The 144,179-nt window shown below is 42.5% G+C and overlaps 2 protein-coding genes and 1 long non-coding RNA gene across 4 annotated transcripts; 1 reads left to right on the forward strand and 2 right to left on the reverse strand.

The window, feature by feature from the left end:
- Positions 1 to 6,768: 6,768 nt before the first annotated feature.
- Positions 6,769 to 11,563, forward strand: LOC121531902. Its single transcript, XR_005994214.1, has 2 exons — positions 6,769 to 6,854; positions 8,665 to 11,563. It is a non-coding gene; the product is annotated as an uncharacterized LOC121531902 (long non-coding RNA).
- A 3,000-nt stretch (positions 11,564 to 14,563) lies between these two features.
- LOC121531343 (alpha-2,8-sialyltransferase 8B-like) lies at positions 14,564 to 35,779 on the reverse strand. The gene is made up of 6 exons (XM_041836579.1): positions 35,421 to 35,779; positions 31,054 to 31,110; positions 28,615 to 28,758; positions 28,269 to 28,526; positions 18,499 to 18,792; positions 14,564 to 17,375 (listed from the first exon to the last, which is right to left on the reverse strand). Exons 1-6 carry the CDS (start codon positions 35,516 to 35,518, stop codon positions 17,090 to 17,092), a joined length of 1,137 nt encoding a protein of 378 aa, XP_041692513.1. The 5' UTR covers positions 35,519 to 35,779; the 3' UTR covers positions 14,564 to 17,089.
- Positions 35,780 to 44,977: 9,198 nt separating this feature from the next.
- Positions 44,978 to 113,153, reverse strand: LOC121531903 (solute carrier organic anion transporter family member 3A1-like). Of its 2 annotated transcripts, none has more exons than XM_041837446.1 (10): positions 112,521 to 113,153; positions 102,740 to 103,199; positions 61,020 to 61,118; positions 60,231 to 60,518; positions 51,562 to 51,726; positions 51,173 to 51,371; positions 49,840 to 49,975; positions 48,934 to 49,106; positions 48,726 to 48,790; positions 44,978 to 46,901 (listed from the first exon to the last, which is right to left on the reverse strand). In XM_041837446.1, exons 1-10 carry the CDS (start codon positions 112,662 to 112,664, stop codon positions 46,531 to 46,533), a joined length of 2,100 nt encoding a protein of 699 aa, XP_041693380.1. In that variant the 5' UTR covers positions 112,665 to 113,153; the 3' UTR covers positions 44,978 to 46,530. The 2 variants fall into 2 exon arrangements, with proteins under 2 accessions (XP_041693380.1, XP_041693379.1); XM_041837445.1 differs by having other exon boundaries at positions 49,807 to 49,975.
- Positions 113,154 to 144,179: the final 31,026 nt, after the last annotated feature.

The following is a 144,179-nucleotide window of genomic DNA, read 5'->3' on the forward strand; positions in this document are numbered from 1 at the left end:
TTTGACCCATAACCAAAACTGGAATTCGAGTGTACTTCTTCCCGTCATCTTCTTCAACATAGACCATTCATCCCCCAGCTCAGTACCCCTGCCTATTGTAGAGCAGAACTGTCTCCATGCATTTCTCTTGACAGACTTAATGACCCTACGTACTAAAGCTCTCTTCCTTTGGAAATCAACTAGATTCTCAGGAGTCATATTCGTACGCAACACTTTGTAAGCCCTATTTCTTTCTTGAATAGCCGCAGTGCACTCTCTTTTCTCACCCACTTCACTCTCTAGTACATATACTTTCGCAGCACTCAAAATCAGAGAGGTCACAGAGGCAGCACGTACATCAACCGGCCTCTCTAAAGACAACTGTCCAACAGACTTTAAGCAATGATCACCAAAGTTTTCCCAGTCTGCTTTATGAAAGCACCATCTTCTGAATGGTACCCAATCTGGAATAGTAACATCAAAGTTCATCGTACACGAAATCGGGAAATGATCACTTCCAACAGTAGAATCATTCATTCCATTCCATTCACACATAGATGCAATAGAGTAGAAGCCATTGTGAGGTCCAGGCAGGATGTAACCCCTCTAACAACATCAACTCTTGTACCACATCCATCGTTAAGACATACCAATGCTCTTGTTTCCATCATATCTTCCACAATAGTAACATTAGCATCTGTATGTGTGCTTCCCCATAAACTATTATGTGCATTAAAGTCGCCACACCATCTCTCTCTAGAGCCCAATTCTCCTGATATTTAATCAAACATCGCTACAGATAGTTGACGACAAGGCTTGTAAAAAATAGTGTAACTTAATATTACTACCTGCACTGTAGATTTCCATCATCACACATTCAGTTATATTACGATATACAATACCTTCTCTTATGAACGTAGCACAACCACCACCCTGTCCAAATGATCTATCAGATCTGATTGAACAATAACCAGGAATAATAAAATCAAGATGTGGCCTAAGCCATGTTTCTTGAACACATATCACCTCAGGTTTGATCTCTAAATCTATTACATATTTCTTAAACTCCTGACCGTTAGCAATAAGGCTTCTGGCATTCCACTGAAGGATAAGAAAAACCATAACTCTAAGTATCACCATACTGAGACATTCCATCATTAGTATTATTAGGAGTCAACATATCAACAATCATGGCGACAGTAACATCTGTTACTGCTAAAAACTCTGTTGCTGGTTCCAAAATGATCTTCAACTTGGCAGTTCTTCTTTCCACAAACGCAGTCAGGTTGATAACCTTTCCAATGAAGGCTATTAAGTCAACCTGATTAACTATTAAGGTGTTCTTTGAAACAACACATTTGTGAGAGCAAGATTTCTGAGCAGGTCTCGTATGCGTGTCTGGACCAACATAAGCAACATTTCCTACAGTAGGTCCACTTATTCCAGGAGTAACCCTATTATCTCCATCATTCTGCCTAATAGTTCCACCAATCTGCCTTTCAGCCTCTGCATAAGAGACATTATGAGTGATTTTATATATTTGGGCCTCTCTAGCCTCTTTCTGCACCTGGCATCCACCAAATGCTGCACTGTGTTCCCCCCACAATTACAACATTTAACCTTGACATTGTTCCCACATTCACCATAATCATGTTCCTCTCCACACTTGGCACATATTTTCTTTGCACAAAGCCGCTACATGTCCCATTCTTTGGCATTTAAACACCTTAATGGAGGTGGGGCAAACTCTCTAACAGTGAAAGCCAGGAAGCCCATCTGTACTTTCTTAGGTACAACCTTCCACAGACCATCCAGGTCCATGACTTTCATCATCCCCACCCATACCATCAGAACTATCATCCATGTCGACCACAGTCCAGCACAGCTATTGCTAAAACCGCCTACCACAGTATAGAACGATGGGTTCTATTTCGCTTCCTTGTTTGAGGTCGAACCTTGCACGTCCAAGCTTACCGTCGTTTAGAATTCTTCTTTGATGGGGTTTAACGGCTGTTGGCATCCAATGTTAATGGTGCATTACCGCCACCAGCTGGACGGGGTATTGAATAAGAAACTAAATAAAACACGTAAACTAAGAAAACCCATCACACTTCTTCAATCACAGTCCACTTCAAAATACATCCGTACACAGGCTCAGGGGCCTGTGATGGGGGTACATTCACGACAGGATTTCTTGCACGTCCTCGGCTGTGAAATCACGAAGACCCAGAAAACGTTCAGCGGCATCCACAATGATTCCAATTGTCTTAGACTTCTTCTCCGCTTGTGCTGTACAGTTTATGACCATTGCAATAAATAATACAAAGTCCACCTTTTTAACATGTAGCATTTCACTATCCCTGGGTTGATGAGAAACCTTCACTGGTCATGGTGACTACTACCATTGCTTCTTCCCCGCCACTCATTCCTTCCAATTTTCTCACCGCCTCCAGATAGGAGACACGTTGGACACTCCTTACCCTTGCCACCTCATTCTCCTTCACCCTAACAGGGCACTCCAAGAATTCAGGTGCATGTTCACCTCCACAGTTGCAACATTTCCCTTCATCTGGCATACGATATTCTTCCCTTCTGCACACACTTGACACATGACCAAATCTTTTACATTTATGACACTGAAGAGGCTTGTGCACAAAAGCTCTTACAGGGTATCTCATGAATCCTAACTTTATATGAGAAGGGAGAGACTCTTCATCAAAGAACAGTAGCATGGATGAAGTCAATTTATTTTCTCCATCCACCATACAGGTCAGTCGACGTGCACCAACCACTCCATCGATGTCTTCAGTTATATCCTCTGCCTTTATTTCTTGTGCCACCCCAGAAATAACCCCCTTGATAGGTGCCCTGCTACAAAAACCAAAACAAGGTAAAAAGAAAATCCATATGTGATAGGGAAACTAACTTCATCCACCCAAATAAAATAGTACATTGACAAAACGAAACAAAATTCCCACTTCTTCCTTCTTTCAAATCTCAATATCTCCCTTCTCAGGCTCTAGGGCCTGAGAGGGTGGTACGGCTTGTGACAATATTCCATGTAATCTTTCAGTCCCAGGAACCACTCCGTTGCATCCACAATGATATCTATCTTCCTGGACCTTCTCTCCACCTTGGCAGTGCCATTAATCACCATAGCTATAAAGGCCACAAAGTCCACCTTCTTAACCTTTAAAATGTCAGGGTCCTGCTGGTGAAAGACATCCCCTGCAGCCTGCAGTGAAGGCCTATCATTTTACATTTACATTTTAGTCATTTAGCAGACGCTCTTATCCAGAGCGACTTACAGGAGCAATTAGGGTTAAGTGCCTTGCTCAAGGGCACATTTACGTCATTTAGCAGACGCTCTTATCCAGAGCGACTTACAAATTGGTGCATTCACCCTATAGCCAGTGGGATAACCACTTTACACTTTTTTTTTTTTTTTTTTTGGGGGGTGGAAGGATTACTTTATCCTATCCCAGGTATTCTTTAAAGAGGTGGGGTTTCAAATGTCTCCGGAAGGTGGTGAGTGACTCCGCTGTCCTGGCGTCGTGAGGGAGCTTGTTCCACCATTGGGGTGCCAGAGCAGCGAACAGTTTTGACTGGGCTGAGCGGGAACTATGCTTCCGCAGAGGAAGGGGAGCCAGCAGGCCAGAGGTGGATGAACGCAATGCCCTCGTTTGGGTGTAGGGACTGATCAGAGCCCGAAGGTACGGAGGTGCCGTTCCCCTCACTGCTCCATAGGCAAGCACCATGGTCTTGTAACGGATGCGAGCTTCAACTGGAAGCCAGTGGAGTGTGCGGAGGAGGGGGTGACGTGAGAGAACTTGGGAAGGTTGAACACCAGACGGGCTGCGGCATTCTGGATGAGTTGTAGGGGTTTAATGGCACAGGCAGGGAGGCCAGCCAACAGCGAGTTGCAGTAATCCAGACGGGAGATGACAAGTGCCTGGATTAGGACCTGTGCCGCTTCCTGTGTAAGGCAGGGTCGTACTCTCCGAATGTTGTAGAGCATGAACCTGCAGGATCGGGTCACCGCCTTGATGTTAGCGGAGAACGACAGGGTGTTGTCCAGGGTCACGCCAAGGCTCTTCGCACTCTGGGAGGAGGACACAACGGAGTTGTCAACCGTGATGGCGAGATCATGGAACGGGCAGTCATTCCCCGGGAGGAAGAGCAGCTCCGTCTTGCCATCATGGACTCTTCAGGAGCACCATTCAAACCCTCAACCTTTTTAACAGCTGCTGCATATGAAATGCTCTGGACAGCCCTGACTTTAGCCACCTCATTCTCTTTCACCCATGTCGGGCAATCGAAAGATGTAGCTTCATGGTTCCCACCACAATTGCAACATGTCACATTTTCCTCACTTTTAAAACACATGATATGATCTTTTCCACAACTTGGACATCTCGGCTTCTCCCTTCTGCAAACACTTGAAACATGACCAAAAGCTTTACAATGATCACACTGCATTGGTCTTGGGATAAATGCTCTGACTCTGTAGTTTATATACTCCAACTGCACTTGAGTAGGGAGAGACTCCATATCAAAAAACAAAAGAACAGATAGACTCTTCACTTTTTCACCATTCACCACACGATTCATCCGACATGCATCAATCACTCCAGGAATCTCTTCAAAATCGACTTCTCACGAGACGTCAGATATAACCCCTTGAGGGGTGCCCTGTTCCGAAGAGACACACCTGACACTTCAAACTTATCAAATCGGGTGAGATGCAACACACGTTCCTTCTGATCTGCAGAAGCACAAAAAATCCAAACAAGCCCGCCTCTCATGATCTTCACAGCCTTCACTTTACCCAACACTCTCTCTTGGATATCTCAAATGGTTTCTTCAAGATTGGTAATCTGCTCAGCTGCTCCTCATTAACAAACCGTACTCCTACTAAATACGAAGGGACATTCTCAGCACTGTACACTACTTTGCTCCGTTTTCCATTCTTTTGGACAATACTCCAATTCTCCTTGATTCTACCGCCATTGGATTCAGAATCCACTTCATCGTCCGCTTCCGCCATCTTTTTCCGCTTCCGCTAGCCCTCGGCATTTAGAATGAAATGTGGAGTGGAGCTTTATAGTTACCCGGTGACATCACCTGCCCTGCATATCTTCAAAATGATTGGGTGAAAACACAGTTTCCCTTATTTGTCGAAATGAAGAAAGTCCGACAAAAGAAAAATCCACCCGTTGAACGAATAAAAATGTTGTCGATCTTTAGAAACTTTGTCCTATATCTGCCTTTTCCATTACACAAGTCTCCAAACAATTTTTTGCCGACATTGTTTTTGGCGAATAAACCTGGTTCAATGGGCACCTGCCTACTGTGTGGGCTGGTACCCCATTTCATGGGTGCACAATCCATAGGTTAGGCTGTACAGGACATATAAGTAGCCTATGCCCCCAATGCAATTCTGAATTCAAATACATCCACAGTACGATTTCAACAGATTTTTACATTTTGTTTGTCAAATTAACTAATAATTGTCTTTTGTTGAATTTATATAACAATTTTCCAACCTTGTTTAGCATTATCTAGTCCAATTGTGGCATGATTCCACTATTTTTATCCGTTTGCATCAGTTTCAATGGGGGACTTTTATTTTGTGGCCTACACACACAGGGCTCTTCCGGCTGTAGATAATCCTCCTCCCTTTTCCCTGCACGCATTCCAAATGAAATCAGGAAGGGATTGTAGGCTACACGATACAACGGGCTTTGACAGCAGCTAGGAGAAACTGCGAGCAGCGACCATTCAGGAGATATTAATTCAGAAGATATTAATTGTTGGGTTTTACAGATGGAAAGGCTATTTACACAGTTTTAATGAATCGGTTCGTTTGACTAGTGGAGGCGCAATTTTAAACACTTCCTTGAAATGTCACAGAATGTCATCATCGCATATCTTCAATCGCATATCTCCCTTGGCTTCGTGAAAGGAATTTAGAGACAAAAAACGACGATTATTTTCACAAGCAATTTGCTGAATATTCTTTCAAGCATGATGGTTTCATACAATTTCATATTCACTTTGGTTATCGCTGTGGCATGGAAAGTTATAGGTGAACCACAAACTGTGCCTTCACCCGCAACGCAGTTAAATTCAACATCATCCCCCCATGGAGGGGATTTGTCAAATAATAGCACAGATCATGCACAGACCGAATCAAGAGTTTCTTCAATATTACAATATCTTCCTACTCTTAAAAATATTGTAATTATTATCTGCGTGCTAACAGCTGTTCTCATCTCGTGCTTGGTCATCAAAGTGATCAGGTAAGCTGATTTAAGTTTACACCATACTAATAACTCTATAGCCAACTGAATTATCATAATTAAAAACTCCTAGTGTAATATGCTATACTATTCTTATAAGAAATCTAATTTGAGCATTCGTAAAGATCCTACTTATTGATTATGTCATGCAGCATGTAATAGGAAAGTTGGCAAATGGAGGATTTGTTCTCTATTGCAGCAACTATCATATTGTGTCAGTAATTGCTTTGGGAATATCTAAATATGTGAAACACCACTACATTAGGCTACATCAGCAATGCCGTAATCACTTCCCACACCAGGTGGGCAATAGGCCTTAACCACAGGCTTTAATCCTGTCCATATGGCAAAGCAGCCATGTCAGGTTCTGCTTGGTTCAAGAAGAGAAACTACTACACACCTCTTGTCTCATTATCACAACTCTTCTCTGTTTTGTCATAGATCTGGAAGGAGAATACGGAAAACACGAAAGTATGACATAATCACTACACCAGCAGAGCGAGTAGAGATGGCTCCTTTGAATGGGGAGAATGAGGAAGAAGAGGACTCCACCCTCTTTGATGTCAAGTACAGGTAGGTAGGTCTGTTATGGGTCTACTCACATCAGTACCAGGCGTCCTAGTCCCAACGTGACCATGCTATCCAATCCCTGGACAGCAGGGCCACGCATTTTTAAATAGACTAAAACCTAAACGTTCCTTGTCTATCACCAATGTTGAATACAATTATATTTGAACTTACCCTACCAATTGCCCATGGGTTTGGTTCTTATATAGGGCGGAATTTGAGACAAAATATCCAAAGGAACGTATCAGAGAGGAAGTGGGTCTACAACAGACCCACGTTTGGAAAGTGTTTAATAATACGTTCCTTTGGATATTTTGTCTCAAATTCTGCCCTATATAAGAACCCACCCCACGGACAATTGGTAGAGTACATTTTACATTTTACATTTTATTCATTTAGCAGACGCTCTTATCCAGAGCGACTTACAGGAGCAATTAGGGTTAAGTGCCTTGCTCAAGGGCACTTCGACAGATTTTTCACCTAGTCGGCTCGGGGATTAGAACCAGCGACCTTTCGGTTACTGGCACAACGCTCTTAACCACTAAGCTACCTGCCGCCCCAGTAAGTTCAAATATAATTTTATTCAACATTGGTGATAGACAAGGGACACTTAGGTTTCGTCTATGTAAAAATGCGTGGCCCTGCTGTCCAGGAAATGGAAAGCATGGTCACGTCTGGACTAAGGCGGTCAGAACTTAAAGTGAGGGAGCACCAAAACTGTTCACATACCCACAAGAGTTTTTGATTCTGATATTCCTGTTTATGAGGATGCTTTCTATTTTGTTATATTGGCTTTTTTGTGTGATCTCTACTACTTTCATTGCCAGTGCTTAAGCGTAACTAAACATTTTACAAGGTTACAATAATTGTTTTCCCTTATATGTTTCATCATGAAAGGTTTTCTGTGTGGAACAGCCACACACATTGCTTTTGCCATAATTGCACATTTAGAAAATGTTTGAACCTGGGATATTTAGATTTTAGACTGTCTGCTTAATAAACCCTAAATTACGATAAACATGAAAGTGGGGAACTGTTTGAGCTCAAATGTATCTGTTCAATATCATCCATCTGACATGGTTTGGGAAGTTCTTAATGTTGACTGAACCTATGGTGTTATTTCAGGGTAAAGTAATTACTAGCTATAAGCTAAGAAATAACATGCAACAATTGTAATTACATAGTAATAACATATAAATGACATGTCTGTTTCACTGTGAATAAATATAACAAGGACCTCTATGTAACATTTAGTACCAGCTAGCCTAGTGCCATGTTACCAAATTCTTTGAAGTACTACAAAGTGTCCATTGTTACTAAAATACCAGGGGAAATGGAAACAGTACTGTACAATAAAGTGCTTCTCATCTCTGCACGGCCTTAAGTCACATGCTTTCATGTGTTGCAACATTTCAAGTGTTGACTTTAGGGTTCTCCCTTCCATTCTTTCAATTGTTCTTTGACACGGCCCCAACTTCCTGTGATGAAGATATGGGCTCCTGTTTACCAGACATTCTATGCTTATAATTCAAACTCAGCTCAGCAGGGCTATTTTCTACCACACCCACACCCAGTGGACAGTAGACTTACAAAAGCAAACAGATGAGTGGTAAATCAATAGCTAGTATTTCTAAACATTGTTCGTCTCCTGTAAGAATGTGTGTTTGTTTGAAACCTGGTAGCTTGTGTTGATTGAATAGGAAGCCAGGTATGTCTGATTCTACAGTATTCAGAACTTAGAACCATTTCACTCCAAACTATAAATATACATTTCTATGTAGGCTACTGTAATTCTGTATTGTCACTTGTTTTTTAGGTGAATACCAGTCATTAAACAGAGGATGTTGGATTTTAAATCATAAACCCATCATTTTCTCCAGTGGGAACACAACCCAAGGATATGTGGCCTAACGCTGTCTCCTGATGTCTTCAGTGTTTTGTAACTTCTGTCAAGTCCAGTCAAGTTTCCAATCTCACCGATATTTTCAGAAAAGGTTACCTCTGTGGTCTGGTTTTCTAGAATGTATTCTGATTGTAAACATGATGTATTTACAATCCTTTTGTATACATCAGTCACTTCCAACGCAGAAGGTTCCTCTTCAGAGGGATGTTGCCAATAGATTGTGAATTGGGGCTAGCTCAGTAAATGTTAATCTTCTTTAAGCTAAAACAAAATACATAGAGAACATTTGATGGCTTTTGCTTAAAGGCAATCCTCTTGCCGTCCTGTAATGCTTATAGTATGTTATTCACTGTAATAATATAATATTTTATATTATGATTTGCATACTATGAAAAATACTTATTTACTCGTTTGGTGCAAAGATTATTTTAATTGTCAACTATTCTGCTATTCCAAATAGTACACTAACCACTAAAATGTGCATACACTGTATACTGTATGAGGCTTTCTGTCCTCTGTCTCATGGTTGGTTTGGGTGCATATTTTTTACTGTATGTGTTTGAGAGTCTCCCGTTTTGCTGCTATCTCTAACCTGGGGTTGGATAAGGTTGCAAGTGCATATGTTTGGTCACAATGACAAACAATTGTATTAAAGAACAGGTCATATAATATACTTTGTAGGATTTTGGAAATAAATGTATGTTTCTCAAAGTTGGATTGTAAAATATATCAATGTATATTTGGATATACAAACAGTAACTCATATTTTTTTAACCAATATTACCTTGCCAGACATGTTTCCGGTCTCCAAGGAATGGAGACAGGGTCATTGGCGTGTTCTAGTGAATGTAATTACACATATCAGGCAAATCCTGGTATTGCTTACACAGGCTTATTAAAAATGGCAACCTTAACCCAGGACATTCCTGGCATGTCCCACATTTACTCAGAGCTTGTGGAATTAATTATTTGATTGGTTCCATGTCACAATGTTTGGCTTTGAGACTAGACTGATGTGTGATATTTATTTTAAGTGAAGCAATAATCATAGATAACTAACTACTCTTACAAAATGAATGCTTTTAAGCTGTTGATAGAATAAATAGTGTGAGAAGAGGGGGTTATGACTGTTGTAATATAAATGTATGCAGATTACTTTAAAATGAAATCGGCACCTACCTCTTTCCTGTAGGAATTAAGAAAGTTGAACCCCCAAACAACGTCCCACCATTTAGATAGTGGCAGTATATTAAACTGACGAATGGACTGGCAAACTTTGCATACAGTACATGGTTATTCTATTTCAAACTAGAAGCAATTGAATGGCTAATGTGTATGTACAATGCCTTTTAATTGGACCATACATCAGTAAATGGAGTGCTTGCTTTCACATTCAAAAGCTTTACATTAGCCTACCCCTACAATTAAAACCCATTGTTGGACAAAAGTTACCCATCAACTCAGGTATTTCAAGGCACCTGTGACATGTCTCTCTAAATAGTCTAAAACATGAGAAAATAATGGATTGAAACAAATGTTTAAAGAATCAGTAAATAAATAACTCTAAAAAATAATAGTTTAACATCATTCCATCCTTAGATAATGTGGTCTTAAAAGGTCCTCTGGAAATGTTGTGTAGTAATATAAAAAAACGTGTTGAATCCCTAGAGGTCACCTTGTCTGTTTAACCAGTTTTGTTATCTGAGAGTACACTATCAACTAGAGTACATAAAGGGGTTTCCAGGAAACTCAAATTAATTCCAGTTGAGCTACCTGATAGTCATACTTGTATGCAAATAATTCACTTTCCTCAATGTTTCAACATGGGAAATGTATAGTGAACTATGGTGGATAGCAGCAGAATTTTGCATACAATCATTACAAGTTCATTTTCTGTTATGTATATGTACCTCATACAGTATGTTAAATATGTATAAAAAGCGTATGTTATATTTTCAGAATACAATGTATTGATTTTCTTTGCTGTTATTATATGGTCAAAAGTAACACAATTAGGGGAACTTAAAACTTTCTGTTCAATCTTCCAATGCCACATTGACAGAGAGCACATTATGATTTCAAGCTGTTAATTGTTTTCCATTTAGATTCTATTTTTCAGCCTGCAGTTAAAATAAATTACTATTGAAGATTGACAGTAACATTCAAGTTTCCCATCGTATACAAATATAAAGAACTTGAGTCCAGTTTGGATTATAATTTTATATTTCAGTCATCAGAGGATTTCTATTTTTGATATTTTGAGTGTGATTTAGTTAATGCTATAGTTTTCAATAATGTACAGTTAGTCTTGTTTCTTTGATTGTATCCTTGATATATTTGTTAGATATATTGTTGCTAGAACATTTCCACCTTCAGCGTTTCACTCCTCTGCAATTGATATCTTATACAATATCCTCTCTAAAAGGGTAATAGTGTGAATGTTTCTGATCTTCAGTGCAGTGTTTGAATGTACAAGTAATTTATTGTGGGGCTTATGTCTCGTAACAATGTTAATTTGAACTTTATTGAGAACTTTTATTTGAAATGAATATTCTGGTTAAGACAGCTTTTCCTCTTGTAAATGCAATCAAAGCTGCCATACTATATGTAGATCATCGCTAATTACCCTCATCCCAACTCTAAGCCAAAAAAGCCTAAGTGAGAAAACCAATGTTTAATGCTTATTTTGAAGAATATTGAAAGCATGTCTAGCTTGGTTTTTCTGTCACAGAACATGTCATTGTAGAGTTAACTACCCACTGGCTGGCGCCATGTTTTTTCCCCAAATAAAAGTACTCTCCCTCACCATCAACCATCTCCTGTCTTGGTCTTGTTGAATATTTTTACTGAAATGAGACATTCACACTTGGTCAGTATTCATTTTTGCTAAGCCCTTGGCTTATGGAGTTCCATATGAAGTCATGGTTGTATATCAACAATACTCTCCAGCCTTGGGACTCTCACCATGTTCTACACCTTTCTGCAAACGTTCCTCCTTCCTGTAACATACACACAGTTCCTTTGATACTACAGATGTACTTTCTATGCGCTTCCTCTATTGCTGTTTCAATCACTATAAAAGGTAAAAGGTAAATGAACCATTCTGCTGAAATGAGCCTATTTCAATAAATATTTAATGGATTTAGTATGGTCACCTTCCAAAACAAAAAGCACTTTCAGATCCAACACAAGAATATGCATCAAAGAAATCTTAACAAAATGCTGAGGATATATAGACTTCAGACAGGAAAACCTCAACATAGAATACCAAAGAATAATCATTAACACATTTTGACAGCAGGATATGTGAACATCTCTTCAGAATGTCCCACAAGCTGTGACCCCAAGGCTGTTTCAGGGGTAATTAGTTTAGTAGTATTGGTCACATACTGTTTCTATTTTCTTCAAAACACAGACTTTCTTTTATGAAAAAATGCGTCCATTACTCCGGAAGGCCCTCTGACGTCAAAAGTAAGACTACATCTATTTTTAACTGGAAGCGTAATAAGAGCAACATGTAATTCTACAGAAGCATCCTGTCAAAACAATACTTTTCTGCAGACAGATCACATGTGAGAGCACGAGGCTGCTTATTGGACTTGAGTAAGCCACACTGAATATTTATAATAGTTCTAGTAACTTCTACAGTGCCTTCAGAAAGTATTCACACCCCTTGACTTTTTCCACCTTTTGTTGTGTTACAGCCTGAATTTAAAATTGATTACATTTAGATTTTGTGTCACTGATCTACACACAAAGCCCATAATGTCAAAGTGACATTATGTTAAAAAAACACATTATAAAGCTGAAATGTTTTGTCAATAAGTATTCAACACCTTACTTATGGCAAGCCTAAATAACTTCAGGAGTAGAAATGTGCTTAACAAGTCAGATAATAAGTTGCATGGACTAACTCTGTGTGCAATAATGGAGTTTAACATTATTTTTGATTGACCCCATCATCTCTGTACCCCACACATACAATTATCTGTAAGGTCCCTCAATCGAGTAGTGAATTTCAAGCTTCAGATTCAATGACAAAGACCAGGGAGGTTTTCCAATGCCTCATAAAGAAGGGCACCTATTGGTAGATGATTTTGTAAAGTTATTAATTACACTTTGGATGTTGTATCAATACACCCTGTCACTACAAAGATACAGGCATCCTTCCTAACTCAGTTGACAGAGAGGAAGGAAACCGCTCAGGGATTTCATCATGAGGCCAATGGTGATTTTAAACCAGTTACAAAGTTAAATGGCTGTGATAAGAGAAAACTGAGGATAGATCAACAACATTGTAGTTACTCCACAATACTAACCTAAATGACAGAATGAAAAGAAGGAAGCCTGTAGAGAATAAAAATATTCCAAAACATGCATCCTGCTTGCAATAAGGCACTAGTGTAAACATTTTTTTGCAAGGAAATGAACTTTTGTCCTGAATACAAAGCATTATGTTTATGGCAAATCCACTCTTAATATTTCCAGCATGGTGGTGGCTGCATCATGTTATGGGTATGCTTGTCATTGGCAAGGACTAGTGAGTTTTTTAGGATAAAAATAAAAGAAATAGAGCTAAGCACAGGCAACATCCTAGAGGAAAACCTGGTTCAGTCTGCTTTCCAACAGACACTGGGAGACAAATCCACCTTTCAGCAGGACAGTAAGCTAAAACGCAAGGCCAATTATACACTGGAGTTACTTACCAAGACGACATTACATTTTCCTGAGTGGCCTAGTTATAGTTTTGACATAAATCGATTTTTGAAAATCTATGGCAAGACTTGAAAATGGCTGTCTAGCAATGATCAACAACCAACTTGACAGAGCTTGAAGAATTTTTTAAAGAATAATGGGAAAATATTGTACAATCCAGGTTTGCAAAGCTCTTAAAGACTTACCCAGAAAGACTCACAGCTGTAATCGCTGTCAAAGATGATTCTAACATGTATTGACTCAGGGGGTTGAATACTTATCTAATCAAAATATATTAGTGTTTTATTTTCGGTCATATTTTTGGGTGGGAATTTTTCTTCCACTTCAACATTACAGAGTATTTTGTGTAGATCGTTGACAAAAAATGACAATTCAATTCATTTTAATCCCATTTTTAACACAACAAAATGTTGAAAAAGTCAAGGTGTGTGAATACTTTCTGGAGGCACTGTATAACAGAGGTGTGAATACTTTCTGGAGGCACTGTATAACAGAGGAATGTTCCCGCCGTGGAGGCAAACATTTTCTGTTTCTGGGAGAACACCAGCGTACTGAACATCTTGCCCAACCTTTGAAACGACTTTTAGAATTAAATATTACTTTCTTTAACACAGCTGCCTTGAGCTAGAGGTGCAGATAAACAGATGGTCATTCTGCAGACTACTAAATATATAATATAATAATAATATGCCATTTAACAGACGCTTTTATCCAAAGCGACTTACAGTCATGTGTGCATACATTTCTACGTATGGGTGGTCCCGGGGATCGAACCCACTACCCTGGCGTTACAAGCGCCATGCTCTACCATTTGAGCTACAGAGGACCACACACACATTCCATCTCAAACAATTCTAGGTCTTGCCTGCGTAACCAAGACGTTCACATTATTTGTTGATAACAAGTTGTCTGCCGATGATGTCCCATTGATGGAGATCAGAGGAGACTGGTGGGAAGAGTTATAGGAGGACGGGCTGATTGTAATGGCTGGAATGGAATAAATGGAACGGTAAAAACACATCAAACATATAGAAACCACATGTTTGACTCCGTTCCATTGATTCCATTCCAGCCATTACAATGAGCATGTCCTCCTATAGCGCATCCCACCAGCATCCTCTGATGGAGATATATTCTTCTTCAACACAATACTATAAAACATTATCACAGGAACAACATCCTACTTATTGATGGGTGGGACAAATAGTAAAACAACCATAAAACAAGCACAACCTTCTGAATATCTGCAAAGCATTAGCCAACGTCAACCCAAGGTCTTAAACACACCTATATTTGGAAATGGTCTTAAGAGGCAAATTCCTAAGGAGAAATTGTCAAACCCCCAGGGAACAGTTGAAGATCAGGAGTTTGCTGTTGGCTGTTCCTGTGTAAACAGCAGTGTGTGAACAGCTGGGTGTGTTCCCTGTCTGACTGTGTTATCGCTTAAACATTTTGCATTCCAGTTGAGTGCCTCTATTCTTCATTACTACAGTACACTGCCTCAGACAAAGCACTCTATGGAAACTAATAATAGCCAATGTTTGCCCTGGATGACTGGAGTCCCATGGCTTGAAGAGCTTCCTCTCATAAGCAACTGGTTGTTGCCTCTGTAGATCATCTGTAAGACCATTTAATAAGCTGTGAAGGTGCTGAAACATCTGTTTTTTCTTTTGGTTATTATTTTACTATCTTTTCCAACATTGGTGTTTTGACATCAGTGATTGCTGCATGCAGCTATTTCTTAACTCCAAGTTGAATTCAGTGGATACATTCAAAAGGCAAACACTACATTCAAAGACTCGTTATACATCACACCCCAAACAGTACAAGGAAAGAAATGCAATACTGTATTTCGTGACCTTGGGACTATAAGGTTCTATCTGATACTTTGGTAAAAAATGAGTTTTTCATCTTTAGGTGGTCCTTTACCTGTGAGAAATGTCAGATTTTTGAAAAAGTTAATTTATGATGAACAAACATTTAAAATCAAAGTTATATCTGCGCAAATACTTTTTAACTTGGTGCTATAAGGTTCTGTCTGCATTCCAATCACACAATGCTGGGTTGTCAATCAAAAATAATTGTATGTAAGGTGATATACTTATTGAGTCATGAAACAGGAAGATATCACAAACAGTTCTGAGATCTGGGACTTGAAAAATACTCATAATCTCAAAACTACATTTTGCAGATAGAACCTTGAAGTCCCAAGTTCTTGATTATTCATATCATAGTTTCCTGTCCTTTAAAAAAAATACTTTAATTTTTTTTTTATTGATAACTAGCAAGTAGTTTACTGACTTTGGGTGTCAGAGATTTGAAACATATATAAATGTACTCATCCACAGCTAAGCTTTAGCAATGTTGCTAGTTATCCATAGGATATTATCGCTTTAACAAATGTATGTTGAACATGAATTAATATATTTGATAATGTGATTAGAAAGGATGAAGGGTATTCTCTTTATTTAATGATTAAATATCTGTACTTTTCTATTAAAATTGAAATCATTTTAACATCCTGTGGCTCAACCCAGAATGACATTTCAGAGCCATAAGGTTCAATCTGCAATTGTGCCCACCTAAGAAAAACGGATTTACAAATGTCTTAGAATTGTGATACTCTGCACTTTAGGTACATTTAAGGTGAGGACCTTAATGGGTTCCGAAAGAAAATAATTCACTACAAAACATTTCTGAGATCTGGGATGTGAAAGCTTTAATGCTCAATATCTCAGAACTATGCTTTGCGCAGATATAACCTTATAGTCCCAAGGTCTCGATTTCCAAATACCACAAACCAGTTTCCCTGATGAAGAAGAAGTTAAGGCAAAAATAAGAAACTAGGCCTACACTATTAGGCTACTCTTTCAATAATACAATTCCCAATTTAAGGTGAGAGCTCACAAACCATCACACAGTAGCATGTAGTTGAACCCATGTTCACTAATAAACAAAATGTGGAAAACTAAATGTACTACTATTCATAATTTCCTTATGCAGAAGTGCTTCCATCTTGTGGCACAACCAGTGCCCTGCAGGCTGGTGCTCCTGCCTTGGATCTGTCTAATATGATGTCATGATGTCTCCAACAGTAGTGATGAAGTAGATTTATCATATAATTGAAAGGAATAATTACCAAAATATCAAGACAAACATTATTGATAACTTAGTAGTTAAATTCACATTCACAAAGCCCTTGGAGAAAGTTTTTATAAATGTTGTAATTACAAAAATTTTACATGACACACTCCATGTAAATGGAAAAAGTATTCTAGTTGAAAACAGCATATACCAACATAAATTAGTTTTTGTTTAACAAAGCAAAAAGTGTCTGTTTTAGGTATAATTTTCACAGGTTACTGTAGAAATGTTAAAAACTCTTCAGTGCTCATGTCTCTTGTAGGACAACAATGTCAGCCCAAATAAGACATGCAGTATCCTGCATACTGTCATTGAACTAAATTCACAGCTACATAAAAGTGTCCTATAACAGTTTCATACAGGAAGTATTTCCTCTGAGATGTCCGTGTCTGACAGACATCAACTGAGCAGGAGGTATTTTCCCAAAAGCGTAGGGGTCATTTTGTTGGAGACATACAGTACAGTCCTTGTTTTTAGATTACGTTCCTGCATCACAAGAGCCAGTGTGGAGCCGCAGCGCCCCCTGTCTGTGGAGTGAACTCAGGGTCCTGAACTCCAGTGGCATAGTGTGTGGACTGGCATGGGACGTGTACGTGTAGGTCAGAGTATCATAGTAGTGGTACTTCACTGGTTTCCCCTGTGAATCCTGAGGGAAAGGCCAGAAACCGTACAGGTGGATCTCCTCACAGAAGCGAGTGGCCATGGTGTACATCAGCAGACCAGTGGTGGGTCTCTTGATCTGGACGTTGTTGGTCAGCCAATACCTAAAGAATGGAGCAAGAGAGAGTTATATAACCTAGGTAAAGGTATTTAAAGGCACTGAAGAGTCACCTGACATCTGAAAAAAATACCTGAGAGGAAATCTTTGGAATGTTTGTTTTAGGCTAGAGCTATTTCTTCTCAGTGTTCAATATTTTCCTTCGTATCTGGAAAAAAAATCTACAGAACCTATGGAACTAGTGGACACTTGCACACACGCCAAGGTCCTATGACAGATAACACATAGCAGGAATACAATAGTATTAAAGACTGTCAAAGTCTGGTAGACTTTATCCCTGATAAAGAGGATGAGTGCATTGAAGCCAATATCCATTAGAAAGCACTGAACCCTCTGTATTCTTAGCACTTCAATGGCAGTCCACTCACCCTTGAATAAGCCCCTACAATAAGCACGCTTTCTCTCTCTATGTGGTGGCTTTCACTCAGATCTCTGGGTGGATGTATGCTGAGGCGCCAGTGGGCTCGAGTAGAGGAACTGAATTGTAATAAGACAGAGGGGTCTGGGGCCTGCAGTCACAAAGCAAGCCCCATCTGGTCCTCTCACTCACAGACCCCCAGCCCAGCACAGCACAGCACAGCCCAGCCCAGCCCAGTATGGCCTACCTTGACCTCTAGATACTCAGAGAGGAGCCCAGTGACCTAGCAGTGGACTAGGACTAGTAGGAGGTCAATGGTGGATCTATTTAAAGGGCATCTAGTACTCAGAGAAGCAGAAGCCCAGGGGAAAGTATTCAGTTTGGCATTTATCAAGCACCACTGTAGCTAAAGGTCATAGACATGCACTGCATTTCTATGAGCATTTTCCCTGCATTTCAAGTCATTTATTGCCCTTTCAGAGAAGATTCCAGGCTTTTTGTAGAAATACAGTACAAAAAATATCAGTACTGCTGGCTAACTGTCCTCCTTCTGCAAATTCAACAGCTGGCAGAGAGGCCAGCAGCAGTAAGTTAGTCACCAACGGCCTGTTGAGTAGCTCTAATACTCCCTTTAAAAATAGCAGGGGATCTGTGAACTGCTGCTTAATTTGTGCCTTCCAGGCCCTGGATTGTGGAGCTCACAGGTGTACAGACAGACTACGAGCTGCAGTGTAACAAAGAGCCCTCTTACCCTCTGACAGCATGGAGAAGGCGCAGTGAGGGGAAGGCGGTGTGCACATCCACTGTGTGCAGCAGGATGAGACGGATGGCCCACTCCACCCTCTCCTCCCCTCCCTTGGCCATGAAGGCTGGGATCCACAGTACGCTGCCGCTGAGGCCCCGGAGCCGCTGCAGGAAGCGCTCCCTCCACTCCTCGCTGGCCAGGTCCTGGAAGGCCCGCTGCACCACAGATGGGTTCATGGTCACCAGGTTGGTGCGCCGGCCCACGTCCCCAGCATACTCCTCCACTGGCGCCAGGTTACATCTGCAAAGATACATTTATCTAAATTACTCTAATATCATATAGTCCATTTGATTAGTCTTTCACAAATATTAAGGTCAAACCACAGAACTCATAAATTGGGCCAATCCTACTGTCGTCCATAAAGATTTGTAAACTCCACATACATTAATTTAGGTAGCTCTGACATTGTTCAACATGCATTAAGCACATACTCAGTCAGCTAAGAATAACCCTATACCAAACACACCTAGCTCATGGGTGCACTGCAACTCAAAACCCTAATGAATGTATTCCATGTGTCATCCTGCTATGTGTTGGTATGGTGTCCAAAGAAGGTTACTTGACTGACCTCAGTAAAAGTGATTACTATACAGTACCAATGCACAGAGAGATAATGATCAAAGAGGACATAAAATGTCCTGTATCTATAAAAAAATGTGTGGCTGTGTGAGAGCCAGAGTCAGGTTTAACTGAGCACTGCTGTGAGCAGAGGCATTATCTCCCTACCTGAATACCTCAGCAAATCCCTCATCACTCCCTCCCAGCTAACTGCCCCTGCTAAGCCATGTCTTTCTCTGCCAACCCATCCTGACCTGTCTTGCCATTGCCCTGTTGATCTGACACTCCAGCAGCAGGGGGGTTGGGGATTTACTCTTCCACCATGGAGGCATACAGTATGGCTCTGCATATCCAGACGGTAGATCAAGTTACACAAGGAGGATGGGGAAAAACACCATCCCAAGGTAATGAGGGACTTCAAATATCCCAATCTCATTACAGCAGTACAAATGTATCATCGAAAATCTACTGCCTTGCTACAGTATGGCAATTATTGTACAGGAATCAAAAGATACGAGATATACTATGATTCCACTTCCAAACGATCTGTGAAATAATGATATGGTTTCGCATATTTCCCAATTCCCATTAGTTCAGATACCTCTCTCCATCATTGATTTATGTCACGTGTCAAACTCATTCCACAACTGGGCCGAGTGTCTGCGGGTTTTCGCTCCTCCCTTGTACTTGATTGATTAATTAAGGTCAATAATTAGTAAGGAACTCCCTTCACCTGGTTGTCTAGGTCTTAATTGAAATGAAAAACCTAAAACCAGCCCTCCATGGAATGAGTTTGACACCCCTGATTTATGTGCTCTACCTTCTCATTACCCATACTCATGATGCAGTGGAGGCTCCTCAGAGGAGGAAAGGGAGGACCATCCTCCTCAGTGAATTATTATTTTAAAAAATTATAGTGAAACATAAAAAAATATATCATTTAAAAAACAATATTAAATATATTCACGTCACCATATAATTGATTAAAACACACTGTTTTGCAATGAAGGTGTACAGTACCCTCAGCAGCACTCTGTAGGGTAGCACCATGGTGTAGCCGGTGGACAGATAGCTCCTGTCCTCCTCTGGGTACATTGACTTCAATACAAAACCTAGGAGGCTCATGGTTCTCACCCCCTTCCATAGACTTACACAGTAATTATGACAACTTCCGGAGGAATTGACATGTTGTCCACCCACTCAAATGATCAGAAATTAATCTAGTACTGAAAGCATACGCTACAGCTAGCTAGCACTGCAGTGCATAAAATGGTGAGTAGTTGACTCAAAGAGAGAGAAAAACAATAGTAGAACAGTTTTTAACAAATTAATTTCTTCCAAAATTAAGGAGTAGCAAGAGCGAGAGATAGAGAGAGAGAGAGAGAGAGAGAGAGAGAGAGAGAGAGAGAGAGAGAGAGAGAGAGAGAGAGAGCTAGCTAGCTATATTTGGTTGTATTTTCTTAAATTTTCACTTTCACTTAGCTAGTGAATGCAGCTAACTAGTGTAGCCTACTCAAACACCCGGCTCAAACAGAGAGGGATGCTGTATTAGCTAGCTGGTTATGGCTATCCAAGTCAAGGTTGGCTTTTGATTTGATTAATTTATTGTCACCGGGGCCCGCCGGTGTAATTGCTAAACTGCTTTCTGACTGTACACTGTACTGCATGATTGTAGTGGGTTTACTAACGCATTTGTTATAGTATGTTCACTTTGATGTGACTACAATGTAGGCTGTGTGTAGCGATTAGCGGTCATGATATGAAGGTTTGGCTTCGAAATGCTTCTTTGCCTGGTCACAGAAAGCTGATGTGTTGTGCACTGAAGTCCACAAGCAAATGGAAAAGGTGAGAGGAGAGCGCGTAGATAGTTGCGAGAAGGAATTATATATACAAAGAGCAGTGATCATGCTGTTTTTATGTGGCTGCTATGAAAGTGAACTGTGTTTGCTTGTGATCAGGGGTGTATTCATTCTGCCGATTCTGTTGAAAAACGCTTCTTAAATGGAAGCAATTGGAACAAAATGGGGATAAACATACATTTGTCCAATAGAAACTCTAATTTGCAACTGTTGGACTTATGATTACACCCTAGATCAGCTAGATGCAGGCAATAGTGTGCAAGGCAGTATTGAATGTATCACAGTCTGTCACCTTGATTACTTAAAATTATCTCGACCTGTGCACCTACGTTGTAAACTTTCATTCATAGGCTAGGTTGTAGCAACCTCATGATGGGTACAGGGAAAATTGGAGTATGACGTAGTAGCCTAAACCTTTCGATGTTAGATTGAGCTGGGTGAATGGGATATGAATGACAGTCATCCAATATGCTGTAATAGAAATAAGGCCATGGTCTTAATTTTTTTAAATCATCCTCCCTCATTTCAAACACAGTTAGGCTGTCACACCCTGGCTCTGGGGACTCTATATGTTGAGCCAGGGTGTGTAGATTCTATGTGTTCTTGATCTGTGTTGTATATTCTATGTGTTCTATTTCTATGTTGGCCAGTGTGGTTCTCAATCAGAGGCAACGAGTGTCAGCTGTGGCTGGTTGTCTCTGATTGGGAACCACATTTAAACAGGCTGTTTTCCCACAATAGTTGTGGGATCTTGTTCCTTTTGGTGTGTTCCGTGTTTGTTGTGTTTAACATAGGACGTCACGTTATCGTTTGTTGTTTTGTTGTTCGTTGTTCGTGCATTCATTAAATAAAGAAGTATGTTCGTTCATCACGCTGCGCCTTGGTCTACTCAGTTCAACGATCGTGACAGAAGATCCCACCATACCAGGACCAAGCAGCGTGTCCAGGAGCAGGCAGCCTGGACATGGGAGGAAGCGCCGGGAAAGGAGCTGGAGAGGTTGGCGATGGCCCAGGTGGGCAAAGTGTGGTCCTGGGAGGACATGCTCGGGGGAAAAGGGCCATGGGCTAAGGTTAAGGCCCTGGCGAGAGAGGAGCAACGGCGTCAACAGTGTCGTCGTCGGACGGACGAGAGGCAACCCCAAAACTTTTTTAGGGGGGGGGCACACGGCATGGGCGACTGGGCAGCAGGAGGCTCCCACAGGGCGAATTGGGAGATTAGGAGAGGAGGCCACCGGGTTTGGGGGGCCAGAAGGCAGGTTGGCGGAGCCTGGATGGAGAGCAGAGCCAACTCCCCGTACTCAGGCATGGCAGCATGAGACTGGGCAGGTTCCGCGGTATGCGGAGCTGCGGACTGTGCCACGAGTGGTCCGGCATAGTCCGGTACGTCCTGTGCGAGCACCCAGCACGTGTCGTGTGAAGGTGGGCATGCAGCCAGGACGGAGTGTGCCGGCTCAGCGCTCGTGGCCTCCAGTGCCTCTCCTCGGTCCCGGAAATCCTGCGCCAGTGTCACGTGCTGTTATGCCAGTACGGGTACACAGCCCTGTACGTCCTGTGCTGATGCCTCACACAGAGTGTGTGAAGGTAGGCATTCAGCCAGGACGGGTTGTGGCAGCTCTTCACTCCAGGCCTCCTATCCATCTCCACAGCCCGGCCCGGCCTGTTCCTGCTCCTCGCACCAAGCCTCCGGTGCGCATCGCCAGCCCAGCCCGGCCTGTTCCTGCCACTCGCACCAAGCCTACGGTGCGCGTCGCCAGCCCGGCCCGGCCTGTTTCTGCCACTCGCACCAAGCCTACGGTGCGCGTCGCCAGCCCGGCCCGGCCTGTTCCTGCCACTCGCACCAAGCCTACGGTGCGCGTCGCCAGCCCGGCCCGGCCTGTTCCTGCCACTCGCACCAAGCCTACGGTGCGCGTCGCCAGCCCGGCCCGGCCTGTTCCTGCCACTCGCACCAAGCCTACGGTGCGCGTCGCCAGCCCGGCCCGGCCTGTTCCTGCCACTCGCACCAAGCCTACGGTGCGCGTCGCCAGCCCGGCCCGGCCTGTTCCTGCCACTCGCACCAAGCCTACAGTGTGCGTCGCCAGCCCGGCCCGGCCTGTTCCTGCCACTCGCACCAAGCCTACGGTGCGCGTCGCCAGCCCGGCCCGGCCTGTTCCTGCCACTCGCACCAAGCCAGGGGTGCGAGTCGTCAGCCCGGTAAGGCCCGTTCCTGCTCCACGCACCAAGCCAGGGGTGCGAGTCGTCAGCCCGGTAAGGCCCGTTCCTGCTCCACGCACCAAGCCAGGGGTGCGAGTCGTCAGCCCGGTCCGGCCCGTTCCTGCTCCACGCACCAAGCCAGGGGTGCGCATCGTCAGCCCGGTCCGGCCCGTTGCTGCTCCACGCTCCAAGCCAGGGGTGCGCATCGTCAGCCCGGTCCGGCCCGTTCCTGCTCCACGCACCAAGCCAGGGGTGTGCGTCGTCAGTCCGGCACAACCCGTGCCTGGGTCACCGGTGCCTGGTCAGGTACCGGTCAGCTGCTCCACACCGGAGCTTAAGCAATCCGCTCCTACGATGTCCAGTCCAGCTCCAGCCAGCGGGGCCAGACCGGACCAGGGGCGCTACGGGGGGATTATTGGAGGGTGGTGGGCAAGCCCGTAGCCGGAACCACCTCCGAGGAGGAATGCCCACCCAGCCCTCCCCTGTTTGGTTTAGGTTGAGGCACGGTTGCAGTCCGCGCCTTTGGGGTGGGGGGTACTGTCACACCCTGGCTCTGGGGACTCTATATGTTGAGCCAGGGTGTGTAGATTCTATGTGTTCTTGTTCTGTGTTGTATATTCTATGTGTTCTATTTCTATGTTGGCCAGTGTGGTTCTCAATCAGAGGCAACGAGTGTCAGCTGTGGCTGGTTGTCTCTGATTGGGAACCACATTTAAACAGGCTGTTTTCCCACAATAGTTGTGGGATCTTGTTCCTTTTGGTGTGTTCCGTGTTTGTTGTGTTTAACATAGGACGTCACGTTATCGTTTGTTGTTTTGTTGTTCGTGCATTCATTAAATAAAGAAGTATGTTCGTTCATCACGCTGCGCCTTGGTCTACTCAGTTCAACGATCGTGACACAGGCAACCTTGGATTTCTTCCACCATAACATCTGTAGTTGTAACATTGCTATGCATAGCTGTACTTTCTCTGTTGCTATACTGACAGACAAAGCAGTGATATAGCAATAAATAACCCACTCACAGAAAGCTGTTTGCTGACACACTAGCACAGAGCAGCATTGACGGATGGTTGCAGATAGACATTCTCCCCTGGTAAATGAGTGTAGCAGTCCTAGGAATAAACGGCAGTGCTTCTCTAAAGCACCTCATTAGATTTCGGGTGGATAGCAGTAGCTTTTGAAAATGTCACATTTACCCAGCAGGTATTTAATTGCTGTAAGTATTGCTGTTCATTTCTAAAAGTAGCAGGCATTTCAAAGGTGTGGAGAATATGTGTTCTAGTGCAGTGGCATTGATTCATCAAGGTAAAGTATTTGTGAAATCTAAGGGACTGTGCTTACATAAAGGTTATGAGTATAAAGATGTATAGTGCTTTTATACATTCCTATCCTGAATATTCCACTGTATATTTAGTGATAAATTAACTCATAATTAACTTTTATACACAGCAAATTGGCCCGTGTTACCTAGTGTTGATTTTTCAGTGTAACATTTCTAGTGTTGATTCAGGTGTTAAATTAAGTTAAGACTCATTCATGTAAAAGAATCCCAGTGTTGATGTTAATAACCAGTGTTAAACCAAAACCACGCCTATCATATTTACCAGAATGCTCTATTGCAGGTAGATTTTTTAGAATTGTTTGTTTCAATATCTATGTTTTTGCATGTACATTGATTGATTAATTAATCTTATGCCTCTCAAATATAAATAACATACATTTTTCTAAACAAATCCCCCCCAGTTTTATCATTGGAATGTGATACAAAACGAGGCAACGGTGTGCTTTAGGATCATGCGGACGCCTCCGAGCGGTCGGGTAGGCTGTTTGTTTGGAGTGTTTGTCCGACTTTAAAAAATTATATATATATATATATATATATCATAATATTTATGTCCCCCCACTTCTAAAACCAAAGATCAGGGTTGGGTTATAAAGATATATCAGAAACTTTGAACATCCCACAGAGCACCATTAAATCCATTATTAAAAAATGGAAAGAATATGGCACCACAACAAACCTGCCAAGAGAGGGCCGCCCACCAAAACTCACGGACCAGGCAAGGAGGGCATTAATCAGAGAGGCAACAAAGAGACCAAAGATAACCCTGAAGGAGCTGCAAAGCTCCACAGCGGAGATTGGAGTATCAGTCCATAGGACCACTTTAAGCTGTACACTCCACAGAGCTGGGCTTTACGGAAGAGTGGCCAGAAAAAAGCCATTGCTTAAAGAAAAAAATAAGCAAACACGTTTGGTGTTCGCCAAAAGCCATGTGGGACACTCCCCAAACATATGGAATAAGTTACTCTGGTCAGATGAGACTAAAATTGAGCTTTTTGGCCATCAAGGAAAACGCTGTGTCTCGCGCAAACCCAACAGCACTCATAACCCCGAGAACATCATCCCCACAGTGAAGCATGGTGGTGGCAGCATCATGCTGTGGAGATGTTTTTCATCGGCAGGGACTGGGAAACTGGTCAGAATTGAAGGAATGATGGATGGTGTTAAATACAGGGAAATTCTTGAGGGAAACCTGTTTCAGTCTTCCAGAGATTTGAGACTGGGACAGAGGTTCACCTTCCAGCAGGACAATGACCCTAAGCATACTGCTAAAGCAACACTCGAGTGGTTTAAGGGGAAACATTTAAATGTCTTGGAATGGCCTAGTCAAAGCCCAGACCTCAATCCAATTGAGAATCTGTGGTATGACTTAAAGATTGCTGTACACCAGCAGAACCCATCCAACTTGAAGGAGCTGGAGCAGTTATGCCTTGAAGAATGGGCAGAAATCCCAGTGGCTAGATGTGCCAAGCTTATAGAGACATACCCCAAGATACTTGCAGCTGTAATTGCTGCAAAAGGTGGCTCTACAAAGTCGGGTGAATAGTTATGCATGCACAAGTTTTCTGTTTTTTTTTGGTCTTATTTCTTGTTTGTTTCACAATAAAAAGTATTTTGCATCTTCAAAGTGGTAGGCATGTTGTGTAAATCAAATGATACAAACCCCCCAAAAATCTATTTTAATTCCAGGTTGTAAGGCAACAAAATAGGAAAAATGCCAAGAGGGGTGAATACTTTCGCTTCTCAAGCCAGTTGATGTACCCTGTAGCTCAGTTGGTAGAGCATGGCGCTTGCAACGGCAGGGTTGTGGGTTAGTTTCCCACGGGGGCCAATATGAAAATGTATGCACTCACTAACTGTAAGTCGCTCTGGATAAGAGTGTCTGCTAAATGACTAAAATGTAAATGTAAAATATATGGGTAAGATATTCTAGCAAGCTACATTTTCAGATATTACACGTTTCTAATTTTGACAGAAAGTGGTTTCATTTCAAGTTAAAGTGCACTGTTAGCTAGCTAACATTAGCTGGCTGGCTCACTAGCTAACGTTATGTGTATGATCTTATTATTTGTATCTCAGAGCCATTTGCTTTGCTAGATATAGCCTAATGTTAGCTAGCTAACATTGAACATGGTTGGTTAGCTACCTGCAGATTCATGCAGGGTAGTAACGTCATGAGTTGGGATTATGGTTCATTGTTTACCTAGCTAGCTACATGTTTTAACAAAAGACTCCACTATGCAAGTATCCATTTCAATAGAATGCCACTGCGACAACTGTTGATAGATGTAGCTGGTAAATTCGCTCTGGCTATCTACTCCAATTTCAGAGCATGGGTAAGATAGTCTAGCTAGCTACATTTTCAGATATTACACGTTTCTAATTTTGACAGAAAGTCATTTTAATTTCAAGTTAAAGTGTACTGTTAGCTAGCTAGCTAACGTTAGCTGGCTAGCTTGCTAGCTAGTGTCATGGGTATGATCTTATTATTCGTATCTCAGAGCCATTTGCTTTGCTAGTTATAGCCTAATGTTAGCTAGCTAACATTGAATCTGGTTGGTTAACTACCTGCAGATTCATGCAGGGTAGTAACATCATGAGTTGGTATTATGCTTCATTGTTTACCTAGCTAGCTAGCTACATGTTTTAACCAAAGACTCCACTATGCAAGTATCCATTTCAATAGAATGCCACTGCGACAACTGTTGATAGATGTAGCTGGTAAATTCGCTCTGGCTATCTACTCCAATTTCAGAGCATGGGTAAGATAGTCTAGCTAGCTAAATTTTTAGATATTACACTTTTCTAATTTTGGCAAGGCTCTGTGGGAAATATGCAAATAAGGCTTTACAGTAAGCAGTTTGTTTAATTTAACACTGAAAAGTGAGGACCCATATAGACACTGGACTAGTGTTGAATTTAACACTGGAGGATGAAGGGGAGGAGACAGGTTAAAGAAGGATTTTTAAGCCTTAAGACAATTAAGACATGGATTGTGTGTGTGCCATTCAGAGGGTGAATGGGCAAGACAAAAGCTGTAAGTGCCTTTGAACGGGGTATGGTAGTAGGTGCCAGGCGTACTGGTTTGAGTGTGTCAAGAACTGCAACTCTGCTGGGGTTTTCACGCTCAACAGTTTCCTGTGTGTATCAAAGAATGGTCCACCACCCAAAGGACATCCAGCCAACTTGACACAACTGTGGGAAGCATTGGAGTCAACATGGGCCAGCATCCCTGTGGAACGCTTTTGACACCTTGTAGAGTCCATGCCCTGACTAATTGAGGCTGTTCTGAGGGCAAAAGGTTTTGTTTTGTACACTCAGTGTATATAATGTAGGTATTCCTCTTGTCCAGATAGGATAGGGCAGTGTGCAGTGCAATGGTGATTGTGTTGTCCGTAGATCTGTTGGGCCGATATGGGAATTGTAGTGGGTCTAGGGTGTTGGGTAAGGTGGAGGTGATATGATCCTTAACTAGCCTCTCAAAGCACTTCATGATGATAGAAGTGAGTGCTCCAGGGTATAGTCATTTAGTTCAGTTACCTTTGCTTTCTTGGGTACAGGAACAATGGTGAACATCTTGAAGCAAGTGGGGACAACAGACTGAGATATGGAGAGATTGAACATGTCCGTAAACACTCCAGCCAGCTGGTTTGTACATGCTCTGAGGACGCGGCTTGGGATACTGTCTGGGCCGGCAGCCTTGCGAGAGTTAACATGCTTAAATGACTTACTCACGTCGGCCACGGAGAACGAGAGCACACCTTACCTGATAACAAAGTCATAGGAGTCTATCTCTGGCCCACAGCTGCTGTTGAGTAGGATCCCAGAGTTCCCTACGATGGCACAGCGCCTGTGGTGCTGGTTCTTCATGGGGGACACAGTGGGCAGCAACCGGTACAGGTTCTCTGAGATGTTGGTAGTGCTCTGACGGTCAAAGATGTAGTGGATGACATCTCCAGGTTTCAATGTTCCCTTCAGAATAGAGATGTCCCTCTCTGGGTCGAAGAACCTCAGGATGTTCTTCCTATAGAAGAAAATAAGTTATCCATGAGGGAATACCTAGCTTAGAGGAGTGTGAGACCTGATGGAAACCAATGCAGAGGTAGGCCTACCTGATGAGGTTGGAGAGGCTCCTGTTGAACGTCCAGTTATCTGAAGAGAGCTTGGTGGTATTATTTGAGTATGAAGGAGAAGCAGGGCTCTTGTCCCCTCCTTCACTGACTAACGGTTTAGGATTGGCCTTCACTGCTACATTTCTATGACAGGACAGAGAGGCATCCATCCTAAATTAAAGGCAACATGACTTTGATAGATGTGATATAAGAATGAATGTCATCACTTAAAAAAGCAGTGTGACTGAACAACCATGTCCTCTGTGTAAAGCCATCCAATGTGTAATGAAAGCCCTATAGTCCATTTCATTACATCATTAATGAGACTTATTTTCTATCATTTTTAAACTGAACAAAAATATAAACACAACATGTAAAGTGTTGGTCCCATGTTTCATGAGCTGAAATAAAGATCCCAGAAATGTTCCATAAGCACAAAAAGCTTATTTCTCTCAAATGTTGTGCACAAATTCGTTTACATCCCTGTTAGTGAACATTTCTCCATTGCCAAGATAATTCATCCACCTGACAGTTGTGGCATATCAAGAAGCTGATTAAACAGCATGATCATTACACAGGTGCACCTTGTGCTGGGGACAATAAAAGGCCACTCTAAAATGTGCAGTTTTGTCACACAACACAATGCCACAGATGTCTCAAGTTTTGAGGGAGTATGCAATTGGCATGCTGACTGCAGGAATGTCCACCTGAGCTGTTGCCAGAGAATGTAATGTTCATTTCTTACCATAAGTCGCCTCCAACGTCATTTTAGAGAATTTGGCAGTACGTCCAACTGGCCTCACAACTGCATACCACGTGTATGGCATCGTGTGGGTGAGCGGTTTGCTGATGTCAACGTTGTGAACAGAGTGCCCCATGGTGGCGGTGGGGTTATGGTATGGGCAGGCATAAGCTACGGACAACGAACACAATTGCATTTTATCAATGGCAATTTGAATGTACAGAGATACCGTGACGAGATCCTGAGGCCCATTGTCGTGCCATTCATCTGCCACCATCACCTCATGTTTCAGCATGATAATGCACAGCCCCATGTCACAAGGATCTGTACACAATTCCTGGAAGCTGAAAATGTCTCAGTTCTTCCATGGCCTGCATACTCACCAGACATGTCACCCATTGAGCATGTTTGGGATAAGCTGGATCGATGTGTACAACAGCATGTCCCAGTTCCTGCCAATATCTGAAATGGGTTTCCATGGCCGAGCAACCGCACACAAGCCTAAGATCACCATGCGCAATGCCCAGCGTTGGCTGGAGTGGCCATTGGACTCTAGAGCAGTCAAACCACGTTCTCTGGAGTGGTGAATCACGCTTCACCATCTGGCAGTCCAACGGATGAATCTGGGTTTGGCGGATGCCAGGAGAACGATACCTGCCCGAATGCATAATGCCAACTGTAAAGTTTGGTGGAGGAGGAATAATGGTCTGGGGCTATTTTTCATGGTTCAAGCTAGGCCCCTTAGTTACAGTGAAGGGAAGTCTTAACGCTACAGCATACAATGTCATTCTAGACGATTCTGTGCTTCCAACTTTGTGGCAACAGTTTGGGGAAGGCCCTTTCCTGTTTCAGCATGTCAATGCCCCCGTGCACAAAGCGAGGTCCATACAGAAATGGTTTGTCGAGATCGGTGTGAAAGAACTTGATTGGCCTGCACATAACCCTGACCTCAACCCCGAATTAGAACTCTGACTGCGAGCAAGGCTTAATCGCCCAACATCAGTGCCCGACCTCACTAATGCTCTTGTGGCTGAATGGAAGCAAGTCCCCGCAGCAATGTTCCAACATCTAGTGGAAAGCCTTCCCAGAAGAGTGAAGGCTGTTATAGTAGCAAAGGGGGGGACCAACTCCATATTAATGCCCATGAATTTGGAATGAGATGTTCGATGAGCAGGTGTCTACTTACTTTTGGTCATGTAGTGTATCTGTGACCACCAGATGTATATCTGTATTCCCAGTCATGTGAAATACATAGATTAGGGCCTTATGAATTTATTTCAATTGACTGATTTCCTTATATGAACTAACTGAAATTGTTGCATGTTGCGTTTATATTTTTGTTCAGTATACATCAGAGATTGTACATCAATTGTGTGATTTATCAATTATTTCAAATAGATACACACAATTCTGTAATCCATGCACCTTTCCCAAATCTCATAGGTCTTACATGTTTCTATGGAAACAAGCAATTTAATGTTTTTTATTCAGGTTCTTTCTCTTGCTTTAGGCCAAAACCCAATCATAGGGTAATGAGATTGCTGATATGTTCATGTGTATTAAGTCTGTTCATTATTTTACATGTCTGCAAGCATATGAGCTCTGATAGATAGCAAATAAAAGGCTAGAATAACTGAATTGATGAGTATTACAAAACCTGAAGGCAATGGAAGAAGGGGCAGACCAGCCTGACAAACCTGTTGGGCTTGGGAATGAGGCTGTGCAAGTACAATTTTCTGGAACCTCCAATATTCCTAGACCAAGAAAAAAGTAATTATAGCCACCATCAGAATAATTCATAATATTGTTTGTATGTGTAAGTTTTGTATTGCTTAAAAAATATTTTAAAAACTGTACAAAAAATAATATTTTATAATATTCTTGTCAGATGAATGGAATTGTGCAGAACATGAAGAGTGAGGGCAAGAGGTGGTTTAATCAAATTCCAGGCATCACATATATAACTCAAGCTGTCAGAATATGGTATATGGCTACGCTCTTAATGTGTATTTAGATGAGCAGTAGGCTCATCACGTTGACGTGAACATGAAGGACAAGAGCATGCATCAAAACGTAGTCAGACCGTGAAACAGAACAGCCATTACATTGATATAACGCTCGAAAAATGTGCGCTGAAGGCCATGCTTGTCATTAAAGAGGCATGTAAGCCAATGTGTCATATGATCCCTGGTAGGGAAAAAACAGGACATGCCAACTGATCTACCAATCTGACTGTTACCGGTGCTTGTGAATCTGGATAAAAAGGTGTAGTTGGTCAACATCCTCTACAAATCCTGTATAGAGTAACCTGAATGGTATATAATCTGTACACTATGAGTAGCATGGACTACTGTTCAAGATATACAACATTAGATACATCATCATTGCCTTTTATGACCACAATCTCAATGTAATAAAGAAAAGACAGAAAAATCTCATTACATATCTGTTTCAAAAACCCAACTCTCACGGGGTGTGTAAAACTATAAAGCTCCAGAAAATCAATTAGAGCAAGCACACAGTACCATAATACTACGGCTCCATTATTTGGAAGGTGCAAATGGAGAGTGAAAATCCCAATTAGGTATGTGCAATTGCATCTTGTGTCAGATATTACAGAGGCAAGGACAATCACTAATATACCAGGCAGCAGAACAGGAGCCAAGAGCATTCAATCTGCTGAAATGATGGTGACAGCTGTGATAGCTGTGCTATCCAGGGAGCAACACAGCTATTCTATTGTTCTTGGAGTGGAGATATGTACTAATATAGGCAAGCTCCTTCATGAAACATTTGTAATTCATAGGTTATTACAATGTAATTACCATATAAACATGATTATTTTTGAGTAATTACCACCATCATTTCGTTAATAAGTACCTGGTCATTTCTGTACCGTAAGACAAAGTGCTACAGTACCAACTGTTCCAGCTGCTTAACATTTACAGCTATAAGAATCTTGAGACTTGTGCTATCATTCTCTCCAGCCCCAGAAGTCTCCAAGGCAGAACTGTTTGCAGCGCATGTATCTTCCAAGCTTCAAGAGTTGTATTTGTGTAATAGAGGATTTCTGCTGCAGGGCTCAATTATGTCTGGAGAAAGGCAAACTGTTTCTTCTGTCACTAGTCTGTTGCTCTCTCAGTAGCAAATCAAACAGTAATCTCCTATCCACACAGCCACCCACCAAACAGCCCTCTACCATGACATGACTGGAGCTGGAGTGCAAACAGGATACACTGAAGTGTGGAACAAAACCACCAAGCGCATGCCATTTTTCATGAAGCCCTGGGGTGCCTCAGCTCAGCCTGATGATGCTATTGATTCAAGGTTTGATGTGGAAAGAAACAGGGCTTCCAATTATTGTACTGGTTCCTTTTGATACAGTGGTCTGTTCTATTGTGTTAGTACCTCTTCTAAAACCGTGACTATACACACTGTTTTTATTATGAAAATGCAATAGAATTAGAGCAAAATCCAGTTGACACAGCTGTTAAAGAGTACAGTATTCTTCACTGAAGAGAGCTAACAGTGTAGAGTTACAACTGAAACGAAGCCAAGGCTAGGTCCAAAAGGCTCCTCAACAGCTTCTACCCCCAAGCTACAGTGGGGGAAAAAAGTATTTAGTCAGCCACCAATTGTGCAAGTTCTCCCACTTAAAAAAGATGAGAGAGGCCTGTAATTTTCATCATAGGTACACGTCAACTATGACAGACAAATTGAGGGAAAAAAATCCAGAAAATCACATTGTAGGATTTTTAATGAATTTATTTGCAAATTATGGTGGAAAATAAGTATTTGGTCACCTACAAACAAGCAAGATTTCTGTCTCTCACAGACCTGTAACTTCTTCTTTAAGAGGCTCCTCTGTCCTCCACTTGTTACCTGTATTAATGGCACCTGTTTGAACTTGTTATCAGTATAAAAGACACCTGTCCACAACCTCAAACAGTCACACTCCAAACTCCACTATGGCCAAGACCAAAGAGCTGTCAAAGGACACCAGAAACAAAATTGTAGACCTGCACCAGGCTGGGAAGACTTAATCTGCAATAGGTAAGCAGCTTGGTTTGAAGAAATCAACTGTGGGAGCAATTATTAGGAAATGGAAGACATACAAGACCACTGATAATCTCCCTCGATCTGGAGCTCCACGCAAGATCTCACCCCGTGGGGTCAAAATGATCACAAGAACGGTGAGCAAAAATCCCAGAACCACACGGGGGGACCTAGTGAATGACCTGCAGAGAGCTGGGACCAAAGTAACAAAGCCTACCATCAGTAACACACTACGCCGCCAGGGACTCAAATCCTGCAGTGCAAGACGTGTCCCCCTGCTTAAGCCAGTACATGTCCAGGCCCGTCTGAAGTTTGCTAGAGTGCATTTGGATGATCCAGAAGAGGATTGGGAGAATGTCATATGGTCAGATGAAACCAAAATATAACTTTTTGGTAAAAACTCAACTCGTCGTGTTTGGAGGACAAAGAATGCTGAGTTGCATCCAAAGAACACCATACCTACTGTGAAGCATGGGGGTGGAAACATCATGCTTTGGGGCTGTTTTTCTGCAAAGGGACCAGGACGACTGATCCGTGTAAAGGAAAGAATGAATGGGGCCATGTATCGTGAGATTTTGAGTGAAAACCTCCTTCCATCAGCAAGGGCATTGAAGATGAAATGTGGCTGGGTCTTTCAGCATGACAATGATCCCAAACACACCGCCCAGGCAACGAAGGAGTGGCTTCGTAAGAAGCATTTCAAGGTCCTGGAGTGGCCTAGCCAGTCTCCAGATCTCAACCCCATAGAAAATCTTTGGAGGGGAGTTGAAAGTCCGTGTTGCCCAGCGACAGCCCCAAAACATCACTGCTCTAGAGGAGATCTGCATGGAGGAATGGGCCAAAATACCAGCAACAGTGTGTGAAAACCTTGTGAAGACTTACAGAAAACCTTTGACCTGTGTCATTGCCAACAAAGGGTATATAACAAAGTATTGAGAAACTTTTGTTATTGACCAAATACTTATTTTCCACCATAATTTGCAAATAAATTCATTAAAAATCCTACAATGTGATTTTCTGGATTTTTTTTCTCATTTTGTCTGTTATACTTGACGTGTACCTATGATGAAAATTACAGGCCTCTCTCATCTTTTTAAGTGGGAGAACTTGCACAATTGGTGGCTGACTAAATACTTGTTTTCCCCACTGTATAAGACTGCTGAACAATTAATCAAATGGCTACCCGGATTATTTACATTGACCCCCTCCCCCCCTTTTGTTTTTACACTGCTGCTACCCACTGTTTATTATCTATGCATAGTCACTTTACCCCTACCTACATGTACAAATTACCTCGACTAACCTGTACGCCTGCATATTGACTCGGTACCGGTACCCCCTGTATATAGCCTCGTTATTGTTATGTAATTTTAATGTGTTACTTTTTATTTTATTTTATTTTTTACTTTAGTTTATTTAGTAAATATTTTCTTAACTCTATTTCTTGAACTGCATTGTTGGTTAAGGGCTTGTAAGTAAGCATTTCAGGATAAGGTCTACACCTGTAGTTTTCGGCGCATGTGACAAATAACATTTGATTTGATTTGAAACTATCTGATTACCAGTACATTGTCCCCCTACATGGAACACAAGAGTTCTACCTGGAACCAAAAGGGTTCTACCTGGAACCAAAAAGGGTTCTTCAAAGGGTTATCCTATGGGGACAGCCGAAGAACCCTTTTAGGTTCTAGATTGCACCTTTTTTTCTAAGAGTGTAGATGTACAGTAAAGGAATAGGAGTAGAACGAATGAATAAATGCACAGGGGTTTGTAACCTTGAAATGGACAAAACATGTATTCAGCCTACATACATCCTACTGGAGAAATGTAAGAGTGCTCAACATCTTCTAAAGTTCTAAACTGAATGAGTGAAGATAACGCAGAATCTAACAATTTTAACATGAACATAAGATAATTATATTTATTTGAGTAATGCATTTTCACAACTAGATAACACGTAAAACAAAATGCATGAACAAATCGAATCAGAAACCCCCGCTCTACTTACGCAATTTCTTCTTCGACTTCAGCAATATCAGCAATGATCAGAAATATTACCAGCACTGTTACAATTCCAAACATCAATGTTCGGAATTCTAACTGCATGACTGAGAAGGTTGCAGAACTAATCGAAGCTACACTCAAAAATCCAAATCGATTGAATATATGATCCTTTTAATCACTGACATTGATAGATAGTACGCAATTAAACTCAAATATGTCAACCAATATTCTTCAATGTTCATTTTAAACGAAGACCATTTGTCTAGTAACAAATTCCAGGTTCATGTCCTTTTATAACGTTTTCTTCTCTCTCCCTTTTTTCCCCAAAAGCAGCGGCACTGTTTTCATTCTCACCTCCATTCCCCCAGTCAAACTTTCAAAGCTTGTGCTTGAAACTACATTGGGATTGAAATCCGAGCAATTTGGAAAATACTTCAAGCTTAAAGGTACAGCACGCTTTATGGCTTTCTACAGTAGGGTAGGCTATAGCTGCTCTTGGAGGCTTAGGCTGCTATAATTGGCTACTATCTATTACCTTTGTCTGATCGTCATTGAATTGGGATTGACTATTGTTGCAGGACTGAAAACCAGGTTCAAGGGACCACCTGGCATTATTAGGCTACCATATGTCATCAAATTAATATTAATTGTCTATATTTAACCATTCATCATATAAATAGCATAGACACAGAATCATATAATCTGTCATTGCTGCCTTTGTGAGGTTAGGTTTGTTGAGATAATGTTTTAAAAAACAAATGTTGTATCATAAAGATGTTTATTGGGTAGCATTCTGGTGTCAGCATATCATAAATTATCCTTTGTATAGCTGGTTGTCCTTTCTGAGTCTGATTACTCTCCTCGCTCCAATGCAAAACCTTTCAGCTTTCAACTTAATGGTTGTCCTGTCTTATTTATAGGCATGTTGAGTCAGTGAAAATTTAGTTTGTCAGGCAGATGGATGGGTGAGTGATTGAAGACCTAAGAGAGGAATTAACTAGCGCCAGTTCTCAGTTAAAAAACATTTACATATACTGTACATTTTGTCACTTTATTGGCTCATCATACTGGTACACTGGTACATATACCAATGGTGCTCTTTCAGCACAGCATTCCAATAAATCTGTCTAGTGACATTGGAAATGGATTGCTCCATTAAACCTTTTAAGGATTTTGTTGCATGGAGTGTCATGGGTTGTGTGTGGTAGTGGTACTGAGGTAAATGCATATGATTTTTCTTCAACTGTGAATCAGATCACATGTGCACATCCCACAAAGTATTTCTAAAAGACAGAAAAAGCTTCTCCAAACTATTCTCCCTTTTCAGCATTTTGATATCAGCAGACAGGCTGTCAATACTGCACCACCTCAGTTTCTCTGACAGGTTTTGCTTCAAGTCCACCACTTTGAACACAAACAATATAAGATATTCGAACCGGGGGACTACAAAAATGTTATCTGTTGTCTGTTATGCAGTGGGAATAACAACACTGACCTTGATTTAAAGTCAGTCATAAAATAAAATACCCATCTCCATATATTTATATTTCAAGATTATTTTTACATGGCTGCACAAACCGTCTCCCTGTCCACTGCACTGTCCACTCAGTAGTGCTGTATTTCGGCCTCAGCTGAGCTCCTTTAAACACATAGATTTTCCTTTGTACTTGCTAATTTTGCAATTTGTTTGCCATGTGTCCTTGATAAAAATAGCCTTTATTCCAATGCATTAGATTTATCTGTTGATTTATCATTGTTTGCTTTTGTCAGTCAGCTGCATCTCAACACAGTCAGATATTGTTCACAGCAGTGGCGTGTATTCATGGATGCCAAGGGAAGCCAGGCTTCCCCAAAAAAATAAACCAAAAAATAATAATAACATTAAACAATTGATCTTTCTCTCTGTGTTTCATAATTTTTCTTCAATTCACAAGAGGCTGAATGTATCTCACAGGAGAAACCATCCGAGCAAGCGAAACAGCGCCCCTCTGTCTCTCTACGTGTAGGCCAGGGTTCTTCAATTCCGGTCCTGGAGGGCCGAAACACCTCTGTTTTTCATCCCCTCCTTCTAATCAGGGGCTAATTCAGACCTGGGACACCAGGTGAGTGCAATTAACTACCAGGTAGAAATAAAAAACAGAAGTGTTTCGGCCCTCCAGGACCGGAATTGAAGAACCCTGGTGTAGGCCATCTATCTGATGCTGTCTGGTCCAAACAAGATTGACATTGTTGCCACCCGTAGCATTGAAGGCAAGGGAAGCCAGCGAGCATTTGTCCTCCTTTGACAAAAAAAGTATAAAAAATTAGCCAATCTGCGTTGAGCTAAACTGAGCGAGCTCAACAGTGAATGGTCCTGGTGCACCCAAAACAGTGTCAAGGGAAGCCAGCTTGGATTTGGCATCACTCCTATCAAAACCTATTGAAGCATATGTCATTGACAGAAGAACTTTAATTGTTGCATTTCGTGGTCTTGTTGTCCTCCAGTGGCTAGCTAGCCAGCTAGCTAAAATTGTCCCTTTCCTAAATTAGCCATGGATGGAAATAGGGATTTAGACTTGTGGTTTTACTTAATTCTCTGTATTGGCCAATTATTATAACGCTGATTCTGACCCAACCATTAATTCATACATTGTTGTGCCCCTGGCCCGAAAGGATGGAAGTTCAATATGGAGAACAGAAAGAAAAAGCCATATCTCAGACTGCCCATCTTAGTCTTTTATTTTTATTGGCCAGTCTGAGATATGGCTTTTTCTTTGCAACTCTGCCTAGAAGGTCAGCATTCTGGAGTCACCTCTTCACTGTTGACGTTGAGACTGGTGTTTTGCGGGTACTATTTAATGAAGCTGCCAGTTGAGGACCTTTTCCATTTCCAGCTACAATAGCCATTTACAACATTAACAATGTCTACACTGTATTTCTGATCAATTCTATGTTATCTTAATGGACCAAAAAATTGCTTTTCTTTCGAAAACAAGGATATTTCTAAGTGACTCCAAACTTTTGAACGGTAGTGTAGGTTGTAATATGGCTTTTTATGTGGGGGGCTTGGCTTCCCCAGTGAATTTACCCACGCACTGATACTGGTTCACAGTATATTTTCTGGGCCATATCTCAGCTAAGCAAACCTCTCTGAATCAATCTGTGACCTCTACAGTAAGACAATTAACATCAACCTCTCGTTCTCCTCTAAATGTCACCCAGTCAAGCTCCATTGGGCTAGAATATTAATATTCCTTTGAATATGAATGCATGGATTTAAGTGTGATGCTAAAAATGGTAGTTCCATCTTACTTACAGTTTCAAACTGTCATGTTTTATGATGCTGTGTTTGATTCACAAGGTGAAGCATTCATTAGTTTGACAGCACCGGATGGGACGAACAAGCCTGGAGACAGGAGGCTTGTCATGCATGGATGTTACTTTCAGAATACGATTTTTTAAAAGAATGATAATTGTATTTGTAGGGCTTTGGTGTGATCAGCATTCTAAGTGTGATACATTTCGAGGAGTGTGTTTGTAATTGAGGTGCCTCTGATGCTGGAACCAATTGGCATACATGAGCATCTCTCCTTTGTTGAAGCGTCTCGCTGTGCTGTCTGACATGATGATGGCTAAAACCAACGGTGGAAGACAATGCTGGGAGAAATGGCACAAGGGCTTTAAAGGACTCCCAGGAAATCTTTTACATCAACAATGGGTTGGAATTAGCAAAAAGTAGATTTTTCTTAGAGCAGCAATCAGTTGCTTTTAGCAGTGAACTCCAAGTTGAGAATATGATGATTGTTGTACAAGGTAATGCACTGTGAGTGCACTCCCATACCTCTTGACATTTGTCCTGTATGTTCAGAAATATTTTGAAGCTCTTACAAATGGTAATTACGGAGTGATATTTGATTACAAGAACACTTGTCATAACAGAAAATACTTGTCATATTAACAACATCATTAATTATTGTCATTATAAGATCAAAATATATGTTTTAAGATGTATTTATGTGTAGAAAATAATGGAAACCTACGCTTTGTAATATTGTAGTAATTGTTAGTATTTGAAGAATATCTTAAAGTTTAAATGGAATAGGTATTTTTATTTTATATTTTTATGTGGGTTATGTTGGCGGTTTGCAATCATGAAAGACCTGGCACTGCTTTAATAGGCTAGACCTGAGGGATAGACTTCTGCTACATTACGAAGTTGCTAGTTTGATTGATAAAATAAATGCTATGTACTTTAACAAACCAGAGGCGCAGGTCTCTGGAGAAATCAGCTTCCGTGATGAATCCCCAAATGAATTATGTGCAGTGTGATACAATAGCCAGCCTGGCTGATGGATCACCACATGAAACAAAGCATAACAAATGCAGTGTAAACACACACACACACACACACACACACACACACACACACACATACTGTACAGATAAACAAAGCACAATTATTTGCCTTGTTTGATTTTGCAGCATCTTGAGACTGGTATTCAATTATTGCGTACTCAAATGGTTGGTGATTTATCACAGATTTCTTATGCTTTCCCTCTCCGTTTCCTGTGTTTCTCTCCTTAGAATAACATGTTTATTGCAGTGCTAGTGCTGTCAACTATGTGTGTATTGTTATATTAATCTTTTTATTCAATTCTCTGTTGCAAAAACTGTCACTCTCATAAATTCCTGTCATCCCTATCAATGACAAACAAGACCCAGAAAAAAATAGGGTTACGGTCAGACTGCAATACACAGATATGTATTGAACACAACACTGTTACCATTAAATCTGTGCCAGCATTGGTTTCAGCCATTTGTCATTGGTTTTAAACACATACAAATGTGCTTTGGGATAAGATTGCGCGTCGCCTTGTAAGAATCGACAGCAGGGAATGGGTCTTTTGTCCTGCGTTTTCTCTCGGATGTAAACCATTGGCTTTGTACCACAGTAAACAACTGCATGCAATCAAGGATGTAATCAAGGATTACAATGGACATCCAACGCTGTGAACATCCAACACCCTGGAATAATATGGTCTCTGAGAAATTGACTATAAAACAGAAAGCAACATCAAACACATCCCATAATGTTGCAATCTTTAAAATGTTATATGACTTCCTTGGTTGTTCTTTTTATTATCAAGGGCTATCAAAGAACAAGTATCAACATGCACACAGTGAAATTGTGAGCCCATTTTGTAGCACAATGTTTTTCTACTTTAATTAAGAGATAGAGGTAGAATACTGCCCACACGGGAAGAATGGAAAGCCTCCAACTAAAACGTAGAGGGATGTAAAGACTGTTTCTCTTGTTTCCTCCAGCCAGTGGAGTGGAGAGGAAAGGCATGTGGGCTGATAGTTCCTGTCTGTGTCTGTGATACTGTATAGCCAAACACTTTGAAGGCTGGTGTACTGACCTCCCGAGTGGCCACTAGAGATCCTGGTTCGAATCCAGGCTCTGTCGTAAGCCGGCCGCGACCGGGAGACCCATGGGGCGGCGCATAATTGGCCCTGCGTCGTCCAGGGTAGGGGAGGGAATGGCCGGCAGGGATGCTCAATTGGTAGAGCATGGCGTTTGCAACGTCAGGGTTGTGGGTTCATTTCCCACGGGGGGTCAGTATGAAAAATACAATGATGTATGCACTCACTAACTGTAAGTCGCTCTGGATAAGAGCGTCTGCTAAATGGCTAAAGTAAAAATGTGATGATTAGCTCTAGGCCTCCTCTTAAAACCCTGCCTTGCACTCTTTTCCCCTCCACCAGTGTTAACTCAGTTCATCTGGCATGGCTCAAAAGAGAATCTAAGCCATATCAATATAGCTGTGTTTTGACAGGCAGCCCAATTCTGATCATTTTTTCACTAATTGGTCTTTTGACCAATCAGATCAGCTCTGAAAGAGTGATTGGTCAAAATACCAATTAGTGGAAAAAATATCAGAATTGGACTGCCTGTCTAAACAGCAGACCAGATAAATGCACTGCACATTTTCAAAAGACACTCAGCAAGTACAAAGTACCAACATATGCTCTGGGAAAGCTATTTTAAACACTAAAACATTTAGGGTAATCATGGTGCTGTTGAACATTATGAATCAGGCGTGTTTTTGCGATGAGCTCTTTTACAGCATCTGGATAAATCAGCACAGATAGCTAATAGTGACATAAAATTCTGACTGAAACCGATATCAAGTATTGCTCAATAATTTTAGGACATCAGTATACGTATAGAGGACTGATTGAGTGCTTTAGACACATATCAAATAGAGGTAATTCATTTATCTGCCTACACGTAAACTCCTTATATCAGTATATACAGTTGAAGTCGGAAGTTTACATACACCTTAGCCAAATACATTTAAACTCAGTTTTTCACAATTCCTGACGTTTAATCCTAGTAAAAATTCCCTGTCTTAGGTCAGTTAGGATCATCACTTTATTTTAAGAATGTGAAATGTCAGAATAATAGTAGAGAAAATGATTTATTTCAGCTTTTATTTATTTCATCACGTTCCCAGTGGGTCAGAAGTTTACATACACTCAATTAGTATTTGGTTGCATTCCGTTTAAATTGTTTAACATGGGTCAAACATTTCGGGTAGCCTTCCACAAGCTTCCCACAATAAGTTGGGTGAATTTTGGCCCATTCCTCCTGACAGAGCTGGTGTAACTGAGTCAGGTTTGTAGGCCTCCTTGCTTGCACACGCCTTTTCAGTTCTGCCCACACATTTTCTATAGGATTGAGGTCAGGGCTTTGTGATGGCCACTCCAATACCTTGACTTTGTTGTCCTTAAGCAAGCCATTTTGCCACAACTTTGGAAGTATGCTTGGGGTCATTGTCCATTTGGAAGACCCATTTGCGACCAAGCTTTAACTTCCTGACTGATGTCTTGAGATGTTGCTTCAATATATCCACATAATTTTCCTTCCTCATGATGCCATCTATTTTGTGAAGTGCACCAGTCCCTCCTGCAGCAAAGCACCCCCACAGCATGATGCTGCCACCCCCGTGCTTCACGGTTGGGATGATGTTCTTCGGCTTGCAAGCATTGCCCTTTTTCCTCCAAACATAACGACGGTCATTATGGCCAAACAGTTCTATTTTTGTTTAATCAGACCAGAGGACATTTCTCCAAAAAGTACGATCTTTGTCCCCACGTGCAGTTGCAAACCGTAGTCTGGCTTTTTTATGGCGGTTTTGGAGCAGTGGCTTCTTCCTTGCTGAGCGGCCTTTCAGGTTATGTCGATATAGGACTTGTTTTACTGTGGATATAGATACTTTTGTACCTGTTTCCTCCAGCATCTTCACAAGGTCCTTTGCTGTTGTTCTGGGATTGATTTGAACTTTTCACACCACAGTACGTTAATCTCTAGGAGACAGAACGCGTCTCCTTCCTGAGCGGTATGACGGCTGCGTGGTCCCATGGTGTTTATACTTGCGTACTATTGTTTGTACAGATGAACGTGGTACCTTCAGGCATTTGGAAATTGCTCCCAAGGATGAACCAGACTTGTCTACAATTTTCTTTCTGAGGTCTTGGCTGATTTCTTTTGATTTTCCCATGATGTCAAGCATAGAGGCACTGAGTTTGAAGGTAGGCCTTGAAATACATCCACAGGTACACCTCCAATTGACTCAAATGATGTCAATTAGCCTATCAGAAGCTTCTAAAGCCATGACATCATTTTCTGGAATTTTCCAAGCTGTTTAAAGGCACAGTCAACTTAGTGTACAGTGGGGAAAAAAAGTATTTAGTCAGCCACTATTTGTGCAAGTTCTCCCACTTAAAAAGATGAGAGAGGCCTGTAATTTTCATCATAGGTACACGTCAACAATGAAAGACAAATTGAGAAAAAAAAATCCAGAAAATCACATTGTAGGATTTTTTATGAATTTATTTGCAAATTATGGTGGAAAATAAGTATTTGGTCACCTACAAGCAGGCAAGATTTCTGGCTCTCACAGACCTGTAACTTCTTCTTTAAGAGGCTCCTCTGTCCTCCACTCGTTACCTGTATTAATGGCATCTGTTTGAACTTGTTATCAGTATAAAAGACACCTGTCCACAACCTCAAACAGTCACACTCCAAACTCCACTATGGCCAAGACCAAAGAGCTGACAAAGGACACCAGAAACAAAAGTGTAGACCTGCACCAGGCTGGGAAGACTGAATCTGCAATAGGTAAGCAGCTTGGTTTGAATAAATCAACTGTGGGAGCAATTATTAGGAAATGGAAGACATACAAGACCACTGATAATCTCCCTCGATCTGGGGCTCCACGCAAGATCTCACCCCGTAGGGTCAAAATGATCACAAGAACGGTGAGCAAAAATCCCAGAACCACACGGGGGGACCTAGTGAATGACCTGCAGAGAGCTGGGACCAAAGTAACAAAGCCTACCATCAGTAACACACTACGCCGCCAGGGACTCAAATCCTGCAGTGCAAGACGTGTCCGCCTGCTTAAGCCAGTACATGTCCAGGCCCGTCTGAAGTTTGCTAGAGTGCATTTGGATGATCCAGAAGAGGATTGGGAGAATGTCATATGGTCAGATGAAACCAAAATATAACTTTTTGGTAAAAACTCAACTCGTCGTGTTTGGAGGACAAAGAATGCTGAGTTGCATCCAAAGAACACCATACCTACTGTGAAGTATGGGGGTGGAAACATCATGCTTTTGGGCTGTTTTTCTGCAAAGGGACCAGGACGACTGATCCGTGTAAAGGAAATAATGAATGGGGCCATGTATCGTGAGATTTTGAGTGAAAACCTCCTTCCATCAGCAAGGGCATTGAAGATGAAACGTGGCTGGGTCTTTCAGCATGACAATGATCCCAAACACACCGCCCGGGCAACGAAGGAGTGGCTTCGTAAGAAGCATTTCAAGGTCCTGGAGTGGCCTAGCCAGTCTCCTGATCTCAACCCCATAGAAAATCTTTGGAGGGAGTTGAAAGTCTGTGTTGCCCAGCGACAGCCCCAAAACATCACTGCTCTAGAGGAGATCTGCATGGAGGAATGGGCCAAAATACCAGCAACAGTGTGTGAAAACCTTGTGAAGACTTACAGAAAACGTTTGACCTGTGTCATTGCCAACAAAGGGTATATAACAAAGTATTGAGAAACTTTTGTTATTGACCAAATACTTATTTTCCACCATAATTTGCAAATAAATTCATAAAAAATCCTACAATGTGATTTTCTGGATTTTTTTTTCTCATTTTGTCTGTCATAGTTGACGTGTACCTATGATGAAAATTACAGGCCTCTCTCATCTTTTTAAGTGGGAGAACTTGCACAATTGTTGGCTGACTAAATACTTTTTTCCCCCACTGTATGTAAACTTCCGACCCACTGGGATTGTGATACAGTGAATTATAAGTGAAATAATCTGTCTGTAAACAGTTGTTGGAAAAATTACTTGTGTCATGCACAAATTAGATGTCCTAACTGACAAGAAATTTGTGGAGTGGTTGAAAAACGAGTTTTAATGACTCCAACCTAAGTGTATGTAAACTTCCGACTTAAACTGTATATTTTCTCTGTAAAGAACTAAAGTGAAAATGACACCATGTCTGGATTATTTTCTGAAAAATAATTTTATTTCCAGAGTAAAATAAATTATATCTTGCCATACAAAAAAGTGTAAGAAAAGGGACAATGCTAAAACTTTTGCTGTAGAGAAACTGTAAAAGAAGAAGTTAGATGTGCCATCAAGCCTTGAGGGTCTTCAAAAAAATATGTCAACGGATAACAAAATAAGAATGCCTATTACCTTGTTGTAGGATTATCAGCCATTGCATATAAATTACTCCCAGTACCTTTTGTGTGACTTCACATGCAGATTCTGCGTGCTCTGAAGTAACAAGCAGTGCTACTCTGCCCTATACAAAGCACTGGTTTAGTTTGCTTTGCTCTTTGTTTCGTATTCCTTTCTTGTTATGACATTGGCTCCCATCTTATGTGTAATGCATATCACAACTAAACATTTTTTAATAATTAAATCTCAAATTCCTATATTATCATCTCAGTTTAGTTCACTCTAATACAACATTCTGAACCTCACAAGTACAAATATATAAACTTTAATCTTCATTGTTTAGCTTGAAGAGATATGTCATTATAACACGCACAAAAATCCAATCTTCGCTTTTCTACTTATGGTGCAAAAGCCCCCTCAAAACATAAATGATATTCTTATCTGCATAATCCCTCATATTAAGACATATTAGGTTTTAATAAACTAAGCAAATAAAAAATGTAAATAGAAAAGCTAAGAAACTTGTACAACATTCAGAAATGAGTCTGCAAAAAGACAGATAGATCTCTTTCACAATGATAGAAATGGATATGAATAATATAACATTTGAACCCATAGAAAGACAACCTAAGTTCTATGTTTATAGTCAAACCCAGTGTGTGTCCCAGTAAGAGTGCTGGTTTTGTACAGTGTATGCTGACATCAACACCATCTCAGCTACTACCACTGAACTTCATTCTGACACTGAATGCATACAGTAACGTTAGACAATCGTCCTATACAGTACAAGCGCTCTACTTCCTCCACTATATAGTACATAAGACAGCTCTCTGTTCGTTTCATCGAAATAAAACTTAAATTACGCAACACAGAATGACACAACATCTCTTTATTTGTATATTCTAGGCAACGTGGAGAAACGTCCTATCATTTATACTTATATCTTGGTTCCATGATGGAAGGGAACGAAATGTAACACATAGTGAAACTGACCAAACAGGACCTGTCATTTTCACTGACTGGTTCCATGTTTTACTCGAGCGAGTATGGAGCCTTTAACAGAAGCATAATATTGACCATCTAATCACCTAGGAGCAGGACAGAGCCAGACAGTAGTTGTCTTCTACTAACAATCACAACAGATTTCACTGGTACTGGACTACAGCCTCGCTGATAACACCTCTACAATCAAAATGGCCTCTATCAAAAGTTACCAAGGATTTGGAGAAAAGAGCAGCAACAGTCTTCCAGGGCCTGTATAGGACTTCAAAACATTCTATTGTTTAATAAAAAAATTATAAAGGAGGATGATCGTCATTTATGATCTTTTTTAATTATAAATGGAGCAGATAGTCCTTTTGATGGTTCAGAAACTATAAAACCGACTCCATATTTTCGCACAACTCATGGTCCTCTAGGTTGTATATAAACGTTGTCCTGTTTGGGTTCTGACTCCCATCCTTCATGTTGTCCATCGTGAGACTGGAGGGGAACAGTTCGGTTGGTGTCGTATAGCCCTCATGATTTTTGATGTATTTCTTATAGTTCTTGCGTAAACAGTACCAGGTGGTGGTGTACAGAATGAAGGCGGTGACCTTAAGACCGATGGCCAGGCTCACATACAGATGTCTGTAGGCAATATTGTCGTACAGCAGGCAGGCTCCCTTAACCCCACACTCTGTACTCCAGAAAAGGCATGTTGAGTCAATCCCAGCACCAAAGATCAGAGGAGGGGGGATGAATCCTACAAAACAGGTGAGGAGAAGATTAGATCAGCAGCACAAGCTTTTCATCTCTACAGCTGGAGAAATCAATACTTTAGCCTTAACATCACACCAGTATTGGTCAACAAACTGTATCAAATCAAATCAAATTTTATTTGTCACATGCGCCGAATACAACAGGTGTAGACCTTACCGTGAAATGCTTACTTACAAGCCCTTAACCAACAATGCAGTTCAAGAAATAGAGTTAAGAAAATATTTACTAAATAAACTAAAATAAAAAATAAAAAGTAACACAATAAAATAACAATAACGAGGCTATATACAGGGGGTACCATTACTGAGTCAATGTGCAGGGGTACAGGTTAGTCGAGGTAGTTTGTACATGTAGGTAGGGGTAAAGTGACTATGCATAGATAATAAACAGCGAATAGCAGCAATGTAAATAGTCCGGGTGGCCATTTGATTAATTGTTCAGCAGTCTTATGGCTTGGGGGTAGAAGCTATTAAGGAGCCTTTTGGACATAGACTTGGCGCTCCGGTACCGCTTGCCGTGCGGTAGCAGAGAGAACAGTCTATGACTTGGGTGACTGGAGTCTTTGACAATTTTTTGGGCCTGCCATACCAGGCGGTGATGCAACTGGTCAGGATGCTCTCGATGGTGCGGCTGTATAACTTTTTGAGGATCTGGGGACCCATACCAAATCTTTTCAGTCTCCTGAGGGGGAAAAGGTGTTGTCGTGCCCTCTTCATGACTGTCTTGGTGTGTTTGGACCATGATAGTTTGTTGGTGATGTGGACACCAAGGAACTTGAAACTCTCGATCCGCTCCACTACAGCCCCGTCGATGTGAATGGGGGCGTGTTCGGCCCTCCTTTTCCTGTAGTCCACGATCAGCTCCTTTGTCTTGCTCACGTTGAGGGAGAGGTTGTTGTCCTGGCACCACACTGCCAGGTCTCTGACCTCCTCCCTATAGGCTGTCTCATCGTTGTTCGTGATCAGGCCTACCACTGTTGTGTCGTCAGCAAACTTAATGATGGTGTTGGAGTCGTGCTTGGCCACGCAGTCGTGGGTGAACAGGGAGTACAGGAGGGGACTAAGCACGCACCCCTGAGGGGCCCACGTGTTGAGGATCAGCGTGGCAGATGTGATGTTGCCTACTCTATCCACCTGGGGGCGGCCCGTCAGGAAGTCCAGGATCCAGTTGCAGAGGGAGGTGTTTAGTCCCAGGGTCCTTAGCTTAGTGATGAGCTTTGTGAGCTGTAGTCAATGAATAGCATTCTCACGTAGGTGTTCCTTTTGTCCAGGTGGGAAAGGGCAGTGTGGAGTGCGATTGAGATTGCGTCATCTGTGGATCTGTTGGGGCGGTATGCGAATTGGAGTGGGTCTGGGGTTTCCGGGATGATGGTGTTGATGTGAGCCATGAGGGGCCCACGTGTTGAGGATCAGCATGGCAGATGTGATGTTGCCTACTCTATCCACCTGGGGGCGTTCCGTCAGGAAGTCCAGGATCCAGTTGCAGAGGGAGGTGTTTAGTCCCAGGGTCCTTAGCTTAGTGATGAGCTTTGTGAGCTGTAGTCAATGAATAGCATTCTCACGTAGGTGTTCCTTTTGTCCAGGTGGGAAAGGGCAGTGTGGAGTGCGATTGAGATTGCATCATCTGTGGATCTGTTGGGGCGGTATGCGAATTGGAGTGGGTCTGGGGTTTCCGGGATGATGGTGTTGATGTGAGCCATGACCAGCCTGTAGCATCTGAAACCTCAGTATGTTTGATTTATCAACAAAGTAATGTAACAGTGCAACCTGACTAGTTCAGATGTAAGTGTAACGGTACTATAACATACCAAGTAGTCGCAGCAAGAGAAACAAAACTCCAAGAGCATATGATTTCAGCTCAGGGCTCACAGTTCTAGGAAGAGAAGGGAACACAGTATTTGTTACACACAGGAAAGAGAGAGATGTCTCTGAGTAAAGTAAACCTTCTCTTCATTTTGACTGGGTTCTACTGGGCAAGTTATGGCATGGTGGTAAGGTGAATGCCAGTGGTGTTACCTGATGAGGATAATGACGGAGGGTGTCTGAGCCATGGAGCCAATCATGCAGCAGGCACAGATGACACAGAGGAAGGTGAGGAAGGCCTCCTGGCAGCCTGGACTGGGACACTTCCCTGGGACAGCTGTGGCCATCTCACTGTCACTGGATATACATGTACACCCTGTCAGATTCTGAAGACAAGAGAATAGGTATATCTGCATTAGTGTTACTTTCTAACTTTATGTGACAATAAGCCAGATGAACACAGATACAACAAAGCAGTCTCACATCTCTTTCATCTCTCTATATGTAGGTTGTTGGGGAAATGTAAAATGACCAATGGTGGTGACTCTATTTGTGCAGTGTTAATAAAAACCCAGAGATTTCATATGTAGAAAGGTCAACGCTCTGACTGCACACAGTAACACAGAGATATAATACCTATGATTCATAAAAGTGAGAGGAGTGTGATAAAGAACATTCATCCACAGCCTGCTTCGGTTCACTGCATGGGGAGAAGCATCTAAATACAGAGCAAGTTGTAACAATGAAGACCATCTAGATGTAGGATCTCTAGATGCCATTGAAAGGTAATGGATTTGTCACAGCTTGATGTGCATGAAGGCCATGATGGAAGTTACTTTGGTTTAATGAAGGGTAACATAATATCAGGGCATCTGTATGGTACATATGAGCACTGGAGACAACATATTGTACTGGTCCACCGTTGCTCATAAGACAGAACATTGTGTCCATTCCAGGGATTCTATTTCTAGGATGGCTGCTCTGTACTTCAATGACCAAAATTTGGGCTGTGGTGAATGCTTCTATCTATCACAGGACATAATGGGACGCAGGGAGATGAGGGTGGAAGGCTTCCAGGGTAATGACCTGAGCCGGAGGGGGGTAGATGCCTGTGCTCACTGTTGTAGTGCAGCCTGCAAAGCAGGAGGACAGGTAGGTGACTCCATTGGAGCCGCACACTGGGCTGACTGAGGAGGTGTAGCAGTTACAGTTACTCATGCAGGGGACTTCTGGTTTCTCGCCCACCCGCAGTGTCCTGGAGAGAGCGGGAGAGAAAGAGAGAGAGAGGAAGAGAGAGAGATACAAACAGCTGTTCAGACTATACTGTGTACATATCAGAAATGCTACTATGTCCCTAAATAAACAAGCTAAACAGTGCAAAGCAAATTTCCAGTATGTGAGAGTGGGGTAAGTTGAGCCAAAGGGGAAGTTGAGCCATCCCTGTTTCTAGGGAACCATACACAAAATGAATCATTTGACCAAATATTTAGCAAGAGGTCATCATTTCATGGAGTTTGTGAAGGAAGAAACCACAAGAAAAAATTGGTAAGCAAGTTAGGTCCAAAAAACTGATTTTCACCAAGTCAAATGAATGTATTGTGTTAGATTGTTCTACACATCAGTTGGGGTCTCTATAAGCTTCAATATGTGGTCCTAAACCTAGCATGAAAGTGCATCCTTGTAGCTGTGTGGGCTAATATAGTCAAAATGTTTGCCTTGGGGTAAGTTGAGCCAAAAGCCATGGGCTAAGTTGAGCCAATGGTTGAGCCAATGGCAAGTTGAGCAAATTAAAGTGTTTTCTTCCCTGGCGTAATGCAAGGCATTATCGCTGGGATATGAGGTAACAACAAGGCCTGGCCTATGTTAAAAGTGTTGTGTTTGTTAGGTGTTAAAATATTCTTACATTTATTAAAATACAAAAAAGTGATTGTGATTGTGTTGAGTTGTGTTTGGGAAATAAAGATAGTCATGATTTTAAAAAGGTAGTGGTAACATTGAATTCAGTACAGAAATGTGTAGGCGGCTTAACTTACCCTTTCCCACAGCTCAACTTAGCCCAAACCCGGGGTAAGTTGTGCCAAGAGACCACTTTTTTTGGACAAGCTATGTTTTCAATTTTCAACTGTAATGTTTACATGAATTATGATTATTTCCAGGGATACACAACATCCTTAAATATATGTAGATATCTTTGTTAGAAAGAATACAATATTTCCCTTGACGGAGTGATGCTGAATGTCTCAACTTACCCCACTCTCCCCTACAAGCTATTATCCTATAATTGGTCTCTTAAAAATTGGTGAAAACTGATTTTGTAAAACGTATATTCTGACAAACGTTTCCGTTGTCAGAGTGTGGCTGACTTTGTTCCCACTTTCATCAAACACCCTTCCCCCAACAGGAGCGCTGCTATTACATATACTAAACCAGTGTATGTACAGGCTGTTCTTACTCATTGCCATAGGGGACGGTCACCCCAGCGACAGGCCCTGTGTCACAGCCAAGGAAGAGGAAGGAGACGTAGCAGGCGGTGGAGATCAGGTTGACCAGCATGGCCATGCGAATGGCCCCCAGGGCTGAGAGGTTCAGCTTCTTGACCAGAAGCCCCCCCAGGAATATCCCCAGACAAGCACAGGGGATGGCCGTCATACCTAGAGAGAGTTAATACCACCAGGTTAAGCTAATCTCCTTCTTATATACTGCACTGATGCTTCTCATTGTACTGCTCTCTGTCTACTGTGTGGCACCAGGGGGTCTGGGGCTGTGTGTATGTGTGTGTGTATATGTGCATGTATGTGAGAGAGAGAGTGTGTGTGTGTCGTGCATGTGCGTGCCACTCACCTAGTAGTTGATTGGCTGAGGAGGTTGTGAGGTTAAACTGCTGCTCCAGGTACTTCCCCAGGAAGGCAGCGAAGCCAGCCACTACACCAATCTCCATACAGGCAGCCAGCGTGATGCAGGTATATACTGGGTTGGACAGGAGGTGCTTGGTCACCTTAGGGATCACTGAGAAGAGAAGATCCTTAATATCAAAGTAACACATGGACACAGACAACTGCTATCAAGTCTAACTATCTCTTGCTATAAAACAAAAATCTGCCAGTTACACTAAACTGGTATAACGTTAATATAAATATCTGAAAACATTTTGTAATTTGTATGTGGAATTTATTTTATTCTTTCCTCATATCTATTAAAAAGCTACATAATTTCAGTAGGAGCAGAGGATTTCATTCCCTTGTTATCTTTTCTCACAACAGACAACATATATCACACACTACCCTAGATGGCCTATCAGACAAAATAGTGCAGACTTTACAAAACAGCATCTGGAACTGTGTTTTTCAAATCTTCATTGCAGTTTTGAGAATAAACATTTTCATAAAATAATCCTACAGCAACAGGAAATGTGAATTATTATGTGGATTATAATTAATGCATTTTTTTTGTAGGGGTTGATACATTTTTGTTAGGGCAAATCAAGTCTGACATTTTTAAATGGAAATTACTAACTTTAGAAGCCTTTTTAAACCTTGAATATACTACAAGTTATATTTCCTGCTGTGCAGGAACATTCTCAGCAAAAAAAGAGTGATCAAATTAAGATCCTACATTTGTACCTACAGTGCCTTCGGAAAGAATTCAGACCCCTTAAGTTTTCCACATTTTACGTTACAGCCTTATTCTAAAATGGATTAAATAAATAAACATCCTCAGTGATCTACACACAATACCCCATAATGACAAAGCAAAAACAGGTTTTAGGAATTGTCCGTAGAGCTTAGAGACAGGATTGTGTTGAGGCACAGATCTGGGGAAGGGTACCAAAATATTTCTGCAGCATTGAAGGTCCCCAAGAACCCAGTGGGCTCCATCATTCTTAAATGGAATAAGTTTGGAACCGTCAAGACTCTTCCTAGAGCTGGCTGCCCGGCCAAACTGATCAATCAGGGGAGAAGGGCCTTGGTCAGGGAGGTGACCAAGAACCCGATGGTCACTCTGACAGAGCTCTAGAGTTCCTCTCTGGAGATGGGAGAACCTTCCAGAAGGACAACCATCTCTGCAGCACTCCACCAATCAAGCCTTTATAGAGTGGCCAGATGGAAGCCACTCCTCAGTAAAAGGCACATGACAGCCCGCTTGGAGTTTGCCAAAAGGCACCTAAAGACTCAGACCATGAGAAACAAGATTCTCTGGCCTGATGAAACCAAGATTGAACTCTTTGGCCTGAATGCCAAGGGTCATGTCTGGAGGAAACCTGGCACCATCCCTACGGTGAAGATTGGTGGTGGCAACATCATGCTGTGGGGATGTTTTTCAGCGGCAGGGACTGGGAGATAAGTCAGGATCGAGGGAAAGATGAACGGAGCAAAGTACAGAGAGATCCTTGATGAAAACCTGCTCCAGAGCGCTCAGGACCTCAGACTGGGGCGAAGGTTCACCTTCCAACAGGATACCAACCCTAAGCACATAGCCAAGACTACGCAGGAGTGGCTTCGGGACATGTCTCTGAATGTCCTTGAGTGGCCCAGCCAGAGCCCGGACTTGAACCCGTTTGAACATCTCTGGAGAGACCTGAAAATAGCTGTGCATTAACACTCCCCATTCAACCTGTCAGAGCTTGAGAGGATCTGCAGAGAAGAATTTTTTTTATTTTTTTATTTCACCTTTATTTAACCAGGTAAGCCAGTTGAGAACAGGTTCTCATTTACAACTGCGACCTGGCCAAGATAAAGCAAAGTAGTGCAATAAAAACAACACAGAGTTACATATGGGGTAAAGAAAAAAAACATAAAGTCAGAAAATACAACAGAAAATATATATACAGTGTGTGCAAATGTAGCAAGTTATGGAGGTAAGGCAATAAATGGGCTATAGTGCAGAATAATTACAATAGTATTAACACTGGAATGCTAGATGTGCAAGAGATTATGTGCAAATAGAGATACTGGGGTGCAAAAGAGCAAATTAAATAACAATATAGGGATGAGGTAGTTGGGTGGGCTAATTTCAGATGGGCTGTGTACAGGTGCAGTGATCGGTAAGGTGCTCTGACAACTGATGCTTAAAGTTATTGGGGGAGATAAGAGTCTCCAGCTTCAGAGATTTTTGCAATTCGTTCCAGTCATTGGCAGCAGAGAACTGGAAGGAATGGCGGCCAAAGGAGGTGTTGGCTTTGGGAATGACCAGTGAGATATACCTGCTGGAGCGCAGACTACGGGTGGGTGCTGCTATGGTGACCAATGAGCTAAGATAGGGCAGGGATTTGCCTAGCAGTGATTTATAGATGGCCTGGAGCCAGTGGGTTTGACGACGAACATGTAGTGAGGACCAGCCAACAAGAGCGTACAGGTCACAGTGGTGGGTAGTGTATGGGGCTTTGGAGACAAAACGGATGGCACTGTGATAGACTACATCCAATTTGCTGAGTAGAGTGTTGGAGGCTATTTTGTAAATGACATCGCCGAAGTCAAGGATCGGTAGGATAGTCAGTTTTACGAGGGCATGTTTGGCAGCATGAGTGAAGGAGGCTTTGTTGCGAAATAGGAAGCCGATTCTAGATTTAACTTTGGATTGGAGATTCTTTATGTGAGTCTGGAAGTTGAGTTTACAGTCTAACCAGACACCTAGATATTTGTAGTTGTCCACATACTCTAGGTCAGACCCGTCGAGAGTGGTGATTCTAGTCGGGTGGGCGGGTGCTAGCAGCGTTCGATTGAAAAGCATGCATTTAGTTTTACTAGTGTTTAAGAGCAGTTGAAGGCTACTGAAGGATTGTTGTATGGCATTGAAGCTCGTTTGGAGGTTTGTTAACACAGTGTCCAATGAAGGGCCAGATGTATACAAAATGGTGTCGTCTGCGTAGAGGTGGATCTGAGAGTCACCAGCAGCAAGAGCGACATCATTGATATACACGGAGAAAAGTGTCGGCCCAAGAATTGAACCCTGTGGCACCCCCATAGAGACTGCCATAGGTCCAGACAACAGGCCCTCCGATTTGACACACTGAACTCTATCTGAGAAGTAGTTGGTGAACCAGGCGAGGCAGTCATTTGAGAAACCAAGGCTATTTAGTCTGCCAATAAGAATGCGGTGGTTGACAGAGTCGAAAGCCTTGGCCAGGTCGATGAAGACGGCTGCACAGTACTGTCTATTATCAATCGCGGTTATAATATCGTTTAGGACCTTGAGCGTGGCTGAAGTGCACCCGTGACCAGCTCGAAACCGGATTGCATAGCGGAGAAGGTACGGTGGTATTCGAAATGGTCGATGATCTGTTTGTTAACTTGGCTTTCGAATACTTTCGAAAGGCAGGGCAGGATGGATATAGGTCTGTAGCAGTTTGGATCTAGAGTGTCACCCCCTTTGAAGAGGGGGATGACCGCGGCAGCTTTCCAATCTCTGGGGATCTCAGACGTTATGAAAGAGAGGTTGAACAGACTAGTAATAGGGGTTGCGACAATTTCGCGGCTAGTTTTAGGAAGAAAGGGTCCAGATTGTCTAGCCCAGCTGATTTGTAGGGGTCCAGATTTTGCAGCGCTTTCAAAACATCAACTGTCTGAATTTGTGTGAAGGAGAAGCGGGGGGGGCATGGGCAAGTTGCAGCAGAGGGTGCAGAGTTGGTGGCCGGGTTAGTGGTAGCCAGATGGAAAGCATGGCCAGCTGTAGCAAAATGCTTGTTGAAATTCTCGATTATTGTAGATTTATCGGTGGTGATAGTGTTTCCTAGCCTCAGTGCAGTGGGCAGCTGGGAGGAAGTGCTCTTATTCTCCATGGACTTTACAGTGTCCCAAAACTTTTTGGAGTTAGTGCTACAGGATGCAAATTTCTGTTTGAAAAAGTTAGCCTTTGCTTTCCTGACTGCTTGTGTATATTGGTTCCTAACTTCCCTGAAAAGTTGCATATCGCGGGGCTATTTGATGCTAATGCTGTACGCCACAGGATGTTTTTGTGCTGGTCAAGGGCAGTCAAGTCTGAGGAGAACCAGGGGCTATATCGGTTCTTAGTTCTGTATTTTTGAATGGGGCATGTTTATTTAAGATTGAGAGGAAATTACTTTTAAGGAACAACCAGGCATCCTCTACTGACGGAATGAGATCTATATCCATCCAGGATACCTGGGCCAGGTCAATTAGGGAAGGCCTCCTCGCTAAAGTGTTTTAGGGAGCGTTTGACAGTGATGAGGGGTGGTCGTTTGACCGCGGACCCGTTACGGACGCAGGCAATAAGGCAGTGATCGCTGAGATCCTGGTTGAAGACAGCTGAGGTGTATTTAGAGGGTATATTAGTCAGGATGATATCTATGAGGGTACCCATGTTTAAGGATTTAGGGTTGTACCTGGTAGGTTCGTTGATAATTTGCGTGAGGTTGAGGGCATCTAGCTTGGATTGTAGGATGGCTGGGGTATTAAGCATATCCCAATTTAGGTCACCAAGCAGTACAAACTCAGAGGATAAATGGGGGGCAATCAATTCACATATGGTGTCCAGGGCACAGCTGGGGGGCTGAGGGGGGTCTGTAGCAAGCGGCAACAGTGAGAGACTTATTTCTGGAAAGGTGGATTTTTAGAAGTAGAAGCTCAAACTGTTTGGGCACAGACCTGGATAGTATGATAGAGCTCTGCAGGCTATCTCTACAGTAGATTGCAACTCCACCCCCTTTGGCAGTTCTATCTAGACGGAAAATGTTATAGTTGGGGATGGAAATTTCAGAATTTTTGGTGGCCTTCCTGAGCCAGGATTCAGACACTGCTAGAACATCAGGGTTGGCAGAGTGTGCTAACGCAGTGAATAACTCAAACTTAGGAAGTAGACTTCTGATATTTATGTGCAAGAAACCCAGACTTTTGCGATTACAGAAGTCAACAAATGATAGCTCCTGGGGAGTAGGAGTGATACTGGGGGCTACAGGGCCTGGGTTAGCCTCTACATCACCAGAGGAACAGAGGAGGACTAGAATAAGGATACGGCTAAAGGCTTTAAGAACTGGTCTTCTAGTGCGTTGGGTACATAGAATAAAGGGGGCAGATTTCCGGGTGTTATAGAAAAGATTCAGGGCATTATGAACAGACAAGGATATGGAAGGACATGAGTAAAGTGGAGGCAAACCTAAGCGTTGGGTAACACCGAAAGAGATAGTATCTCTAGAGGCTATCTCCCAAATACAGGTGTGCCAAGCGTCATACCCAAGAAGACTTGAGGCTGTAATCGCTGCCAAAGGTGCTTCAACAAAGTACTGAGTAAAGGGTAATATTTCAGTTTTTTATTTTTAACATTTCTAAAAACCTGTTTTTGCTTTGTCATTACGGGGTATTGTGTGTAGATCGATGAGGGAAAAAAACTATTTAATCAATTTTAGAATAAGGCTGTAACGTAACAAAATGTGGAAATTGGTAGAGCATGGTGCTTGCAACACCAGGGTTGTGGGTTCGATTCCCACGGGGGGCCAGTATGAAAAATGTATGCACTCACTAACTGTAAGTCGCTCTGGATAAGAGCGTCTGCTAAAATGACTAAAATTTAAAAATTTAAAAAGTCAAGGGGTCTGAATACTTTCCGAAGGCTCTGTATATGTACATATCTACCTAAATTACCTCGTAGCCCTGCACATCGACTCGGTACTGGTCCCCAGTGTATATAGACAAGTTATCGTTACTTATTGTGTATTTTTTTCTATATTTTTCTCTCTGCATCGTTGGGAAGGGCCCGTAAGTAAGCATTTCACTGTTAGTTTACTCCTGTTGTTTACTAAGCCTGTGACCAATAACATTGGATTTGATTTGAGTATCTTCTAGATTGTGGAGACTACAATATGTTTATTTGGCCTCATACGGAATGCTCCAACATTGACATGAGTACTGTATAGAACCATGTGTGGGCACGTAACAGCCATAAGCCAAATCAAATCAAATCAAATTGTTTTGGTCACATACACATATTTAGCAGATGTTATTGCGGGTGTAGCGAAATGCTTGTGTTCCTAGCTCCAACAGTGCAGTAGTATCTAACAATTCACAACAATACACACAAATCTAAAAGTAAAAGAACGGAATTAAGAAATATATAAATATTAGGATGCGCAATGTCGGAATGGCATTGACTAAAATACAGTACAATACAGTATATACATATGAAATTAGTAAAGCACTATGTAAACATTATTAAAGTGACTAGTGTTCCATTATTAGTCCCGTGTAGCTCAGTTGGTAGAGCATGGCGGTTGCAACGCCAGGGTTGTGGGTTCAATTTCCACGGGGGACTAGTAAGATTTTTATTTTATTAAAGTGACCAGTGATTCCATGTCTATGTACATAGGGCAGCAGCCTCTAAGGTGCAGGGTTGAGTAACCGGGTGGTAGCTGGCTAGTGATGGCTATTTAACAGTCTGACGGCCTTGAGATAGAAGCTGTCCCAGCTTTGATGCACCTGTACTGACCTCGCCTTCTGGATGATAGCGGGGTGAACAGGCCGAAGCTCGGGTAGTTGATGTCCATGAGGATTTTTTTGGCCTTCCTGAGACATCGGGTGCTGTAAGCGTCCTGGAGGGCAGGCAGTGTGACCACGGTGATGCGTTGGGCAGACCGCACCACCCTCTGGAGAGCCCTGCGGTTGCGGGCGGTGCAGTTGCCGTACCAGGCGGTGATATAGCCCGACAGGATGCTTTCAATTGTGCATCTGTAAAAGTTTGTGAGGGTCTTAGTGGCCAAGCCACATTTCTTCAGCCTCCGGAGGTTGAAGAGGCGCTGTTGCGCCTTCTTCACCACACCGTCTGTGTGGGTAGACCATTTCAGATTGTCGGCGATGTGTACTCTGAGGAACTTGAAGCTTTTCACCTTCTCCACTGCAGTCCCGTCGATGTGGATAGGGGCGTGCTCCCTCTGTTGTCTCCTGAAGTCCACGATCAGCTCCTTCGTTTTGTTGACATTGAGGGAGAGGTTATATTCCTGGCACCACTCCGCCAGGGCCCTCACCTCCTCCCTGTAGGCGGTCTCGTCATTGTTGGTAATCGGGCCTACTACTGTTGTGTCGTCTGCAAACATGATGATTGAGTTGGAGGCGTGCGTGGCCACGCAGTCATGGGTGAACAAGGAGTACAGGAGGGGGCTGAGCAAGCACCCTTGTGGGGCCCCTGTGTTGAGGATCAGCGTAGTTGAAGTGTTGTTTCCTACCTTTACCACCTGGGGGCAGCCCGTCAGGAAGTCCAGGACCCAGTTGCACAGGGCGGGGTTCAGACCCAGGGCCCCAAGCTTGATGATGAGCTTGGAGGGTACTATGGTGTTGAAGGCTAAGCTATAGTCAATGTTACTTTTGTCGGCCACGGAGAACGAGAGCCCACAGTCCTTGGGAGCGGGCTGCGTCAGTGGCACTGTGTTATCCTCAAAGCGGGTGAAGAAGGTGTTTAGCTTGTCCGGCAGCAAGACGTCAGTGTCCGCGACGTGGCTGGTTTTCCCTTTGTAATCTGTGATTGTCTATAGACCCTGCCACATACGTCTCGTGTCTGAGCCGTTGAATTGCGACTCCACTTTGTCTCTGTACTGAAGTTTTGCCTGTTTGATTGCGTTACATTTTACATTTGAGTCATTTAGCAGACGCTCTTATCCAGAGTGACTTACAGTTAGTGAGTGCATACATTATTTATATTTTTCATACTGGCCCCCCGTGGGAGGGAATAACTACACTGTTTGTATTCAACCATATTCCCAGTCACCTTGCCGTGGTTAAATGCAGTTGTTCGCGCTTTCAGTTTTGCGCGAATGCTGCCATCTATCCATGGTTTTTGGTTTGGGTAGGTTTTAATAGTCACAGTGGGAACAACATCCCCTATACACTTCCTGATGAACTCAGTCACCGTGTCCATGTATACGTCAATGTTATTCTCAGAGGCAACACGGAACATATCCTAGTACGCGTGATCAAAACAATCTTGAAGCATGGATTCCAATTGGTCAGACCAGCGTTGAATAGACCTTAGCACGGGTCCTTCCTGTTTGAAGTTCTGCCTATAAGAAGGGAGGAGCAGGATGGAGTTGTGATCTGATTTTCTGAAGGGAGGGCGGGGGAGGGCCTTGTAACCATCCCGGAAAGGGGAGTAACAATGGTCGAGAGTTTTTGATGAGCGAGTACTACAGGCAATGTGTTGATAGAACTTCGGTAGCGTTTTCCTCAAATTTGCTTTGTTAAAATCCCCAGCTACAATAAATGCGGTCTCAGGATATGTGGTTTCCAGTTTGCACAAAGTCCAGTGTAGTTCCTTGAGGGCCGTCGTGGTATCGGCTTGAGGGGGAATATACATGGCTGTGACTATAACCGAAGATAATTCTCTTGGGAGTTAATACGGTCGGCATTTGATTGTGAGGTATTCTAACAAATCATGGTGGTATACAGATGGAGAACAAGTGATGTGCAACACTATATACAATATAATAATATAATAAAACATAACAAGTGTTAATTTAACTGCAAAATACTCAATGCAATATAAAGAGACAGAAAAAATTTCCCCCCTCTCACCTCTGAGCTGCTGAAAGCAGGTGGGGCCGTTGACAGGCTCATGGTTATTGTGTACGACCCCGTTGCTGGACTTGGGCATCTCAGTATAGTCCAGGGGCAGAGAGGTAGAGGGGAGCATGGCCTGCTCACTCTCCCCTCCACCGTCCCTGTCCTTCTCTCGGTCTGACAGGGTTTGGGGGAAGCCAAACATGAAGAGGGATGAGAAAAAGAGTAAGGCACCACACAGGAGGAAGCCCCCCCACCAGGCTCCGATCCACCGAGGGTCATCAGAGGTGATGTCCAGGTTACCTGCGGAGAGGGAATACTTTTATCAGACTAAATATTGAGAGGAAAACACTTGCTTCTTGGCTTATATTCAACTACTGAGGAATTCCAATGTTAGATTCTAGAGGGAGAGTGTTAATTTAACTTGAATTTAACAATTACATTATAGGCTCATAATTCAATCATTCAATAATAATACTATAATGTTAATAAACAAAATGTACATTATTTTGGTTTACCTTGAATAACAAAGTACTTAGCTCTAATTATGTGTTGCTAGGTTAATGGACATTACATTTTAGCAGACACTCTTATCCAGAGTGACTTACAGGAGCAATTAGGGTTAAGTGCCTTGCTTAAGGGCACATCGACAGATTTTTCACCTAGTCGGCTCGGGGATTAGAACCAGCGACCTTTCGGTTACTGGCACAATGCTCTTACCCACTAAGCTACCTGCCACATCTCAATTGTTTTTCCATAGAACAGTGTTGGAGTGATGTGAGGTTGTATTTCCCAGTAACTCACTGGTGTCGATGAATAGGAAGTCCACATAGAACTTGGTGCAGAGCGACCCCAGGAGGAAACCACAGGCAGGCCCAAACACCAGAGTAGAGAAGACGATCCCTGGAATGACATGGAGACAAGTAGAGAGATAAAGCTTTATAGTAGTACAGTAGACAACACATGTTAACCAGCTCCTGGATGTAATGTAACAATTCTAAACTCAACCACAAGGTGGTGAACCATGTTCACTAATCCGTGGCTTTTTTCAGAGGGCAGTATGGGGCAAGCTTTATAATACAGAGGGCCGGAATCAAGGGACTATTTCATTGTATGGACAAATGTTGGATTTAAGCATGCTATGTAAATAGTCATGCTAAAAAAAGTATAGGAAACTATATTGAACTGCACTTAAATATGTGTATCACCTCTGATCCTAATCAGCCAGATTTTGACAATCATCAACCCACCGATGCCATACAATAATGAGAGAAATTATACTTGCTCTACCTACTGTACATATAGAACAAATTCACTTGATATAGATAAAAGAGACCTACTATAAAACAGTAAAAATCTACAAAACAGCCCAAGTCTAATAGTGTGGCCACAAATCCTCATTAAAGTGCTATCTGTCAGAGGGTGGGTGAGAGCCTGGCACACGGAGTCAGACAGACAGAGGTGGACAAAGAGCCAGCGCTCATGAGGACCTGGGAGGCTTTATTTGGCCACCAAATCTCCTTTCACCTTTCGACATATTGTCTCATTTAATGTAAACTGATTCATTCAAAGTGGAAACAAAACATCACATTTAATGTGTTAGTGAGCCAGGGCATTGGATAGTATAGATAACGTGGGTTAGAGCAGTAAGCAGCTCCTGGACCAACTGACACTCCCCCAGAGCCTCTGGCTGAAGCTCAGGCCAGTCAGGTCTTGTGCTGGGGAGGCTCAGAGCCCATGGCCATGTTATTACTGAAATAAAATCACACTTAGCGTAATACTGAGTTTTGGCAGGTGCTGTTTGAAATGCCTGATGGGCAGACAGACAATGGGAGGTGGCTTGACAGGCAGCACTTCACCCAACACAAGTCGATTCACAGCAAAAAATAACACAGATACTGTAAATGTCAGAAGATAGAAGTGTGGCTCTCTCTTTTTCATCAGGTCTGCACAAGATAAAGTATGTTTGCAGAGTGTGTTTCCCTTTTCCCTCTAGTGCATGGTAGTCACATTATGCATTATGGGTGCATTATGCGTTATGGGTACATTATGGGTTTGAACCCTAAAATAGTAATGTTTTAATCCAGCAATGAGTTTACTGGAATTACATTTGTTTACAAATGTTCTTCATTATTACGAAACAGTGCTATTTCGGTTGAATGCATTCAGTTGTGCAACTGACTAGGTATCCCCTTTCCCTGTCTAGAAAGTGCAGAGAACACTTAAGCAGAGGTGTGATATTACGCCTTAGCTGGTTGACTAATTCTGATGATTTAGAGATACTAAAAAGCAGTAGCACTCCTTGCTATCCCAGCTCCCTTTGCAGTTGTGCTCCATTAAAGCGAGGGGGCGGAGGGAGGAAGGGAAGGGAGCGGGAGCCCCACTGAGTGGAGCAGCCGCCTGACATTAGCCCCGTGCTGGCTCCGGGTCGGCCATAGCACCGGCACCAATGGGAATCCAGCTCCAGTCAGCATGACAGATGTTATGCATACGCCTCGAGCAGCCAATTAATGAGCATGTATGGAAAAAATGAGTCAGTTTCATCATTCACTAAATTACACTTGCTCAGATCAAAGGTGTATATACATGTACATCACTGTGAATGCTGACAATGACACCCTGCTTCCTGAACATACCACCATACTGCCCACACCTAAGTAGTGAATTAACATGCACATTCAAACACATTATCAGTTTTAGTAGTCTTTATATTCCATAGGCTACATGTTTCACATTACTGGCTTGTAAGGTTATCCTATCAATAAATGACTATGTTTCTCCTAGGCAAGGCACAGCAATAAAGTACTGCACATTGTTCCTGTCATAACACAGGACAAATCAGGTCACTTTGTCTGGATAAAGAGAGGGAAGTCTGGAGTGTTTGCTTCATGGTTGTCAAGCTGGGAACAAAACATATTGCTTCTTCCTGAGACCTAGGAAAAACCCTGGTTGTCTGGGAGGTTGGCATTAAGGCCAACATGGCCTGTTGGTTGAAGGCAAATAGAGACACAGCTACAGTGAGCTCCAAAAGTATTGGGACAGTGACACATTTTTTGTTGTTTTGGCTCTGTACTCCAGCTCTTCAGAGTTGAAATACAATGACTAAGTGGAGACTGTCAGCTTTAATTTGAGGGTATTTTCATCCATATCGGGTTAAACGTTTAGAAATTAAAGCACTTGTTGTACATCGAAATGTCCTTGTTTTCGAAAGTAAAACAATTTTTTTGTCCATTAAAATAACATCAAATTGATCAGAAATACAGTGTAGACATTGTTAATGTTGCAAAGAAAAAGTCCAGTGTCTGTGTTATTTTGCCCATCTTAATCTTTTTTTTTTTATTGGCCAGTCTGAGATATGGCTTTTTATTTGCAACTCTGCCTAGAAGGTCAACATCCCGGAGTCGTCTCTTCACTGTTGACGTTGAGACTGGTGTTTTGTGGGTACTATTTAATGAAGCTGCCAGTTGAGGACCTGTGAGGTGTCTGTTTCTCAAACTAGACACTCTAATGTATTTGTCTTCTTGCTCAGTTGTGCACAGGGGCCTCCCACTCCTCTTTCTATTCTGGTTAGAGCAAGTTTGCGCTGTTCTGTGAAGGGAGTAGTACACAGCGTTGTACGAGATCTTCCGATTCTTGGCAATTTCTTGCATGGAATAGCCTTCATTTCTCAGAACAAGAATAGACTGACGAGTTTCAGAAGAAAGTTATTTGTTTCTGTCCATTTTGAGCCTGTAATCGAACCCACAATTGCTGATGCTCCAGATACTCAACAAGTCTCAAGAAGGCCAGTTTTATTGCTTCTTTAATCAGCACAACAGCTTTCAGCTGTGCTAACATAATTGCAAAAGGGTTTTCTAATGATCAATTAGCCTTTTAAAATGATAAACTTGGATTAGCAAACACAACGTGCCATTGGAACACAAGACTGATGGTTGCTGATAATGGGCCTCTGTACGCCTATGTAGATATTTTTTCCAGCTACAATAGCCATTTACAACATTAACAATGTCTACACTGTATTTCTGATCAATTTTATGTTATTTTAATGGACCAAAAAATTGCTTTTCTTTCGAAAACAAGGACATTTCTAAGTGACCCCAAACTTTTGAACAGTAATGTATATATCCCTAAAGCACTATTGTACAGCAGGATGTTTTTCCTGTTCCAGAGTGATATATCACTAAGTCAATCATACAATATGTATCACATATAGGCCTCCTAGATTACTCTAGGACAGTGTTGGGGGTAACGCGTTATAAAGTAATGTTAGTTAGAGTACTCAGATAACTTTGTGGTAACACATTCGTTTTTCAATTTAAAGGGATAGTTCACCCAAATTACATATTGGTTTTCTTACCCTGTAAGTAGTCTATGGACAAAGTATGACAGCAATCCATGCTTTGGTTCAGTGTTCCTGGCACTGTTCCCGCATGCTAACGTTTTAGCATTTGTGGCACAAATCCCATTTAAGTTATGGGACCAATATTAACATTTTTCACGCTTCATGTCCAAATCCTCCAGAAGTATCTAAAATTGATTGTGAAGCTCAACAAAGTCACTTATAGATGATTTCAACGTGATGTCCGAAAAATGCTAATATCGGTCCCATGACTTGAATAGGATTTGTGCCACAAATGCTAAAATGTTAGCATGTGGAAACAGTGCCAGGGAAACATGCTCTAATACCTTGTCCATAGACTGCTTATAGGGTAAGGAAACCAATATGGCATTTTGTAATTTGGGTGAACTATCCCTTTAAGTAATCAGTTACTTAGCTACTTTTTTCAAATAAGTAACGAGTTACTTTTACAATATTATTTCCCTTTTTCTTTGTTGGCACAAATTAAAATCACTCCCCCAGCCTACGTTCGCCGTGGTTCGCGCTCTTCCTGTTTCTGCACGAACGTTGCAGCGGGTAGCTGGCATGGTAGCTGGTAACTAGATAGCTAGCAAGATGGCAGAGACAATAGCCTTTATCATGGAATTATTGACAGTACTTTGAATTGGTAGAAGAAAAGGACAGATGTTACCCCTCAAATCTTGACTGATGCTACTTGCAGGATTCACATGCAAACACAAGATCATCGGGTTCAGGCTATTGCCCGATTTATTGTCTGGTAATAAAGTAAACAACGTAGCTAGGTGATCAAGTAAGGCTCAGTTGATAAGAAATTACATTTCTCCAGTTCTGTCTTCACAATAAACATAAAGGAAAGGGCACTACAATTACACAATGTCATCGTATAGTTTTACATAGAATCTCTCTGGCCAGTTCGTATTTGTGTGTAAAACAGTAGCCAGTTGTCCTTGTATTTGAGCTCTCCCTTTACTGTCTCGAGTTGGTTTTATATAATTTATTTTAAGTATTGTAAAGGAGATACTGCATCTGTCATTATTACTTGAGTTGGTATATCCCTGAGTTATAGATTAGCCTACGGACAGTAGGCTATGCAAGCCATTCAAAGGTAGTGTGCGTCCTCATCTGGGCATAAGAATGAATGACCAACACATGCAAGGCCTCTTCAGAAGGTTTTCTGTATTTGGTAATGCAAATGTAATGTAACTAGTTACTTTCCATAGTAAGTAACGGTGTAACATAACAAGTTTATTTTATTGCAAGTAACAAGTTACTTTTAAAAGTACTGTTCCCCAACACTGCTCTAGGATCAATCACTGTGTCTGTAGTCTAGAAGCTGACTCCAGTACAGTCTGTCATCTATTTCTCCAACCAGCTGTAACAATTGCTGATCTCTGACTGTGATTGAATAGCCTACAAGTCAATTACCGTGAAACAATAAGTTATGCACCGAATTATCACTGTTAGCTTCACCATGGTGTTCTACAGTAAGTAATTCCTGAAAGACTGAAAAAATACTACATGGAACAAAACTATTCCCAAAATAGTACAGAGCTGTAAACATTTAATAAAAACAGGAGAGAGAAAGCACAGGGAAAAGAGTATGCCAATAAAGTTGTCATGCATGCTGACAGCATTTTCAGGAGAAACTGCAGCACAGTTTCCATCTTGTGTATACACTAAATGGCCTGTTGTGCATCAAATTAGTACTGTGCAGCTGCTGTTTCAAGCTTTTCCTTAGAAACAGAGAGTGTTGTCTCCACATAGCAACAACACCACCATTGCTCTCACCACAGGAAACCTCAAAGAAGAAAAACTCAGTTAGTGATATCACCTTCCAGGGGCTTGCCGGATAAGGCATCAGCCTGCTTCAGTGCAGAACGAGTGTGCTCGCATACTCCCTTAAAAGACCTTCGCTTGAAAAATTAGAAAAAAGCAGCAATAGTACTGTTTGTCCATTTTGAGACACTGTAGTCAGTATACGCTTCCTCAAAGTAGTCAGAATTAATCTGAAATAACTCAAGAAATCTGTCATAAATGTTGAAGTTTTTGCCGAAGAGATCTTAGTCGTGCAATTTGACATCTAACTAAGATGTTTGGTGCAGTATTTTTCAATGAAAAAATGTGCATGAAAACGAGTCGTCTCTCGTTGAATGACAACAAATAATTTCTTGAAGAATCCCTACTGTTGACTTCTGCTCTGAACTTCGGATTGCCTCCAGAAAATAAATGGTGTGCCCGAACAGCCGAAAAAACCCTCACCGAAGTCCAAAACGAACTAAAACGTCACAGAATGACATCCTAATATATGCACAAACTCTACTGAACTGTTTCGGCTGGGAAGCATGCGGACGCCTTTAGAGTGAGTCCACAACCACTCACTCACAGGCTAAACCAAACTCTCACTGCTACTGAGTGTTTTCAGAAACACTGTCTCCTTGGTAATCACACTCAACTATCCTACATATGTTGCACAAGACATGTCATCAACCTAATATATTTCAACATTCAACCTTTTTTAAGGACCATGAGTTCTGTGCCTCTGACAGTGAACAAAATACACTGTATTGAGAAAATGAGGGGCATATGATTTTGTTGTCATCCTGCTGGTTTAAGCATTCCAGATGAGGAAAAGAATGCTGAGACTTAACATTCCATAGCAGTGAAACCAAGATATTCTTAGTGATATGAACCTGGGACAGAAGCTATCCAGCCCTGCCTGAGTCACAACAAACACAGAGCTGCAGGACTTCTACAGTGCTTCTAGCCATTTCCCCCCTCCTTTGGTCTTATCTGGAAGACATGAAATGGCCAGCACTCAGGTCTAAGAGTTGTTTTATTTTTAGAGCTGTCAGATGAAAAGCTCACTCTGAGGACGAGCAAGAACACCCTGTGTTTCTCTCTCCAGGCAGGCAGGTGCACCACATGAGCCTACCCCTCCCCTACTGAGGACAAACAGGCAGCCCCCACCTACTTCTCTCTCTCTCTCTCTCTCTCTCTCTCTCTCTCTCTCTCTCTCTCTCTCTCTCTCTCTTCGCTCTCTCTCTCTCTCTATCTCCCTCTCTCTCTCTCTCTCTCTCTCTCTATCTCTCTCTCTCTCTCTCTCTCCAGTTCCTGACATCAAGCGGATAGGCCTCCTTTCACCTTTTCCATTTCTCTCCGTCTCCCTCACACTTTTCTGAAGAGCACAGGTTGAACTCTGTAGGATAATGAATGTGGTGTGGCCGTATGTGAGAGGTGATTTTTGCATGGTTCATTTATGAGATTCCCCTCTAGGCCACCACTGACAGGCTTGGTTACATTTAGCATGGCCTCTGGTTATTCCCCAGCCATCTTGTGGGTGAACCAGCTCAAATGTTTTCAAACCTCAAGTCTTTCCAGTGATCTCAGCAAAACTGGACCTGAGCATTGCTAGATGACAGCGATAGCAAGCATTTTACTCTGCATGGGGAGGTTACAGTACAAGCAAATGAGCATTAAAATCAGACACGCCTTAAACTAAAAAGGACTTCCATTGATTTCAAGTTTTATGAAAGCAGATAAGACAAAACTGCTATATTATACTATGCAAGGGAAATAATGGCCATTTTCATTTAATGAAATAAATCTTAATCTTAATTAAGGCCACAATCTGAGCCAAATGGTCTTGTTGGTATTCGTCCAACATTTTTCCCTTAATTGCCTCTGAAATCCCCTTTTCTTCAAGCAGTTCTGTTATAGAACAAGTACAAAACAAACTCATTTGTTCCTGTTGTACTTTGCTCAAGCATTTAAGTATCCCATGAATTATACTCTCTGTAGAGCATGTCAGATGTAATTCAATACAACCGCTGGGCTCTAGTCTTTCTGTCTTCCACTAATTTGCTTAGAGAGCAACAGAACCAGGCTGCACTTCCTGCTGTCTATCAGTCACATCCTTTAGTGATATTAATTAACCCACTGGTCCATCCCACTGACCTACAGCACATAATTTTTTGGGGAAATGAAAATGTTAGTCTCCAGGCTCCATGTTGTAATAAATGCTGCATCTATGAACATAAAACAGGGACAGGTTTGCATATCCTAATGTAATACCTAGAACTGGGTAGTTCCAAACCACACAGAATCAGAAGTTCTAGATATCTGCTGAGGAGGGCTTTTCTTCCAGAGAGGTTTAATAGAGATGCAATAGAAGTGGGAATGGCATGTTTAACATTGCAACCCTGATCTAAAGGCAGGAGGGGCCTTTTCCTCCACTAATGTGTGTATTGAGTCAAGCAAAGATCTGGGACCTCTTTTACAGGCACCTCCAGTTTATAGAGCTCCCTCTAATGGGCCTTCCTAACACAATACAGACCAGAATGCAGGCCATAAAAGACAGTGACCAGCCTTGCACTGTTCCTGGCACCATCACTCCAGAGCCTAATGAAACCTCTTGAGTAAATGGTTTCAAAGCTATACAACCCATCAAACACATAAGCCTACGTACAAGCACTCACCATATCGCAGGTGTAATACTGCACATGTATGTATCCAATAGCATGTTCTGTGCACGGGACAGTATGTAAAATATGCTAGTGGCATATGCAATTAAACATTCTGAAGTGACACAGAGTTGTGTAACCATCCAAAATATGTTAGCCATTTATATTCTAAACAAAGACTATTGATCGTTACACGTTGCGGGGAAAGACAAGGAAGTGTGAACACAATAATGGCTGCTGAACCTCATAGCCCGTATAGCTTATGCCTTTACCCTCAGTTAATTTCCTCGCTTTTCTCTCTCTGCAGAGGGATTCCTTGTTCCCCTCCATTAATCCTGCTCAAGTTTACTAAGCATCCAGGAGAGTATAGGGACACAGTGCAACGTGGGAGGCCAAACAACTGCCTGCCCACCCCAGGCCACTTTCACAGAGGGACGGATTGAGAGGCAGAGACAGAGATCATCCTTAAACTAGTGCCAACTGCCAGGATTTCAGCGTCTCAGACCATTTTGGGTTGGGCTACATGTACGGTACACACCGACCGGGTATCACAAAAAACAACAATACAATGTACAGGAGAGGAAGGGTAGGAGGACATTCATACAACTGCAGGTCTGGACACAAAACGAATGTTAGTTTACTGTAACATTGTTTGCGTTAGGCTTGGGCGGAATACCGTACATACCATATACGCAGTATATGGAAATAGCCATGGGATGGTTTCAATACCGTCAATACCATAACAAATATTTATTTGAAGTTCTGCAGAGAAGAATGGGAGAAACTCCCCAAATACAGGTGTGCCAAGCTTGTAGTGTCATACCCAAGAAGACTCAAGGCTGTAATCGCTGCCAAAGGTGCTTCAACAAAGTACTGAGTAAATGGTCTGAATACTTATGTAAATGTCGTATTTCAGTTTTTTATTTTTTATAAATTAGCAAAAATGTCTAAAAACCTATTTTTGCTTTGTCATTATGGGGTATTGTGTGTAGATTGATGAGGGCAAAAAACAATTTAATCAATTTTAGAATAAGGCTGTAACATAACAAAATGTGGAAAAAGTCAAGGGGTCTGAATACTTTCCGAATGCACTGTAAGTGGCTGAATTAATAAGGTGACAGGGCATCATATTGTGTTAGCTTTCTGCCGTTATTTGTACAGCTGCCACTATCTTGATTTCCTTGCGTTTTTTCTCCTCTCCATTCTCGGCTGGTCTTCTCCTCGCCCCTCTTCTCCGATCAGAGCATGCAGGCCCATTACCCTAGCGACTCCGGACTCCACACAAACACAGCGTGTACACATGCTGCAACAGAGCCAGTACTGTTTTTCCTTCAGACAAGCATGCGTCAAAACTCAAATAACATTTTATTTGTCACATGCGCCGAATAGAACAGGTGTAGACCTTACCGTGAAATGCTTACTTACAAGCCCTTAACCAACAATGCAGTTCAAGAAATAGAGTTAAGAAAATATTTACTAAATATACTAAAGTAAAAAATAAAAAGTAACACAATAAATAACAATAGCGAGGCTATATACAGGGGGTACCGGTACTGAGTCAATGTGCAGGGGTACAGGTTAATTGAGGTAGTTTGTACTTAGGGGTAAAGTGACTATGCATAGATAATAAACAGCGAGTAGCAGCAGTGTAACATCAAAGGGGGGGGGGGGGGGTCAATGTAAATTGTCCGGGTGGCCATTTGATTAATTGTTCAGCAGTCTTATGGCTTGAGGGTAGAAGCTATTAAGGAGCCTTTTGGACCTAGACTTGGCGCTCCGGTACCACTTGCCGTGCGGTAGCAGAGAGAACAGTCTATGACTTGGGTGACTGGAGTCTTTGACAATTTTTTGGGCCTTCCTCTAACACCGCCTAGTATATAGGTCCTGGATGGCAGGAAGCTTGGCCCCAGTGATGTACTGGGCCGTATGCACTACCCTCTGTAGCGCCTTATGGTCGGATGCTGAGCAGTTGCCATACCAGGCAGTGATGCAACTGGTCAGGATGCTCTCGATGGTGCAGCTGTATAACTTTTTGAGGATCTGGGGACCCATACCAAATCTTTTCAGTCTCCTGAGGGGGAAAAAGTGTTGTCGTGCCCTCTTCACGACTGTCTTGGTGTGTTTGGACCATGATAGTTTGTTGGTGATGTGGACACCAAGGAACTTGAAACTCTCGATCCGCTCCACTACAGCCCCGTCGATGTGAATGGGGGCGTGTTCGGCCCTCCTTTTCCTGTAGTCCACGATCAGCTCCTTTGTCTTGCTCACGTTGAGGGAGAGGTTGTTGTCCTGGCACCACACTGCCAGGTCTCTGACCTCTTCCCTATAGGCTGTCTCATCGTTGTCGGTGATCAGGCCTACCACTGTTGTGTTGTCAGCAAACTTAATGATGGTGTTGGAGTCGTGCTTGGCCACACAGTCATGGGTGAACAGGGAGTACAGGAGGGGACTAAGCATGCACCCCTGAGGGGCCCCCGTGTTGAGGATCAGTGTGGCAGATGTGTTGTTGCCTACCCTTACCACCTGGGGGCGGCCCGTCAGGAAGTCCAGGATCCAGTTGCAGAGGGAGGTGTTTAGTCCCAGGGTCCCCAGCTTAGTGATGAGCTTTGTGGGCACTCTGGTGTTGAACGCTGAGCTGTAGTCAATGAACAGCATTCTCACATAGGTATCCCTTTTGTCACGGTGGGAAAGGGCAGTGTGGAGTACAATTGAGATTGCGTCATCTGTGGATCTGTTGGGGCGGTATGTGAATTGGAGTGGGTCTAGGGTTTCCGGGATGATGGTGTTGATGTGAGCCATGACCAGCCTTTCAAAGCACTTCATGGCTACAACCGTGAGTGCTAGGGGCGGTAGTCATTTAGATAGATTTGCACAATGTCTCTTGATCACATTCGCTTGTAAATCCGATTCTTCAAAGTAGCCACCCTTTGCATTGATGACAGCTTTGCATTCTCTCAACCAGCTTCACCTGGAATGCTTTTCCAACAGTCTTGAAGGAGTTCCCACATATGCTGAGCACTTGTTGGCTGCTTTTCCTTCACTTTGTGTTCCAACTCATCCCAAACCATCTCAATTGGGTTGCGGTCAGGTGATTGTGGAGGTCAGGTCATCTGATGCAGCACTCCATCACTCTCCTTCTTGGTCAAATAGCCCTTACGCAGCCTGGAGGTGTGTTTTGGGTCATTGTCCTGTTGAAAAACAAATGATAGTCCCACTAAGCGCAAACCAGATGGGATGGCGTATCGCTGCAGAATGCTGTGGTAGCCATGCTGGTTAAGTGTGCCACATGTGGAGATCATCCGTTCACCTACTCTGCGTCTCACAAAGACATGGCGGTTGGAACCAACAATCTCAAAGGACAGATTTCCACCGGTCTAATGTCAATTGCTCGTGTTTCTTGGACCAAACAAGTCTCTTCTTCTTATTGGTGTCCTTTAGTAGTGGTTTCTTTGCAGCAATTCGACCATGAAGGCCTGATTCACGCAGTCTCCTCTGAACAGTTGATGTTGAGATGTGTCTGTTACTTGAACTCCGTGAAGCATTTATTTGGGCTGCAATCTGAGGTGCAGTTAACTCTAATGAACTTATCCTCTGCAGCAGAGGTAACTCTGGGTCTTCCTTTCCTGTGGTGGTCCTCATTAGAGCCAGTTTCATCATAGCGGTTGATGGTTTTTGCGACTGCACTTGAAGAAACTTTCAAAGTTCCAAACAAACATCAGATAATCTAAAGAGAATGTAAACACTAACTAACTTGATATATACAGAACAGTGAAATAAACGAGGCGACGTGGAGGCGGTGGACTATAAATCCAGAAACTTTTCAAACAATATCCTCTCTTTACACTAAATCAACCCTGGCCAAAATACCCTCCTTCCTTCCTTCCTTCCTTCCCTCCCTCCCTCCCTCCCTCCCTCCCTCCCTCCCTCCCTCCCTCCCTCCCTCCCTCCCTCCCTCCCTCCCTCCAGTAAACTACACAGACACTACGGTCTGACCGTATAAAGGCTTTGACGAGTCTTTCTTCTAGGGAGGATCCAGAGGAAAAGCCCTAAATGGAGAGAAGGCGTTGGGTCGTCAGACTCAGCACAGGCCGTTCTCTGTGTGCCCAGCAGAACAAACTGACAGGGAATAACATTCACACAGACAGTATATGAAATGGGTTGGACAGTTCTGCGATGCCCCTAAGGAGGGGTCAGGGACTTGTTAACGCTGAGCAACGTGAGGCGACAAAGCGCCATGTCTTCTAGAGATGTCACATATAGTCTACACAATGTGCTCCCTGGTTTCCTCTTCCCTCTCTCTCCACTGAGCTCAATGTGCACTGAAATAGTACCTTATTGTTCTGTCAAGGCAACTTTTGAAGGATAGTTTAGTATGGGGGGAAATGTAACTGAATACATTAAGAGTGTTTGCTTTTCTGACAAGGGAAGGCGAAGCAATGGGAAAATGGGCAGTCGGCCAAACTTCTCTATTCAACTACTGCTAAAGTTACAGTATCTCTCCAACAATGCCTTACCTATGAAGTAATATGTTGTCAAGCAAAACATCTCCACCAAGGTTATTCACATTCTGACAAGGGGAAAGAGATATTGAATTATAGTATCTAAAAAGCAAACTATGACTCTTTCATTGAGTCAGAGTGCTGCCTAGTGATAGAATGTCCGTTTGTGAATTCTCATCCGAGTGAAGAAGTGCAACTGAAGCACCAAATTAGTCTGATGCCGAATAGAAATTACAATAAGAAGCATTTTACATCTGCGTTTACAAAACGCAGCAAGATATATCTTATGCGTTTTATATATATATATTTTTGTATGAAAAACACAGAATTCTGCGTTAACTAGCAACTTAAACCTATGGGTGGTGTTATCCCCCCCTTTTCTCAGAGCAGGCAGGCCGCCGCGCTAGCGACTTCGGACTCCACACAGACACAGCGTGTGTACACATGGTGCTCCAGAGCCAATACTGTTCTTCCTTCAGACAAGCATGCGTCAAAACTTTGTTCAATGTCTCTCATTCACATTCGCTTGTAAATGTCCAAACTCACCAAAACCGATATTCGGTAGCTCCTATCTATATATGTATAACGTTATGAGCTGGATTGCCTATGTTTGCAATAAGTTTATTTTCATTTTCGCTTAGCATTTAGCTAACAGCCTTCACAGAAATTCGCTATTACTTGTGCTAATTTTGTTAGCATTCTGCTAATAGACACAATGGCCTTTATTTGTGTACTAAGCCGGTAATACCGTATATTCTGGGACGAAAGAAGGACGGTATGATAACATAAAATCTGGATACCGCCCAAACCCAGTTTAATATCACTTTCTATTGACCTTTAGATAAAGCCATGTGTGTTAAGTAAAGTAGACCAAAATACCCTCCCTCCCTCCTTCCCTCCACTAAACTACACAGACTGCCCATTTCCCCATTGTTATTGGATAATTGTCCTCAATCTCTCCATTTCTACCTGGCATACGCTATGTCCTGCTGCAAAAATACAGAGCAACATTGCAGTGCAATAACTTTGCAACATCTTAGGTATAGCCTATTGCCAAGAACGACAAAGCTAGTAACCTAAATGTTTTGGTAAACTTTAGTTCCTTTGAAGTCGGACCATTAAAGAGATGGGGTGTTTTCACAGTTGCTTGAGTCTGTTCCATTCACTGGGGATTAGGTCAGCATCAGGCCAACTGAAACATGGGTCTGTTTTCAGAGAACACCACTGTACTAGGAGATGCAAATCTCACTGACTTTGATTTCTTGTCAGAAGGAGTGCATATACCAGTGGTCACCAACCCGTCAATCGCGATCCAAGCCATTCCTAGTCGATCACCAAACATTTCTGTAAAAAAAACAATGATAAAGCTGTTGGCAGTAGGTGCACTTGATTCAGCAGCCTTAGTGCCGGAAAGGCAAAGTGTTCCCATTTTGAACCATTTCATGTGTCTGAAGGTAGAACTCTGCCTACCCGACAGGCCCAGAGTAAATCAAGTGCAGATCCAGGCCTACCCCTGGCCAATCAGATAGCTCAGATCACCGAGTCTGCACAGTTTCCTCGAGCCATAGACTGTAAAAAGAAGCCTTGAGCGCACAACAAAGTTGATACTGTGAGATTTAAAAACTTTTAAAATCATGACTAGAGAGAGACTCAACAAATACAGCAAAACGCTGCTATTTTTATGAGTAAGGTCATGTTTAAGTTGTTATTCAGCACTGTCAACACGTTGTTCAACACGTTTATAAGCCATAAAATGTGCTACAACCAGCACTGCAGCTGCAATGAATGAGTATAGCAAAGTGTTTCGATAAGCTTGCGTTGTTATTATTAGCGGCTTGTCTCTTTTTTTTTTATAAAGCAATATTTCACTTTATCTGGACATCAGATTAACATGAGGCAGAAATAATGCAGTGCGACTTGAGTTTTGCCATCAGCTGGAAGACAGTGTCCCCTTTTCTCAGCGGAGGGACGGTGAGTCAGGTGAGAGGCAGCCTCACCGCTGCTCTCTCCCTTTGAACTGACCATCAGATACAGGCCATCAGTCCAGTAAAATGAATAAAAGCTCATTATTATGCTCACTCAGCTGTGCCTCAAAACCAATACAACAAATGTTCTATTACAAGTGTGATCATGTACCTACAATTTTGAAATATAATTTCAAAATGGTCTGAGAAGAACAACATTGGCAGGGCAATTCAAGCATAGCCAATATGCAGTGATAATGTATTGGGCCTATAGCCTACTACAAACTTCATTGCTACAGAACTGTTTGTAATAGGTTAATGTTGCATAGGCTTACGTTCTTTAAGTAATGTAAATCTGAGCAATAGATCTCGGCTTGCATTTTGACTCTGAGAAAGTGATCAGAGTCATAAGGTTGGTGACCACTGGCATATACTGTATGCCTTCGACTGGAAGGAAAAAAATATCACACACTATTGAGCTGTGTAGAAAATGTCTTGACTGTGCACTAATTGAATACCCCAAACAGCCTTAGCCTGATCACTGTGTAGCCTACAGACAGAACATTAACCCGCTAATTATGTTATTGATGCACTTTCATTGTACATGAGAAAATGATTATGATAAACTCTCAGTAAATATAGTATCAGGCTGTATTTTTTATTTATTTTTATTTTACCTTTATTTAACTAGGCAAGTCAGTTAAGAACAAATTCTTATTTACAATGACGGCCTACACCGGCCAAACCCGGACGACGCTGGGCCAATTGTGCGAGCAAACTTTCAGTCAAATTTTCTATGTAAGATTCCCATATACTACAATATTAGAAATAGGTTAAAAGGGAATATTAGAAATATATAAAAAATCACTCATGAGAATATCAGAGGAAAATAAATCTTATAACAATTCACCCAGAAACCCTTTAAGCCTAACCCAGCATTCCTTAGATAGCAACTTTAACTTTCACATCTGACCCTGCGTTAATGCCGTTTGGGCACTAATGTTAATGCCGTTAGGGTATTTCCTCCACACTTCCTCTCTGAGTTGACTTCCTTGACCTTCAACACATAAGGCATAAAAAAGTCTAAACATCTCTGCATCAGCTTCACATTACATAATTTACAAGCTGCTGCTCGAACCCTGGTTTTATTAAAAGATGGATTTCTATTTTAAATGGTCTTAGCAGCTCCACATTAGTCATTCATTAATAAGAAGGTGGAAGACGCCGTGATGACATAACCTCTGGTGTCAAATGGTAACCCCTAGAATAGTATGATAATATCCATATTGGTTGAGTCAAAAAGATGACTACATTTGTGCAGTTAAGTCATGCTGTAATGTACAATTTTGAAAGGAAACATACCGTATGTTAACCTGAACTACACTAGTCTACACACTGAGGGAGCAGGCTCACATGGGGAAAAAGTCTGATCCTATTTAAACCCTTTACTGAGTGTGATACGAGGTTCAAGCTGTCTCAAATCTTAATATGGGAATGAGTATGATGCTGAATCCCAAACCGGTCCCTTCCCCTCAGCCCTCCATTTGCGCGTGCAGTGGAAAAATAAGAATGTGAACTATGATGAAGGCCGGTGATGAAAATGTGTCTGAGATTTGCCGGCGCCAGGGCCCAGCCTGATGATTCAATTACAATTTATGACATTGTCCGGATGGCTGGCCATATGTTTGCCATCACAGGAGTCAAACACACCTTATCCGTGGCTTTCTCCGGGGCGGGACGTTCCCACGGAACACTGGGAGTACGGACACCGTCAGAGGTGTGAAGACAGATGAAAACATGAATCGACTAAAATAATGTTACTGTGTGAATTAAACTGACATTTGGATTGTTTCAAGAGTTCATAAAGAGCTGAACATTTTGATATGTTGTATTGTCCTGTATCTGTTATGGATTTCTTTTTACTGAGTTGCTGTTTAATCTGTTCGCCGGACGGCGGTCAGTTCAAATAGGGAGCGACACAGAGGTGCGCTCCTATCATTTAGATCGAGTTGTGATGATTCGATTCGAGAATGCATGTGAGGTTGTTATGCCTTTTGTTTTATTGTTTTGGGCCAAGCAAAGTGATGGTAATTAAAAGATGGGAGTTATTGAGATCGAATCCCGCCGTAGTAAGGATAAAAAGTGTTGAGTTGTTTAATTCAGTGAGTCATTGTAAACCAATCTCCTGGTGTACGTACATTTCGTATGCTATAGTGTGTTTTTATACTTTATACTTACATATTTTGTGTATTTTGACATTGAAGACTTCTGGTATGTACTATTTTATAATTGTATTCTTATTGCATAACTGTAATACATCTGATTACATTTAAATGGATACATATGGTAGTCCTCATATTTCAGAGTAATATTCATTGAATTAGTCTTTGATCTAATGGTCTAATGGTAAATGTTATTACACTACAAATAGTTGCATCTCTGGGCTAAGGTTAACTCAATCTACACACATTCACGTGCACCTCCCCCATTTCATAAGTGAACCAAAGATGAGGGAGTGAAAATGACCAAAGGGGGGCTATTTAGACCCTCCTATAGCCACTTCGACCAAGCCAGCAAGGCTGCAGGCTCCAGAGCGAAGTGCTATCCCAACAGGCACCACGATATGTTTGGCGTTTGCGCAATTTCATACAAAATAACGGAGAGGTTGTTGTTGTATTTTACCCCCAATTTCGTGGTATCCAATTGGTAGTTACAGTCTTGTCCCATCGCTGCAACTCCCGTACGGGAGGCGAAGGTCGAGTGTCCTCCGAAACACAGTCACTTAAATGGCTTCTCTGCCTTTCTGTAACCTACTAGACCATTTCACACAAACAAAAAACCTATCCAAGAACAGACTGAGGAAGAGTCATTGAGTAGTTTGGCAAAAAGTCAAGCAGTGCATTTAGCTGTATTATGTAAACAGTGACAGCACAGACCAAGCAAACAAGACAAATAACGGGCAAACCCACAGAGTAAACTTAGGTGAGGTCTATTTTCATCGAGCACACCGTGTAAGAGGGGATTAGGGGATCTGCATCCGGCCCACCAGCCACAACTAACAGCATTATCCTGCATGGAATATAAAGCCTTCAGATCATGGTGTATCACAATGTCAACATGTTGTTCTGCAGGCATATCCGCTTCAAACAGAGCTAAACACAGGTACATAACTGTACATCTGATGTGTCCGGATGTGCCTCCAGCCACATACAGTGCATTCAGGAAAGTATTCAGACCCCTTGACTTTTTCTACATTTAGTTAAGTTACAGCCTTATTCTAAAATTGTTTTTTTCCCCTCATCAATCTATACACAATACCCCATAATGACAAAGCAAAAATAGGTTTTAGACATTTTTGCTAATTTATTAAAAATAAAAAATTGAAATATTACATTTACATAAGTATTCAGACCCTTTACTCAGTACTTTGTTAAAGCACCTTTGGCAGCGATTACAGCCTCGAGTCTCGTTGGGTATGAAGCTACAAGCTTGGCAAACCTGTATTTGGGGACTTTCTCCCATTCTTCTCTGCAGATCCTCTCAAGCTCTGTCAGGTTGGATGGAGAGCGTCACTGCACAGCTATTTTCAGGTCTCTCCATATTCGATTGGGTTCAAGTCCGGGCTCTGGCTGGGCCACTCAAGGACATTCAGAGACTTGTCCCAAAGCCACTCCTGCGTAGTCTTGGCTATGTGCTTAGGGTCGTTGTCCTGTTGGAAGGTGAACCTTCGCCTCAGTCTGAAGTCCTGAGTGCTCTGGAGCAGGTTTTCATCAAGGATCTCTCTGTACTTTGCTCCGTTCATATTTCCCTCGATCCTGACTAGTCTCCCAGTTCCTGCCGATGAAAAACATTCTGCCACAACCATGCTTCACCGCAGGGATGGTGCCAGGTTTCCTCCAGACGTGACCCTTGACATTCAGGCCAAAGAGTTCAATCTTGGTTTCATCAGACAAGAGAATATTGTTCCTCATGGTCTGAGAGTCCTTTAGATACCTTTTGGCAAACTCTAAGTGGGCTGTCATGTGCCTTTTACTGAGGAGTGGTTTCCGTCTGGCAACTCTACGATAAAGGCCTGATTGGTGCTGCAGAGATGGTTGTCCTTCTGGAAGGTTCTCCCATCTCCACAGAGGAACTCTGGAGCTCTGTCAGAGTGACTATAGGGTTCATGGTCACCTCCCAGACCAAGGCCCTTCTCCCCCGATTGCTCAGTTTGGCCAGGTGGCCAGCTCTTGGAAGAGTCTTGGTGGTTCCAAACTTCTTCCAATTAAGAATGATGGAGGCCACTGTGTTCTTGGGGACCTTCAATGCTGCAGACATTTTTTTGGTACCCTTCCCCAGATCTCTGACTCGACACAATCCTGTCTCTGAGCTCTACGGACAATTCCTTCGAACTCATGGCTTGGTTTTTGCTCTGATATGCACTGTCAACTGTGGGACCTTATATAGACAGGTGTATGCCATTCCAAATCATATCCTACCAATTGAATTTACCAAAGATGTAGAAACTTCTTAAGGATGATCAATGGAGTCTCATAGCAAAGGCTCTGAATAAAAATTTAAAAACCTGTTTTCCATTGGTCTTTATGCGGTATTGTGTGTAGATTGATGAGGGGAAAAAATAATTTTATTGATTTTAGAATAAGGCAGTAACGTAACAAAATGTGGAAAAAGTCAACGGGTCTGAATACTTTCAGAATGCACTGTATGACCTTATATAGTCTGTGCAGTATCATTGTTTCTACATAAAGATTAGGTAGAGTGTCAGTCAGTTGTTTTGTAAAGTCTGACACTTGTGACTGTTAGGGCCGGATTACTAAATGGGCACGCAGTACCTCGACCTCCCAAAAATATTTTTATTATTATCGTTTTTGGGGTTGGGTGTCCATTGAAGGTCGGGGGTCCCCAGATAGCATATTAACATGTCATAAGCAATGGTAAAATGTGTAGAATTGCAGGAAATTAGCTTTAAAACTGCAAAATTATCTCTGAGCGTCATGACACATTTATTTGAATAGCTGTTTTCCTGGAGGTAGGTGCCCCGGGGCCCCAAATGCGGAAGTCCGGCCCTGGTGACTGTGCCCCTTTACCATCTTCATGCACAGGAAATGAAACAAATCACTGTTTTAGACAACTGCATCTCTAAAGCATTATGCAATATATCCAGTCAAATGAAAGTACAGTATATACACTGCCGTAAACAGCTCTTTAAAGGGCAAATATTTTCAGCCAGTTGATCCCATGTCCCGGTTGACAGAGGTAACCTAAGGAGAGGAAACATTTAGTGTGGCCTACATTTTGTAAAAAAAAAGCCCCTCAATTGATCAGGTCTACAATCTGTCCTATATCCTTATCATTATTTAGGGGATGCAACACCATAGCTGTCACATCTCGTGACACTAAATTACAATAAAGAGTAAAATCACTCCAAGCTGCAGTAGGATGAAAAGAGCAGTTTATCGAATGGGACACATGAATCTGTTGGAACTCTGGGATGTTATCATGACAATAAATGCTCATTGGATCTATAAAATAACCCTGTGTCCTGAATTCATTCACAATATGAGGCCATTGCATTAAGATCTATGATATTGATGTACTTTGTGTGAGGCTCCCTTTAAAGCAGAATAATAAGTATTAGGGCCAGAAGGATTATGTAGCACTTAGATGGAAGATGGAAACAGGGTAAGAGAATGTAAGCAAAGGTAAACACTGTCAATTTGAATTTACAGCTGAATTCCGCTGTACAGTGAGTAGCAGGCACCTTTTGTCTATATCAGGTCTTTGCTATGATTAGAATTCACCTTAGGGTTAACATTCTAAACGATGACTGTCATTAACACTTAACAATTTTAACTACAGGGAGCTTTTTTCCAGTTTGGGAGAAGACAAAGCTTGACACCAGCAACACGGCCCTGTATAAACCAGAGAGGCCAACCTCTTAAGGATCTGACCCTTTTTTAAATTTTCACCTAAAATGACATACCCAAATCTAACTGCCTGTAGCTCAGGACCTGAAGCAAGGATATGCATATTCTTGATACCATTTGAAAGGAAACACTTTGAAGTTTGTGGAAATGTGAAATTAATGTAGGAGAATATAACACATTAGATCTGGTAAAAGATAATACAAACAAAAAAACATGCGTTTTCTATTGATTTTTTGGTTCCATCATCTTTGCAATGCAAGAGAAAGGCCACAATATAATATTGCAGTTTAGGCGCAATTTTGGCCACTAGATGGCAGCAGTGTGTATGCAAAGTTTCAGATTGATCCAGTGAAGCATTGCAATACTGGACTATTTTGTATCAAGTCTGCCCAAATGTGCAGAATTGGTCAATTGATACATTTTCAAGTACATAACTATAGAGAACATACAAAAATGATATGGTAATACAAAATGTAAGTTTACACACTCCCAGGAATGTCATGCATGATGGATCATTAGCTTATACACTGACTTTCACACATCTAGCTGGCAGGGCGGTGGGGGTGTGGAGCCAGAGACAGCAGGGGTTCAAACTGTAGAACCCAGTTCCTACATTTGAATATAAAAATGGATTTTATCAAACAAAACGATACTATATTTTATCTCTGGGACCCTTAGGATGACAAATCAGAGCAAGATTACTGAATGTAAGTACATTATTTACCTTCATTTAACAAGAATGTAAGCTTTCTGCCCATATAAGACATGTCTATGTCCTGGAAAGTTTGCTGTTACTTACAACAGTCATGCTAATCACATTAGCGCATGTTAGCTCAACCGTCCCGTATACGGGACACCGATCCCGTAGAGGTTAAGGACAATAGCTTGCAGTCCTAACCCTCCCCTCCCCCTTCACTGATGAGACCCAGCTAAGAAATTGGTACCCAGAATGTTTCTGTTTGGTTAGGGATAACGTTCTGTGAGACGCTGGCTTATCCTCCACACACCCGGCTGAGGAACGGGAGGGATGCTCCAGTCACACTGGCTGTGGAGATGAAAATGAGTCACTGAAGTGTCATCCTGTGTGTTAATCCCTAAACACTGACCTGTATGACAGCTCACTAAATGGCAGGTGCATAACAGCAGAGCACTGTCTTGTGTATCTATAGTCTACAGCCAGCCTGCCTGCACTTTAGAGGAGTTATTTAAAACAACACAGATAACCTTATCGGTTGGAGTTAAGAGCATATTTGTAATGTAGTCATCTGGGAGAGTATAAACCACATCCTGTAGACAGTGATGCCAATTTAGCAATTTTGTTGCTAGATTTAGCTACTTTTCAGACTACCCTGGCAAGTTTTTTTTCAAACAGCACCTAGCAACAAATGTAGCTACTTAAAAAAAATTATTTGGCACATTTAGCAACTTTTGAAAAGTGACTCAAATGCTAAAATGCACGCATTTTCCCTCTAAATGACACAACAACGGTTTTCTCTGTCACACACTCAAAAGTGCATTGTGAGTGAAGACAGCAGCAGGCGCTCAGCTTGTGCACAGGCAGCAGCAGGCCAGCCAAGCAGCACAACAACCTGGAGAGAGCTGGAGAGAGATGCCTAACATCATTATTTGAGTTAAGTTGCTTGTTCAATAAGATAGCATTTATACAGTGGGGAGAACAAGTATTTGATACACTGCTGATTTTGCAGGTTTTCCTACTTACATAGCATGTAGAGGTCTGTAAATGTTATCATAGCTACACTTCAACTGTGAGAGACAAAAACAAAAATCCAGAAAATCACATTGTATGATTTTTAAGTAATTAATGTGCATTTTATTGCATGACATAAGTATTTGATCACCTACCAACCAGTAAGAATTCTGGCTCTCACAGACCTGTTAGTTTGTCTTTCAGAAGCCCTCCTGTTCTCCACTCATTACCTGTATTAACTGCACCTGTTTGAACTCGTTACCTGTATAAAAGACACCTGTCCACACACTCAATCAAACAGACTCCAACCTCTCCACAATGGCCAAGACCAGAGAGCTGTGTAAGGACATCAGGGATAAAATTGTAGACCTGCACAAGGCTGGGATGGGCTACAGGACAATAGGCAAGCAGCTTGGTGAGAAGGCAACAACTGTTGGCGCAATTATTAGAAAATGGAAGAAGTTCAAGATGACGGTCAATCACCCTCGGTCTGGGGCTCCATGCAAGATCTCACCTCGTGGGGCATCAACGATCATGAGGAAGGTGAGGAATCAGCCCAGAACTACACGGCAGGACCTGGTCAATGACCTGAAGAGAGCTGGGATCACAGTCTCAAAGAAAACCATTAGTAACACACTATGCCGTCATGGATTAAAATCCTGCAGCGCACGCAAGGTCCCCCTGCTCAAGCCAGCGCATGTCCAGGCCCGTCTGAAGTTTGCCAATGACCATCTGGATGATCCAGAGGAGGAATGGGAGAAGGTAATGTGGTCTGATGAGACAAAAATAGAGCTTTTTGGTCTAAACTCCACTCGCCGTGTTTGGAGGAAAAAGAAGGATGAGTACAACCCCCAAAACACCATCCCAACCGTGAAGCATGGAGGTGGAAACATTTTGGGGATGCTTTTCTGCAAAGGGGACAGGGCGACTGCACCGTATTGAGGGGAGGATGGATGGGGCCATGTATAGCGAGATCTTGGCCAACAACCTCCTTCCCTCAGTAAGAGTATTGAAGATGGGTCGTGGCTGGGTCTTCCAGCATGACAACGACCCGAAACACACAGCCAGGGCAACTAAGGGGTGGCTCCGTAAGAAGCATCTCAAGGTCCTGGAGTGGCCTAGCCAGTCTCCAGACCTGAACCCAATAGAAAATCTTTGGAGGGAGCTGAAAGTCTGTATTGCCCAGCGACAGCCCCGAAACCTGAAGGATCTGGAGAAGGTCTGTATGGAGGAGTGGGCCAAAATCCCTGCTGCAGTGTGTGCAAACCTGGTCAAGACCTAGAGGAAATGTATGATCTCTGTAATTGCAAACAAAGGTTTCTGTACCAAATATTAAGTTCTGCTTTTCTGATGTATCAAATACTTATGTCATGCAATAAAATGCAAATTAATTACTTAAAAATCATACAATGTGATTTTCTGGATTTTTGTTTTAGATTCCGTCTCTCACAGTTGAAGTGTACCTATGATATAAATTAAAGACCTCTACATGCTTTGTAAGTAGGAAAACTTGCAAAATCAGCAGTGTATCAAATACTTGTTCTCCCCACTGTACCTTGTTATTAGCTTGTACCTATAATTGTTGATCAGTTAGGTAGCATGTTAACTAACTACCAGTACACTGCTTAAAATAATTGTTCAGAATGTGTAGGTTTACTAGTTAATAAGAAAATAAATAAAATGTAATTGTTCAATAATGTGTAATGTGTAATTGTTCCATAATTCAATGTGTTGTGTTTAAAAATAAAAATATCTGATCATATAAAATGTGTTGTGTTTATATTACTTTTACAAATAAAAATGTGATAATAAACAAAGAAATCTAAGCTAACGAATATCAAATCATATTTGTCGCAGAGATGGCCAGTCAATTTGAGTAACGTTATTGTGTATTCTACGTAATGACACAGTTTTACGTCATTACGTAATGACGTCATCCTATGTGTGCGTGCATACTGTACGTGTGTGTCTGTGTGCGTGTGTTTTTAGTTTTGTTCATCTGCCTACGTACGTGTGAAGAGTTCTATCTTTTTCCACTGCTAAACACCGTAAGTCAACAGCATTAGTCTACCTGACCCTGACATGTAGTCGGATAATCTGTGGGTCTTAACCTTGTGTCACCACACTCACACCATTCCAGGTAGGGGAGAAAGTCCTCATTAGCCTGAATACCTACATTAGGGAGATAAATTCGGACAAGATCCAGAAAATTACTACATTTTCCCCCAATGTTGCACTAATGCAATTCCACAAAATACACAACATGCGCAGCAGCAGATTGGCATTTTCTTTTTGATGGCACATTATCCAAATAGTTTGTCGCAAGGAAGCTTTTAGCCTATCATATTTACTTCACACAAAGTTGCCATAAATTCAAAGCACATACAGTGGTTCTTCCTTTAAAAGTTTCAAGCTTATGCCGCGACTGTTTGTGGTCGATGGTGGCAGATTGTGGTAAATTGAGTAATTCTGTCATTGCACCACACTATCACAAGGGGAAGTTAGAACGCTGATCTATCCGTAGTCTAAACTGTGGCACAAATTGACTATCTTTTCGTAAATTAATGGAGGTGTGAATGTTTCAGTATGAGAGTCTCTATTGATTGACACTGCCGGACTGCACATGAGACCCGAATGCAGTGTAGAGTTCTCATCAGAAGCCAAGCCCGGTGAGCTGAAGCCCGAGCCCAGCCCTGGTCCAACGTCACAGAAATTAAACTGTGGCACAAATTAACTATCTTTTCGTAAATTAATGAAAGTGTGAATGTTTCAGTCCGAGAGTCTCTCTTGATTGACACTGCCGGACTGCACACGAGACCCGAATGCAGTGTAGAGTTCTCATCAGAACCCAAGACCGGTGAGCTGAAGCCCGAGCCCAGGCCTGGTCCAACGTCACAGAAATTAAATGAGGCCGAACGCAAAAAAAAGCCAGATTTCTAGAAAACAGTAGGTTATATTGATTTATTCTGGTGTTGAGAACAACACGGCAGAGGTGGGCGGCACCAGACTGAGGAGACGAGGAAACAGCCATTGGGCCTAGAAAAAGCGCAGAGAGGAAAACACCTTAGTTATGATCAACTGAATGATGAACATATTGGAATAAAGTAAACTAATGCAATTGAAGGCATGTATCAAATTCTGGCTTATACTGAAATTCCCAAAGTCATATCCAACCATTATACTAATTTAAAGCAATAGTTGTGTGTGGTCACCTAAATTATCATTTCAGCACCGTTTTGATTGGAACAGTCCCATCGCACTGCTTTGAGACAAGTGTGGGGAACTCGTCTAGATAAATCAATCAATGTCAAATTTTGTTTTCACTGAATCTCTGTTTGGATATTTGGTAACAATTAGCAGGGAAAATGTTAGCTAAATTGAGGTGAGTGCTAATGATAATCTTTATTCTAGTTTGCGCATATACAGTGGCTTGCGAAAGTATTCACCCCCTTGGCATTTTTCCTATATTGTTGCCTTACAACCTGGAATTGAAATTGATTTTTTGGGGGTTTGTATAATTTGATTTACACAACATGCCTACCACTTTGAAGATGCAAAATAAAAAAATGTGTGAAGCTAACAAGAAATAAGACAAAAAAACAGAAAACCTGAGCGTGCATAACTATTCACCCACCCAAAGTCAATACTTTGTAGAGCCACCTTTTGCAGCAATTACAGCTGCAAGTCTCTTGGGGTATGTCTCTATAAGCTTGGCACATCTAGCCACTGGGATTTTTGCCCATTCTTCAAGGCAAAACTGCCCCAGCAAAACTTCCCCAGCTCCTTCAAGTTGGATGGGTTCCGCTGGTGTACAGCAATCTTTAAGTCATACCACAGATTCTCAATTGGATTGAGATCTGCGCTTTGACTAGGCCATTCCAAGACATTTAAATGTTTCCCCTTAAACCACTCGAGTGTTGCTTTAGCAGTATGCTTAGGGTCATTGTCCTGCTAGAAGGTGAACCTCCGTCCAAGTCTCAAATCTCTGGAAGATTGAAACAGGTTTCCCTGTATTTAGTGCCATCCATCATTCCTTCAATTCTGACCAGTTTCCCAGTCCCTGCCGATGAAAAACATCGCCCCCAGCATGATGCTGCCACCACCATGCTTCACTGTGGGGATGGTGTTCTCGGGGTGATGAGAGGTGTTGGGTTTGCGGCAGACATAGCGTTTTCCTTTATGGCCAAAAAGCTCAATTTTAGTCTCATCTGACCAGAGTACCTTCTTCCATATGTTTGGGGAGTCTCCCACATGCCTTTTAGCGAACACCAAACGTGTTTGCTTATTTTTTTTCTTGAAGCAATGGCTTTTTGCTGGCCACTCTTCCGTAAAGCCCAGCTCTGTGGAGTGTACGGCTTAAAGTGGTCCTATGGACAGATACTCCAATCTCTGCTGTGGAGCTTTGCAGCTCCTTCAGGGTTATCTTTGGTCTCTTTGTTGCCTCTCTGATTAATGCCCTCCTTGCCTGGTCCGTGAGTTTTGGTGGGCGGCCCTCTCTTGGCAGGTTTGTTGTGGTGCCATATTCTTTCAATTTTTTAATAATGGATTTAATGGTGCTCCGTGGGATTTTCAAAGTTTCTGATATTTTTTTATAACCCAACCCTGATCTGTACTTCTCCACAACTTTGTCCCTGACCTGTTTGGAGAGCTCCTTGGTCTTCATGGTGCCGCTTGCTTGATGGTGCCCCTTGCTTAGTGGTGTTGCTGACTCTGGGGCCTTTCAGAACAGGTGTATATATACTGAGATCATGTGACAGATCATGTGACACTTAGATTGCACACAGGTGGACTTTATTTAACTAATTATGTGACTTCTGAAGGTAATTGGTTGCACCAGATCTTATTTAGGGGCTTCATAGCAAAGGGGGTGAATACATATGCACGCACCACTTTTCTGTTATTCATTTTTTTGAATTTTTTGAAACAAGTTATATTTTTAATTTCACTTCACCAATTTGGACTATTTTGTGTATGTCCATTACATGAAAACCCAAATAGATATCCATTTAAATTACAGGTTGTAATGCAACAAAATAGGAAAAACGCCAAGGGGGATGAATACTTTTGCAAGGCACTGTATTAGATGATCAGAACATTTTGCTAGCATGTTATACAAGTCTGCTTGCTCTTCACTCGCGTAGTAACCTGTCCTACTCCTGACCAAAAACCTGTGACTTGTCCGATAATCAATAAATGTGATTTTGTTTCACTGAATCTCTGTCTGTATATTTGGTTAATTGATCTCTGGCTGGACAAGTGGAAGTGGCTCATTTATTTGTTTACTCATCTATCACTGATCAAAAACATTTAGCATGCAATAATGTAGCCTAAATCAAGTGTATTATGTATCTATTGACTCACGTAGTAGCCTTATATAGTCTTATATAGAGCCTAGGCTATTGTCCTATCGTCTCAATCCCACTGAATCCCAATATCGCATGAAAATTCCTAACTTTATTCTGTAATCCATAGGTAGAATTATCAAAGCACGTCTTGCCTATGCATGTCAAAATAGCGCTATAACATTTCCCTCGCTTCTCTGCGCTGTCTCGTATTGCTGCCCATATGAGCGCTTCGGTAGAGAATATGTGATCAACAAACAGTATGAGAGTAGATATATATATTTTTCCAACAGAGTTGGTCCCCGTTACGATACCTTGATATTTAAACAATTTCCTCTCTTCATCTCCCCGTTATTCATGAGCTGATCTGCTATCTGTATTATCATCAACTCAATTTTGCCAAATAGGAGATATTCTGTCATTCGTTGGAGGTTATCTAGAAAGCTTAGCAACTTTGGTCATTTGGCTTCTGTTTGACTGCCGTTACAAAGTTTGTATGATTCGACAATACTATAGCCTACTCGGGGTGCGCTCTGTGCGTCCTGAGCGCGCTCTGTGTCGAGATAGCTTAGGCCTACTGCTGAAATGCGCTGAATTAATTGAGGAACATGATAACGCTCTGAATTTATGAACGGCCTGTTTCGCAATTCACAACAATGTCATTGGCAATCAGAGTTACTCTATCATTACTAAATATCAGTTTCACTTCTTGTGAAATCTTTACAGTGACGCAGCCAAGCCGGCAATGTGGCGCAGCGACAATCTTATTTTAGGAGAACCCTGGCATAGTGACCATATCTTGGTTTTAAATGCTTCAAATGGGATTTTTTTCTGTATTCCCGGGACTCTTGGGACTCTCGGGATAAATATTAATTATTCCCGGTATTGAAACTTGGTAGATTTCCGGGAAAATACTAATTCCTACTGTGTTGGCCTTGTTGCAGTTTGTAATGCTGCCTTAGATGTTTTCCTGAGGGCTGAGTGTGACACACACAGTGTCCATTGTGCTTATGGGTGGTGGCAGGTTGGAGGCAGGCAGAACAAACATCTGGCGGTCTATGGGAGGCTAAGACAGGGCGCAGCTCTCTGACCTCTTTTACTGGAGTGCCCCCAGCTGCCCCATAGAAGGAGAGGAGGAGCCAGTGCAGGGTAAAGGGATCAGTGACTGCCTGCAGCTGGTAGCAGCTCCTTCAGCAGGTGGCTTGGCCTAATTACCAGGCTAGAGACGCCAACAGCATGGTTCCTCCTTCCTCAACAAGGGAAATATAATGAAGCTGCTTGGACAAGGGTATATATGCCACAAATTACAATTCAATCTTAATTGTTCTGAATCCTGAGGAAGTGGGTAAATTGATGGGGTTTGCCAAATGTGAAGCTTGTTCAATGGAGAGGGAGAGGTTGGCAGTGATCTGTAATGTGGAAAGGGTTAGATTTGGAAGTGAAATGTGGAAGTGATATCGGAATGTGGTGAGGCAAGGCCAGAATATTTTACCGTTAAGGCGTTATTGAATGAAAATAGAAAGGCCTACAGTTCATCAGCTTTTGTATCAGGTCATCTTTTTTCTCAGAGACATAGTGATTAAACATAGGCTGTTTCTCAATATGCAACAATCGTGCTCCACACTCTCCGAGTTCGTTCTCCGAGGATGCTCTCTTGAGTACGTTCTTGTGAGGACGAGTGTGGAGAACGCATAAAAATGTACATTTGAGAAGCACTGCACCCTCCCGTCCTACTGCATTACCTTTGACCAATACAGATTAAACAAGATAACTACACTGAACAAAAATATAATCGCAACATGTAAAATATTGGTCCCATGTTTCATGAGCTGAAAAAAAGATCCCAGAAATGTTCCATACGCACAAAAAGCTTATTTCTCTGAAATGTTTTGCACAAATTAGTTTACATCCCTGTTAGTGAGCATTTCTCCTTTGCCAATATAATCCATCCACTGACAGGTGTGGCATATCAAGAAGCTGAATAAACAGCATGATCATTACACAGGTGCACCTTGTGCTGGGGATAATAAAAGGCCACTCTAAAATGTGCACACAACACAATACTACAGATATCTCAAGTTTCGAGGGAGCGTGCAATTGGCATGCTGACTGCAGGAATGTCCAACAGAGCTGTTGCCAGAGAATTGCATGTTCATTTCTCTACCATAAGCCGCCTCCAACGTCATTTTAGATAATTTGGCAGTATGTCCAACCGGCCTCAGAACCACAGATCACGTGTAACCATGCCACCCAGGACCTCCACATCTGTCTTCTTTACCTGTGGGATCATCTGAGACCAGCCTCCCGGACAGCTGATGAAACTGTGGGTTTACACAACCGAAGGATTTCTGCACAAACTGTCCACTCACCTACTTTTTTTTTTTAAAGGTATCTGTGACCAACAGATGCATATCTGTATTCCCAGTCATGTGAAATCCTTAGATTAGGGCCTAATGAATTTATTTAAACTGACTGATTTCCTTACATGAACTGTAACTCAGTAAAATCTTTTAAATTGTTGCATGTTGTGTTTATATTTTCGGTCAGTGTACATAAAGCAAACATAAGCTTGTAACTTCATAATTATCAGCTAGCTATATGTGAATCGTATTAGTCTAGCTAGCCAGCTAGTTTTACATGTAAAAAACAACATATACAAATGTTGTTATGAAAAGTAGATGGACAGCGTCAGCTACGAATTATTTGTGGGTAGCTAGCTAGCAACCAATTCTTTGTCAGTTAGCCTGCAATCACCACAAACTACAGTGGATATTTTAGGCAGGAAAACATGCCAAAGTTAACACAGTATGTATTTATTAATGTATAAAGATAAAATATTGTAGTCCGGTAACATATGAGACGTGAATGTGGTTGCGTCATATTACGTCAACAATCCTGAAAATGTTTTGTTGAAGCTTGCATAGATGCATGTTTTGAAATATGTACAAACGGAGTACACATCCAAGAAGTGCCCTTCGTTCTCCGTTTCGTATTCTTTGATTTGGACTCATACTCCGACCGCTGCGTGCTCTAATTTTCCTGCTCACAGCACGGTAGTATGCATATTGAGAAACACACATAGTAAACTCCTGTGAATTCATTGAAAACCTAGAGAATACAGGACACCAGCGAGAGGGACCTCCAGCCCCTGGCTATTTAATAAAGGTTGATTCAATCTAACATCTGATTGTTTGTAATAATCACTGCCTACGCTATTGATCCAAGTCCATTTAATTAGGCAATGTTATCCTTCGCTCCACGTCAGCATTGATACAGGGATAAAGTGCTGAACATGCTACTGGGTAATCCTAGGAACCCTCAGAGCCACTACTTACAGACCACTCAATCAATGAGGCTGGGGATTTGTACTAATGCCAGGAGAGGAGAGTGAATCTGCACATTTTGAGCATCAACCACAAGGTCAACCTAACCTCAGAAAATGAACAGCTACGGTGCATCCAAAAACGGTGTGGATCTTGCGTTCTTCTAAAAATGAAGGGCCAGTTTCTGGGCTGTCATTTGTGAACACTTCCCTGTGTCACTGTGTTGTGAGCGGAGGCTCGCCTCTCAGATCAGCCTGAGCCTTCTGACAGCTGCATCCTTCCCAGCAGGCATAGGGCCAGAGCCGACAGCCGTGTCAGGGGAAAGGCTGAGCATCTCAATCTAATAGTCAGAACCAGCTAGACAAACAGGCATTTCCGTGGCAATGGCTTGCTGATGTTGTGTTTATGATCTGCCTCCTATGCCCTTGTCCCTCCCCCCCTGACCGAATCCTTGAAAAGGTTGCATGATGACGGGTTTGCTGAGGCCACAGGGATTGGAGATAGAGAGGGAGATGATGAGGTTATGATGACCAGCCTCTGCCTAGCCCAACACACATCCACTCTACCTTCCCTAAGCATTTAGACAAACAGATAGCCCAGGCTATAAAGTAACAGGGCTCAGAGTGGTAGAGGAGGGGTCAGGCAGGAGAGGGGTAGGGTAGTTTGGGAGGGGCAGTCTCTCTGGATGGGCAGTGTACCAGGCCACTGGCCCTACTCTCCAGTGCTGCAGATGGCGGGCTGTACTGTACAGTGAGTGATATGTTGAGAGGCAGGCCATGGGTGGCAGGCAGCACACTGCTCTGGTTTTACCGTGTTAAGGCCTCCCTCTGGGGCTCTGGGCCTCGTCTGTTATCCAACACTGACCCACTTCATCCAGAGGTCTGACCTATTTTGAGGCTTCCAAACTCAACCTCCACATCCCTCTCTGGTGAGCCCAGCTGGAAGGAGCGGATGCACGGTGCTCATCTGGCTAGCCCAGCACCCGTGAGCCACACTGCAGCTTCTAGGCTGGGTAATGTGCTCAAGAATTCTTTGAGGTCCACACTCTCCAAAGCAGAGATAAGCCACGGCACATGGGCAGTTAACTGTAACACTTCCTGGTTAACTAGACTCTGATAGGAGCATTAGCAAGAACTACGAGAGAGATGACAGTATCTGGCACCCAGACAACTCTTTAGAGCATCATTCTAAGGCCTGATAAAGGACCTGCTCAGCTTTTAGATACATAGCTATAAACATTGGCGATAATGGTGCTGTGTTATATTGACATCAATAAAGATACAGTAACATATTTGAATAAAGAAACCATATAGCTCTTATCCCTCACCTTTAGCTAAAGTTTGCACACTGAGACATCACTGCTTGAGTGACAAGTTTATGCCCTCATTTGTCATTTATTCAGGTCCACTCAGAAAGTATAGCCTTCACGCAATGTGGTGTCACATCGGGGTCAACAGCAAAAAGCAGGTTCATACAGTGGAAACAGGCCTTACTAATGTAGCTCATCCTTAATCTCATACAGAATCTGTGTATTAACAAGTACACAGCAATACTGTGTCCAGATGCCCAAACAGCACACAAAGAAATGTAGTGACACCATCTGACGTTTAACTACGAGCAGCCAAACCAGACACATAACAACAGAATTGTGCCATGGACAGCAGTAATGACTGGCTGGTATAACCATAGTGTTGGACAACTGAAGGATAACATGAGGAAGGCCCAAATGGAAGCTGCTACAAACTACATGAGCCTGTTCCTGCTTCACTGATACAGGGCACAGGAGATGACTCACTAGCACTGCATGGCATTTGTTTTGCTTCATCAGCAGACAGCATTGATAAATGCTATCATTAAGTTTAAATAACGACAGCAGATTCAACTAATGATAATGACGTTATCCGCCCAGTATAATTTTATGATGACTCTTAATAATGCCTATCACTTATCAATCACTGTAGTACAGGTTGTAATTTACCAGACTGTGTGCTCTTTTGGGTACAAGGTCTCCTGCGTCTAATTGTCTTAAACACATTATTTTACATTTAAGTCTGCATTATGTGATTTCTTTCCATGATTAGATTTTCCAATGCATGTGTATTAGTATTTCTCAGCACTCTCCAGACATGCTAGCTTGTTGTTGAGCAGTTAGATCAAATTGGCATGGCTCAGTAAGACCACTGTGCTCTGACAACTGGTGTGTATCTACTATAGCGGTGCCTCTGAACCATCCAGGGAGTTATGCAGCTATGCAGGTGATGCCAGGCCTGCTGTCAGGCTAGTGGAGGGGCAGGTCCACACAACACAATGATGAAGAGAACTTCTCTGCTGCCTGTTGATGAATCCATGCTGTTTATTGTCTTGAAATAAAACAAACTGGTGTTGCTAGGGCACACTCAGCATGGAGTTTATCGCAGAGATGGAAAAACCCATTTAGAATCTAATCCTTCAAGATGACATTACAGCGCTGAGTTTAAGTATCTTATAAACACGCCTTGCTGAAGCCACTGTTTGGAGTCGGAACATTTTTGCAGAATGTTGACAGGTCTCTCGAGGACCTATGCCACTGCAACAACCACAGCAGACTCCTTACAGAACCAAAGCTGAAGTGACATTTGTAACAGAGCTAACGTAGGTTGATGTATGGTAAAATGTAGTTGATGTTGATATTGTAAATACGGTGGAAATTATCTCGTGAAGTGACTTGATATCTCAGGAGAATATCTGTTTACTCTTTAAATAAAAAGTGTTAAATTAAACAAAAACCTGTCTTGTCTTCATAATGTTCATCATACAGTATGTTAACGTGTCCTTTTTTGTCACGGTCGTTTACGAACGAGACGGACCAAGGCGCAGCGTGATAAGCATACATGTTTATTAACGAATAACCAACACGACAAAAACAACAAACGAAACGTGAAGTCCAAGGTAGACAAATAACATACCTCACACGGAACAAGATCCCACAACTAACTCGTGCCAAAAGGCTGCCTAAGTATGGTCCCCAATCAGAGACAACGAGCGACAGCTGTCTCTGATTGGGAACCACACAGGCCAACATAGATCTAGAATACTAGAATCTAACATAGAACAAACCCAACACAGAAAATACACACCCTGACTCAACAAATACAAGTCCCTTGAGTCAGGGCGTGACATTTTTTCTCTTTGGGCATGTCTTGAAGTGACTCATCCCAGGACGATTTGAAGTAAAGGTCTTGAGTTTTAGTTTCAGAAACTGTAATGTAAGAGGCTACTGTGGGAGTGTCTGCCAGTAAGCACATGCAAATTGCTTTAGGCTGCAAAAATTATCAGGTAAGAATAGCATATTTGTGGCTTTCCACAGTAGGCACTTGTCTCCGGCCATATTAAAAAAAGAAGGACCTTTGTGTGTTCCCCCTCAGTAGCTAGTCTGTCATATATAGTTTGGATTGACTTTGTGGCAGAGCCCAGGGACTGTGTGTATGTGCGGGTGTGAGTGTCTCTGTGTGTGTGTGTGTGTGTGTGTGCACTACCTGTGCCTGCACAGTTTTGTGTTGGCCAGGGAGAGACTGGAGTACTTTATACGCTGGAACAGACAGAGCATTCTTCCCCTCTCCTGCTCTGCTCTGCTGGGGCCTCAGACTGCTGCCGTCGGTACATGAAGCCTCAAACGTCAAAGTTTAACACCAGAGTGCCGATAACTGGAATTGCATTTCAAAAGGCCACATCTCTGATAGATGCTTCTATTCGAATCTTCTTTCACTATTCCTATCTTTATCAATGACAATGCATGAAGCATTCATTTAAAAAGACAAGATAGAAAAGATCCAAGCATGTTCATCCTATTATGGCATCCCCTCACATCTAGGAAAACATTTCTGAAACCTGGGAAGTTAATATGATATTAAATTAGCTGATGCAGAGCACTAATAACACTTTTCCAATCATCAAACAACCATCTGTGTCAGACCCCAGATCCTAGAAATACAGCCTTTTTCAATAGTGGCAAAAAGCACATCAATAATTGAGCCCATCATAACCACTTTATACATTGACACTGAATAAACAAATGTGATCCTTTCCATCTGCATATAGGTCCTCTCGTGTTACAGGAGACTACCCTGACTGGAAAAAGCCTCAAAAGCAGTAAGAGGTGGATGGGTAGGGTTAAGGCCTAATGCTTTTTGGAGGGAGCGTCATTGCTAAACCACTATACATGTATCTGCAGTATGTTTTTGCAACCCAAGGCCCTGTGGGAAGAGCCATAATTAAAACTAGATGGTGAAAGAGCAGTGGGAACGGAGGGAGATCCTGTTGACTCTAACTCTCTAATCATATTTGCTTCCTTTGGCCTAACTGAGTGCCTACGTCTAGACATGGAAAACAAGATAATCTCGTAAAACACAGTGTTTATCCGCAGCACCAAGTCGTGATGGAAGCAATTTCACCCCTTCCTAGACTAATCCTTTCAACCCTTAGTATTCCATTTGAGGAAAATAATACAATGTTCAGTGCTCAACATGACTGCATCCACAAGTTCAACAGTGACAGATCCCAAAACTGAAAGTAAAACCAACTGGATCAGCAGTGGCCAGACTTAAAGCAGGCCTACTTCTCCTGAAAAGTCAGTCAGTTTGAGAACCCTCTGTAAGTGCTGCTATATAAAAAATGCCAACGTCGTTTGAATCCGTTTTATCTGCTGATTAGTACTATAAGTCCTGCTTTGTAAACAGTGTGGTGGCAGGGAGAGACAGCCCCAGTCCTTCTGCCCAGGCCAGCCCAGCCCTGTCTCCGAGTCAGTAGGAGTTGTTTTTCACATGTGGTATGCATGTGCAGTCGGGCTGCTCAGACCCACCTCATGGCTGGCTGGTTGGCATTCCTGCCTCACTCTGTAATTATGGCTTCACTCCTACAGACCACTGCTCTGCTGCTCTCTTCTCCACAGTCCACTCTCACATTTACACAGGCTAGGCCTTCCACTGATGTCATACTGCCATTACCTGAAGAGTTTATACCATTGGCTATTTAGATTTTAGTCATTTAGCAGACGCTCTTATCCAGAGCAACTTACAGTTAGTGAGTGCATAAATTTTTCATACTGGCCCCCCGTGGGAATCGAACCCACAACCCTGGCGTTGCAAGCGCCATGCTCTACCAACTGAGCTACAGGAGGGCCATTTACAATAATATATTATGCATGTTATAGGTGGTGTCTGCCATCATCATCACATCACCATCAACAACAAAAGCTTGTGATGATGATAATTTAGAAATTAACATATCACAGCAGAACATAAATCTGAGCAGAGACTTCTACCAATGGTGTGATAGTAGTAGTATATTAGTCTAATCACCACAGTTTCACCTCACACCCTGGGTCTCACTGCACTATACAATGAGGCGAGGCGTTACTGTGAGCTGCAGATGAATATTCATGCCTCCTGACACATTGATGTACAGTATGAACCTGATTGTGTCAGAGTGAGAACACAGTGATCCCTTTCACAAGCAGTTTTCTTTAACATGTTCAAATAGCGCATACGTCTTCATCACCTGTCACAAGGATCATATTGTATACTGTAGTTCTGCTCTCTATTTCTGACTGCCTATAGGTCAACTATCACTTCTTCCTCCTCTGTCAACCGTTTATGCCATTTAAATGCACTGCACTGCTCCATCCATTTCATGGACAGTATGTGAGGCTGTTATTTCAGGATATGCTTACAGCAGTAATGCATAGGAGTCAAATCTCCCATAGCGGGCATGTAGTGGAATTGTTCAGGCCGGACAGACGAAAAACAGACAGACAGACCCCTTACGGAAAAATCAAATGAATTTTACATGAAGTTTTCCTAAAACACTTATTTACATGATTTCACATGTGAAATTTCACGTGAAATCATGTGATTTTTCTGTAAGGGACAGACTGATGGCGGACTAGGAGGCTAAAGGGTAATCACTATGCTGACAGTGTCTGTTTTAGTCATTAAACATACAGAATCAATTAGGCTACCATAACACCAGCTATTAACCTTCATATCATGGGCCTTTGGGATGTATTAAGCCCATTTAAAACAACATATTCAGCCTCCCCAGGCAGGTACAGTATGTTGGGGTGATTTTTCTTTAGTAATGTATCTATGGGTGTGTTTGTTCTGCATTGATCAAAAAGAATATATTTCTGTATGTGAAAATACAGAAGTATCTATTTCAGCTTTTTGAGACTGGTGATTACCAGGCAGTGAAAGTCAATGCTGTCATGCTGAATCAGGAGTGTCTCGCAAAAGTGTTAGAAAAATATTTAGCAGAGGAAAAATACTGCAAAACACAACTTAAGTACAACTTTATCTGATTACTGTAACAATGTGTACGTTCCCAGCGTATAATGTTTCATGAATAATCACACAATACATTCATAGCCACAGTAGGATGTTTGGGGGTGCTGCGATTATGTTTTTAGTTTTTTTTTTGGGGGGCTATATATGCCCCCTGTACAGACAGCTATATCGGTCCACTAATACAGGAATAGTAAAGGCCCAGTGCACTTCTTTTGTGGAAAAAAAATTATCTCTCAAAAATACATACACTACCGTTCAAAAGTTTGGGGTCACTTAGAAATGTCCTTGTTTTCGAAAGAAAAGCAATATTTCTGTCCATTAAAATAACATAAAATTGATCAGAAATACAGTGTAGATATTGTTAATGTTGTAAATGGCTATTGTAGCTGGAAACGGCTGATTTTTTATGGAATATCTACATAGGCGTACAGAGGCCCATTATCAGCAACCATCAGTCCTGTGTTCCAATGGCACGTTGTGTTTGCTTCTCTACCTTCTAGGCAGAGTTGCAAAGAAAAAGCCATATCTCAGACTGCCCATCTTAATATTTTCTTTTTATTGGCCAGTCTGAGATATGGCTTTTTCTTTGCAACTCTGCCTAGAAGGTCAGCATCCCGGAGTCGCCTCCTCACTGTTGACGTTGAGACTGGTGTTTCACGGGTACTATTTAATGAAGCTGCCAGTTGAGGACCTGTGAGGCGTCTGTTTCTCAAACTAGACACGCTAATGTATTTGTCCTCTTGCTCAGTTGTGTACAGGGGCCTCCCACCCCTCTTTCTATTCTGGTTAGAGCCAGTTTGCGCTGTTCTGTGAAGGGAGTAGTACACAGCGTTGTACGAGATCTTCAGTTTCTTGGCAATTTCTCACATGGAATAGCCTTCATTTATCAGAACAAGAATAGATTGACGTGTTTCAGAAGAAAGTTATTTGTTTCTGGCCATTTTGAGCCTGTAATCGAACCCACAATTGCTGATGCTCCAGATACTCAACTAGTCTCAAGAAGGCCAGTTTTATTGCTTCTTTAATCAGCACAACTGTTTTCAACTGTGCTAACATAATTACAAAAGGGTTTTCTAATGATCAATTAGCCTTTTAAAATGATAAACTTGGATTAGCAAACACAACGTGCCATTGGAACACAGGACTGATGGTTGCTGATAATGGGCCTATGTACGCCTATTTAGATATTCCATAAAAAAACTGCTGTTTCCAGCTACAATAGCCATTTACAACATTAACAATGTCTACACTGTATTTCTGATCAATTTTATGTTATTTTAATGGACAAAAAAATTGCTTTTCTTTCGAAAACAATGACATTTCTAAGTGACCCCAAACTTTTGAACGGTAGTGTATATATTCTGATTTTTCATGGGGGTGCTGCAGCAAATAATAGAGAGATTCAGACAATCTCCTCCATTCATGCTGTTACAAGCACATGACATGCCCGCAGCATGGGGATTAGGACGATCAACTGAGCACATGCTCCCAACTCAATACCACATTGTTCTCTAATGCTCACCGTTTGTTTTCCTCCAACTCTCATTGCAGCTTATGAGGAGAACCGCACCAAATCTCCCTCTATGCCTGCCTAACTTTAATCAGTCCACTTCCTACTGTACAGTGCTAACAAGGCGCTGCAGTTGTGACTTACGTCAAAGCTGTTCTGTGCTTGTTTGTTTCTGTTGCTTCTAGACAAAGCAGAGCACACTAAGAAAAATAGCTAGGACTAAGAATGAAAGTTGGGGAGGTATATGCTGTTGGCCTGAGATCATGCAAGACACTGAAGGCCTTTGGCTTGAGTTTGACCAACACATCAGTGTTACACTAACAAATGTCATCCCCATTACTAATGTTGTGAATGTATCAGGATGGACCTTGTCTCCCCAAAAGAAAGAAGAAAGAGCACATGTTGCAGGGAAATGTCCAATTACCCCTCAAGGATGTATCTTTGTCACCTTGACAACTGTAGGTCTTTAAAGCGAGTTGCAATCATAAACATGATTTTTGCTTCATCTCGACTTGTGAGATGACTGTGAATTCCTATATCCTAATCCTATAGCAGCAGATTTTAACCAGCAGCCAGCATTTAGCCTAAAGGCTGTGATGTCATGTAACATGCCCTGTTTTCGCCCTTCAGCCAATCAGAATAAATATTTAACAAAGCTATGGTGTGTAAACACACAAACACAGCAACACAGTCATGACGAGGGCACGACAACGCCTCTTCCCCCTTAGGAGGCTGAAAAGATTTTACATGGGCCCTCAGATCCTCAAAAAGTTATACAGCTGCACTATCAAGATCATTTTGACTGGCTGCATCACCTCTTGGTATGGCAACTGCTTGGTATCCGACCGCAAGACATTACAGAGGGTAGTGCGTACGTCCCAGTACATCACTGGGGCCAAGTTCCCTGCCATCCAGGATCTCTATACCAGGCGGTGTCTACGACTCCATTGACCTCTTTTTTTTTTGCACTGACATGCTTGCACTGGCTCTACCCACACACTCACACATACTACACTGACACTCCAACACACACTACATATGCTCACACACATGCATATTGACGCCATACACACACACTCACAGATAGACACACTTTCACATACGCTGCTGCTACTCTGTTTATTATCTATCCTGATTGCCTAGTCACTTTTACCCATTTTACATGACATTTTAGTAATTTAGCAGACGCTCTTATCCAGAGTGACTTACAGTTAGTGCATACATTACTTTAAAAAAAAATTATATATATATTTTTGTTTGTTTGTTTGTTTTTTCATAACCCCCGAACTGAGCTACATCCCCTGCCGGCCATTCCCTCCCCTACCCTAGACGACGCTGGGCCAATTGTGCGCCGCCCCATGGGTCTTCCGGTCACGGCCGGCTACGACAGAACCTGGATTCTAACCAGGATCTCTAGGGGCACAGCTAGCACTGCGATGCAGTGCCTTAGACCACTGCGCCACTCGGGAGTACCCCTACCTACATGTACATGTTACCTCAGCTACCTCCTACCCCTGCACATTGACTCGGTACCGGTACTCCTTGTATTTAGCCTCATTATTGTTATTTTATTGTGTTACTATTTCCTTTTTTTGTCTTATTATATTATTATATATTTTTTACTTTTTAATTCTGCATTGTTGGGAAAGGGCTCGTAAGTAAGCATTTCACAGTAAAGTCCACACCTGTTGTATTCGACGCATGTGACAAATACAATTTGATTTGATTTAATTGTGGTTATACAAGGGGGGCTCATGACACACATATACTGAATGCTCAATGTGCAAGGTAGAACAACATTAGTGTGTTGTCAATACATTGGTCTTTACAATCAGCAGAGCAAATACATCAAAGCCAGACAACCCCTAATTTTGAGATGTTTGTTGGGATGACTGACCACAGTATATCTTACCAAACATCAGTGAAATATATTCAAATATGCAGTAAGGCACTGCAAAGAGACAGTATCCTTACAGTACATTTGCACACAATCATCTGCTATTGAAGGTTAGCTCATAAAGTGCTTTGAATGCACTGTTAAACCTTGAAAAGCCACGTCAGCAGTTGGTCAAATGCCTGTGTGAGAGCGCAAGCCAGCTGAGTGGAGACATTTTGCACTTTTATGCTCCTGTTTCATCCCAGGCATCAGCACTTGACTGTGACTCCAGCACAAACGTAATGGAGATAATAAACCCCTCACAGATCTGCTCACCTGGCAGTCACATGGGCCAGATTGTGCTTGGGGACAAAAGAAAGACTGAGCACAACACAGAGAATACATTCATGCTGTATTGACTCAGAGGCAGGGCTGTGTACACACTGCACCTTCCGGCAGTGATCAGCAGACAAACACAACCACTGTTTGTCCTTCCACCATACAGATGGGTCAATTTGGGTAGTCTTATGAACCTCTTGGCACTGGAACAAATAGATTTTGAAATGCTAGTGTGATAACAATCTCCTTCTCTTAAATATTATTTCAATATATAATATAATAGCTAAATGCCATATAGCAGACGCTTCTAGCCAAAGCGACTTACAGTTATGGTCTTGGGAATCAAACCCACTTTCCTGGCATTGCAAGAGCCATGCTCTCCCAGCTGAGCTACAGAGTAGCACACTCAAATACAGAAAAAAAGAGCACATATTGCAGTGAAATGTCTTTTTTTTTTACATTTTAGTCATTTAGCAGACGCTCTTATCCAGAGCGACTTACAGTTAGTGAGTGCATACATTTTCATACTAGCCCCCCGTGGGAAACAAACCCACAACCCTGGCATTGCAAGTGCCATGCTCTACCAACTGAGCTACAGGGGAATTATCCCTCAAAATGTCTCTGTCACCTTGACAAAATCTCATCGTGTCATTGTGATCCTCCATTTCTATTAACTGAAGGTTAAATAGAAATGGAGGATCACAATGACACAATGAGATCCTTCCCTCCTGAACCTTCATTAAACTCTATGGTCCACCTTTTATGTTTTATTTCCTAATTAAAATGACGTGTGAAGTGGAGTCTGCGTGTAGTAAATCTGGTCTATAGTGTATTAACGTATCCCTGTAGTGTAGTAACGTATCCCCATAGTGTATTAATGCATCTAACTAACTTACCTATATACAGAGAGGAGTCTTTCCTCTTCACATGGTCATCTATGTAGGACACGCCCAAGGGCTGAACTGGGGTGGCTCCAATCCCCAGCAGCATCTGGGCCCCAATCAGCAGCAGGTACATCATGTTGGTGTTTGCCTTGTTGGAACACAACTCCTCTATATACTGCCCACCATTCCTGGTACTGTTGGCACACCCATTCCTGCCCACCTCAGTCCTCCATGTCTGCCCTGGCTTGACCTCGTATTGGTTGGTTAGAAACTCTGGCAGTGCTGACAGAAGAGCTCCTAGCGCCATGACGATACCCCCACAGCCAATCAACCTTGGCCGGTTGGCTTTGGCCCCGAAGTAGCTGACGAATAGGATAAGAGCCAGGTTGCCAATCTCAAAGCTGCTGGCGATCACACCCACATCGGCACTTTGGAGGTTGAATCGTCGCTCCAGGGTGGTCAGGACACTCACCTGAGAAAGCAACAGCAGAGGAAATATGTTGCTCATAAACGGCAATCATAACTAACTTCTCATAACTGATTAACTTCGTAAATGACAGGGTATTATCATTACGAGGCTGAAATATTACCAGGCTTAAAGCCTAATTGTTTTCACACTAGCTGAGAAGTATGTAATTGGAACATCGGGGAAAACACCTACCTTACAAATAGCAATTAAATAAATACGGCATGGATCATGGTTACAGTTTTTGGTATAGTGAATCACATCTCAGATGCATGCAGTACTTTACAATTGCCATTGAAAACCAAGTAACCAAGACTGTAGGCCTAAACATTGAGAAAAATAAAATAATTTGTCCTACATTCTGAATTAAGGTTAAGTGACATACAGTGAGGGAAAAAAGTATTTGATCCCCTGCTGATTTTGTACGTTTGCCCACTGACAAAGACATGATCAGTCTATAATTTTAATGGTAGGTTTATTTGAACAGTGAGACAGAATAACATTTAAAAAATCAAGAAAAATGCATGTCAAAAATTTTATAAATTGATTTGCATTTTAATGAGGGAAATAAGTATTTGACCCCTCTGCAAAACATGACTTAGTACTTGGTGGCAAAACCCTTGGTTGGCAATCACAGAGGTCAGACGTTTCTTGTAGTTGGCCACCAGGTATGCACACATCTCAGGAGGGATTTTGTCCCACTCCTCTTTGCAGATCTTCTCCAAGCTATTAAGGTTTTGAGGCTGACGTTTGGCAACTCGAACCTTCAGCTCCCTCCACAGATTTTCTATGGGATTAAGGTCTGGAGACTGGCTAGGCCACTCCAGGACCTTAATGTGCTTCTTCTTGAGCCACTCATTTGTTGCCTTGGCCGTGTGTTTTGGGTCATTGTCATGCTGGAATACCCATCCACGACCCATTTTCAATGCTCGGGCTGAGGGAAGGCGGTTCTCATCCAAGATTTGACGGTACATGGCCCCGTCCATCGTCCCTTTGATGCGGTGAAGTTGTCCTGTCCCCTTAGCAGAAAAACACCCCCAAAGCATAATGTTTCCACCTACATGTTTGACGGTGGGGATGGTGTTCTTAGGATCATAGGCAGCATTCCTCCTCCTCCAAACACGGCGAGTTGAGTTGATGGCAAAGAGCTCGATTTTGGTCTCATCTGACCACAACACTTTCACCCAGTTCTCCTCTGAATCATTCAGATGTTCACTGGCAAACTTCAGACGGGCCTGTATATGTGCTTTCTTGAGCAGGGGGACCTTGCGGGCGCTGCAGGATTTCAGTCCTTCACGGCGTAGTGTGTTACCAATTGTTTTCTTGGTGACTATGGTCCCAGCTGCCTTGAGATCATTGACAAGATCCTCCCGTGTAGTTCTGGGCTGATTCCTCACCGTTCTCATGATCATTGCAACTCCACAAGGTGAGATCTTGCATGGAGCCCCAGGCCGAGGGAGATTGACAGTTATTTTGTGTTTCTTCCATTTGCGATTAATCGCACCAACTGTTGTCACCTTCTCACCAAGCTGCTTGGCGATGGTCTTGTAGCCCATTCCAGCCTTGTGTAGATCTACAATCTTGTCCCTGACATCCTTGGAGAGCTCTTTGGTCTTGGCCATGGTGGAGAGTTTGGAATCTGATTGATTGCTTCTGTGGACAGGTGTCTTTTATAAAGGTAACAAACTGAGATTAGGAGCACTCCCTTTAAGAGTGTGCTCCTAATCTCAGCTCGTTACCCGTATAAAAGACACCTGGGACACAGAAATCTTTCTGATTGAGAGAGGGTCAAATACTTATTTCCCTCATTAAAATGCAAAACAATTTATAAAATTTTTGACATGCGTTTTCTGGATTTTTTTGTTGTTATTCTGTCTCTCACTGTTCAAATAAACCTACCATTCAAATTATAGACTGATCATGTCTTTGTCAGTGGACAAATATACAAAATCAGCAGGGGATCAAATACTTTTTTCCCTCACTGTATCATTTTGGTTATTACAGAACAAACAACTTAATATAAGACAAATGACATGTTTCTATACTAAACATCTCTGAAAGATGTGATTCTCCCAAATGAAATACAAAATAATTACATAAAACACTAGATATTGGAATTATAAGGATTAACGTGCCAAAGGGTTTCCAAATGTCGGGTATATGCAAATGAGAGAAGAAATTAGATATTGTTTGCACACTGGAATTTTGAATCAAGTTGCACGCACACCGCAAGAGAGTTTAGAGAAATATAACATGGCTATGAAAATACCATGTTATTGAGGTTGTGCCCTTTTAAATAATCCCTTTCCTTTGGATATACTGACTCACAGTGAGACCTCTTTCAGATGTTTCTCATTGAACTCTGAGTAAAATCCCCTCTCTGCCAAGATCCAGCCCTGTTTTTGATTAGCTGGGCAATGCATCACTTACTCCCATTGCTTTATTGAAAGTGCATTCTCCCCAAACGCACGCTCTCTCTGTCTCTCTCTCTCTCTCTCTCTCTGAGTTAATGGTGCAGCATTTAACGCAGGTGAAAGATAAGAGCATAACACTGTCTCTAGATGGAAGTTGGGGGCAGCAGGGGATTTTGTCTCCCGTCTGCCATTGTTGGTAAAATACATGGAAGTCAGACATTATGGAATGCATTTCAGTTCATCAGATAGGATCCTAACTAAGTATAATGATCCTAACTACGTATAATGATTAAATTGATCTCCACACAACTTGAATGTTAAAGACCAACTTCACACAGGCTCAGGAGGACAGTACATTGTTTGATAGCAATGACCTTGGTAAATCTGGCCAGTCTTCTATTTTTGGGACAGGAATGTGGTCTAAGCCCAGCTATCTGCACCGGTTGCCTCCTAGTTGGTGATATTGAACACCCACAACTAATAGGGAAGAAAGATTCTTAAAGAACCCAAGACCAACCACCCACACCTTTTTATCAACACTGTACAGGCTACAATGATGCATGGGAACACCAAGGCCAGACTGAAACAGAAATGCATGGAATACACACAAATGCTCTACCATAAAGAAGAGGGAAAATTACCCAAAAGCCCCGTTTCCATTGGCTATTTGAAGTCAACCCCGGTTGGGCTGGCCTTGGTGGTAAAGCTCAAATTGGGTTTCCACTGCCTCCAGAAATTAAAAATGATGTAATGTTTCTAGTTAGCCATGGCTGTGCAGTTGGTTCTCTAATGTTGCTAGCTAGCTATCAAGATGTTGAATAATTGTATTCACCCTCACCATGCTGTAACTAACATTACCCCATAATCCTGCCACTGCCAGCCAGACTCAGAGCCATGTAGTTAGCAAAGATTTTTAGCTTGCTAACGTTAGCTCGCTAGCTAGCTAAATGGTTAGCTTCGTCGCTAGCATAACAGGCTAGCTAGCTAGCTTAATTCCTACCTTGCTTGCCATGGCATTGACTATTGGCTAGCTAACCAAGCAAACCAGACGACAGGTTTGATATGATGTCGCTAGCTAGCTTTCACGACCTGGCCAGCTAAAATTCCTGCTAGCTAATGTTAGCTAGCTAGCTAGCTTTTATCAAGTCTGATTTACTAGCTAACGTTAGGTAGCTAGCATTCGAGGGCTGACTGTTCTCATAAAAGTTTATTGTGTAGTGCAAAAATGAATGAAGGATCCAGCTATGGTGATAATTTGTGTAATGTCTGACTAATGCAGTACTGCTTGTCCATGTGCTAGTTAACAGCAACAAGCCCAGATGAGCTAGCTAAACGTGGTGTCAGCATCCAGTAGTGATCAGCTGGTGGTTGCATAGTAACAGCGTCACCAACCCGAATTCTAATCGAGCTGGCACCTGTTGTGAAAATGGTCTGCGCTGGCCCGGGTTTCCCCTGACTGGGCTCTAATTTGAGAATTCCATTCGAGCCATCTCGAATTTGGCCCTAATTTTAAGTGCCAGTGGAAACGGGGCTTTACTCTGCAGGAAGTATAATAGGCTGCCCCTTCTCAAAGGAGTGGATCCTCAGATGTATCACATTTTGCATGCAGCATCCTCTTCTCCCTTCAAATGAAATTGGTGAGTATTTTCTAGAGTTCATAAAAAATTATGTGGGTTTCAATGTCTGGGAACCAACTGCTGAGCCATATCCCACCTGTCACATTTTCAGATGTGTCCCAAAATGTCCTTGAAAGGGCATGGTCCTGTTCCATTCCCAGAGTGATGTCCAACAGGCTAACATGCTAAATTAAACTCCTCTGAGGAGCCGTGGGGACAGGAAAATAACAGCTAATGTAAAGAAGGATGCCATTGCCAGTAGGAAAAATAATATTCGCTCTGTGACTTTACAAAGTGACTTAAATTACTTTAAATGGCAGGTGTGACTGAGAAATAACTATACTAATACAACTACCTACACTTTGATTACATTTGAACACGACCACAGGTTGATCAATGTAGTGATTTCAGTCATCCTATGTACAAGGCCTATCATTATACAATGGTTTATGCTCTTAAAACTACAGCTCAGCAATAGGGATGCTATGTGTGTATGTGTCTCCAAAATGGGCTTGCAGCCTCATCTGAGTTTCCAAAGAGTGTAACGTGGCTTCCTAGCAATCCTGGAAACTAGAAGAGTTGGGCTGGAAACATCACCATCTGCTCCTGTCCTCAGAGCCCATGTCAAGCCAATGCAACCTGTTGACGGCACAGCTGGACCTCTCAGCACTCAGCACTCAGCAGACACCAGCACATACTCCTGAACCTCCACCTCACCACCACACCACAGCAGAGGAATGGCAGCCAGGCCAAGCAGACCATGTCATGTCATCTCTTGCCCAGACTAGACTCGGGCACCAGTGGGAGTGACAGCTTAGCGAGCTCAGAAAAGTGCAGTGAATTTAGAAGAGCACCCGCCCCCCAAATTCCACGTGTGTACATGCACTCTGCCATCAAAGCATTTTACTAACAGATACAGCATTTCAAGACTCAATAATTGACAAAAATATTTATAGTTAGGTCTATGTTATGTAAATAGACTGTGTACATTGCAGAGAGATGAGTACCTCCAGCTACAGAAAGCTAGTTAAAGATACACCTGGAATCTTGAACTCAAAAGTAAACACAGTCAGTCAGGAAAGTTTGTTTTATTTATTGCAGCATGGTTACAATGCAAACTTGTCTGGCTGTGTTTTCATGGACAATGTGACTATTTAGCCTCAACATTACCTCACCTGTCCAGAATGAGAGGAGCCAAGCCCCACACAGACATCCTTTTTTTTAACCAGCGGATGAGGCTTGTGTAAGCACAGTTTGAGACATAACTACAGCCGTTTGCTAAATAAAACAGTTGAAGTGCGTCTCAGGTTCCTATGCTGTCTAGACACCCTTTCAAAAGGACAATTCAGTGTCTTTCAGAAGCCTTTACAAAACCCTGTCTAATTCCAAAAGTTTAGGTTTTGGCAAGTTGCAAGATTGGAGAGGGCAAGGTAGTAACACCAAACTTTAACTATAGCTTAACCTGAACACATTAAAGTCTGGAAAAACTTAGTGTAGAATTAATATAATCAACTACTAAAGCTGGGTTTGAAAATCAAATATATGCAGGGGAAATTATAAAGTACATAGATAGTTCAGCCTATTTTGCCATGCGTAGATGGAGCACGTAACAGCAAACAAATTCACCACTGTCACTCATCACCACAACATTCAACATAGGCTGAAACCACAGAGTTCTGTTGAATTTCCGAGAACTAAGAACTTAAGGTAGGTTTATACACCATTTCCAGATCATTCTCAAAATGAAACTAGGGAAGCTGACAGTCCTATCACAACCCCATAGTGTTGAGAGTAATTGTCTATGCAGGTATGTGCACTGGCTGTTTACCCAGAGACTATGTTGCCTGTGTTGCCTGGGAAAGAGTCCATCTTAAGCTGCTAACGTAGAGCAAGAGCAAGAGCATAGGCCATGACCCATGACTTCCAGGCTGTCTCCCTGGCTGCCAGCACACACTTTAAGTTGCCTCATCCTATCATGGATACAACAATAGCTCCGACACAGGAGGACCTCTAATAAGGTCATAACAGGGTTATCAGCTTGTCCCTTTAGCTGGAGCTTGGTTTCCAGCCTATGCAAATGGAGCAGATGCCATGTGAAAGAGACTACCTGTGCTAACAGCGATAGAGCATGGCTGAGGGCCTGTCATGGCCTTCCCTCTCAGATCCATAATTTGCTAATCTTTACTCACCAGTGTAAGGTATACCATTATTAGTTCAAGATTTGTTAACCTTCTTTAGAATAACCTCCTGAAAAGTGTAGTTGAAAACATTTACATAGTCAAAGTGAGACAGGGCTTTAAATGGTAGTTATACTGTAGGTGTAAACATTCTAGCTAAGCTAAGCTATAACTGCCTATGTATAAAAGCCATCAGAGTCCCCTGCAGTCACTGCTGCAGATGAGACATCTTCCATTTCAACTACATTCAATTAAATGAGACATAACTAGACCAATTATCACACAGAGGACTCCTGATAGACCCATTCCTTCCACTGTGACTGACGAGTCTGTACATAGCAGAGAGACACATCACAGAAAAATGTGTGCAATGTTCCATCCAAGTCAGAGAGAAAAGGTTGAAGACTGCTGGTTGTAGGCCCAATTTGACAATAACTTTACTTGGTTCACAAGCATGTAGTGTTAGAAAGTTAGTCCATCTAAATAGATTTAAGAAACATGTTATAACAACATGTTACAAAAATAGAATAAAATAGATTGAAAAAAACAAAGTACAAAGTACTTGGGAAAACATTCCACTCAATTATTTTGGGGTCATTTAACTTCATGCCTCATCCACATAGGCTACACTGTTCCCATGGTCAGGAGGAAGCTTGTGGAACAGTGGCACAGAATAGATAACATGTTCCACTCCAAATAAGGCCAAAGCATTTCAATTTACATCTTTGATTTCCCTGGGAAGTGGCACTAGCCCACCATACCATACCCCTTTGTGACTTAAAATACCCTACTAAACTCAGCAAAAAAAGAAACGTCCTCTCACTGTCGACTGTGTTTATTTTCAGCAAATTTAACATGTGTAAATATTTGTATGAACATAACAAGATTCAACAACTGAGACATAAACTGAACAAGTTCCACAGACATGTGACTAACAGAAATGGAATAATGTGTCCCTGAACAAAGGGGGGGTCAAAATTAAAAGTAACAGTCAGTATCTGGTGTGGCCACCAGCTGCATTAAGTACTGCAGTGCATCTCCTCCTCATGGACTGCACCAGATTTGCCAGTTCTTGCTGTGAGATGTTACCCCACTCTTCCACCAAGGCACCTGCAAGTTCCCAGACATTTCTGGGGGGAATGGCCCTAGCCCTCACCCTCTGATCCAACAGGTCCCAGACGTGCTCAATGGGATTGAGATCTGGGCTCTTCGCTGGCCATGGCAGAACACTGACATTCCTGTCTTACAGGAAATCGCACACAGAACGTGCAGTATGGCTGGTGGTATTGTCATGCTGGAGTGTCATGTCAGGAGGAAGGAAGATGTCTTCCCTGTAACGCACAGCGTTGAGATTGCCTGCAATGACAACAAGCTCAGTCCGATGATTCTGTGATACACCGCCCCAGACCATGACGGACCCTCCACCTCCAAATCGATCCCGCTCCAGAGTATAGGCCTCGGTGTAATGCTCATTCATTCGACGATAAACGCGAATCTGATCATCACCCCTGGTGACACAAATCCGCGACTCGTCAGTGAAGAGCACTTTTTGCCAGTCCTGTCTGGTCCAGCGACGGTGGGTTTGTGCCCATAGGCGATGTTGATGCCGGTGATGTCTGGTGAGGACCTGCCTTACAACAGGCCTACAAGCCCTCAGTCCAGCCTCTCTCAGCCTATTGCGGACAGTCTGAGCACTGATGGAGGGATTGAGCGTTCCTGGTGTAACTCGGGCAGTTGTTGTTGCCATCCTGTACCTGTCCCGCAGGTGTGGTATTCGGATGTACCGATCCTGTGCTGGTGTTGTTACACGTGGTCTGCCACTGCGAGGACGATCAGCTGTCCGTCCTGTCTCCCTGTAGTGCTGTCTTAAGCGTCTCACAGTACGGATATTGCAATTTATTGCCCTGGCCACATCAATTTATTGCAGTCCTCATGCCTCCTTGCAGCATGCCTAAGGCACGTTCACGCAGATGAGCAGGGGCCCTGGGCATCTTTCTTTTGGTGTTTTTCAGAGTCAGTAGAAAGGCCTCTTTATTGTCCTAAATGTTCTTAATTGCCTACCATCTGTAAGCTGTTAGTGTCTTAAAGACCATTCCACAGGTGCATGTTCATTAATTGTTTATGGTTCATTGAACAAACATGGGAAACAGTATTTAAACCCTTTACAATGAAGATCTGTGAAGTTATTTGGATTTCTACTAATTATCTTTGAAAGACAGGGTCTTGAAAAAGGGACGTTTCTTTTTTTGCTGAGTTTATAAAGGAATTAATTCACTCATCCACCATTTGTTGTTTCATGTCATAGGAGAACTGTTGAACATCACCATGAAACAACTGAATTTGAGAAGGGAGTACAGAAAATATTTCGTGAGGAGGACCTATTAGGACTAAAACGATTTAAAAGCTTCAACCAGTAGGCCTATAGAATATCAGAAGCATCACGTGTGAACATGAGATAAAAGAGTTGAATAGAATAGGCTTGTCTTAAACAAGATAGCATTGCTTTCAAGACTGGCACTCTGATAATACAGGTAGAGGCCTACAATTTCACTGATCTAACTACATCAATAGATTGTGTTATTGCAGTAAATTACATGTATATTACAGCTATAGGGGCCCTTTGCCGCATAGACTAACAAGTCACCTGTTAATTTTTGTCCTCTACGGAATCAGAGTGTTATTTTGGGCACTTGGATTATTTAGGTGCGGCATTAGGAGAGCAAACCATCATTAACAGTTTTGTTTTGACGGAGGGGAAATAGGCTATGTTTTCTGTGGACATATGGACAAGGTTAAACTCCTCAACCAGACTAAAATGTGTTTCGAATTGAATATTGAGTCCACATGTAGGCTAGCCTTTGTATGGGCACTGGCTTCCGCGTATTTAAAACACCGGTGGATGTCAAGCCTTCTTAAACCGGTTAAAATGTATCTCATTATGTCATAGCTGTTGCATGTTTCATGACAGATACTTTGCTTACATGCTCAGTACTGGCACGGAGTTATAGCTAAGATAAAATAGCCCAAAGTATTAGAATGCATATGAAACCTGCGTCTGGACAGATGTTCTCATGAGAGACATCACAGACATAATGACACAGCTTTAAATGTTTCACTCACCAGGTAGGCTCCAACAGTGCCCTGTGCCAACATCAGGGCACATTCGGATATCAAGAATATCTTGATGTTTGAGAAGCATGATGACTTTTTACGGGTACCCTCTCCAGTACTACTGTCTGAACCCCTCTGTTTTTTCACCTGCATCCTTTGGAGCCGCTACTTTGTATTACAGCGAGAAAATAAATTCAGAGGGTAACCGGCCCCTGTAGGCTACATTCAGCACGTGTCTGACGCACGGTCTCTGTCTATTTTCTCTTTCAACCTATGCTTTACATCTGACAAACTATTACTGTAAATATACAGCAAGACTCCAAAGGGCTGCCCCTCCGCAAGCTCTAAACATTGCCACTTCGTCGAATAAGACACATGACCTCCACGACGATTTTCTCATATGCATACGAGAATGAGAGACGCCGGGTTTTCTCTCAAATAGCATTTTTTCCGAATCTTGACGTTCGTTCCCGATTGTTAAGCGTAACAATGCGTAGATTCTAAAAACAATCGACAAGAATCTTGCAACGCTGTCGCTGCCCCAGCTTTACTTGGCATGGTCTTTGATAATGTAGCCTGCTATACAGTACGTAAGCATGCACTCACTCCCTCCACCACCACTTGTGTAGCCTATGTTCTGACTCTGCGCCTCTTCCAACCACTGACAGCCGTACAGTGGCGCTGTCTAGCATGCACCAAATTCTGCAACATGGTCTCAGAGCATTTCGTATTTTTCCGTACATAAAGCCGAGACAAATCAGTTAGTATAATATGTTACGTTTCGTATGGTATGTATTAATTTGTGGATATCCATCACCCATTTCGTATGATATGTTATGAATTACAATTCGTATTATGTTATGTAACGAATTGCAAAAGTATGATATGTTAGGAATTCTGGCTAGGTGGCTAACGTTAGCTAGCTCGCTAACGTTAGCTAGGCTAGGGGTTAGGGTTAAAGTTAGGGTTAAGTTTAGGAGTTAGGTTAAAGGGTTAAGGTTAGGGTTAGGGTTACGGGAAGGGTTAGCTAAAATGGTGGTTAGGGTTAGGCGAAGGGTTAGCTAAAAGGGTTAGGGGAAGGGTTAGCTAACATGCTAAGTAGTTGCAAAGTAGCTAAAAAGTAGGAAGTATTGATCAAATGCTAAAGTTGTCCGTGATGAGATTCAAACCCACAACCTTTGCGTTGCTAGGCGGGTTAGGGTTAGGCGAAGGGTTAGCTAAAAGGGTTAGGGGAAGGGTTAGCTAACATGCTAAATAGTTGCAAAGTAGCTAAAAAGTAGTAAGTATTGATAAAATGCTAAAGTTGTCCGTGATGAGATCCAAACCCACAACCTTTGGGTTGCTAGACGTTTGCATTATATGCCTACTCACCCACCCCGACCAACCACCCTCTTTTCATTTTGCCTTAAGTAACCATCTGTCTTATCTAACCATACCAAATGTAACATATCATACTAAATGGAGTTGCTCAGATTTACTTACAGACTCTGTCTCTCTCTTGCTCTCTCTCTCATTTTTTTTCCTTTTTTTTTTTCTTAGTCATTTAGCAGATGCTCTTATCCAGAGCGACTTACAAGAGCAATTAGGGTTAAGTGCCTTGCTCAAGGGCACATCGACAGATTTTTCACCTAGTCAGCTCTGGGATTAGAACCAGCGACCTTTCGGTTACTGGCACAACGCTCTTAACCACTAAGCTACCTGCCGCCCAAATTTCAATTTAAGGGGCTTTATTGGCATGGCAAACATATGTAATAAACAAAAGTGAAATAAACAATAAAAAATTAACAGTAAACATTACACTCACAAAAGTTCCAAAAGAATAAAGACATTTCAAATGTCATATTATGTCTATATACAGTGTTGTAATGATGTGCAAATAGTTAAAGTACAAAAGCTAAAATTAATAAACATAAATATGGGTTGTATTTACAATGGTGTTTGTTCCTCTCTCGCTCTCTCTCTCTCTCTCTCTCTCTCTCTCTCTCTCTCTCTCTCTCTCTCTCTCTCTCTCTCTCTCTCTCTCTCTCTCTCTCTCTCTCTCTCTCTCTCTCTCTCTCTCACACAAACTGAGATAGGGAATTTGTTCATACTATTATTATTTCACATATTGAGCTCAAAGCAAAAGGGCTGTTTGAAAATATTAGCAACATATTGTTTGTTGCTGTGCTGTTTATTACTCAATGTTGAACAGAGAATATAAACAAGATAATTAAGTAAATAGCCCACAACCATTACTGTAACGAATCATTTCTGTATGATATACATGCACACATTAAAACAGCCATCTTATTATTCTGTTTGCCCACATAACTGATATCTGAGAAGACAACTGGGAGTAGTTTAGTTTTCGACTGAGGACTGAGGAACATGACCTTTTCAAATGAAATCAAATGTTATTTGTCACATGCTTCGTAAATAACAGGTGTAGACTAACAGTTCCTTACGGGCCCTTCCCAACAATACATGGCGTCACAGCTGACTTTTTATGGGCATGAAAGACCAGGCTTATCTGACACTCCAGCAACTCCTTACTTATACCTTTTCACACTGTCATTATGTGTTGTACCCAAGCCCCCAAGCAGTGGACATCTGTTTGTCCAACAGAGAGCCATATAACTCATATTTCACATGGAGCATGACAGGTAATAGTCTTCAAAGGGAAAATATATACTAGATCAGTGTTGGTGGTTCTATAACCTAGTGTCTGTTAAGGCAATATAAATACTTGTCTATAACACACTACATCCAAAATGTTTATGAAACCAGCACATTGTGCATAACAATCATTTTATACACACAGTGTAAGAGATAGTTGGCTTAACATCCTAAAAGTCACATATTTGTGACTCCCATGTGAAAAGCAGGGCCTTCAACAGTAGCATGTCATGGTAAGAGAAGTATACAGATGCTGGTTATTATTTTGCAACAGTATACATTTTAATCTGTGTACAGTTCGTTCAGTAAAATACGTTGAAGGAAATGTTGGTTTCAGACACTCAGACCACAAATCAATGTTGTAATTTAAAACGCATGGAAGTCCTCCTTCCCTGTACCTGTTTCCTGCATGATTAACAACATCACTGAGGTGGATAGAGGAAGGTAATTTGTTTCTGCCAGTGATTAATAATTGCCTGCACAAAGGAAGATTGCATTCTGTTGGGTGCCCATTAATTCAAATGAGGTTATGGTGTAGCGCAGTGGTTCTCAACCTTTTTTGGTTACTGTACCACCAACCAATGTTCCCTCTAAACTGTGCGCGGGCGCGCAGTAGCCCCGAAATACAGTGTCAGCCCACTGAGAGAAACATGAGATTGAATTTCACTCAACTTTCTAGAGTTTTCCCTGTTAGTTAACACTATCAACGTTTCCTTTTACTGTGGCAATTGTGATCGAATCAACGCAAGCCATTTTAGCCACTTTCAGTACATCAGAATGAACTATGCAAGATTTAGTATGCAAAACTAACTATGCAAGAGATTTCGTTGTAGGCAGAATGCATCAGAGTAGGATTCTACTGCATTGACACACATGACTCAGCCTGTACTCTACACAGACCGGGCGGCATAACCAATCAGAGCTGCAGTAGGCCTATATCCATTTACTTTGAACTGGACTGTTTACAGCATAGCGGTCGTGAGTAGATGTGCTTCTTTTGTCTTTTGAGATCAAAGCGAGAGCTGCCTATGCACTTTTTGTTAATATCCTTTGCTAGTTCGTGTGTTATTAGTCCAGTTATAGATCATTTGTAGTGAGCAATAGGGGAGTGATTGTTCCTATAAGAGCACAAAACGTGTACATTTCTAGACATCTTTGAAAAGCAAGTCAGGTGAAGAGCTTTTTTTTTGTCTTAAAGGGGCAGTATTATATTTTGAGACAGGCTTGAGTAAGCTAAGTAGCCAATAGGCAGAGGGTAGCATAATTGTCTGATACTCTGTAATAATGGTATGGGAATAATAATGCATTCTGTTTTGTAAAGTGGTTTCTTGCATCAAACAACACAACAACATTTTCAGTCACCTCCTTGTCTGAAGGACAAATGGATAAACAGGTTAATGTCAAGCCCTGCATGTTTTTTTCTTCAAAGGTCTCATGGAATGTGGGCCTACATTGAACACCACAAATTGGCCACTACTGTAGGCTGAATGATAAAACAGCTATTTCCATGTTAAAATGTTATGGGATGCATTTTCTCAATTGTTTTTGATGGTAGGCCACTCTGGTAGTGTAATGAATACTCAGGAAGAAAAAGGTGTGGATTCACACGCCAGAGCGCGGCAGGTGTTTATTATGCCTTCGCAGAAGGCAGGAATCGTGGTCACAGGCAGGCAATGGTCATACACAGGTAGGCAAACAGGCAGGTGAATCAAAACTAGGACTGAAGACTATAACTGGTTCTCACAAACGAGCTAGGAAAAGGCTTAGTGGAGTCAAAACGAACAATACCTCACAAGGCACAAACAGAATGAACTGAACTAAATAAGGAGCTGATGAGACCAGGTGAGTAACTAACACAGGTGAAATCAATGAACAAAAATAAAAGACAGGGCTACGTTCAAGAACACAAAGAAACAGGACTACGTACAAGAACACAAGGTGAACTAAGAAAACAAATACAGAACCTTACAGGTAGGCCTACATAATGATCAAATAGCCACAGTAGCCTACCTGACCACTTTTAAAACTGTAACTTAAAGCGGGTACAGCCTCAGTGTTCACAGTAAACGTGCAATGTTCAAGTTTGCGCTCAGCAGACCTGAAATTTGCTCAGTGCTGACATGTTTTTGATGGAACATTGCCACCAACGGAATTTTGGTCTGCCCGGAGTACCCCTGAAATACCCCCTCATGTGCATTTGACCAGTATGCCTATGGTCTCATGAGTCTTCTCAAGTACTCCCGGTGGGTAGGCCAAGTACCCCAAGGGGTCCTAGTACCCCTGGTTGGGAACCACTGGTATAGAGGGCCACCCATCAATATTCGACAGAATAACTATTCCGCATAGAGTTTTTCATGAATGTAGAGTCCTCACAAGTGTTGTTCAATGACTAGCTAGAGTAATTTCACTTGTCAGGATCAACATTATTCAACAGTTAATCAGTAAAAATAAACCAATAGATAATTTGGTGCATCAATAAGCAATCCATAGTTCACTGAATTTGTTTGTAACTTGATCAATTTGTAATTTGTAATTAACCTCTAATTTTAGAGGGTTACACTTTCAGCTTGTTTGCTGTTGGTGCTTGCTGCTTGTTTTGCTGGTGAGATGTATACTTAATTAACATGTAATAAAGGAGAGAATGAATTAATGAATGAGACTATGTAAAAGCATAAGAAAGTATGTTTGTGTGTGTGGGTGTGTGTGTGTGTTTTGTGTTCAAGCATCATTCCACACACCCTTTCCCTACAGTCTCTGTCAGAGCATGAGTCAGGTTGGAGGTGCAGAAGTGAGTGGGTGGACTTGACTGGTGCAGCCAGGAATGTATGAATGGAAAATACAGTATATGTGAGGATTTGTTCTGCTCTTTGGAAAAGCTGTTATTTATAGGATTTGGAAAAGGGAGACCGCCAAAGAACAGCCCAGCCCTTCTGTCCCGACACATTAGGGAAAAGCAGGAAAGGGAGGAACAATGAGTAAATGCACACTAATAAAGTACTCTGAAAACACAGTTATTCTACATACAATTGTAAACATAGAATGAATGAATCAACTAATTAATACGTTCTGAGTCATCATTTGTTATAAAAAAACATAATGAACAGAACCAGAATTCCTTTTCATTCTAATTAATTAATTAATTAATTTCCACATTTTTATGTGTTTTGTTATTTTTGTGTTGGGGAGGTTACAGGTACATTATTATTTTTCAAATTATAAGTTTATAAAGCATGTACCCGTAGGCTGCCACTCAAAAGAAGAAGAAAACAACTGTAAGAAATACATACAGAGTTTAAGTGATAATAAATTAAATATAAACAGGTAAAGAAAACAAAAAAAGAAGTGGGCCTTCACCCCCAACCCCACCCAGCCAACATGTCTCCATGTTCACGAAAATTACTATATAAAGCATGCAGGCATCGAGGCATTCAGTTACTGTTCGATTGAACGTTAGAATGGTCAAAATGAATGACCTAAGCGACTTTGAGTGTGGTATGATTGTCAGTGCCAGGCGCGCCGGATCCAGAAACTCAGAAATTCAGCCGTGGCAATATATTCATTTTGACAATAGATATTCTGCCAGTTAAAGCTACTGGGATATTAGTCCATCTACTGAGGTCGGATTGAATTGATTTGAGAATCCTGTTAAAGTTTCTGGCAATGGTTTTATCTAAGGAAGGAAATATATCTATTCCCAAATATTTTAAATGGGAAAGGATTGGGATTCCTTAAGTAGAGATGGAGTCCTCCATCGGGGTCTTGAGAGGCATTAGGGCAGATTTGGTTAGATTTATTTTATAACTTGATGGAGCTGAATTTGACTATGATCTTCAAAGCTTTTGGGAGGGATTGAGATACATTGTCTAGATAAAGTAAGATATCATTGACGTATAATGAGATGACGTGCTCCATAGAATTGTGAGATATTGGTGTAATTTCTTTCGATTGTTGAATTGCCTGTGCCAGGGGCTCCATAGAAAATAAAAATAGCAGAGGTGAGATGGGATCACCTTTATTTATTTTGAATGGAACAGAGCAGGTATTGCCTGTTATTACTATGGCTGAGGGATTGGCATATAGTATTTTAATCATATGAATGAAATTGGAGCCAAGTCCCATATGTTCCAAAACCGACTAAAGATATGAACATTCTATTCTATCAATAAGCTTTTTCTGCGTCGAGAGATAACTGCCCAAGGAGCTATGGTTTCTGATGAAGCATGTAAGATATGTAAGAGGTAATCTGAGGATAATTGTTTTTTTAACAAACTTGCTTTGGTCCAGATGTACCAATTTAGGTAAGTATGTTTTAGAAAATAGTTTAATATCTGTGTTTATCAAAGATAGAGGGTGATAATGAGAGCACTGGGTGGCATCCTTACTTTTTCTTAATAAAAGTGAAATTAGTTCTGTATTTACCTTCCAAATTAACCTTTGAGCACAGCTGTGTTAATCATTTCAAGTAACAATTGAACTAATCGGTTCCAACATTTTAAATAGACCTCAGGAGGAATACTATCACAACCAGGTGATCTAATAATAATATAAATAATATGCCATTTAGCAGACGCTTTTATCCAAAGCGACTTACAGTCATGCGTGCATACATTTTTTTTTTTGTGTATGGGTGGTCCCGGGGATCGAACCCACTACCTTGGCGTTACGAGCGCCGTGCTCTACCAGCTGAGCTACAGAGGACCAGAGGATCTGCCTTTATTCATGTTATCCAATGCCCTTTTGAGTTCATGGAGAGAGATTTGGGCTCCCAGCAAGCCGGCTTCCTCAATTAAGAGAAGAGGACTTGTTATATCTTTTAAAAATGACTTAGTGTGGATTTACAATCAGAGGTGTACAATTCTTTATAGAAACAGGATAATCTTTGGTTGATTCATTTGGGTTCTGATAGTAATTCACTTGATTCTGTCACGCCCTGGCTCTGGGACTCTGTTATGTTGAGCCAGGGTGTGTGGTTTCTATGTGTGTTGTGTGCTAGGGTGATTTTCTAGTTCGTTTGTTTCTATGTTGGCCGGTGTGGTTCTCAATCAGAGGCAACGTGAATCAGCTGTTGCTTGTTGTCTCTGATTGGGAACCATATTTAGGTAGCCTGTTTTTTCCACAGTGTTTGTGGGATCTTGTTCCGTATGGTTTGAATAGTAACCAAGGACTTCACGTTTCGTATTGTTTGTTGTTTTGTTCGTGTGGTGTATCTAAAATAAAATATGTTCACTTATCAGGCTGCGTGACAGAAGATCCCACCATAACTGGACCAAGCAGCGTGTCCAGGAGCCAACGCCAGATGTGACTCTGAAGGATATCAACCTCGACTGGGTCAAGCCGCGGGAGGAGGAGAGAGGCTGGACTTTGGAGCAGAGGAGCGAGAGTCTGGCGAGAGCCATGGAGGCCTGGCCCACGGGGAGGAGAGACGCCCAGACATTTTTTAGGGGGGGCTCACGCCGTGGACGACGGGGCAGCAGGAGGCCGGGATAGAGTGGTTCAGCGGGTTGGCAAAGGAGGCCGCCAGGTTACGGGAGTCACTGGTCACCAGGGGGAAGGAGAATGTAGAGGCACGGCGAGAGGTACTGGGGTGTGTTGCCAGTCCGGTCCGGCCCGTTCCTGATCCCCGCGTAGGGCCAGTGGTGTGTGTCCCCAGTACGGTCCGGCTTGTTCCTGTCCCTCGCACCGAGCCTGTGGTGCGCGTCGCCAGCCCGGTCCGGCATGTTCCTGCCCCTCGCACCAAGCCTGTGGTGCGCGTCGCCAGCCCGGTCCGGCATGTTCCTGCCCCTCGCACCAAGCCAGTTGTGCGCTTTGTCAGCCCGGTTCGGCCCGTCCCTGCTCCCCCACACCAAGCCTGTGGTGCGCGTTGTCAGCCCGGTCCGGCCTGTTCCTGCTCCCCGCACCAAGCCAGTGGTGCGCTTCGTCAGCCCGGTCCGGCCTGTTCCTGCTCCCGCACCAAGCCAGTGGTGCGCCCGCCAGTCAACCGGTTCGGCCCGTCCCTGCTCCCCGCACCAAGCCAATGGTGCGCGTCGTCAGCCGGTCCGGCCTGTTCCTGCTCCCCGCACCAAGCCAGTGGTGCGCCCGTCAGCCCGGTTCGGCCCGTCCCTGCTCCCGCACCAAGCCAATGGTGCGGCGTCGTCAGCCCGGTCCGGCCCGTCCCTGCTCCCCGCACCAAGCCTGTGGTGCGCGTCGTCAGTCCGGAACAGCCCGTGCCTGTTCCACCAGTGCCTGGTCCGGCACCGGTCAGCTGCTCCACTCCGGAGCTAGAGCAATCCGCTCCACCAGTGTTCAGTCCAGCTCCGGCCAGCAGGGCCAGACCGGACCAGGGGCGCTTTGGGGGGTTTGTTGGAGGGTGGGTGTCAAGCCCGGAGCCGGAACCGCCTCCGAGGAGGAATGCCCACCCGGCCCTCCCCTGTTCGGTTTGTGTTTGGCGCGGTCGCAGTCCGCGCCTTTGGGGGGGGGGTACTGTCACGCCCTGGCTCTGGGACTCTGTTATGTTCAAATCAAATCAAATCAAATTTTATTGGTCACATGCGCCGAATACAACAGGTGCAGACATTACAGTGAAATGCTTACTTACAGCCCTTAACCAACAGTGCATTTATTTTAAACAAAAAAAAGTAAAAATAAAACAACAACAAAAAAAGTGTTGAGAAAAAAAAGAGCAGAAGTAAAATAAAGTGACAGTAGGGAGGCTATATATACAGGGGGGTACCGTTGCAGAGTCAATGTGCGGGGGCACCGGCTAGTTGAGGTAGTTGAGGTAATATGTACATGTGGGTAGAGTTAAAGTGACTATGCATAAATAATTAACAGAGTAGCAGCAGCGTAAAAAGGATGGGTGCAAATAGTTTGCAGTGCAAATAGTCCGGGTAGCCATGATTAGCTGTTCAGGAGTCTTATGGCTTGGGGGTAGAAGCTGTTGAGAAGTCTTTTGGACCTAGACTTGGCACTCCGGTACCGCTTGCCGTGCGGTAGCAGAGAGAACAGTCTATGACTAGGGTGGCTGGAGTCTTTGACAATTTTGAGGGCCTTCCTCTGACACCGCCTGGTATAGAGGTCCTGGATGGCAGGAAGCTTTGCCCCAGTGATGTACTGGGCCGTACGCACTACCCTCTGTAGTGCCTTGCGGTCGGAGGCCAAGCAGTTGCCATACCAGGCGGTGATGCAACCAGTCAGGATGCTCTCGATGGTGCAGCTGTATAATTTTTTGAGGATCTGAGGACCCATGCCAAATCTTTTCAGTCTCCTGAGGGGGAATAGGCTTTGTCGTGCCCACTTCACGACTGTCTTGGTGTGTTTGGACCATGATAGTTCGTTGGTGATGTGGACACCAAGGAACTTGAAGCTCTCAACCTGTTCCACTACAGCCCCGTCGATGAGAATGGGGGCGTGCTCAGTCCTCTTTTTTTCCTGTAGTCCACAATCATCTCCTTTGTCTTGGTCACGTTGAGGGAGAGGTTGTTGTCCTGGCACCACACGGCCAGATCTCTGACCTCCTCCCAATAGGCTGTCTCATCGTTGTCGGTGATCAGGCCTACCACTGTTGTGTCGTCGGCAAACTTAATGATGGTGTTGGAGTCGTGCCTGGCCATGCAGTCATGGGTGAACAGAGAGTACAGGAGGGGACTGAGCACGCACCCCTGAGGGGCCCCCGTGTTGAGGATCAGTGTGGCAGATGTGTTGTTACCTACCCTTACCACCTGGGGCGGCCCGTCAGGAAGTCCAGGATCCAGTTGCAGAGGGAGGTGTTTAGTCCCAGGATCCTTAGCTTAGTGATGAGCTTAGAGGGCACTATGGTGTTGAATGCTGAGCTGTAGTCAATGAATAGCATTCTCACGTAGGTGTTCCTCTTGTCCAGGTGGGAAAGGGCAGTGTGGAGTGCAATAGAGATTGCATCATCTGTGGATCTGTTGGGGCGGTATGCAAATTGGAGTGGGTCTAGGGTTTCTGGGATAATGCTGTTGATGTGAGCCATGACCAGCCTTTCAAAGCACTTCATGGCTACAGACGTCAGTGCTACGGGTCGGTAGTCATTTAGGCAGGTTATCTTAGAGTCCTTGGGCACGGGGACTATGGTGGTCTGCTTGAAACATGTTGGTATTACAGACTCAGTCAGGGACAGGTTGAAAATGTCAGTGAAGACACTTGCCAGTTGGTCAGCACATGCTCGGAGTACACGTCCTGGTAATCCGTCTGGCCCTGCGGCCTTGTGAATGTTGACCTGCTTAAAAGTCTTACTCACATCGGCTACGGAGAGCGTGATCACATAGTCATCCGGAACAGCTGGTGCTCTCATGCATGCTTCAGTGTTGCTTGCCTCGAAGCGAGCATAGAAGTGGTTTAGCTCGTCTGGTAGGCTTGTGTCACTGGGCAGCTCGCAGCTGTGCTTCCCTTTGTAGTCTGTAATAGTTTTCAAGCCCTGCCACATCCGACGAGCGTCAGAGCCAGTGTAGTACGATTCAATCTTAGTCCTGTATTGACTCTTTGCCTGTTTGATGGTTCGTCGGAGGTCATAGCGGGATTTCTTATAAGCGTCCGGGTTAGAGTCCCGTTCCTTGAAAGCGGCAGCTCTACCCTTTAGCTCAGTGCGGATGTTTCCTGTAATCCATGGCTTCTGGTTGGGGTATGTACGTACGGTCACTGTGGGGACGACATCATCGATGCACTTATTGATGAAGCCAGTGACTGATGTGGTGTACTCCTCAATGCTGTCTGAAGAATCCCGGAACATGTTCCAGTCTGTGCTAGCAAAACAGTCCTGTAGCTTAGCATCTGCGTCATCTGACCACTTTTTTATTAACCGAGTCACTGGTGCTTCCTGCTTTAGTTTTTGCTTATAAGCAGGAATCAGGAGGATAGAGTTATGGTCAGATTTGCCAAATGGAGGGCGAGGGAGAGCTTTGTATGCGTCTCTGTGTGTGGAGTAAAGGTGGTCTAGAGTTTTTTTTCCTCTGGTTGCACATTTAACATGCTGGTAGAAATTAGGTAGAACGGATTTAAGTTTCCCTGCATTAAAGTCCCCGGCCACTAGGAGCGCTGCATCTGGATGAGCGTTTTCCTGTTGATTAATGGCCTTGTACAACTCATTCAGTGCAATCTTAATGCCAGCATTGGTTTGTGGTGGTAAATAGACAGCTATGAAAAATATAGATGAAAACTCTCTTGGTTAATAGTGTGGTCTACAGCTTATCATAAGATACTCTACCTCAGGCGAGCAAAACCTCGAGACTTCCTTAGTATTTGATTTTGTGCACCAGCTGTTGTTTACAAACATACACAGACCGCCACCCCTTGTCTTACCGGAGTCAGCCGTTCTGTCCTGCCGATGTAGCGTATAGCCTGCTAGCTGAATGTTATCATTGTTGTCGTTCAGCCACGACTCGGTGAAACATAAGATATTACAGTTTTTAATGTCCCGTTGGTAGGATAACCGTAATCTTAAGTCATCCACTTTATTTTCAAATGATTGAACGTTGGCTAATAGGATTGATGGAAGAGGCAGTTTACTCGCTCGCCGTCGGATCCTTACAAGGCACCCCGATCTACGTCCACGATATCTCCGTCTCTTCCTCACGCGAATGACGGGGATTTGGGCCTTGTCGGGTGTCTGTATGATATCCTTCGCGGCCGCCTCATTGAAGAAAAAATCTTCGTCCAATACGAGGTGAGTAATCGCTGTCCTGATATCCAGAAGCTCTTTTTGGTTATAGGAGACGATGGCAGAAACATTATGTACAAAATAAATTACAAATAACGCGGAAAAACACACATAATAGTACAATTGGTTAGAGGGCTGTAAAACGGCAGCCATCTTCTCCGGCGCTGTCCCAACGCCAGGGTGTGTGGTTTCTATGTGTGTTGTGTGCTAGGGTGATTTTCTAGTTCGTTTGTTTCTATGTTGGCCGGTGTGGTTCTCAATCAGAGGCAACGTGAATCAGCTGTTGCTTGTTGTCTCTGATTGGGAACCATATTTAGGTAGCCTGTTTTTTCCACAGTGTTTGTGGGATCTTGTTCCGTATGGTTTGTATAGTAACCAAGGACTTCACGTTTCGTATCGTTTGTTGTTTTGTTCGTGTGGTGTATCTAAAATAAAATATGTTCACTTATCACGCTGCGCATTGGTCCACTTATTACGACGATCGTGACAGATTCAGATTCAATAGCTGCAATAATTGATCATAACTGCGAAGCTTGTTAGCCAGTAGACAGACGACTGGGTCAATTACCATGGATGTAATGGTTGAGTCTAACTCGATGGATGGCAAATTCTGCTCTCTGTGTTATCAATAGATTTAGTTCTGTCCTGACTGTGAAGAGAGTATTCGCTACCTGGCCTGAAAAAAGTGTTTGTTGAGAACTCTTTAAAATCATTAACAACTTTTCTAATTCTGATATCTTCTTTAATTGTGATTTATTCAGCCCAGATGCAAATGCAGTTGCATTGTTTTTAATAAAACCTTTAATGGCGTCCCATAAAACCTGAGGATCATCGACTGTATTTTTGTTAATCATTATGAATTCATTCAATTCAGTTTCAAATTGTTCACAGAAAGTAGGATTTTGTAGTAAGGAAACATTAAAGCGCCATTTTGTAGCTCTTTTAGGAGATTCTGAAATGTGTATCAAGCAGTAATACGTATGATGATCAGATAGGCTTATATTTCAAAATTGTATTTATATTTGTTAATTAAAGAAATTAGAGCAGTAGAGAATAGTATGAAATCGATTTGGGAGAGTGTTTTGTGCCTGTTTGAATATAAAGTGTACTCTTCAAATCAAAAGCAAATCAAATCAAATGTTTTGCTTTAGGGTTATGAGCTCGTCAGGTATCAATGAGGTTGTAATCAGGGAGTATACTGTATGTTGGAGAGCCTTAGTTGCCTGTGGATTGTAGTTGGTCTTATTAGATTTGTCCCGCATGTCCAGAATGGCATTCATGTCAGTCCTGATGAAAAAGCAGCCAGTTTGTACAAATTGTTCTCTATTCTATGTGTGTCCTTTTGGAGCAGGTGTGTTTCTTGGAGCGTTGCTACATCAATATGGTTTCTTGCTAGAATATCAAGACAGCTGGAACATTTAAAAAAACATTTTAGTCATTTTAGCAGACGCTCTTATCCAGAGCGACATACAGTTAGTGAGTGCATACATTTTCATACTGGCCCCCCGTGGGAACGCTTGATAGGAATAGTAAGGCCTTTCATGTTCCCTGAGAGAATAGCTAGTGTTGCCATTGTTTTTCTAAAATGTAATTTGTATCTTTGTATCTTATCTAAGCCCATAGATGTAAAATAAAAACCAGGGCCCACAGGGAAACCCACCCGCTCCCCATCCAGAAGTCCCTCTCTATAAAATGTTCCCCCTTCCCTGCCCCACCCCGCTTCCCTTCCCCCCCTTCCCCAGCACCCCTCCTCCCTAGCTCCCAGCCCTCCCTCCCTGGTTCCCCCTGCCCTGCACTATAATTACAGGATTGTACACTATAAAAAATTAAGGGTTCAACAAGGGTTCTTCTAAGATCTTCAAAGTTCTTCGAAGAACCTTAGGGTTCTTGGCACTGAAAATTGCACCCAAAAGGTTCTTCCAAGAACCCCATAGGAGGTGGGGTTCATCGAGGAACCTCCTAAATTGGTGGGGGTTCTTGCAGGAACCTAACTGCCCAACTGAAACATTTGGATTTGAATTTGAATGGACAGCAGGTGCAGGCACTTAACTGAAAAATGTAAAGATCTCCTCAATTTAAGGTAAGGTTTATCCCTTGTATGATCTAAATTGATATATTTTTCTGATGACACTATCCATCTTTTCATATTTGTGCAAATCTTTCTAAAATAGAAAATGGACACAATTCAATGGATATCAATCAACAAAGAGGTAAGAATATGTACTGTAGGCTATAAGAATATGTTGAAGGCTAGCTGTATTGGGTGCAGATGACTGAACTGCTCACTTGTGTGTCTGTGTCTGCAGGTATACAGACGAGGAGGCATACAAAGTTATGCCAATTGGTATTGGTATGTTATGCAGATCAGATTTACCATCCTCCTCTCTTACCGCTACAATGAATATCCCACAGGCCTCTACATTATGGACAAGGTATGTGTATGAAAAACCATTATTAAAACAGTTTTTTTCATTCACATTTACCACAAAAACCAAGGTATGAATACTGTCGTGTGCATGTTTTGTTAATCATCTGTATAACTACTATTTTTGGGATTCACAGACTTCACCCTCCCTACACCTCTGATGAATATAACAGGAAACCTGCTCGATCACCATGCACTGAAAAATCATTCTGGCTATGGATATGGAGAACATAAACACATTAACATCAACACGCCAGAGGATATAACCATTGGACTTGGGGCTCTGCTGGGAGTTTACCTCATATTTTGATTTTTTTATTCTGCTTTGCCACTAAACTACAATATTGTGTTATTGTTGTTATTGTTAAGCATATTATTAATAATAATACATTAACCCCAAAAGGTTCTTCAAAAGGTTATTCGAGGATCAATTAAAAGGGGTTCTTTGAAGAACCCTTTTAAATAGTTATTTGAAGAACTTATAGGGGTTCCCCCACAGTTTCAATTTGAAGAACCCCTAAAGGATTCTCCAGGAACCTTTACTTTTTAGAGTGTAGCAAATTGGCAAGTGGCAGCCTTACATATGAAATCTCTTAAGCACCATATTTTTGGTATTTAGGTATTAAAATAATAATAATAATAATAATAATAAAGTCAAATAAAATAAGTAACCAATTCAGACCTTTACAGTTAAGTTAGCAGACTTACTAGAAAGGGTGGGTAATGAAGAAAAACATTACGAGAATGAAAAACAAAAAATAAGATATGACAGATATGCAAGCCTTAATGCCTAAATAGTCTAAAATAGGATAGCTGTAGGGTCCATATATTGTCCATTGTCCATTAATTGCCATGGTGTCATCACTATGTAAATGTCCTGGACCATAGGCAATATAATTATAGAACAAGTTCAATGATCAGCAATAATAGTGATATTGTTCCTTGTACCCAAACATGAGGGGTATCCTCATCATTGTCCTATGCTGAGTGCAGCATTATATGGATTCTCCCGAGTGGCGCAGTGGTCTAAGGCACTGCATCGCAGTGCTAGCTGTGCCACTAGAGATCCTGGTTTGAATCCAGGCTCTGTCGTAGCCGGCCGCGACCGGGAGACCCATGGGGCGGCACACAATTTGTCCAGGGTAGGGGAGGGAATGGCCGGCAGCGATGCAGCTCAGTTAGTAGAGCATGGCGTTTGCAACGCCAGGGTTGTGGGTTTGATTCCCACGGGGGGACAGTATAAAAAAATAATAAAAAAATGTATATGTATGCACTCACTAACTGTAAGTCGCTCTGGATAAGAGCGTGTAAGTCGCTCTGGATAAGAGCGTCTGCTAAATGACAAAAATGTAAATGTAAATATAGCCATTGGCTAGGCTGCATGATTGTGCATGGATAGCATACCTGAATAATGAGCCAGCCATGGGATTTCATGTGTCAGCTTGTCCCATTGTGTGTTGGATTTGATGTACTTCTCGAAGAAGTCTTCTTCCTTGGCAGTGGAAAACGTGTGTGTTGTGTTCCGAAAGGTCAAAATGAGTTTTGCTGGGTGAATGAAGCCGCATCTCAGGTTTAGCTTGCGTAGCTAGAATCTCACCCAGTGGCGATTTTAGCATGTCAATCTTGGTGGGGGAAAAAACAACTGGGATGCATGCTAGCAAAGCCACTACACAACACAACACTAAACAATACATTAATTGCACTATAACTAACAAACTGTTAGGGCCTACATCAGGGGTGTCAAACTAATTTTAGCTCAGGGGCCACATGGAGGAAAATCTATTCCCAAGTGGGCCGGACCGGAAAAATCATGGTATATATAACTTAAAAACAACAACTTCAGATTGTTTTCTTTGTTTTAATACGATCAACATACAACATAAAGCTGGAGCCTGAGGACAGTGTGTCCAAAATAGTACAAGCACAACATCACTATTAATCATAAAACACGTCAAGTTTATTTGAAAATTCTAAAGAAAAAGAACACACAAACACACAATGCCTCAGTGATTAACAGAACTGTTTCACAGATCACAGAACTATATCAGGGTGTCATTTCTCAGGCAGAAATGTAGATAAAAATAATGAAATCCTGTTCCCCAAACAAGTGCAAGAACCACAGAGTCAAGAATAGGTTAAATATACAAATAAAATAAAATCAATTAAAAACAATAGCACATCAACATAAAAACATATAAACATAAAGCTGGAGCCTGAGGACAGTGTCCAAAAGCACAACATCACTATTAATCATAAAACACCTCAAGTTATTTGAAAGTTCTGAGGACAAAGAACACACAAACACACAATGCCTCAGTGATTAACAGAACTGTTTCACAGATCACAGAACTATATCAGGGTGTCATTTCTCAGGCAGAAATGTAGATAAAAATAATGAAATCCTGTTCCCCAAACAAGTGCAAGAACCACAGAGTCAAGAATAGGTTAAATATACAAATAAAATAAAATCAATTAAAAACAATAGCACATCAACATAAAAACATATAAACATAAATCTGAAAGCGTTGCTCAAACTCCCGTAACAGTCCCGTTATTTTATCTTTGAACCGCTTCATGTCTGCCACATGTTGGGTCGCGCACACATTTTTCAGACAGGGGAAGTGAGCTGCATCACCACCGGCAAGTTGCGTCTCCCACAATGACAGCTTCAACTTGAAAGAACGTATGCTGTCATAATACTGCGTGACAACTTTGTTGCGCCCTTGCAGCTGTTTGTTCAAGTTATTCAGGTGCTCTGTAACATCCACCATAAATGCAAGGTCCTGCATCCATTTTGCGGAATGAAATTCTAACACTGGTTTGCCCTTTTCTTCCATGAACTGTTCAATTTCTTCTCGTAAATCAAAGAAACGCCTCAGCACAGCACCTCGGCTTAACCATCTTACCTCAGTGTGGTATGGCAGGCCATAGATGTGGTCTTTCTCTCTGAGAAGGCTGTCAAACTGACGGTGATTCAGGCTTCTGGATCGGATGAAATTAACAGTTTGGATGACCACCTTCATGACGTTATCCATCTTTAATGACTTGCAACACAAAGCCTCCTGGTGCAAAATACAGTGAAAAGTCAAAAAATCACGTCCTCCATTTGCAGATTGCACTTTCTCTCTGAACTTTGTCACAACGCCTGATTTTTTCCCGATCATTGAGGGCGCACCATCTGTAGCCAGGCTGACAGCGCGGGACCAGTCCACTCCGACCCTGTCCAGCGCGCCGACGAGTGCGGTAAAAATATCAGCTGCTGTCGTTGTATCTGTCATCGGCACCAACTCCACGAACTCCTCGGTGACGGTCAATGTGTCATCAACTCCGCGGATGAAAATGGCCAGTTGTGCAACATCTGTAATGTCCGTGCTTTCATCAATTGCAACCAAAACGCAATAAATGACTTTACTTTTGCTTCAACTGGCTGTCCAAATCCACTGAAAGATCGGAAATCCTGTCTGCAACTGTGTTTCTTGTCAGGCTGATATCTGCAAAAGCCTGCCGCTTTTCAGGGCACACAATCTCCGCTGCCTTCATCATGCATGTTTTTACAAATTCACCCTCACTAAATGGTTTTGAAGCCACTGCGATTTCATTAGCAATGAGGTAGCTAGCTTTCACTGCAGCGTCACTGATGTCTCGGCTGTGAGTAAACACAGACTGCTGTTTCTTCAGACCCGCCAACAGTTCATTCACCTTCTCTCATCTCCGCTGTCCTTGAAAGTTGTCATATTTGTCGGCATGAAGACTCACATAGTGACGACGAAGGTTATATTCTTTCAGCACTGCAACATGCTCTGAACACACCAAACATACAGCTTTCCCATTCAATTCCGTGAAGAAATAGGATGACCATTTTTCTTGGAACACTCTGCACTCTGCGTCCACTTTTCTCTTTTTTGACAGAGACATATTAGGGCAATGAGGGTGCCAAAGCACATAATGTTAAAAGTAGAAGCCGTAATAAATATCGCGGGCAAAACAAAGTAGCTCATTGGCTGCACGTGCTTGACCTACTTGCTCTGCCCCGGTATAAACAGTTTGCTTGCTTAACACAATTGCTATTGCGCCATCCAGTGGACGCAATTGGAACAGCAGTTTATTTTATTGAAAAATTGCAGCGCATTTTTATACTTTACAAAATATATATATATATATATATTTTTTATTATTATTATTATTTTTATCATCTCGCGGGCCGGATTAAACCCGTTTGCGGGCCTGATCCGGCCCGCGGGCCGGACGTTTGACACCCCTGGCCTACATAAAGCTGTCCCAAAAGCAGTCTCAACATCTTACCACTGCTACACCTGGCTATCAGCGGAGCCTTGTCTGGCAGCGAAACAGTTCATTCAGCCTCATTTACTGCCTTAAAAAAAAACATAGCTGATATGGCGGACTTGCTTAAACAATAGGGGTTTCTAATGACAATTGAGATGTACAAACTATGGCATAACGGGACGACAAGAGGATAAGAGTGTTCTCCCTGTACACCAAGTCAGAACCATAGGATAAATAAAGGGGGCATATAAGCAGACAATGAAAGCTCTTACAATATTTGATTATTACATTTCTCTAAAACAGGTTATAGGCTACATGTGCACCACCAAGTCAGAACAGTAGGCGAAATTCAGAGGGGTAAATAGACCAAATTATTAGGGTGAGGCACATGGGCTACTAACATCTTACTACACAACATACACTTAGTATTACTTTCTTAGCTACCGTATACACATCTCCCTGGCATATTACATAATTTATGCAGCAGCATACAATACATTTTTGGACTCACCTTGTTGTGCTGTGCTCACTTGAACTGGAAGGTGGCGCGGCGGTCCTTCGTGGGCAAATTTTGTCATCAAAGAAAGAGAAAGAGGCCGGATTTACTATTCCCAGTTGTCTTGAACTCACTGAAGTCAAGTTTTCGCAATTCCGAGTTAACAGTTGTTTTGAGCGCGGCACAAATCATGCTTCATTGACAGCATGGCCAATGTTGAATGTTTATCATTTTAAACTTGGAAAAGAGCCCACATTTGGGACCACACAGCCACTCCACTGAATAGCAGGCTAGTGATTGCTTTGCAATGCTTGCAGTTAGCCACTGTCACCGATTCCTTCCAAACCACTAATTTTTGAATTTGCGTTTTCCAACTTGTTGTGTAATGTTTATGTCCACTTTTAGCATGTAAATATTGGCTAACACTTCTAATGTAACTCTATGGCAGCACCCAAGGGGCTTGGATTTTCTAGCTCTACCCTTAGACTTGGGGTGGTGACGTAGTGTCCCCATGAGTAACAGAACAGTGAGCCAATCACAGCGCAACGCTCCGTATTTTCTGCTGGCTTGCCCCACCACCAAAGAAAGCACTGAGCTAGGCTGAAACACCTGCATTTTGGAGCTGCCTTACTCAAGAAAACAAAAAAGAGACCATGTTTGTATGCGGCTTTATTAACTCAATGATATATCTTTTTTTTACATTGTTTGCAAACTGATATGTGACACGTATTAATGCCCAAATAGCATGCAAATTGTGGGGCTCAAAACAGATGGGGCTCTGCCCGACCTGCCATGAATGACGGGTCGCCACTGATCTCACCTCATTGTAGGTCTCCCTCTGTTTTAACAGAACCAGAATTCCTCAACACAGTTGTTATAAACTTGTGCAGAGTTGTGTGGAAGCATTATCAATAATAAAAATATATATCAGCTGGAGTGTGAATAGGGAGAGAGCCCTGAAATTGAATTTTACTTTAATAAAGTACTCCAAAGTTTTTTTTCCATCGTTCTTTATATAATTTGGCTTCATAATACAGTTTCTTCTTATTTTTGTTGCTTTAGTCACATCATTTCTTAATTTGCAGTAAGTCGGCCAGTCAGATGTGCAGCCAGACTTACTAGCCACTCCTTTTGCCCCATCTCTTTCAACCATACAGTTTTTAAATTTCCCATCAATCCATGGAGCCTTAACAGTTCTAACAGTCAGTTTATTAACAGGTGCATTTTTATCAATAACTGGAAGAAGCAATTTCATAAATTAATTAAGTGCAGCGTCTGGATGTTCCTTATTAATCACATCAGACCAACAAATATTTTTTAAATCATCCACATAAGAGTCACAGCAAAACACAATTTTAGTCCCAGCTTTTGGAACTTTGGCTTTCCTGGATGTAGCTACTATATTATGATCACTGCATCCAATGGGCACGGATACAGCTTTAGAACAAAGTTCTACAGTATTAATAAAAATGTGATCAATACATGTGGATGATCTTGTTTCTGTAGTGTTTGTAAACACCCTGGTAGGTTGATTAATAACCTGCACCAGAATACAGGCACTGGCTACAGTGAGAAGCTTCCTCTTGAGTGGACAGCTCGATGAAAACCAGTCAATATTCAGGTCCCCAAGAAAGTACACCTCTCTGTTTACATCACATACACTGTCAAGCATTTCACACACATTATTTAGATACTGACTGTTAGCACTTGGTGGCCCATAGCAACACCCCAAAAGAATAGGCTTTAGATGAGGCAGGTGAACCTGGAACCACAGCACTTCAATAACACTTTACATGAGATCTTCTCTAAGCATTACAGGGATATGGCTCTGAAAAAATATAGCAACACCTCCCCCATAAGCATTCCTGTCTCTTCTATAGATGTTATATCCTTGTATTGCTACTGCTGTGTCATCAAAGTAATTATCTAAGTGAGTCTCAGAAATGGCTAATATATTAATGTTATCTGATGTTAGCAAGTTATTGATTTCATGAACCTTATTTCTAAGGCTACATATATTAAGTGAAAATGGGCTTCCGTAAAGTTGGTGCAAACTTTTAATGCATTCAACAGGATTGCGCAAGATGGCAAGGACTGGATTACATACAACAAACGTATGACATAATGGCTGTGACTGGTGTGTGGTGAGTAGTTAGCTAGGTAGCTATGATACTGTGATACTGTGATGTAACTTGCTAAATACATAGCCTCTCCCTAATGTGTAATGTGATGTAGCTAATGTCATAGAGAGGAAGATTTGCATAGCTAGCATTGCAACTGACGATAAGGTTAGTTAGGATGTAACTTTAGCCAGCTTGCTATCGATAATGTTTCAAGTCGAACTGGCTAGCTAAGAAGATCCCTGCTAGCTAACGTTAGCTGCCTAGTCAATTCATTTCAACTCGGATAAAGATATTGATAACTAACCCGGATTTGCAAGTTAGGTAGCTAGCTACTTTTATGAGAACAGGCATGTTGTTTTAACAGTGGCAGCAGACAAAACCTGTGAATGAAAAAAAAGAGGACTGAGCACTCCAGCCACCCTAGTCATAGACTGTTCTCTCTGCTACCGCACAGCAAGTGGTACCGGAGTGCCAAGTCTAGGTCCAAAAGACTTCTCAACAGCTTCTACCCCCAAGCCATAAGACTCCTGAACAGCTAATCATGGCTACCTGAAGTAGTTGCACTGCCACCCCCACCCCATCTTTTTACGCTGCTGCTACTCTGTTAATTATTTATGCATAGTCACTTACCTCTACCCACATGTACATGTTACCTCAACTACCTCAACTAGCCGGTGCCCCCGCACATTGACTCTGCACCGGTACCCCCCCGTATATATAGCCTCCCTACTGTTATTTTATTTTACTTCTGCTCTTTTTTGTTGTTGTTTTATTTGACCTTTTTTATAAAAAAATTAATGCATTGTTGGTTAAGGGCTGTAAGTAAGCATTTCACTGTAATGTCTACACCTATTGTATTCGGCGCATGTGGCCAATAAAATTTGATTTGATTTGATTTTGATGTGATGAGTCAAAAGAGTTAGTGCAAAAAGGGTCAATGCAGATAGTTAAATAGTTAACCAATAGCTACCCAAACTAACTATTTAGCAGTCTTATGTCTAAGGGGTAGAAGCTGTTCAGGGTCCTGTTGGTTCCAGACTTGCTGCATCGGTGCCGCTTGCCGTGCGGTAGCAGAGAGAACAGTCTATAACTTGGCTGGCTGTAGTTTTTGACAATTTGGTATAGAGGTCCTGGATGTCACAGATATTACAGTTCTTCAGGTCCGGTTGATAGGATAGTCTCAAACGGAGCTCGTCCAGTTTGTTCTCTAGTGATTGTTCATTCACCAATAGAACGGAGGGTAGAGACGCTTTATTTACTTACCAACGTAGTCTTGTCAGAGAGCCCGCTCGTTTGCTTCTCTTGCGCCGTCACTTCCTCTTTGGAGTCCCAGGGTTTAGGGCCTGGTATGGGATGAGCAGTACATCCACAGCTGCCGACTCATTGAAGTAGAAATCTTCATCCAAATCAAGGTTAGTGATCACTGTTCTGATGTCCAGAAGCTGTTTCCGATCATAGGAAATTATAGCGGAAATATTATGTACAAAAAAAGTTACAATCAGTGTAAAAAAAACAACACAAAATAGCAGAATTGGTCAGGAGCCCGTAAGATAGCAGCTATCCACTGCAGCTCCATCTTCCCATTCCCAAACACAAGGTCAGAGCAGGCTTTAGCCTACACATATAACTTAATTAGCAGATCATCTTGAGATGGCGAGTCAGCCAGGAAGGGAGAAGTCCTCAACTTCAAAACTTCTCTCCATAGCAAAGCTACAGTTGAAGTCGGAGGTTTACATACACCTTAGCCAAATACATTTAAACTCAGTTTTTCACAATTCCTGACATTTAATCCTAGTAAAAATTCCCTATCTTAGGTCAGTTAGGATCACCACTTTATTTTAAGAATGTGAAATGTCAGAATAATAGTAGAGATAATTATTTATTTCAGCTTTTATTTCTTTCATCAGATTCCCAGTGGGTCAGAAGTTTACATACACTCAATTAGTATTTGGTAGCATTGCCTTTAAATTGTTTAACTTGGGTCAAATGTTTCGGGTAGCCTTCCACAAGCTTCCCACAATAAGTTGGGTGAATTTTGGCCCATTCCTCCTGACAGAGCTGGTGTAACTGAGTCAGGTTTTTAGGCCTCCTTACTCACACATGCTTTTTCAGTTCTGCCCACAAATGTTCTATAGGATTGAGGTCAGGGCTTTGTGATGGCCACTCCAATACCTTGACTTTGTTGTCCTTAAGCCATTTTGCCACAACTTTGGAAGTATGCTTGGGGTCATTGTACACTGCTCAAAAAATAAAGGGAACACTAAAATAACACATCCTAGATCTGAATGAATGAAATAATCTTATTAAATACTTTTTTCTTTACATAGTTGAATGTGCTGACAACAAAATCACACAACAATTATCAATGGAAATCAAATTTAGCAACCCATGGAGGTCTGGATTTGGAGTCACCCTCAAAATTAAAGTGGAAAACCACACTACAGGCTGATCCAACTTTGATGTAATGTCCTTAAAACAAGTCAAAATGAGGCTCAGTAGTGTGTGTGGCCTCCACGTGCCTGTATGACCTCCCTACAACGCCTGGGCATGCTCCTGATGAGGTGGCGGATGGTCTCCTGAGGGATCTCCTCCCAGACCTGAACTAAAGCATCCACCAACTCCTGGACAGTCTGTGGTGCAACGTGGCGTTGGTGGATGGAGCGAGACATGATGTCCCAGATGTGCTCAATTGGATTCAGGTCTGGGGAACGGGCGGTCCATAGCATCAATGCCTTCCTCTTGCAGGAACTGCTGACACACTCCAGCCACATGAGGTCTAGCATTGTCTTGCATTAGGAGGAACCCAGGGCCAACTGCACCAGCATATGGTCTCACAAGGGGTCTGAGGATCTCATCTCGGTACCTAATGGCAGTCAGGCTACCTCTGGCGAGCACATGGAGGGCTGTGCGGCCCCCCAAAGAAATGCCACCCCACACCATGACTGATCCACCGCCAAACCGGTCATGCTGGAGGATGTTGCAGGCAGCAGAACGTTCTCCACGACGTCTCCAGACTCTGTCACGTCTGTCACATGTGCTCAGTGTGAACCTGCTTTCATCTGTGAAGAGCACAGGGCGCCAGTGGCGAATTTGCCAATCTTGGTGTTCTCTGGCAAATGCCAAACGTCCTGCACGGTGTTGGGCTGTAAGCACAACACCCACCTGTGGACGTCGGGCCCTCATTCCACCCTCATGGAGTCTGTTTCTTTGCACAAAGGCGGAGGTAGCAGTCCTGCTGCTGGGTTGTTGCCCTCCTACGGCCTCCTCCACGTCTCCTGATGTACTGGCCTGTCTCCTGGTAGCGCCTCCATGCTCTGGACACTACGCTGACAGACACAGCAAACCTTCTTGCCACAGCTTGCATTGATGTGTCATCCTGGATGAGCTGCACTACCTGAGCCACTTGTGTGGGTTGTAGACTCCGTCTCATGGTACCACTAGAGTGAAAGCACCGCCAGCATTCAAAAGTGACCAAAACATCAGCCAGGAAGCATAGGAACTGAGAAGTGGTCTGTGGTCACCTCCTGCAAAACCAGTCCTTTATTGGGGATGTCTTGCTAATTGCCTATAATTTCCACCTGTTGTCTATTCCATTTGCACAACAGCATGTGAAATTTATTGTCAATCAGTGTTGCTTCCTAAGTGGACAGTTTGATTTCACAGAAGTGTGATTGACTGGGAGTTACATTGTATTGTTTAAGTGTTCCCTTTATTTTTTTGAGCAGTGTACATTTGGAAGACCCTTTTGCGACCAAGCTTTAACTTCCTGACTGATGTCTTGAGATGTTGCTTCAATATATCCACATCATTTTCCTTCCTCATGATGCCATCTATTTTGTAAAGTGCACCAGTCCCTCCTGCAGCAAAGCCCCCCAACACAGTTGGGATGGTGTTCTTCGGCTTGCAAGCCACCCCCTTTTCCATTATGGCCAAACAGTTCTATTTTTGTTTCATCAGACCAGAGGACATTTCTCCAAAAAGTACAATCTTTGTCCCCATGTGCAGTTGCAAACCGTAGTCTGGCTTTTTTATGGTGGTTTTGGAGCAGTGGCTTCTTCCTTGCTGAGCGGCCTTTCAGGTTATGTCAATATAGGACTAGTTTTACTGTGGAAATAGATACTTTTGTACCTGTTTCCTCCAGCATCCTCACAAGGTCCTTTGCTGCTGTTCTGGGATTGATTTGCACTTTTCGCACCAAAGTACATTAATCTCTAGGAGACAGAATGCGTCTCATTCCAGAGCGGTATGACGGCTGCGTGGTCCCATGGTGTTTATAGTTGCATACTATTGTTTGTACAGATGAACGTGGTACCTTCAGGCATTTAGAAATTGCTCCCAAGGATGAACCAGACTTGTGAAGGTCTACAATTATTTTTCTGAGGTCTTGGTTGATTTCTTTTGATTTTCCCATGATGTCAAGCAAAGAGGCACTGAGTTTGAAGGTAGGCCTTGAAATACATCCATAGGTACACCTCCAATTGACTCAAATGATGTCAATTAGCCTATCAGAAGCTTCTAAAGCCATGACATCATTTTCTGGAATTGTCCAAGCTGTTGAAAGGCACAGTCAACTTAGTGTATGTAAACTTCTGACCCACTGGAATTGTGATACAGTGAATTATAAGTGAAATAATCTATCTGTAAACAATTGTTGGAAAAATTACTTGTGTCATGCACAAAGTAGATGTCCTAACCGACTTGCCAAAACTATAGTTTGTTAACAAGACATTTGTGGAGTGGTTTAAAAACAAGTTTTAATGACTCCAACCTAAGTGTATGTAAACTTTCGACTTCAACTTTAGCTTAGGTTGCCTTACTGTCACTAAGTTACTCACTACTGCCCTTGTTTGTTTATTGTGATTGAATGGCAACGACACACCCAAGAAACACCCACATTAAACCACACCCCAAAGACAACTCTCATTTGGGCTTCAGTAATGGCCACTGCATTTCTTAATGAGCACCGGAAGAAACACATGTGGAATAGGTGAGTGCAGTTCAGCATTAACATCATAAAAACCAATGCTATGTCTTTTTGATGGCAGTTTGTGTTAAACATTGAAAGGGACATTTTTTTACTACGGCATAAATTATGTACTTAGGTAAGGCATTGTGATTGACCCTGGAGATATGAAATAATAGAAGTGAATGCCTTTGCAAAACACACTCTGCTTATCAAGGTGTTTCTTATTGACACACCATCCTAGGGACTGTAAAAGTAATGCAAAGAAAAGCATTCACTGCTCATGGCATCAGTTGTTGTGGTCTATGTGCATTCTTAAACCATGGCCATACCTGTAGGATGAGGCTTAACATTTCCTTAGACTATTTATCAAACATTACAAAGGTAGGTACATTTTAATTCATAATTCATATTCAATTGCACAATAGGAACAACAGATAAAGTCAGGATTGAGAGGCTATGAGATGTACTGTAACGGCCACTACTCTATATTTCGGAGAAAATCCAATGTGGGTTCTAGCCTATGCACGTATGAATACTGTATCTTAGTATATCACATGTTAGAATGTTCACACTTCTGTGTAGGAATGGAAAGGTCAGAGTAAAGAGGAGACGTTCTCAAAATAACCTCAGCAAACTTTTGATGATGCGCCATATGACACATGCATTTTTTATGTGAGTTGGAAGAGGATGTGACAAAGATTTGTCAAAGAGACGACAAAAAGCTTTCAGTGCCTGGGGTACAAGTAATCCAATCCTGTCAGCACACATCCTGGTTTTTACCTTGGTGTGTCATACACAGCATTGGAGCTACTCACATACAGTATCATTATTCTTGACTGAAATGACTCATGATGTACACTGAGTATACCAAACATTAGGAACACCTTCCAAGTATTGAGTTGCCCCCCATGGTTGAATCCATGTCTCAATTGTCTCAAGGCTGAAAAATCCTTCTTTAACCTGCTGCCTCCCATTCATCTACACTGATTGAAGTTTATTTAACAAGTGACATCAGTAAGGGATCATAGCTTTCTCCTGGATTCACCTGGTCAGTCTGTCATGGAAAAAGCAGGTGTTCTTAATGTTTTGTATACTCAGTGTATATGCATTCATATTCATAATTTTCTTATCTAGTAATATCACCTGGAATCTATTGGCATGATTTATTTGATTGTCATTCGAATTCATATAGTAAGATAATAATACAAGTGGTGTAAGTGTAAAGTCTCTGCAAATATGCATAACACTTTCAATTAAGCAAAAAAGGGCATCATTTAAACAGTGTTACTATAAACCTCAACATCCTGTTTCCAATTGAGTATGTCAGCAGCAGTGTCCACAAGAGAAGCCTAAAGTCCCTACATATTATGCCACTGCCCATTCCCTCCTAGAGCCGTCACCATGGCAACTGCTGTGGCATTAGAGCAAGCGGGCTGAAGATTTTCGGGTGGATGCTGAGATTCTGTGACAGATGAGATGAGGATTATGGAGCATTCACTTGGTTGTTAAATATCTCAGAGGCAAAAATGCATGCAGGACGGAATACGGCTTGGAAATTACAGCTTGTGCTATAACATTCCCCTGATTGATCATCCGGGCTTAATGCTGCCAAAGTTAAAGAAGAATTACTGTACATTTCAAATATTTGAGTTGACAGAATAGGAGGGGTCATATAACAAGAGTATTAAGATATTTCCATGGAATTTTAATGCTGAATTTCTCAACACTGGCAAAATAAAGTATAAAAGATCAAACTGCTGAACTAATTTAAACCAAAAAACAGATACTGGTATGGCTTTTTCTAATCTATTCCCACCATAAAGTTGGCAGTAAAAGTCTCAACAGGTTTGCCATGTGGATGCTGCCATGTTTTTGTTTATGTGTGTTTCCTGGTCCTTCCATGCAGGACCTAAGGCACTGTGGGTTCTCTATGTGCAAATGGTTCCTGGGCTCTTTCCATCAGTGTTCATGGCCTGACAGCTGCAACTGTTCAAACACATACTGTACAGCCAAGAAGGCAAGCAGTGACTCATACCTTGTGTGTTCATACATTAGAAAAGTTCAATTTACAGTGGGGGAAAAAAGTATTTAGTCAGGCACCAATTGTGCAAGTTCTCCCACTTAAAAATATGAGAGAGGCCTGTAATTTTCATCATAGGTACACGTCAACTATGACAGACAAAATGAGGAAAAAAATTCCAGAAAATCACATTGTAGGATTTTTAATGAATTTATTTGCAAATTATGGTGGAAAATAAGTATTTGGTCAATAACAAAAGTTTCTCAATACTTTGTTATATACCCTTTGTTGGCAATGACACAGGTCAAACGTTTTCTGTAAGTCTTCACAAGGTTTTCACACACTGTTGCTGGTATTTTGGCCCATTCCTCCATGCAGATCTCCTCTAGAGCAGTGATGTTTTGGGGCTGTCGCTGGGCAACACAGACTTTCAACTCCCTCCAAAGATTTTCTATGGGGTTGAGATCTGGAGACTGGCTAGGCCACTCCAGGACCTTGAAATGCTTCTTACGAAGCCACTCCTTCGTTGCCCGGGCGGTGTGTTTGGGATCATTGTCATGCTGAAAGACCCAGCCACGTTTCATCTTCAATGCCCTTGCTGATGGAAGGAGGTTTTCACTCAAAATCTCACGATACATGGCCCCATTCATTCTTTCCTTTACACGGATCAGTCGTCCTGGTCCCTTTGCAGAAAAACAGCCCCAAAGCATGATGTTTCCACCCCCATGCTTCACAGTAGGTATGGTGTTCTTTGGATGCAACTCAGCATTCTTTGTCCTCCAAACACGACGAGTTGAGTTTTTAACAAAAAGTTCTATTTTGGTTTCATCTGACCATATGACATTCTCCCAATCCTCTTCTGGATCATCCAAATGCACTCTAGCAAACTTCAGACGGGCCTGGACATGTACTGGCTTAAGCAGGGGGACACGTCTGGCACTGCAGGATTTGAGTCCCTGGCGGCGTAGTGTGTTACTGATGGTAGGCTTTGTTACTTTGGTCCCAGCTCTCTGCAGGTCATTCACTAGGTCCCCCCGTGTGGTTCTGGGATTTTTGCTCACCGTTCTTGTGATCATTTTGACCCCACGGGGTGAGATCTTGCGTGGAGCCCCAGATCGAGGGAGATTATCAGTGGTCTTGTATGTCTTCCATTTCCTAATAATTGCTCCCACAGTTGATTTCTTCAAACCAAACTGCTTACCTATTGCAGATTCAGTCTTCCCAGCCTGGTGCAGGTCTACAATTTTGTTTCTGGTGTCCTTTGACAGCTCTTTGGTCTTGGCCATAGTGGAGTTTGGAGTGTGACTGTTTGAGGTTGTGGACAGGTGTCTTTTATACTGATAACAAGTTCAAACAGGTGCCATTAATACAGGTAACGAGTGGAGGACAGAGGAGCCTCTTAAAGAAGAAGTTACAGGTCTGTGAGAGCCAGAAATCTTGCTTGTTTGTAGGTGACCAAATACTTATTTCCCACCATAATTTGCAAATGAATTCATTAAAAATCCTACAATGGGATTTTCTGCATTTTTTTCCCCTCAATTTGTCTGTCATAGTTGACGTGTACCTATGATGAAAATTACAGGCCTCTCTGATCTTTTTAAGTGGGAGAACTTGCACAATTGGTGGCTGACTAAATACTTTTTTCCCCACTGTACCTCTGTCTGAAAGTGAAAAAGTAATCACACCCTGCTAATATTTGACATGCCATGAAACAGGAAGTGTAGTATTATGAACACCACTGATAAACCTGTACAAAAGTAAGTGTTTATTTACTTTTCTCAAATGAGAAACTTCAAGGTCTTGACCCTACTATAAATCTGGATTAGCCCATCTGACAGTCAACAGAGATCACTAATTACGTTTACGTTTTACGTTTACGTTTACGTTTTACGTTTTAGTCATTTAGCAGACGCTCTTATCCAGAGCGACTTACAGATAGTGAATACATATATATATATATATATTTTTTTATACTGGCCCCCAGTGGGAATCGAACCCACAACCCTGGCGTTGCAAACGCCATGCTCTATCAACTGAGCTACATCCCTGCCGGCCATTCCCTCCCCTACCCTGGACAACGCTGGGCCAATTGTGCGCCGCCCATGAGTCTCCCGGTCACGGCCGGCTGCGACAGAGCCTGGATTCGAACCAGGATCTCTAGTGGCACAGTTAGCACTGCACAATCCAGACATGTGGATCTACTGTACCATTACACTAATGTGTTCCATGGAACAAGTGTGGGTGTTCGATACCTGGGGTGATGCGTGAGTGCCCTGCCTGCCGCCTCCAGGCCCAAAAGAACGTTGACTACGATGTGTGGTGTACTGTGCCTTCATGCCACCAGAGTGGCACTGTCGCTGTCCTTCTCCGCTCTATCGGCCGGCGGTTCCACCCAGCTCCATCGGCTCGGGATCCGAGTCGTCCGGGGTGGAAACGGGCAGACCCCTACCAGGACGTCCTCTGGCTGCCAGCAGGTTATCCAAACGAATGGCCATGTCCACCAGTTTATTGAAGGACAACATGGTGTCTCGGCAGGCTAGCTCCCGTCGGACATCCTCCCGCAGATGGCACCGGAAATGGTCGATCAGGGCCCACTCGTTCCACCCGGGCCCCGCTGCTAGTGTCCGAAACTCCAAAACAAAGTCCTGCGCGGTCCTCGTCCTCTGCCTCAGGTGGACCAGCCGCTCGCCCGCCTCTCGACCCTCGGGCAGGTGATCGAAGACCGCCCGAAAGAGGCGAGCAAACTCCCCGTAGTCCTCCAACGCGGCTCCTCCTTCTATCCACACCGTGTTGGCCCACTCCAGGGCTTTCCCACAGAGGCAGGGAAAGGACGGACACCTTCTCCCGCTCCGATGGCGCCGGCCTGATGCTGGAGAAGTACAGCTCCATTTGGAGGAGGAATCCCTGGCACAGCACCGCCGTCCAATCAAACGCCCGTGGTCGGGATATCTGGATCCCGCCGGGTGCTGGGGTGTCGGTGGCTGGATCCAGTTGGTCAGCTGGTCTCGACAGATCGGGTTCTCTCCTCTCCAGGCGTTGGACGA

This window comes from Coregonus clupeaformis, chromosome 19 (assembly GCF_020615455.1).
Source record: "Coregonus clupeaformis isolate EN_2021a chromosome 19, ASM2061545v1, whole genome shotgun sequence".
In the NCBI taxonomy this organism is placed as follows: Eukaryota; Metazoa; Chordata; class Actinopteri; order Salmoniformes; family Salmonidae; genus Coregonus; species Coregonus clupeaformis.

Excerpts from the sequence above, each read along its gene's own strand:
- LOC121531343 (XM_041836579.1), bottom strand. The coding sequence starts at position 35,518 with ATGCAGTTAGAATTCCGAACATTGATGTTTGGAATTGTAACAGTGCTG. Across the intron at positions 31,111-35,420 it reads GAAGTCGAAGAAGAAATTGC|GAATATTGGAGGTTCCAGAA; the intron begins GTAAGTAGAGCG and ends TTCTTGGTCTAG. Across the intron at positions 28,527-28,614 it reads AGCCTCTCCAACCTCATCAG|GAAGAACATCCTGAGGTTCT; the intron begins GTAGGCCTACCT and ends TTTCTTCTATAG.
- LOC121531903 (XM_041837445.1), bottom strand. The coding sequence starts at position 112,664 with ATGCAGGTGAAAAAACAGAGGGGTTCAGACAGTAGTACTGGAGAGGGT. Across the intron at positions 49,107-49,806 it reads TCTACCCCCCTCCGGCTCAG|AATCTGACAGGGTGTACATG; the intron begins GTCATTACCCTG and ends TCTTGTCTTCAG. Across the intron at positions 48,791-48,933 it reads TCCGTCATTATCCTCATCAG|AACTGTGAGCCCTGAGCTGA; the intron begins GTAACACCACTG and ends TTCTCTTCCTAG.